The sequence below is a fragment of the Chelonoidis abingdonii genome, chromosome 20 (genome assembly GCF_003597395.2).
Source record: "Chelonoidis abingdonii isolate Lonesome George chromosome 20, CheloAbing_2.0, whole genome shotgun sequence".
NCBI classification, from domain to species: domain Eukaryota; kingdom Metazoa; phylum Chordata; order Testudines; family Testudinidae; genus Chelonoidis; species Chelonoidis abingdonii.
The window spans coordinates 14640767-14784945 of NC_133788.1; the positions used below are offsets into that span (position 1 = coordinate 14640767).

The 144179-nt window shown below is 45.0% G+C and overlaps 2 protein-coding genes across 2 annotated transcripts in view; one reads left to right on the plus strand and one right to left on the minus strand.

Moving 5' to 3' along the window:
* The first annotated feature begins 945 nt into the window (after positions 1-945).
* Positions 946-71517, plus strand: MNT (MAX network transcriptional repressor). The gene is made up of 6 exons (XM_032779441.2): positions 946-1230; positions 23963-24539; positions 27673-27714; positions 28364-28475; positions 63560-63752; positions 66254-71517. The coding sequence occupies exons 1-6, from the start codon at positions 1158-1160 to the stop codon at positions 66967-66969; spliced, it is 1713 nt and encodes a 570-aa protein (XP_032635332.1). The 5' UTR covers positions 946-1157; the 3' UTR covers positions 66970-71517.
* Positions 71518-93587: 22070 nt separating this feature from the next.
* The window catches only part of SGSM2 (small G protein signaling modulator 2), a 129918-nt gene continuing 79326 nt past the window's right edge, over positions 93588-144179 (minus strand). The window contains exons 4-24 of the mRNA XM_032779437.2: positions 139971-140132; positions 134776-134843; positions 134189-134334; positions 133596-133730; positions 130943-131067; positions 129440-129507; positions 124866-125029; positions 124045-124174; positions 122460-122594; positions 118311-118461; positions 116024-116088; positions 115370-115515; positions 113918-114046; positions 110249-110431; positions 108266-108679; positions 107043-107167; positions 105926-106008; positions 105288-105397; positions 101406-101502; positions 98459-98626; positions 93588-96773 (exon numbers count right to left, since the gene is read on the minus strand). Coding sequence (XP_032635328.1) covers positions 96685-96773; positions 98459-98626; positions 101406-101502; positions 105288-105397; positions 105926-106008; positions 107043-107167; positions 108266-108679; positions 110249-110431; positions 113918-114046; positions 115370-115515; positions 116024-116088; positions 118311-118461; positions 122460-122594; positions 124045-124174; positions 124866-125029; positions 129440-129507; positions 130943-131067; positions 133596-133730; positions 134189-134334; positions 134776-134843; positions 139971-140132 — 2893 coding nt within the window. The 3' untranslated portion in view covers positions 93588-96684. The remainder of the gene's footprint in view (positions 96774-98458; positions 98627-101405; positions 101503-105287; positions 105398-105925; positions 106009-107042; positions 107168-108265; positions 108680-110248; positions 110432-113917; positions 114047-115369; positions 115516-116023; positions 116089-118310; positions 118462-122459; positions 122595-124044; positions 124175-124865; positions 125030-129439; positions 129508-130942; positions 131068-133595; positions 133731-134188; positions 134335-134775; positions 134844-139970; positions 140133-144179) is intronic.

Consider the following 144179-nt stretch of genomic DNA (forward strand, 5'->3'; position numbering starts at 1 on the left):
GTTTATTTAGCTTGTCCTGTATTATGTATTTCTAGGGACCTGGTGCTGTAAACTGAGCCATATAGGTTGTTCCCTGTCCTGGCATAGGCCATCTTGCAGAATCAGTAACTGCAACATTATCATGTTTATCTGTTTTTATGAAAGCTCTGTCATTTACATTGAGTTGTATGCACAATTAATAGAGGTATTTCGAAATAATTCATGACATCTGCAGAAAAATTAGCTGAGGTCGGAGTTCCAAGATCGGTTTGTGTTAATAAAATATCAGGTGACTGTTAAATCTGTATAAGCTATTTCAGGACTGGTAGTGCAGAGCACCCAAAAGTCCAGATGAAGTCCAGGGGAGCTGGAGGTATTTAACACCTTTGAAAAATCAGGTCCCAATAAATAATAACAGGCAAATTCGACTGCAAATTACATGTGAGCAATGATACTGCAGTAGCAGTGGGTTGGGAAAGAGAACAGAGAACAAAATGATCTAATTTTTTCCATCTATAATTATTATAATTCCATGAATGACCCTCCAAAATCAGACCAAACCAGTCTAATTTATGGGACAGTGTCTTTTTGGATTAAGCTGTAGATAGTTTTTAAACTCTCTCAAACAAGTCCAAGTTACAATAAAATTCCATGAAGATATTGTCTATCTATGCCAGTTTGAATGACAGATGGCATTTTAAATGTCTCATTCAAATACACACTAGCAAAAATAAATCTGTCACGAAAAGGAGAAATTAAAAATAAAATCCAACACATTTAAAAAGGATCCCAAATAAGAGCTTTGGCAGATCTCCCTCTGAGTAAAGAGGATTCACTCCAAACAGCAGTGATTAAACTCCACCCCTGCAGAATGGCATTGACGAGTTCCAGTCCAGTGACCTACAAAGATCCAGGCCGGGTTTTGTCTGCAGCTGTCTGTATAGTAGCTGAGGGCAGAGTTAGTCCTTTTTTCTGTTGTGTTTCTGTTACATACTCATCGCCATCTTGTTGCAAACCCTTTTCTTGTCTGGAAGATTCGCAGGGGATCGGGGTGGGGGGTGGTTCGATTCGGCATTTTTACTGGGGAGAAGGCAAGGAGAAGGAAACCCCCGGTTTTGTTTTTGTTTTTTTTAAAGTCTCCAGGATTTTGGATCCTCCAGTGAAAGGCAACCCAAGCGATGAGCATTGAGACACTTTTGGAAGCGGCCAGATTTCTGGAATGGCAAGCCCAGCAACAACAGAAAACACGTGGTAAGGTGGGGGGGGGGGAGACAGCATGCAAAATCGGAATTAGAGCTGTTTAAAGACACAGGACACCATTTTCCAAAAGCTGAAAAAATATATATATAGTCTTTTATTTTTGCAAGAAAGCAGCCTGATTTCCAGCCAGCCGTCGCCGCACTGTGTGTTACTTACTGTGGCTTAGGCGGGTGGAGGGTACACCTTGCTTTCAGAGCTGATTTGGTAAGAAAAAAAGCATGGTCTCAGGTACATTATGTTCTGAATTAAAATAAATTGAAGGGATGATTGCGAAGGGGCTTGGAGTTAAATCAGTCTCCCTTTAGCCTTTCCTGTCGCCTCTGAAGCAGGCATGTCTTCATTTTTGTTGAGAGTTGAACATTTAGTAGCGACGTGCTGACACATGCTTGTGGGCGATCGGAAAGCCCTGATTTTCGGGAGATTAACGTTGTGCCCCCCCGTTTCTCTCTCATTCATCTATAATGCAGAGACTATTATTCTTTGGAGTCTGCAAAATGCACTTTTTTTCCCCTTTGCTGAAATGGTGAAAACGATCGTGTTCAAAAAGTCAGAGCAATCGAAGCCTGTTTTATTTTTATATTTTTTTTGTTCAAAACCTAAAGTATTTTAATCATTATTATAGTGTGTCTGTGCTGGTGGGAGGGAGTAGTTATTCCCCAAAATGACCCGCAGCCTGCCTTCACAGAACCTGCCGGCAATTTGCTTTGCAGTTGAATTCGTACAATGGTCATTAATATATGTAACGTGTACAGTTGTTTTTTCCCCCCTTTGTGGGGAAAATCTCCTGTATTTTAGATCTTAGGGCGGTGGCAGTACTCCAGCAGAGGGGAGGCTGCTTTTGCATGATGAAATGACATAGAGCGTCATATGATACACTCCACCGTTCCGCCTCTCTCCTTTTCTTGCATGTTCTGCCTTCCTGGAAATTTGCAGAGGGGAACCTTGGGTTGTTCTCCCCCCCCCGCCGATGGGATGGGCGGGGAGATCCGTGCGCCCTTGATTCCGTCTGCGGGGAAGGATCTGGCCCAAGGCAAAGGCAGGGCTGTAGCTTTCCTCTCTCATTCGGAATGTAGCGTGTTGCTGCGTTCCAAACTAGTTAGTTTCATGGGGGGGAGGATGACGTGTCAAGCCCCGCCCTCTACCACGTGCGCCGGGGACGCTCCCTGTGGGCCTTCTGCTGGGTTGCTTCACAGCTGCACTTTCATTCTTACAACACAGCGTGTGGTTGGTTGGGGGAAGGGCTTCGCCAATCGGAGCTGCTGCGATCAGAAATGCAGGGTATTAAAGAATATTTCCACACACACACACTCCCGATCATCTGCTAATGAATGTTGGTGCAGTGCTTTGAAAATGTAAAGTGCAAAATATGTTTAGCAGCGCATCTCCTGATGCAGGAAGAGCCAGTTGTCACCCCAAGGAGTTTATAGTCTAAACTGGATAAAAATAGGGCAGCAAGGACTATACTTTGGTATTTTCCCTCCAGCTCATCTCTCTCGCCCCATCCCCCCAACCTCCCCATGTGATCTTCATCCTGCAGATAACAATGTGTGTATATGTTACAATGATTATTTAATTTCTTATATTGTGGTGGCATCCATGGTTCTTGGCGTGCCACACACACAAAGGCAGACCTGGTCCTGAAGTGCATCAGTCTGATCTACCAATTCCCACTTGCTTGCAGGGAGGCTCCTTCAGTGTTTTGATCAATTTTAATGATAGTTTTAAAATTATCATCCTGTCGCTGGTAATGATTTTATGTGTGAGTGTGTGTACAAGTACAGCACTTCCTTTGTGGGGATATTTTTGGCTGAGTGGGTGTGGAAATCTCATTCTGATTGAACGTTAGACCTGGGCCTAGATCATGACAAGCCTAGACAAAATTGAACTCGGGGCCTTGACTGGCATTCATAATAGTGGGTGCAGGAGGGTATGGGCAGGATGAGACCTCCTATATGAGGTAGTATAGGGTAGGGCAGCCCCACTTCCAACCTGTCATTTTTGATCACATGGTAGAATAGTTGTAGGTGCAGATGGTACTTGCTGCTTGGCAAGAATGCCACCTTTCCTGATGGATCTCTGTACTTGTTATTGACCTTAACCCAGACATAATTCACTTCGAGTGTAACCTTTTCAAAAGGAGAAGATCAAGTGTATGTGTGTGTGTGTGTATGCGTGCGCGCGCACATGTGTGTTTTTAGATTAGCAATGGGCTTTCAGTTAATTATTCTTGAAAATATTGCTGTAGAATTTTGGGATTCCCCGTTTTATCTATTCATTTTATGTACATGTTGTCAAGGCTGCTAGAGCTGTAATGCAGCATTAGCTTGGTGACACTACTGTACCTGCTGCAAAAGCAAGAAGGAACAGTTCTCTTTGTGTGTCATTGCTGTGGGATGGAGCTGAAAATCTATTGTTTCACTGATGAGTCATGCAGGAGATAGCGGTGGTTGTGAAGAAAGGCAGCTTGGAGACATGAAAGGGCAGACAGCTTTCTGGTTAACTAAGAAGGAAAAATAGTCAACCTGTGCTTGTAGATTAACATACCTTCTCCTCCTGAGCAAGTGCTCATGTCATTGCTGGGGCCTGAAAGTTGTACCTGCATCCTGGAGCAGTACAGCTTTAGGGTGAATTGAAAAATCCATGTGTACATTTAAGACAGTGATGGTTTACAGTCTCCATATTCAGACTTGCTGACTGGTTAGTGCTAATATTCCTAGTGGCATGACAAATGCATTCTAGAAGTAGAAGAGATTAAATGTGTGAGACATGGTGTCAGGCCGTGCCGTTCATTGCACGAACCACCTCTTGAGAAGATGGTTATTTTTCAGGCACCCAAAAATGTGCGAGCCCTACCTCAGAACAAGTAGAGGAATGGTCCCAGCTGTGGCTGGCAAGGTGAGCTCATCATGACACAGCAAATGAGGGTCACAAACACACAGGAGCAGGTGGCAGCAGCATGAGCGAGAAGGCACAGGAATGACTCAGGTCAGCCAGGCTTGTGCACAGCTTGCGAGCTGCGGGGGACTTTTGTTAAAAATAGACTTCATGGCAGAACTGAGTTTGAGGAGGGGCTTGAGCAAGGTGATGTGGCAAACCAAGCACAAATAAAAAATGGCCCTAGGTGTCTTCTTGAGTCTGTAAACCCTTCAGGGCAGGGATTGTCTCTTTTCTCCCATCTGCTTGTACAGCACTCAGCACAAATGCCCCAGATCCTGAGTGGGCTCTTTGGGTGCTACCATCATAGAAATACTGACTAGAAGTGCTGTGAGAGGTGGTCTCAACACTGGCAGAGTGGAGAGGGCATGTGGCAGGGGAGAGTCAGTGTGAAAGGAGACCAGGTCAGAGAAATGGGTAGTAATTGTCTGGTGAACAGCTTCAAAGGAGCAGCAAGTTGTACGGACTTGGTATATGGAGGAAACAGTTGAGCAACTCAAAAGGTTGGGGGGAGTGACATAGTTGAAGCGATGGGCAAGAAAACATATTTTGGGCAACCGCAAATCCATGGGGCTGACACTGGAAGGAGGAAGACCCTGGAAGAGTGTCTGCCAGTGCTGCTGGGGTTTGATGTTGCTCTAGCAAGGACACACTGGAATGTACTGGCCTTGTGGGAAAGCGAAGCAGGAAGCTGCTGGGGAGGCTTTGCTGTCTAGGGCAAACTCCAAACTCATAGACCATATTGCTCTCCCTCTCCATTCCATTGCCAGAGAAGGAGAAAACTTTTGGCCATGGCTCCTTATGCCTCCACCCAGCCATGGAACTGGATGGGAAGAAATCACTGCTCTCAGAGGTCCCTCTGCTACAGTTTCCTCTTTTTTTTTTGGCAAGACTTTCATGTTTCTAACATGGAACTGTTTGTTTGACAGAGCTAGCAGAGTAAAGATCAGTGTATCATTTGCTGTGCTGCTCTGGGGAGAGATCCAGCCACTAGTAAACACTTTATAGCGTGGACTGTCATTTTCTGTGCCTTTGTACAGCACTTGGCCCAAAGGGACAGCAACCTGTTGGTCTCCAGGCTCTTCCACAATATAAATGTTAAATGTAAAGGGGGAAGGAATTGTTTTGGGGAAGGAGGAGAAGATTAAAGTAAGGCTGAGCCTGTTTTTGGAGATCCCTGTAAATGTTAAGTGTGACGGTGGAGCTTTTCGCTTCAGTATTTGTTACCCAGGGTTCCATACTGTCTGTGACTACATACTGTGGGAGGTACATCTATTGATGTAGAGGTTTGCACAAGTCTTGTATTGAACCATGGAGCAATGTAAGAGCAATGCGTTAGAATGTTGATTCGCTGGTGAGGAGACAGTGTCTGGGATACAGTATATGCTGTCTCAGGAAATCTTCAGTTAAAACATGGGATGGGAACCCAGGAGATCTGAGTTCTGTACCTGGCTCTGTGACTTGTGCAATATGAGTGTCGGCAAATTACTTTACCTCTCTGTGCTTCGTGTGTGAAATGGGGCTGTCAGTGCTGATATGCCTCCCAAGGGTGTTGTGAAGCTTAATTCACTAATATTTGTCAATTGCCTTGAGGTCCCTGGGCAGAGGGTGCTAAAGGGCAGAGAATTACAAAGCAGTATTAGAGCACTTAATCCTTCTTTGACCCCAATACATAACACAAACTCGGGAGGAGCGATACCAACGGAGACAAATGTTAATACAGTGTGAAACATGTAGCTTTCACTTTGACACAAACTTACAAAGGCGCCACCCTTTCCCCCCCCCCCCCCACCGGTAGTGAGAGTGGAAGAGGCCAATGGACGGCCTACCGGGTGAGGCCTTTGGTTGAAGCACAAGGTGCCGATGCATTCAGCCAGTCCAGAAATCCAGATTGGCTGAACACTCTAGAGTTCTTTATAGCAGGAAGTGGAAGACTATTCAAAGGAGGCAGTGTGGCCAGTTTGATTTCTATCTAGGGCAGTGCACCCACCTGCAGAGGCTCGGTGACCTCCACCCATCTGGGCAGGCATGATGGATGGACTGGTCTTGACAGCGAGTCAGGGTTGAGGAGGAGAAGATCTGCTTGAAAACAGAGGAATCTGTAAGATCCAGTGAAGAGAGCAATGGTTATTCTGTTCGACTTGCTGAGCAGCTTCTGTCTCTAGCTGGTTTGTACTTTTTTTTTCCAGATTGACCCTGTTAGTGGATTGCAGCTTGAATGTTCTCAAACTTCAGGGATTATAGCAAGGAAGAATTACTGGGAAGGCTTCGTTTGCTAAACAGTAATGAAATCACATTCTTAAGGGAGTCAGCTGATCTCTGCAGAAGCGTGAAGGGGATCTCTATCCCTATATATTGCACTGAACAGTTGCTTAAGAGATCTCTGAAGCATCTAGAAAAGGCCTGTAGGATACCAGGCTTGATAGAATGAGCTATGTGGTCTGAGCTGAGATGGCAAGTCCTGTGTTTGTAGGACTGTCGTGTCACTGTCAAATCTAGTGCATAAAACATTGTCAGTTTCACAGCCGAAACAGAACTAGCTCCTTAGCATCATGTCTCTTCGGTTTAATTGTGTATCTCAGAAGGCTGGTTTCCCCTGATCACACATGTGGCTTCCAAATGTTTTGTAAAGCTGACTCAAGTATTTCCAAATATTTCATTTCCCCAGAAGTTACACTGATGCCTTTGCTCTTGGTCGTTCTGCATTTCCTATCAGACATACGTGGCTTTTTGTTGCTCTTCCATCCTTTCTGATGTGAAGAAAAAACTGAACCAGGTAGGGGATTGTTTACCTTAACTGGTGACCTAGATGATCATCTCCTTCAGTTCTCTAACGACCTATGTAAACTAGGACATTTACTGTGTTGTGGAATTGTGTTTATAACACAGTTTGGTCTTGCCTTTGTGGATGAGATAAAATCATGCCATTAGCCATGTTAACATTCCTCATCAAAACCAAACAATTTCTGACACAGTTGGGATACTGCCTTGTTGTTACCCAGTGCCCCAAAATGGTAAATATTTTTCTATACATGGGTTGTAAGGCCTTGTCTACTGTTCAAACTGTGTTTAAAAATGGTTCTTACTACAAAAGTGCTTGGATGCTATGATATTTTAATATGCCTAAGATACCTGCTAACACGGTTTCAAATAGCAGCATAAACAGGTCCTAAATATTTTATTAAATGGTATACAACAGCATGGTGTAGGTTAGGTAGGGACCTCTGGAGCGAACGCCAGTGCATAGAGGATGTAAAAGTTGTACCATGGTTAAAAGAGGTGCCAAGTTTTCAGCCTTTCCTAAAAGATGCACCAGGGTCTCCAAAAGATGGCACGAGTGGGAAACTGCCATCTCCGTTCAGCGTTGGAGCACAGACTCTGCAACACATACAAATATAATTTGTGGATTGTGTTTTAGGGGAGCTGTGCATATATTGCCTCTTTAAATGGACATTGTCCAGCAGTCCCTCATGAGTTGCCCACACACATGCTTCATAAGGTCTTTGCAACATGGAAATATCTGCTTCTTTACTAACATTTATTTTTTTTTCTTGATCTTTGTTACTGTAGTGTTGCTCTTAATTGCCAGTTGCATGCATGGGTTTGCTATTGTAGGGTTTCTCGAGATTGCTGCATGCCTAGTTTGCTGATGAGGAAATTGAAGCACCAAGAGATGAATGGCCCAATCTTAGAAGTGCTGAGCTCCCCTGTTCCCCATTGCAGGCACCCCCTGAAAATCAGTCTGTAAGTGACACGCCCAAGAGCACACTGCAAGTTGCTGGCAGACTAAGCACAGAACCCAGGTATTTTGATTCACAGTCTCCCACTCTAACCACTAGCCTTGCCAGCTACTTGATCGTTAGTCATGCTGCATGCAGCAGCTTGATTCTTTCCAGAGGTTAGACTCTGCTTCCCCAAAGAATATGGTGGAGGCTTTATTTTTTTCTTCCCTCAAAGACTTCCTGTTCAATTGCGTTGGTGCTCCACTGTGGTCAGAGAGGAGGCTTGAGCCATAATGGGTGGATGGCAAGTGGACATAGCTCTGTTGATGTAAACACTAGCTTGACTTTTATGAGTCTGCACAGGCCCGCTGAAACCACAGAATAAATTGACAGCAGGCTGGTTTCAGGAGAATAATTGCCTCTCATAACCCTGACCTATATTGTTACTTTACCGCTTGACTAAATAGCTGTTGTGTTCACCTTATTTTTTTTTTAAACTTTATGATGAATGCAAACCTAGTACATGCGTACAGATAATCAGGACAGGTGATCTGATGAGCAGAAGAGTATCTCTGCGTAGCTGGAATTTAAATCTTCTCTCAATCTGGTGCTGTCTTCACAATTCATTTGCGTTTGACACACTAAAAAGAAAGTATTTTGTATCATTGTCTAAGGAGATGGGGTTGGTTAGTGGGCTGAGCAGAAAAGAAAGGAAACCAGAAACTCCTGGCTTCTTCTCCTAGCTCTGCCACTGTCTCCTTTTGTGGCCTTGGGAAAGTCATTTAAATTCTACAGGTGAAATCCTGACCCCATAAAGGAAATGACATAACTTCCATTTGACTTCAGTGGTGTTTGTTTTCCAATCTGTAAAATGGGGGTGATAGCATTTATCTACCTCACAGGGATACTGTGCTGATAAATTTCCTACATTTTGGATCGCCCTTGAAGAGTATGAAAAATTATATATGTTCCTAGGGCCAGACTTTCTACTGGTATAATCGATGTAGCTTTGTTGAGTTCAACAGATCCGATGCTTAGTATTTTATACATGAGTGTTTGATGGATGCATATGCTGGGTTGCTATGAAAAATTCAGGGAAGGAAGGAAACCATCTGCCTCCAACCCTCCCCCACACATGCATAGCATTTTCATAACACTTTGTTCTTCGGGCTCTATAAATGTTTCAGACTTCTGTATAGTCTGAATCTTGCTGTTCAGGATTTGGGATTCCCCAGAACGAATTGCATGTAAGTGCCTGCATAATTCCATCAGGAACATGGGAATTGTCTTACCAGATCAGACAAGGAGTCCATCTAGTCCAATATCCCGGATTAAACAGTTGTCTGTACTAGCAGCTTCAGAAGAAGGTGTAAGAAATTTTGTAGTGGACAGTTAGCAACCACCTGCCCATAGGGGAAGTTTCTTCTTAACCGTTGGCGGAAGGTGGTTCGTTTATGCCCTGAGGGATAAAGGCTTAGAGTTCTTTGTGTTTTAAGGTGTTTTCATCCATATAATGTCTAATTTATATTATTTTTAATCTCACGGAACTCTTGGCCTCTCTGATATGATTTCAGTGAATTGCACAGGTTAAGTGTGTGTGTGTGTGCGCGCGCAAATTATGAGGGACTCCTGGACAATGTCCATTTAAAGAGCAAGAGGCTTTCCTTTGATAAGTTTTCAATTTGTTGCTTTTCAGTTCTGTTGAGAGTCCTGTGGTTTTTGTATTATGAAACAGAGTGAGTCGGCGTTCCCAATTTACTGTCTCTGGTCCATTTGTTAGTGTATGTACCTTTGCCACATCCCCTCTGATTTCTCTGTCTAAAATAAACAAGCCCAATCTCTCTTTGTACAGAAGTCTTTCCATTTCTCTCATATTCATCATTCATTTCTGAACCACCTCAATTTCTACTCTTTCCTTGCGGGGGTCAGGGGGAGGAGCAGGGTTGAACAGAGCATTCGAGGACAGGGGGACCCAGGGTTCATGTAATGGCACAAGAACATTGCAGAGCATGGGAGTGGGGTGAATAATGAGGACTTTTAACTGACTTAAAAATCTATGACTGTCCCGGTCAAAGTGGGGCAGCTGTCTCTTCTAATTCTTACTTATTCAGAAAGAGATCGTCTCAGTTTGGCTTCTGAATCCAAACGCTCTTGCATGATCATAGTCCTCTGCTTGTTAGGAAAGCTGCTATATTTCTTCTGATGTCCTGTGTTTATTTTTCCCTAATACAACATACAGGTCTCTACAAAACCAGAAATAACCTGTATGTGTTTCAGTGTTCGCATTAATCCTGGCACCACCGTAGAATCTCCTGGCTTGCTACCTCTCCCCGCTTTCTGCTTCCTGAATCTTCTTCATAAGACTAGCAGAATCTGTTTTAAAAAAAGCAAAATGTTTAGCTGAGGGCACCTGGGGAAAGCCTACAAAGTGGCGATAACCTCTTAGAAGGTGAGGGATGGACCTCCCATGTGTTAGCATAGTTGTGAGGTGCTCTGCATGTCACAAATGAAATCATGCTAGTAGCAGCTCTGTTTAAAGCTGCTAATGGGATTCTTGGTTTCCCTGGATTGTATGAGGAAGAAGTTCTGTGCATGTCTGAGAGTCCCTTTAGACCCATGTTATGGACTAACTAGAGAAGGCAATGTTTTGGGCTTTGTCTGTGCTAGGAGACTGCTGTTTAATGGGTATGAAACCCAAATTCCTACCGCTCCCAACACCCTTCAAATAGGATTGGAAAGTGTTTGAGTTGATCATCCATTACAGGATATCTAGGTTTTACCCCTTAGTTCATTCTTTCATCCAGCTATCCATCCAATTTGTTAGAAATGCCTCTCTGGAACTCTAGATAGCCTCTATAGTCTTTAAATACACCTCGAAGAATTCATAGGGCTCAGGGTTCAGAAGTCTCTCCCATCACTACACAACTAAAATCCTCTCTTGTCAACGGATTGCTACCCCATTCAAGCCACCCTTTTTGGAAAGCCTGGGAATAGATAGGTCTTACAGTTTTCCACAAAAGTCGGTAGGTCCAGGTTCTGACAGATCAAATGAGGAAAGAATTCTAGAGGCCGGGACCATCTCCTGAAAATATCCTGCTCTTAGCCATACAGCTTGAAGCGTACAAACAGGTTTGCGCACTGTTCCGGGTTAGCATTTTTTCTCTAAAAAATAACTCTGGCCTTGTTGGCCATGGAATCAGGGCCAGAAGCCTGCTTGCAACAATATGGCAGAATTTTTACTGTGATCTGGAGAGCGCTCTTGTCAACCTTGCCATAAGCAGAGCACACTAGGCTCTTATCAAGTCAGTTCCATGAGGAACAGGCAAGTTTTGAGCTTGCCTGAGCCGCTGATGAAAGATGCCACGGAGGTAAAGAGTTGCAGTGATGCTATTAATTGTGCCACAAGAGGACACAGCCCTGTTTTGCTAAGCAGATGCCTGGGCATACCACCTGGTGTGACACTTGTTCCCTCTTTGATCCTGTTTATTAGAAATGACTGGAAAAACCCTTGCGTGAAAATGAATATTGACGTTCTTGTGAACTTGGAGACAGTGTGAATGCTCGTTACACTATGGGGAGTCCTTGATATCAAAAAAGCTGTGAAGGCTGGCGACTCCAATGCTTGTGTGCTGTCCTTTGATAAGTAGATGTCTTTACATTCTTAGCTGCTTCTCATTTGCAAATATTAGAGTGGAAATTTCAGAAGTACTCCATGTGCTCCCATTGACTTCAGTGAGAGTAGAATTAGTCCAGTGCTAACTACTTTAGAAAATCCCACTCATGCAGCCTTTTGACCAGTAAGCTGTGGTGTACTGTGCTTCTGTTGTTAGAATCTAATAAAACTGGTATTGCATGCTTTGTAGTTAGTGTTGCGTAAAATAGTGCCAAACAAATATACCATTTAAAGAGACAGATGGTTAACGCACAGTTACAATGCTGCCATTATGACTCAGTGTGACTTTGGGTAAGCCACTTAACCAGCCTGTGGCTTACCTTCCAGAATCTCTAAAACTGAAATGTTAATTCACCCACCTGCCAGAAGCATCGTGAGGCTTACTTCATCTACGTCTTTGAGATCCTTGGCTGGAAGTTGTGAGAGATGTGCTAAGTAATTTCTTGTTTTCTTTTGAAATATGTTTTATTAAAGTAAGCACAGATTTACAGTTAACATTTGACCTGCATATTTAAATAGCTCATAGTTCCATTGGGTTTCTGCAGGCTTTCGGACAGATCTCAAGCCAGCCCAATTTGCAATTCACAGTCCCTCATGTGAGTGTTTGTTTAGAGAACATGGGATTGGATTCCATGAACAGTCCCTTCTTCCTGTGGGGTCTTGCATGGAAGCCATTCAGCTGACAAATAGCTTCTTATAAGAATAAACTGGTTTTCTGGGTATTCCTTCAAAAAAAGCAGCTGATGCCCAATAGAAAAAAAAATTAAATAAACATCCTATTTACAAACAACTCTGGTGATTATACTCCTAAGGGCCCATCATATGATGCAGTGAAGTCAGTTGTGGTTGTTCTGTCTGCTGAAGCCATCATAGTTCTGCATTTTCGCATCTGGACTCTATATCTTTGTACCTTCTGCCGATTTCAGACTGTCAGACCCTTAGCATGCGCCAGGGAAAGGGGCTCAGTTAGTATACACTGTTACCTTTTGAAGGCAGTGGCGTTAGAGCTTTTGTATAAATTGTGTCGTGATGACTAACAAAAGGGGAAAAATAAACCCCGGTCTTTCCTTTGACTGTTTTCCTCTGAGTGTTTTTTCTCTTGGCAAGTAGACGCTATCGTGTACATAACACAAAGAACACTACACCCCACGCCAAAATGGGAGCATAATATACAAACCTCTATATCTGCTGCATTGGGAAACTGCCAGCATTGGAGACCTGATGGAACAAGGGCCCTGAACCTTTCTGAGTCCACGCACAGATCAACAGAAACCATTTTGAGAGACAAAGGCCCGCACGTGTAAGTGTACTTATGGTTGAGTTTTCTCTTGTCATCCAGAAGCCAGGTGTGATGTTGTAACTTGAGTTCCTTCCAACTGTGCCTGATCAGTAACCTCACATGTTATCTGTGGGCCAGAAACATCTCATTTGTCCAAGCCTCTTGTGTTAGACACCCCTGCTAAGCTTAAATGGCACCTCTTTATTATTTGAAGACCAGCTTTGGCACTGTTACTCTGGGAGTCCACATAACACCACTCTGAGGGTCTTATTTAGAACTTTACCCTCCCAGCTGGGGTCAGAGCTCCCTTAGCAGAGTCCTTGGGAGAATAAAGTGAAACAATTTTCCCATTACCTGTGTTGAATTGAGTTCCCACCCCATCCCCATCCTTGATTTTTAATTTAAGGGCCCTATATCCAGTCAGGAATGTGATTCTATGCCAGCTGACTGTGTGCATCTTAAAACTCTAGAAACTGGAGCTAGAAGTTTCCTAGCACTTTATCTGGTCTCTTTTGAGATGTCAAATCCTTTGAAACGTTCTGTTTTTTCCCCCTCTCAGAACTGCATAAGGACAACTAGATCCAGCCGTTGACCAACGGGACTTGAATTAGGGTTTCAGGAGCAGATTGGTGATTGTGGTGAGGGGAAGTATGCACTGCCCAGTAAGCTGTCCATCCCCCATAAAATATGGTAAAGTACGTGTGCCCCTTCTTCTCACTTAGCGGCTTATAGGATCTTGCAGTCATTTCCTTCTCGGTTCATTTAGGTTGGGTTATGAGTGTTGCTTAGTTTTCTGAAAGAGTTTCAGATAAGCATGTCATAGTGAAACCTCCAATAGCCTCTCTTAGTTGATGCTGCAGAAGGCCTTTCTGCATAAAGTCTTATTTGATCTGCTTAAACAGATATGCTCATATTTCTTCTGAGTGGGGAAACAGGGAATCAAACTTTTTGGCGGTAGTAGTGCCTAGTGACTAATCTTCTGCACCTGAATTGCTAATAGCAAATATTACCTCAGTGTTAGAAAGGATGACTTTGTGGGGTGGGCATCAGCTAGGCAGACCTACCCTTCCTAGAACCACAAATTCAAATCCCAGCAGGTTTGACTTCATCCTTTAGAGTGTGGTGTTGTCTGAGCACAGGACTGGGAGCCAGGATCTCGAGTTCTAATCCTTGCTCTGCTGCCGGCTCCCTCCAGGGCTTTGGGCAAGTGGCTTATCGTTGGCTGCCTTTCCCACAGCCGAAGCAGCATTGACTCCCACTTGGAAATCCTCTGGGGTTCAGCTGCTGTGGTGGAAAATAGCTGCTTCCTGGCTCTGTCCCTTTCTGTTCCCCAGAAATACACCACAGAGCTTCAGCAAAAGGGTTTCTGCAGGGCTCCAGGGTGGGAGATATCATGGATTGGTAATAAACCGAAGCCCTGTCTCTTCTGCACTGACATTAAAGATACGAAGGTATATTCCTAAGTGTAGTAATTTGTCTTGGGTCCTTTTTGCCAGTATTTCAGCTTTCTACCACTTCGGCAGAAAGTGTCACACTCCAGAGGTGGATGCATTTCAGTGGCACTGTACGTACAAACAACTAGTGAAACATTTTACCATCATTTGTGATGAAAGACCATCTTGGAAATACTGAGATTTTGATTGTGATTTATCTTCACTTGAATAATACAGTATCAGTAGCCCCATCTCCATATGGCATGAGGACAAGGCATCTTGCTAGCACCCTGGAATTTGAATGAAGTACTTCGATCAGCAACAGTTGGGGAAACACTGATGGAGGAGAAACAGCTGGCACTTTTCCTGTGGGCACATTTTTGTTATGTTAATGAAAGCCCAGCCCCACACTGGAGATATCTGTCAAACCACATCATACTAGAAAGATGTTGATGGCTATAGATGGCTATTAGCCAGGATGGGTAAGGAATGATGTCCCTAGCCTCTGTTGGTCAGAAGATGGAGATGGATGGCAGGAGAGAGATCACTTGATCATTGCCTGTTAGGTTCACTCCCTCTGGGGCACCTGACATTGACCACTGTCAGTAGACAGATACTGGGCTAGATGGACCTTTGTTCTGACCCGGTACAGCCGTTCTTATATTCTTATGTTAAATTGGAGAGGGTTCAGAGAAGAGCCACAAGAATGATTAAAGAATTAGAAAATATGCCTTAGAGTGATATACTCAAGGAGCTCAATCTATTTAGCTGTTTGATAATGGGCTGTTCAGTCTAGCAGAAAAAGGTAAAACATGATCAAGTAGCTAGAAGTTGAAGCTAGACAAACTGGAAATAGGAAAGAAGGCGTAAATTTTTAACAGTGAGAGTTACATTGGAACAGTTGGACCAGGGTCATGGTGTATTCTCTATCACTAACCATTTTTAAATCAAGAGTGGATATTTTTTTCTAAAACGTATGCTCTAGAAATTATTTTGGGGAAGTTTATGGCTTGTATTATACCAGAGGTCAGTCTAGATCACAATGGTTCCTTTTGGTCTTGGAATCTGTGAATCTGTGACCACAGAGACAAAAGATAGAGGATAGAGAGCAGATGAGGGGAAGGCGTTAACATCTCTTATAGAGGGAGGAGTGAACAGTGCGAGCCCCAGAGTCAAGAGAGTATTATAAATAAATCATAACCCCTGGTATTTGAGGTGTGCATAAAGCGAGGCAGATGCCAAGTGCGGCTGGTCAGCACTCTCTCATGCTATGCATGTTCCGGATGAGCTAGTGCCAAGTGCACGTGTGTTGTGTGTGGAGAAAGTAGTTTGTGAGGATTGTGCCTGTATGTCATAATTCTGCATAAAAACGGTCACAGGTGAAAGGCCATAGGAACTTTTAAAGGCAAATAGACACATAAGGTATGTAGTTTTATCCCCATGTGTCTTACTCCTGTCCCTTGCTTCTTTGAAAGTCCTTTCCATTCAAACCAGTGCCTGCAGCCAAGACCAGATTTAGTAGTGTTTTGCTCTGGTACAATGAAGGATTATTTTTTGAGACAGCATCCTCCTCAATCTCTCATTGCTCACAAATTCCTCCTCCTCCTCCCTCCCCAAAAAAATCAACCCTCCATCAGCTTTACAGCATCAATCTTATGTTCGATGTGGTACGTTCCTGAAACTGGGATGCTCTTCTTCCCACACGAATCAGGCTCTTCAGTGCCTAGGGTGGAGGTTTTGAGGATCCTAAGAGCTGCCTCTGTGAAATCAGGTGACAATATCCTGCCTTTCCTAGGGTGGATGGACTTGACCGTCTAATAATACTTAGCTCCTATTTCATCTATCGGTTTCAAAATGCTTTAAAGAGGAAGATAAATATCATGTTACTGATGGGAAAACAGAGGTGGAATGATTTTGGCCAATGCCACACAGCAGGTTGAAGGTAGAGCCAGATATAGAATCTAGGTTTCTTGATTCCCACTTCAGTGGAGAATAAAGGGGTGAATGGTTGGGGTCAGGCCAGGTCGGAAAATGACTCAACCTTCTTGGGCGTGGGTTGGGTCAGGCGGGCTCAAGTCCAGGTTAGGCTTAAAAACTAGGCCCGAGCAGAGCTCTAGTCCGGTGCCTTATTCACCATAATAGGTCCTGACTTAATAGACTCTCATTACTATGGTCCTTATACATTTGAGAGATGGGTGTTGAACTATCAACTGGAGAAGAAGGTAAAATACAGCTAAACAGACGTTTATTCAGTAGAGATGGGAGGGAGCAGTTGGGGTTGGGTTTTGTCATTTTTATCTGAACTGCCGAAGCTCAGGAATGCATACTTCATTCCATCTCCTATTCACACCTGAATCCAGGCCCACACATGTGCCCAGCTGTTATCTACCTTTGTGTCAGCAGGGAACCATTTCTTGAGGGAGGGATTGGCTCCACCATCACGCACCATGCATGTTCTTGTCATCGGTTTCTCATCTTCTCAGCCCCTCTCTCCGCAATCTGCAAAAGTAGAAAATAGTCTTCACACTTGCAATAGTAGTTATATGTAATGGCCTTGTCCTGCCATTTTCCAAACACGACTAACAGTGGTCTCAGTAGATTATAGGAATGAGGACGTGAGCTGCATCATGAGTATTATTTTATTTTACAATGGTAAACCAAAAGTATTGTGTTGCTTTTGAAGTCTAAGACCCTAATGTGAAAAAACCAGCTTCCTCCCCACCCCTTTGTCAAAGTCTGTCCTCTTTTCCTATTCCCAACCAGGGGACTCCCACCAGAAAGATCAAATCAAAGCATGTATTCATTTCAGAACTCAGTTGTTTGTAGCTACAGTGTCCTGCCCAAACATTTATAAGCAAACTTTAGCTCGATGGCATTGTCCTCCATACAGCTGCTTATTGCTTCAGTCCACTTGCGATGCTGGGATAGGTGATGTTTGCTGTAACATAAGATGCTTATGTTAGTGCTGCACTAAAACATGAAATGACCAAAATGCACCGATAGAGATGGTCTTTAAAAGCTGAGCTAAGATCCATTTCTAGCACAACTTAACAGGATTTATTTGTTCAGTTTTCCTCAGTCCTACCCCATGAAGCAACCAAACTGCCAGGAAAGGAATCCTGTGTTTAATAAACAGTTAATGTACTTGTTATTCAGTATACACTACTAACATTTTTATGGAGGGGCCTGTTTAGTTAAGCAGCCAACCCACATTAACATCCAATGGGGTTTTATCTTTAAATATCTAGCCCTAATTCCCTTAAATTCTTTTGGAAATTCCAGCCAATAGGCACGTATATAGACAAAAATTACATGATTCAGAGGTAGAGGAAAAAGAATTAAACACCTGGGGACCGATTCCCCAACCCATTTAAACTGGTGTCAATTGGGAGTAAGTACACTGAATCACACTGGTGTAAAACCGGCGTGCAATCAGTCAGAGCTTCTGTGTGGCACATACAAGTTAATAGAGTAATTTTCGAGCGTTCCCAGCTACCTGAAATATTAGATGGTTCAGATATACACTGAAATGTGTCAGTATGTTGGACATGCTTCTCTTCGCATTGACTGCAGTGAAGTTCTGATGTACGCCAAGGGAATTAGGCCCAATGCATAACTAACTGCATATAGAGTTATGGAATGTTCTCTCTCAATATTCCAGCATAAGAAGACTGATTTGGCAAAGGCAGGCACTCTGTACACCTGATTTATGAATGCTGACGGTCTGTCCAGTTAGGAACACTAATAACAGCAGGGATCCTTCAAATTGTAGTCTTGCAAAATGCGTTTTCTTAAAAGGCCGCATGCAGCCTGCTCCTTCAGTGAACTTCTGCATTCTTGACAGTGGCTGCTCCTGACTGGTGGTAGCAGGAGGCCTGGGTAGCTGTCTGCAGAACTAGTGCTTGTAATTGCAGCTTGAGAAAATGTCCAGGCCAGTTGAAGGGGAGGCGTTAGATTTAAACCCAGCAGATTGTTAGATAACAGAGTTAGAGTCCCTGCCGCTGTGTGCTTTGAACCAGTTAGGCTTTAGTACTAGTCCACTGGTCAGAGAATGTTGGCGCTGCTTCCTGTATCCTCATGTGACATGATTTGCTGTCTCTTCTGTTTCTGTTGCTGCTAGCGCTGCCGTCCTCCTCCTTTATTATGTGCAGCCACTGTAGTTGGGTTGGCAGCTGAACTAAAATCCTCAGCCCGAGGGACTGAAATCTATTCACAGAACACAGGCAGATTGTGCGGTGGTAGTGAAAGTTTCCCTATTCCAGTGTGCCTCCTTTGTGACCTAGAGTGACCCCTGGGGATCACAGGGGGGTTCCGCTTTCCTAGTCCACTCAGACCTTGTTCTCTTTGCTGAGAATGTCAAAAGCGGGTCACAGTTACGAGGGTGAATTTTGGGATGTTGACCCCGTTCAGCAATCCGTGTGGGCCAGAAATACTGGTGACTTGTACATGAATGTCACAGACATCACGTGTGTCCTACATGTTGGATTTGTTTGAGATCATGTACTGGCTTGTAGGTGAACTAATATGAAAGTGGCCCTTTATGTGTGTATAGACTGTAAATATCTGATATATAGTAAGCCATTTGCTTCTATATCGGGGCACATGAAGCAGATGGAAAAAACTTGCTTGAGACCACCCAAGTTATGTCATGCAGACTACTAAAAAGCTCTTAGATGGACTTAAAATCATAGAATCATAGAAATGTAGGGCTGGAAGGGAGTTCAAGAGGTCATCTAGTCTCACACTGACGCAGACAAGTGTTTGTCTGACCTGTTGTTAAAAATCTCCAATGATGGGGTATCCACAACCTCCCTAGGTAACCAGTGCTTAACTCTCCTTAAAGTTAGTAAGTTTTCCTAATATCTAACCTGAATCTCCCTTGCTGCAAACCAAGCTGATTGCTTCTTCTCCTACCCTCTGTGGACATGGAGAATGATTGTTCACCAAGTTCTTTATAACAATGTTTTACATATTTGAAGACTGTTATCTCTAAACTAAACATGCCTATTTCTTTCAACCTTTCCTCACAGGTCATGTTCTCTAAGTCTCTCTTATCATTTTTGTTGCTCTCTTCTGGATTTTTTCCAATTTGCTCACCGCTTTCTTAAAGTGTGGTATCCAGAGCTGGACACAATACCCCAGCTGAGGCCTCCCCAGTTAGGCACAGGTATAAAACCGAGAAGGAAGTCTGTTCCCTGTGGTTTGATGCATCTACAAGCACTGTTTCCATCCCATGGAATCTGCTTCCCAGAGGTATATTGGGTGTAATTAAGAGAGGTGTCTTAGGCACAATTTTCCCTTTTGCATTTTCAGGACCAGATGCCAGTTCAGGTCCTTTGTGTTTGTAAACAACTCGGGTCATTGATCTACTGGTGTCAGATTTGGGCTACAACATCCTTGAAATGAATCCTGTAGCACAGGGGAGCCCAGCATTTGTGATGCCGAAGGCCTGATGGGCAGCTTGTCGGGAGCCTGAGTGAGGGCTGTACCTGCTTTGCAGATGTATTTACATAAATATTTCTGAGCAGGAGTACATGCCTGTAACCTTGCTTTCCTGAACTCGTATCTTCCTGGATGAATTAAATTTGCTCATTGTATGATTTTCACTAACAACACTGATCTATACATTGATTAGCATTGTCCTCACTTTGGGGTCACAGCACAGGGGCAGCTGCAAGCCACATTCTGGGTCTTACACTATTTTTATCCCGACTTAAATACCAGGAGCCAGGACAGACATTCATTCATCATTGACTTCAGTTGAGTTATCCCAGGAATGAATTTGGTTTCAGGATTTACCAGCCCTAACCAGACTTGCAGTAAGTCCAGGAGTTTCTGTTTATCAGACCAGTATTTAACTTCTTACAACTAGTTAGAGGTTCTCCTTCCATCCATCACAGGCAGTAAAAACTGGCACCAGTGTAGCGCTGGTGAAATACTCCTTGTCTCTGTGAGCACAAGTGCCCAGCAGCTCTGATGCTGGAATACCTGCTCAAACAATTAGTCATCAGGTCACCTGGATCGAATTTCCTCTTGCATTCTGTGCCAGGGCCATCCTATTGGTTCTGGCTGCAAACCAGACAGCAAATTGGAGCCAAAGAATTGCACACAAAAGGGCTTTTATTTATTCGTTCTTAATGTTGCTTGGTTTAAGTGAATCAGTCTGAAATGGGTGGTAACTCAGGTTTAAAACCATTTACATCAGTGGATTTCTGCTGATGGGGTTTTGCCCTTACATCTTCCTTTTTTAAAAAACATGTCGATAATGTTATTTTCCCAATATCGCTTATATTAGAGGAGGCCAGAGTCAAGGTTGGCACCCCGAGCCAAACACCCCCTTGCTTTGAGGACATCCAGATCCCAACTTCATCACCTTGCTCTCCGTTAACAGGCTGAATCCAAATGCTGTGTACGAATGTTCTGTGACCTTAGGAGAGTCCAGATCACGTGTGAAACGCCTTCCAAGCCGTGGAGTTTCACATGCTTTCCAGCCAAAGTGCCCCCATCTCACTGAAAGGGATGGAAACCTAGTCCTAGGTTTTGAGCATGATCCAAAGGCTGCCTTCAGTTTTTCTAGACCAGTGGTTCTCAAAGTTTTCTACTGATGATGGCTTTCATACAGCAAACCTCTGAGTGCAACCCCCTTATACATTAAAACCACTTTTTTATATTTAGCACTATTATAAATGGTGGAGGCGAAGCAAGGTTTGGGGTGGAGGCTGACAGCTTGTGACTCCCCACGTAATAACCTTGCTACCCCCAGAGGGGTCATGCTCCCCAGTTTGAGAACTCCTGCTCCAGATGCTGGGGTCTACTGAACCACCAAGTCCTTGGGCCAGGCTGTGGTCCGATTGGGTTTATGCTTTGCTTATAATGCTGCTGAGAAATGAACCAGGATTCTCAACATTTGTAGGCAGCAGCTGTAATAGAGGAGTAAAAGAGAGGCTTCTTTCTCTCCTCTGCCTCAGCCAGTAGGAACCAGGCTGAGCTGCTCTCAGCTGGAATTTGCTCTTTGCATATTTTACACTTCCTGCTGCAGATACTCTTCCTGCTGAATTTTGTATCCCCTCCCTGACATGCACTGGGCCAAAGTCTGCTTTCTGTCTCTCTATGGCAAACCTGGTTGATTCTAAGGAGGTCTGTGCCAGTTTATCTGAGCGCAGAATTGGGCCTGAATACTTTTCTGTGAGTGGGTTGGTGGGAGGAAATATCCTGTATCATGTCAGACAGCGAGCATGCATGTTGGAATGGGACAAGCGTTCTTTCAGAATCTGGAAGAACATTGTATTCCCCCACCTCCTTCCCCACTTGCCCCACAAAGCAACTTAACTAATGCAAAAAGCTTTTGTTTTTAACGGAGGAAAACGGCCATTAAGTGGAGCTGAGCTTTCAGCTGTGTATATGTGAAAAGGATTATTTAGCTGTGTGTGTTGGAAGATTGCTTGGTTTGGGGTTTTTGTTTTTTTTTGTTTTGTTTAACTTTTATTTAGTTATTCCCTAAGGGGAATAGTTTTATCACTGGTGTTTGTTTCTCTCTGTACAAAAGGGAAACCCCCTATTAAATGTAGGTTGATGTGGGTTTCTGTTTGTTTGTTTAATTTGACTGCTCTCCCCGCATACGGTGCTGGCCAATGTACTGTGGGGATGGGAGTCATCAAAGGACCAGGTGGACAATAGAGGAATTGCATTACATTTTAAGTAAAGCAAGTGATGTGATGTATAGATTTTTATGGTGTCTGGTGTTGTCAAAACGCATGGCCACATGCATCTCAGAGTTAAGTTAACGGGCCGACTATAATGCACAATGGCAAAGAAATGTAGTTAATGAGCCTTACTCTCTTCTCCGAACAGTTCCACATCAGTCTGTGGGTTTCAGTTGGATTCCTCCTCACTGAGGGCTTTATGCAGCTCCCATTGAAGTCAGTGGCCAACCTGCCACTGACTTCAGTGTTGCTGGATCACACCCTCACACCGCTGTAAATCAGAAGGTTCTCCAGCCCAACAAATCCATTCTGTCCTGACCTCACCTCAGGGAGACCAATTTGAACCACATGCCCACTGTTGATATAACTCAGCCTTTGAATGTGCTGGATCACATCTGTGTGAATTCGAAGAGAGGCATGCCTGAGTCTGTAGGGTTTGCCAGTCTCTCACATACAGGATGTCCTTAGGGAGATGGGGCTGCAATGATTTTTTATGCTAGATGCCCTCATTGTCTCTGCTGTTTTTGGGCCTGATTCTGCACCCATTGAAATCCATAGGAGTTTTGTTATTGCAGGATGGGGGCCTTTTAGAGACATTCAGCAGCCCCTTTGCCTGTTTATAAATGAAAAAGGAAGAATTGGCCAGATGTGCTGTGGATTGAATTCTGCCTCAGTAAATTAAGCTACACAATTTCTTTCTAGAAGAATATAGGCATACAGAGCTTGGAGGATAAACATACCGGGAAAAGGGTTCTCTAGAAATGCACTGTTTTGAGAGCTCAGTGCAAAGGGCCTACTTAAAATTGTGTGATAATATAGGGAGGCAAGGACCAGGGCTTCCTTTTTCTTAAGTTTCCTTGTTTTGTTTTTTTCTAATGATGAAATGTTAAGAACAAGCTTCTGGGAGGCATGGGGTTAAAATAAATGCACTTCTTGTTTATTAACGCCAAGACTCCAGATTTGTAACCAGAGTTCAGAGGTATTTAGAGCTGAGGTTTTGCTTTGGACCTGTCTCTAGTTCAGGGTATAAGATAATAGCTATGGGGGCCAAAAGGGTATTCCTTGTCCCAGTCAATATATACGTTATTGCACAACTAGCTAGGCCTGTTGTGAAAGGGTTTTATCATCCTCTGAAGAACCAGGGATAAGGCCAGTTTGCACGCATGTGTGTGTGTGAGTGAGTGAAATTTTGGGAGGGGGACTTGGGCCAGGACATCCGCAGTCCCACTGCTTGAGACAGTAGGAGAAGGATTATCTGGCAGTATGTCTCTTTTAAGAAAATAAGAACAGCCAGACTGGGTTAGACCAAACAAAAGTCCATCTAGCCCAGTATCCTGTCTTCCGACAGTGGCCAATGCCAGGTGCCGCAGAGGCAATGAACAGAACAGGGAATCATCCAGTGATCCATCCCCTGTCGCCCATTCCCAGCTGCTGGCAAACAGAGGCTAGGGATAGCATCCCTGCCCATCTTGGCTAATAGCCATTGATGGACCTGTCCTCCATGAATTTATCTAGTTCATTTTTGAACGCTGTTTCTGCCAGAACGCCTGGTCTCACTGCTGCTGGGGAGAGCAGGCTGGTTGATTTGTTGTTGAATGTGCAGGACCTTAAAAACTGAGGGTTAACAAGCAGTCCCTTCAGTTTCTTGTGCTGAAGGTCTGGTTGTGAAGGCAGCTTATGTTGTATTTTAATAATCTATGCTTGAATAAAGGGAAAATATAGGGAGAGAGCAGCATGATCCAATGACTGGATTGGAGGACTGGGAATCAACAGACCTAACCTCAATTCCTCACTCTGCACTGACATACTGCATGGCCCTGGGCAAGCCATTTCATGTCCCTGGGCCTCAGTTTCCCCATCAGGAAAAGCAGGTGAGGGGGGATACTGATACTTACCAATTTTGTAGGGAGACCTAAAGATGGAAAATACGGTGTCAGAGGAAAGTGCTTCACTGTTGGTGCTTTTTGTTTCTTTTACAGAAGAAAATGAAAAGCACGAAAAGCTCCGCCTAGAAAGAGAACAGGAGCAGAAGAAGGCCAGCGTACAAAAGGTTAACAATGCCTTTCACCCGGAAGAGCCAAGGAATGAAATCCCAGCAGTGCCCGTCTCTCCCCCTGCACCAGCTCCTCCTCCTCCTCTGCCACCACCCCTAGCACCCCCCATATCAGTCATTCCCATCCCCGTGGTCACTAGCTCACCTCAGCACGCAGCCCAAACCACTCCGCTCATACAACATCACCAGCCTCTCATAAGCACTGCCAGCATCAGCAAAGAAGTGTCATCTATTGCACCTGTTATACAGAGACCATCCGGCCCACTTCTTCCAGACGTCAAGGCTGCTACGCCCTCTTCAGGTAGCCCCAAGCAGTTACCGCAGTATGCAGCTCCAGTACTGGCCATCTCTCAGCATCATGTGGTTCAGCAGCCAGTACAGCCCCAGCCTCAACCACATCAACCTCTGCAGCAGCACCAGGCACCGCCTCAGCAGCTCAATGCTCTTAAGCTGGCCCCGGCAGAAGATGCCAAACCAAATGAGCAGAAGAAGAGACCTGGAGGGTGAGTCCCCAGAAACTTATAAACCGTTGTACAAATACGTCATGTTGCCGCTATGTAGGATCTTTGGAGAGCTTGTGAGGGAAAGGAAATGGAGGAGGAGTGGGGGAATGGGATCTCTGAATACTGCATCAAACTCGAGACATCGCTGCTTTGTGGAGGGTTCTCTGACCCTGTCCTCAGTCAGATCACAACCATGCAGACTCCATGAGCATTTGAATACATTCATTGGTGGTGGGATTTTACCTTGGCTTTCTCTGACCAGAGCACAGGTTTTTATCTGACCCTACACTGAATTATAAAACAGTTCTAGACCACCTTTCTGATCTGGAACAGTGCCCAGGCAAAAAACCCGTCCCTGATGGCCAGGGAAACCATGCAGGGACCCCTTAGCAACAACTCTGTTTAAACATGTCATTACAGTATCCCAGAGCAGACATCATCATAATTATTTCTTTGTGCAATGATCATTTTAAATTCTAAATTAAATGAAAGGTGAGCACACGGGCACTGCTTCACAGAGAAGGAATGCCCTGGCTCTGATGTGCAGAAAGTAACAGAGCAAACATGCTCACGTTTAACTCTGGTGGATGAGGTCTTTGTGGTTGTTATCTCAGTTCAAGAATTAAAGGAGAACCTTCCTGAGACCAAATTATACCTAACCAGTAACTAAAGTCCCCGCTTTAAGCAGGTAACAGGTACAGCAGAGGTGAAGGCTCTGCACGCTGCTCCTACGCTGTCCTACAAATATGTCTCAGTCCTGGCCTGGAGAGATCACCTTTAGGGGTAGGGACGGCATTCAGTCCCTATTGTCCATTCAGCCTTCCATGCCTCTGCTGAAAACAAGGATGCCAGATGTGATGCTGGCCCTTTTGGTGTGCATGGCTATTCACCAAGAACTAGGTTGTACCAGGCAATGAAAAGTGGCATTGTCTTTTGCTCATTACCGAACTGAGCTGGATTTGTACCTCTGGTCAAGAGGTTCAAAGCTCCATAGTCCATTGTTTATCTCCTGTGCTCTCCAGGCCCCTCTGCATTAGTTCTCGGCATTGCTCTGATATGACTGGCAAAACAACAAGAATGGAGGGCTGTGAATTCTGCTCATTTGTGGAGAGAGGGGGCCTGGCATTGCTGAACAGTATCCTCCATCCCTGGGCTGACTGAGGTGTGATATTGACTCTCTGCCAAGGGGGAATCTCATCTTGTTCGCCTCAGCCAAAGGACAATGGCTGAGAGCAGGGGAGGGTTATAAGGTGTAAGAGAAGATTAAAGAATCCATAGTGTCTTTGGGGGATGCAGAGTTTTCTGTCCTCTACCTGCTTTCCTGGGAACAGGGATAGAAAAGAGTCTAAACGGGAAGCTGTGAAGAGGATGGCAGTTTTTCTCCTCAAAATATGATTATAATTCCAGCTAGAAAGGTTATGATCTTCACCGCTTGATTATCAAAAATGCCAGTTGCTACCAGGATTGCTTGTGAAAAAGAGGTTGCTTGTACAGATGACTAGATAGACACGTAACTGGCCCTTTGTGTTCATGCAAGTCCATGGTCTATGCAATTCCAGTGATTACGCGTCCTTAATAAGTGAGCAGTTAGGTGCCTGATTTTGGGAACAGGCCCTAAGTGTTCATTTCTTTTTGTAGAACTAGCTCTGTTTTTGTGGAACGGGAAAAGTGCTGCTTCAAAATGGATCACCAAAGCCCCAGACCCTGGGTCAGTTTCTAGGACTCTGCTTGTTGTAAGCAGCTCATCTCCAGACTTGCACCCATTATTTCTGGAGGGTTCTAACAGTGCGCAACACGCTTGACAGTTTGGCTTCAAACATGATATGCTTGTTTCCAGGACAACAGGACTTATTAAGTTTTGCTCTCCATACCAGGCGTGCCGGGATCTAAGAGTGTGTACCATACCCTGAGCAAGCCACCTTGGAAATGCTACCCTGTTTAATGCATGTGGGTCAGATACCTCATGGTCCCTTCAGAGCTGTTGTCTCTCCAGAGCTGCTTGTCCAGACGCATGTATATGGAGAGATGTTTTATTCGGCTCATAAACGTTTCATGGGAAAAGGCCCTTGGCTATTTATTTTTAATTGATTGAATGGTTTTAGCCCTTATTAAAAAAATGACCCCACTTTCAGCATATTTTTAATTAAAGGTAAATCATTTTGTAGAGACTTTGTGGATGATACTAGAGCTCTCTCCCTGTCTAACAATATACCATAGAATCTGAACACCTGAGCTAAGTTGTAGTGAGGTGGAGGTGACATTGGTGAATTCAGTCTGAAAGAAGTTTTTCTCTGTTTTTATGCAAATCTGGAGCACCTGGCCCCTTACTGTCTTTGTTGGGCAGTGACTGGAGAATTCTGTTTTCCTTGATTATATTATTTCATATTTATATTTGGTTACATTATTTCAGTTGCAGCAGAAAACGAAAAGCTTTAAAGTAGGCCTGCCAAGTAGCATATGTTTTAGTTTATAATTGCAGAACTCCCACTCTGACTGGTGGGTGGGCATGGATTAGAAATGGGCCTGAAATCTGGCTCCAAACACTCTGTCAGAGCTTGGATACTATAGTGATTAGTGCTGTATACATACCTAAAATTCACACTACTGTAAATACCTCTGAGCTTAGCATCTTGGCCCCTCTTTAATGTATATACCTAATATACTAACTGGAACCTATGTGTACCTAGTATACAGTATATACATTATATATTGTGTATGTGTATGAGTATCAGAGGGGTAGCCCTGTTAGTCTGGATCTGTAAAAGCAGCAAAGAATCCTGTGGCACCTTATGCATGCATGCATCTGACGAAGTGGGTATTCACCCACGAAAGCTCATGCTCCAAAACGTCTGTTAGTCTATAAGGTGCCACAGGATTCTCTGCTATGTGTATGCGATATGTGTATGTGTTTATAATATATTATTTACATATATAGTATAGATCATGTATATAATAGGTCTATACTATATTTACAAATAATACATTATAAATACATCTGATTTCTGAACACTTTTCAAACGTTCTTTACAGTCTCCCCCTATATCTCAGATACACACACTGCTGAAAGCTCATGCTGAATGGACATAGTTCTAACCCTGACACTGAGTTTATCTTTGTTCTGTTTGGGTTACAGGGTTGGGACCAGGGAAGTACATAATAAATTGGAGAAGAACAGGTGCGTAGAGCCAGATTTTTGTTTATTGTAACACCCTTTCTTTTGCTTGTAGTCTATAAATACTCGTTTTTCTAGAAAGACTTGAATGAAATTTGTAGTGATTTTAATTAATATTACCCGGCTTCCTTTTAGCTGACTCTTGTCTCTGTTGCTTCCTAATATGTTTTGCTTACTACCTAATTGCATTACAATAACCTTGCAAAGCCCTGATCCAGCAAAGCACAATCAGCACATGCATATTATTATCGTTGCTTATCATTGTATTAAAAAAGTACCTAGAGCCTCACCTGAGATCAGGGCCCCGCTGTACTGCAACTAAATAGTAAGAAACTATCCCTGTCCCAAAGATCTTACAATCTAAATAGGTAAGTGGTGAGAGGGAAAACAGAGGCACAAAGAGTTGACAGGACCTAAGACCACACAACACTTTATTGGCATAATTGGGAATAGCATCCCGCTCCAGTCCTGTAACCTATCCACTGGAACACGCTGGCTCAGTTTTAAGAGTGCAAGTAATCCCACTGACTGCAATTCACCGGTTTAAATGCTTTGCTGGATCGGGCCCCAAATTAAGTCCTAATCCTCAGTCAAATCACCCTTTTGGTTTGTGGTCCCTCAAACTGACGTGCAACTCCTGTTGTTTCTTCAGACGTGCACATTTGAAAGAATGCTTTGAGACGTTAAAACGCAACATCCCCAATGTAGATGACAAGAAGACCTCAAACCTCAGCGTTCTAAGGAGTGCCTTGCGATACATCCAGGTATGGCCTGCTGATTGGAGAACGCTTTACTTGATGGAGCAAAAATCCAGTATTATTTTTTTTAAAGTTTATTGTTTCAATCTTTGGTTGAATTCTTTTCGTTTCAGTGCTTACAAAGGTAAAAGGAATAGGGAACATCTCCTTCATTTATAGTTGTCATTCGTAATTTGCAAAATTTTCAGCTTCTTTGGATCTGCTAGGACTACCTTGTGTAATCCAAACGCCTGTTGGCAGAAACTCCTAGTTAACCAAAGGTCATTCGTGCCCCTGAGAGCAATCCAGTTTGGATCATATTGCACTCTGGCGCAGTGGGCCACCCGGAGGATTGTGCAGCACTTAAACCTGATTTTAGAGGGCTTAAAAAGGGACGTAAGTGGTATATAACCCAGGCGCTGGTTCTCTGCACCTCTCTTGCATTTTTCTCCCGGGGTACCTAAAACACTAGTAGTTTTTGTGACGGTTTTGAATTTCTCTAAAATTTGTGGGGAAAACAGGGCTGTACTGAATATATGATATGCTCCTATGGCAGGAATCTTGAGCTACGGGCCTGGAAGCTATGAGTGGTTGTGATGCAGGAGTTGTCAGTGAGAGATTAAGGATAAAAGTCAGCCCTTGTGTAAGGAGGCCTGACTCTTGTTGAAATCGGTGCACAAGTTTTTTGTGATTATCTATAGCTAAGTGTGGCACTGTCAGTGGTGAAGGCCAGAACCCTTGTTCATATGCATTGCTCTGTAGATACCAAACACCTTTTCCTTCTTTAACGTTTGTCAGAATGGTTAAAAAGAAATTCCCAACACGGTGCTCTGTGATTTGGAACGTTACCGTAAGCGTGAGTTAAAACTAGCTTTGTTATTTAAGATGGGTGTTCCCTAAATATCTGTACATGTGGTATATTATTGCTGACTTTCAGAGTTGCTGAGCACCCACAGCTCCCAGTGACTTTACTTGGAGATCGAGGTGCCCGGCAATTACTTGCCTACTCTCAGGATGAGACCATTACTCATCCTTTGGCTTTCTTATCAGCTTTACTCAATTTTTTGTTTGTTTGTTTGTGTTTTGCCAGGAGGGCTGCCTTCAGTGGGGGAGGTGTGGGGATGTGGAAGCCAGACAAATGTCAATGGGAACCAGCACCTAAAAGCTGTGTAAACAAAAGGAGTAGAGCTGTGTTCCCGAGAAAGGTCATTTCTGGAGATGCATCTGTTTTGCAGCTAATGGGCATCGGGAAAGTCGTGAGCTTTTCGTCTTATTTCCAAAGCAGGTTGCTGTCAGTAAGGAGCTGAGCTTCCGTTTGTGCTAACGGAGATAGAGTGAGCTGATCGCCTACTCTCACATCTGGGAGTCGAGTCCGAAGTCACGAACAGAGACGTCTCTGGCGTTGTTAGCTGACACTCTGTGAATATTGATACAAGTGCAGATCTATCCCCATGCAGACTCTGTTCACAAGCAGAATTCTTATGCTGTGCCTCTGGAATGCAGCTTACAATTCTCCTGAGGATGTCATTGGGAATGATTGGTTCTCTCTGTCTCTGTAGTCTAGATCCACCGTAAAATGCTTTGAGGGTTAGGAACAGTGCAGACTGCAGCACCACACTGGAAACAAATGTGCAATCAGATCTGTAAATTGCTAAGAATTAAGCTCTTGCACTAGTTACAGCAGAATGTTTTCCTGATGATGGAGCTGTTTGTAAGAGGAGGATAAATGTTTCCATTCAGTTAATGAAATATGTGGTCATGTCCTTAAGTGCCTAGGAAGCATAATCTGCATTTAGGACAGTCCAAAACATGGCCGTTGACTCAGAAGAGCAGCGCGCTTCCCGTGAGTTTCCACCATGTGGTATCTGCTTCAGTTTTATCTCTGAAGTGCCTCCCCTTTGCTCATCCATTCCTGACTTAGGAGGCCGGTCATTATTTGTGCAGACCTGAGTGGCAAATGAAACTAACATGATGCTGGGTTTACAGCTGCCCAGTTGCCTTTGAAAAATGTCTTGGGAGCTGTGTACTGTTTTGAGGGGGCTTGGGGGAAAAACACCTGCCTGTGCAGTCATCTGTATACCACCCACCGATTGGAACTGGAAGGCATGTCAAGGTAGTCTATCATTGCAGCATACCTAGCCATTCAGTCAAGTGACAAATGCAGAAATCCAGGCCATTTTGATGATTTGTTTTGATGCCGGCTATTACAAAAATGGCTCTGAACTAATGCAGATCTTTGTATAATTATCCCTATTTATCCTTCCGTTAAGTTCACAACGACCACATTGTGGTGTCAGAGCTTTCAGGTGCCTGCTGTTCATTTCTTCCTCTTGTAAAAGCGACTTCTTGTCTTGGAAGTTATAAGCAAAGAAAAAAGAGAAGGCAAACGGGTAAGAAAACAACGCAGCAGCTTCCTCTTCCCCTTCTGATCCAAGAGTGATCTCATCAGCTTTCGTCTAGTGAAGTCCTTGGTATGTTTCAGCCAGACTTGGAGAATTGTGCAGCGTGGGGAATGAAAACATAACTGCGCAGCTGACCAAGCCAGGTGTGAAGAGTTGTTAAATGGGAGGGGGCAGCAATATTTGAAGCCTCTCCAGTTTCAGTCTTGTCTCTGGAATATATCCAGTGTTTCAGCCAGCCCACAGTACCTGTGTTAACCTCATAATGGCATTTTGCAACGCACTTGGTAAACCTTCTGTAGGAGATAGCCTCAATTGCAATGTGCATGAATCCAAATGCAGTGGGTAAGCTCAGGGTAGCTTCTGTCCCCATAATCCCAAGGTTCACAATAAGAGAAAGCACTAAGGAACAAAGCGGGGGTGATTTCCTCTCAAAAGTGCAATGCACTGGTGTCAGAGATTGGCATGAAGATCTTCACAAACCCATCTGAACAATGGGCTTTGACTAGTCCAGAGAATGAGGGCTGTGGACTTTTCCCATCAAAACAGTTAGGCCGCTGATGTCAGTGGAGGATTGTCCGGATCCTGTCCTACCTGTGCTCTGCTCACACGTGGCCTACAGGTAACTGAACTGTTTCAGTTTCACTGTGCAAGGTTAGGAAGGTTATGGGGTGTGGATGTCTACCCGCCTGCCCACTGTGGAGCTTTGCATTGTGGGGACTACATTGGCGGTAACGCAGGCCAGGGGACAGGGCTGGGGGCAGGTGCATCTAGATAGTGGGTCCACAGTGCTTGTAGATGCTTTTGTGGATTGTTGTAGCATTGTGACGGGGAGGCGAACTCCCACAGGATCTGTGCACTTTGCGTTTGTGCAAAAGGACAGCATTTCGGCCTGTCTGAGGAATAAGGACCAGAAGGCGAAGCATGATTGCCATTGCCATTTCATCAATGCAGTCCTGTTGCCAACAGGACTGGTTAGGCTGCTCTTATTGTCTGGTGAATCATTTCTGGAAAATATTTTGACGTTTTGTGGTAAGAAGTGGAAGATGGGCAATTCTGTACTTTCCTTTTGAAAAACACCTCTACAGTCAGATTCATAGGTCACTACCAATTTAAATCTTGCCATGCTGGTCATAAGAAAATGTGTTACAGTGGATGGATTCAGCAGGGCTAGTTGGAAGCTGACAGTATGTCTATCCTTATATAAAAGATTTAATATAGTCACATTTTGGGCACTGAGGGAAATAATATGGTCCCCCCCCCACACACCTAAAAAAAAATCAGTTCAGTCTCTGGTAGTCCTTACATCTCTTTCTTCCTGCCATTTCAATCCCCAAGACGAGACCAGTAGAGCAGAAAGATACCCCAACAATCCTGCCTCTGAAACATCACAGTAGTTAGTAATGCATTTCTCCCCATTCCTGGGTAGGGCTGTGCCTGCTAGCCCTACCCAGGGCGATGAGGAAGTGAAGCTAATTAATTGGTGTTTGCACTAAGCAGACAGTGTGTGGAGTTGATTCATTGTAAGTGTAGGGGACCCAATTTGAAGTTGTCATAAGTGTGTGTGATTCTGTTGGCAATAGTGGAGCAACACCTGCTTATGCATTGATGAATTTGCTGCAGAAGGGGAATCATTACAGGTCTCCCCACTTTGATCATTACCTCTGAACACCAGTGCAGTGGCCTGTTCTTCCCAGTATAGGCAACACTGGGTTGTTTACAAATAGCCACATCTGAGTCTTGTGCTAGGCTAGGAGGGTGAGACAGGAATAGTACTGCTAATTTGTATTATATGATTCCCCACACACTAGGACCTCATGCTATGATCCTGGCAGATCTCACAAGCTAAACCAGGTCAGGCCAGAACAGTACTTGGAGGGAAAACCTCAAGATCACTTTGGTGCTCTGAGAAGTGATATTGGTGATTCAGCAGGTGGCACCTTTTTCATGCTGAGTCAATAGTGAATCCAAATTCCAGCATGGTCTCAGGGGACTGCTGGCCAGGCCTTTAGAGTGAGAATGAACCGAGCCCCCAGCAACTTGTAGGCATTAAAGATCCGAAGGCCTTTTTCATAAAAGAGTGCAGAGAAGTGCGATCAGGGTGACTTCCCCTCCCAAAAACCCCATGACTGTCCTGTTGTAAAATTCCTCCTACCACCTGCTGATTGAATTTCAGCTCTGTTATTCTTGCTGCATACATGGGGTGCCTACCATTGTGTGAGGGAGGTAGATGCACAACTTCTTCAGTTTCAGCCAGCTACAGATTTGACTTCCTCTCCTAAATGGCTCTGGAGTGTTTCTGTGGCCTGTTAAGTAGCTCAGAGATGGGCCACAATGCTTGATTCTCTCTGTAAATCTTTTTGGGATCCTTCAAGATAATATCACGCCCCCGTCCCACCAGGGGCATGTTGCAATGCTAGTGGGATGCTCATTATTTCTGATCCAGTGCTGCCTCTGGTGCACTGTCCTGGTCAATCATGACACGTCCCTTTTAACGTGGCCTGAGTAGGCCACATCATCATATCCTCCTGCTTGACGGAACACCCCCCGTTCCGCTATTCTTCTATAAATGCACACATCAGTTTTACACCCACCTCCCTTTTGTCTCTCCCCACCATCCCTGGGGGCGTGGCAGAGCAGATGGATTAGATCAAATCTCGGGTTGAGTCTTGGCTGTCAGGGGTTCCTGTGAATGACCTAGTGGTGGGGGGGCTGCAAAGAGTGGCACCCAGCTCTCCCCAGGCCCAGGAGCCCGCGCAGACACACAGAGCGAGGGAGCCGTAGGGGCAGCATTTCGGAGTCAGAGCTGTTGGATCGGGGCGTGTAAACGCCTGCCAGTCTGCAGGGCGGCCAATGCCGGCCGGGGGAGGGGAGGTGGAGCCAGGCTGTGTGCAGTGCACACACCCCGGGGGGCAGCGCCCTCGTGACGGCGGTGAAGGTCGCGGTGACCGCACCACCCGCCCTCTTCCTTCCCCTCCCCCAGCAGCCACGTGTGCAGCGAGCACATGGCGAGCGCCCGCGGACGTCACCGGCCCGGGGGGTGCGCGGAGCTGCCGAGCCGCGCGGGATGCTCGGGGCTGCCCTGCTGCGCGGGGGGCCGCGGCCGCCTCTCTGGAGGTGGGGGTTGTAATGCAGGGAAGGGGCCCCCCGGAGAGCGGGGCGCGTCCTTGGGGTCGGGCATTGGGAGGGGGGACGCAGCTCTGCAAGGTCTCAGACTGAATAATAATCAGCATTAATGAAGGGGTAATGAAGCGATCGTTCAAACGCAGTGTAGCTTTCGCTTTTCATAAGGAACGAAACGGGTCAGTTTCACTTTGAAGTCAGGTTCCTGCCCGCAGCAGGGCAGGGTGAGGGTTTCAGAGGCGCCAGGGTTACTGACAAATGAAATACCGATAGCATTTGAATCTGAAAAGGCCTGGAATCTAAATGTGGGACCACCTTCAATCCCACAGCATCCCCGAAACACCCCATTCGGTAGTGCTAGGGTGACCAGATAGAAAGTATGAACAATCCGGGGTGCAGGGTAATAGGCACCAAATATCAGGACTGGCCCTATAAAATCAGGACATCTGGTCACCCTAGGTAGTGCTTTCAATGTCAAATGTACAATCAGGAATATATGTTCCCTGCAAACCCCTTTGGCCACCCTCTTGGCTTTTTGCCAGGTATCTATGCATAATTATTGTTTGCAACCATTTTTTTAAAAAAGTTTAACACCCCCTCAAAAAAATACAGCATGGGATCCACAGTATTATGAAGGGTGAAGTGGCAGCGTGTTACATGTAGGCTGTGCCTTTACTGCAAAAAAAGAGGTTTGTCTTTACATCAGGATAACTATCTTGCTGTAAAAATGGCAGTGGAGTTTTTACCTCAATTAGCTACATCAAGGTAGAAATTAGACTCCAGTGTGTGGTTGAGCCCAGCTATAAAAACTACCTGTGCCTTGTCTCAGCTAGGATTTTACATTGAGTTAGCTATCTCAAGCCAAAAATACACCCTCCTTTTTTGCAGTGAAGACATAGCTTGAGTGAATGTACCTACACATCTGGTACAAACAGTGAATTTACCTAATGCTGAGTCTCTGTCAGAAATTCCCTTCCTCTTTTCCTCTACTCCCTTTCCCCTACCAGCTCTCCTCTGCTCCTTCCTGTTTGCCAGAAGCTGGGAATGAGTGACAGGGGACGGATCACTGGATGATTACCTGTTGTGTTCATTCCCTTTGGGGCTGAAGCACCTGGCACTGGCTACTGGCGGAAGATAGGATACTGGGCTAGATGGACCTTTGGCCTGACCCAGTAGGGCCATTCTTATGGTCCTAAGTACCACAAGAAGCACTCAGAATCGCAGCACTTCTTTAACAGATTTGACACTTACCTGTCACTCTCCACTGTGGCACAGAATTTGTGCAAGGGAGAGTTAAAAAGTCTTGAGATAGCAAAATAGTTCAACAGGAGTGAAGGACTTCTCATGCTCCCCCCCCCATAAAGAAAACTTACGATAAAATTAATCCCCTTCAGAACAAGTAAGTCTTGCCAACTCTGAAGCTGCAGTTAGCTGATGCTGTGTGCCCTCAAGGAGTGTCGTGATAATTTTGGAGCATCTTTTCTGGCAAAAGACTGTTCCCCCCTTTCGTTCCAGCTGGAACTTCTTGGAAACGAGCCTGTTTGTTTCCTTGGTTGGATTTAAATATTTGTGTCTGCGTCACATCAGATAAATCAGACAGTGAAATTCCGAACGCCCCATGTAGCTGTCATTTTAATTTATCCTCCAAGTTGGGTTTGTGATCTGCAACAACAAATGAGGATTTCTACAATTAAACAAATTATTGCGCAAAGGCAATTAGCCTGAATGCAGTTGTAAGTTAATACTCTTTTAAAATAAACCTCCAGGCAATGTAGTAATTGTGCTGCAAAGCCCCTTCCTCCAGTGCTTTCAGTGGGAGGGACTGTGGCCTGTTGGTTAGAGCAACTGACCGGGCCTTAGGAGTCTTGTGTTATCACCCAGGCTCTGTCACGCATTTGTTGTGCAAGCCTCTTAACCTCTCTGTACCACAATTCACTCTGATGTAAAATATGGGTAACAATTCTTAACTCATACAGGTGTCGTGAGATTCAGTATATGTAAAATGCCTTGAGGTGCTGTGAGAAAAGGAGCTTTGGAGGAAGTATGAGTATTATTTATTTAGTATATTCTTTTGGTCAAAACGGTGGGCCAGATCCTCAGCCTGACTGCAGTGAAGCCCACTCAGAGCTCAGGGGAGTAAGCTCCCTTCTTTCAAAAAATGGGGGAACCTCAGAGATGTGAAATTGAGCCTGTCTCTAGCTATGCTGAACAGGGCCCTGCCTTACCGGCCAATAAGCAAATACATTGAAAGTGGAGGATAGAGAGGAGGCAAAGCATAGCCAAGAGTCTAACTCAGATAAGAGTTTTGTTTCTGAGCATCTTTTGAGTTTGAAGGATTTCCCTCCTGCCCCTACCCCTCCAGGAAACCTGTAAGCATCTTAGCTGGGATATATATGAGGCCTTTAAGCAAGGCTGTGTTTCTCTTCTATTTGTGTTCTCAAACCATGCTCATCACCATCATCTCTGAACACTTTCCAGGTGCAGAGGTTATTTTCTACTGTGTGTTAATTTAAAACAAGATCCAAGTGATTAGCTCACCGGGTAACATGAGGGCCTCAGGACAGTCAGAATCAGACTGATCAGTGGCTACAGACTGAGTCAAAGCCTCACAGGTTTCAGAGCCTGCTGCAAGCCCTGTTTATTTGCCAAAGCTTTCCCACTTCACCCAAAGTCCAATGCCAACTAGATAACAACCTGCTTACAAAACATAAGACCAAGCTGAGCTTCCCAGAGCCTACAGAGGCAGAATCCCATTGTGAAGGCTGTAATGGACAAAGACATGCAGATCTAAATTACCGTGTACAGGGCTTAGCTACTATGCTGGTGGGTGCTATAAAAGGCCTAAAATAGACAAAAATTAAGGCTCAGGCAAACCACGGGAATGTTTACGGTTAGGGGGTGTCGGCTTAGTTTATTATTCACAAAAGATGTCTGCCAGCCCTGCTTCCTGTTCCTGGTTTTGTATAGAGTAGCCATCAAACAGATGGAAAATAATGAAATATACCAAACTGTGATCTATCAGCTATATTTTGGCGTGAAAAGGAGCAAAGGGGAGAAGGGTAAGAGTTATTTGTGCGTTGGGACAGATGGAAAGTCAGGAGTTAAATTCTGTCCTGAGTTACACCCAGTGAAGTCAGTGGGCTTGTATGGGGACTAAGCTGGCACAGAATTTGCCTCCTAGGCATCCATATGATCATCAGTTGGATTTTTGTTGCAGAAGTCGACTTTTTTTCAATGTGATTTTGGTTGTAGCCATAGATGTTTGGGGAGTTGTATGAATGATTTACTAAGAAAGCACTTGTCACAGTAAGGGCCTGATTCAATAGAACTGCTCCAAACCAGCTGACTAGAGAGGTATTTTTTCCCCTTTCCAAAATAAAATTAATATAACCTTTGTTTTGTTTTTATTAAATGTCCTCTCAATCCTATTCCCCAGGGCCAAGAGAGCACATCTTAAAATCCACACACCTTCCGCTGGGAATAACTGGCTCTGAGAAGCCAAGCATTACATGGATATAGCCCCTGAAATACACTCTCACCCTAGCATTAGTTCCTCCAAATCCTGGTTGAGATACATTGTCAGAGTTTTGTAGGAAGAGCTTGCACTTCAGCTGCCCAGTGATGTTCTGTACCGAGTCTAAAATAGCAGTGAACACACGACAGCTTAGCTTTGTAGCGTGGGTTAGCAGCCTGAGTTCATTTTACTGAACCAACTGAAATATTGTCTCAGCCCTAAAATGAGAGAGAACCAATGTGGTTTCCATAGAGGTCAGTCTACAATCCATGCTATATGTACCTTGTGGAATGCAGTGGAAAAGCAACTAGAGTAACACAAGGAAGTTGCTATGTTTGTAGACTTTGCAGCTGTTTTTCAATCAGCACAGTGGTTACTGCTATATCAGTATGGGGTGCCTGAGGATGATGGCAATGACATCAAGTGGATGAACAGTTTTGTCTATCTGGGTAGGTAACTGACAGCAGGAGGTTCAATAACCAAAGAAGACAATGACTGCAATGGCGGCGTCCTGTCCAGCGTGTAGAAGAAGGTTGAGTAGTTCTACAGAAGGTTTACAGAGCTGAGGTCAAAGGAAGTAGAGTACAAGGCCACCCACAAATGAGGTGGGAAGATGCAGTTTTGGAGGATTTAAGCCTGTATCCTCTCATACTGACTGTTGACGAAGGGAGACAACTTGCAAGGGATCATTTGAGATGGAAATCCATTCTACATGATATTGTGGCCATATTATAGCCATATGAATCTGCTGCTGCTCCAGACTTCCCTATAGGTTTTAACTCTGGCTAGCCGAGTTTCTTTGTCTTCACTGCTATTTTAAGCCAAGTTAAGACTGTGGTTTTTTGCAGTGTAGACAAGTGCACACATGTTTGAACGAGGTAATGAACTGCAGTTTCCATGGCTATCAATCTAACTCCTTTCACAGGAGCTGAATTCACACAAAAAATGGAAGTATAATTGAATTGAGCTAGTTGGAATCTATTTAGATTCCTGAATGAATCTGCGTGTTGTTCATTCCTAGGGAAGAGTGTCTGACTTCCTCATCCAATTACAAGTACAAGCTTCTTCATTTAGAAAAACCCCAAACAAACTTCAAATCACAGAACATTGACCTCAGCTCACCTTATGACTAGGTCATGACTGTCCAAAGCAATATTACTGTCGCTCATCATATGCAAGCACTTCGAAGTTAAAGCAAGGAAGAAAGCTCATAATTTATATTCATTATCAAAATGAAGGATCAGTTGCTTGATCCATCAGATGATTGACGATAGAAATAATCCTTCAGTAAAGGCTAGGTCTTGTTCAGATTCTGGTCCAGTGTATAAGCCCCTGGACTGTGACTCAGGAGGTGTTGGTTCTGTTCCCAGCACTACCACTGACCTTTGTGTGATGTTAGGCAAGTGGCTTCATCGCTTTGTGTTTTGGTTTCCCCTTTGTCTTTTCTATTTAGATTCTAAGTTCTTCAGGAGAGGGCCTGTCTATTACTATTCATTTGTACAGTGGTGCCCTCATCTTGCGGGGGCCTCTCAATGCTACTGCAGTACAAATAATATATAAAGATAGGATTCCCAACTTGCTACAAGGGGTAGAAGATTGCTCATGGATCAGTTTGCCCATGTTAATTGGTGATGATCAGAATGCTGCTTCTTATCAAGTACTTTTAGTTTTTTACTTTTGTCCTGAGATTTCAGTTAATTTCAGCCTATCCTCTCTCATAAATTTAAAGTGGAAAAAATTACTTGCATCACTTTAGGTGAACAAATTATTACTGCAAGTTACCCATCCACAGGGCTGGCTTTAGGCCGATTCCCTCGATTCCCGTGAATCGGGCCCCACACCTCAGAGGGCCCCGCAGTGTCCTGAAGACAACTGCTGCCAAGGAAGGACCCTCCACCGAAGTGCCGCCGGAAACGGCGGTGAGCTGCCGCCGAATTGCCACTGCTATCTTCGGCGGCAGTTCAATTGCTGCTGCTGTCTTCGGCGGCATTTTGGCGGCAGCTCTTTCAAATCGGGCCGTGCCCGGCCCGAAGCCGGCCCTGCCATCCACATTAGTAAGCAGCAGCGAAACTGACTACCTGAGGGCAAATCAGTACAAATATAATCCAAATGATGTCAAATTAGCGCAGCTAAGAAATGTTAGTCCTCAGTCTTTTGGCTGATCCTGTAGAGGAGAGGGCTGGGGATACACCATTGTCATGAGATGACGTGAAGGATCTTTTTGCTTAGTGGCAAATGAATTTGCCGAAAGCCCCATAGCTTAGTTCTGAGTTTTCCAGTTGATATCACTACACCACTTGTTTGTTTTAAGTTGCAGTTAGTACCACCTAATCAGAGCCTGGATACAGTGGTGCTCTATAAGGGATTCATCCCGCATGTGCAGAGGATCAGAACAAAGCCTGTACACCACTTTACATCCCACGGAAACGCTCAGACTAGTACATAAATGGTACGTAGTCGTGCACAGGGGTCAAATTCACACTGCACTATGAGCTTGCTCCTGCATCATTGAAGTAAATGAAAGTTTTGTCAGTGACTTCAGTGAGATCTGGATCAGGCCCTATAACAGAAAATCCCCCCGTGTTTGACGAACGCTGCGACCCATGTTCATCCCTGGAGTAGTATGCACAGTGAATCCCAGTTGCACCATGTCTAAATTTGACCTTACCTATATTGTTCTTCTATAATGAACTGAGCTCATTAAACTCAAGTGCCACAACAGCTGAATTACTGATCAAAATGCCCGAAAATGAGCTTTGGTGTCCAATCTGATTACTACATTTTTTTCTTTCCCCACCTTTTGAAAGTACAAACATAACCCCGTTCGTTCCTTTTTATTTTATGCCGATTACTAGAGAAGTGACCTCTTATAAAACTTGCCTGATCAGAGCCTGCCTCTGTTCGGAGGATTCCTCCTTCATGTGGCCAGCATTCACGTGCCAAGTGCTGCCTATTCATGCTGTTTACCTGACCTGATCTGTTGTTTCCATCTCATCTAATTAGCCTGAATTTCACGACACAGAATAAAGGCTTCCAGCAGCAACAGGCTATGCTCATGCACTAGGGTATTTTATAATCTGCAGGTTTCAGAAAGAGGAGAAACTGACTTTTTTTTTTTTTTAAATCACTGATAAATTTATGTGGAGCAGCAGTTTGTAATCCTGTGTTAAAAGTATGATATAGTTGGGAGATGAGATATAGAGGCTGGAGTCAATGGGAGTTTTGGGGTTCGCAAGAAATGCAGGATTTAGCTTCTGTGACCAGTTTCTCATCTCATGTAAATCAGCGTGGCTCCATTGACTTCAGTGGTGCTATCCCAGTTTACATCAGTGGAGCATCTGAGCCCTAGAGTTTAAAGGTCCAATCCCGTGCGGGCTTTCAGTCCATTGGTACTGGGGGCACTCGGCATCTTTCATGCCTGGGTCCAAAGATGTTCCGATCTGCGCCACCATCGTATTGTCCGGAGGGGTTCGTTCTACTCTTCTGCCGCTGGCTTCAGTGGGAGCAAGTCAAGACCTATGAGAAATCTTGCAATATGGTTTTGATTTAAAAATTGTCACTGTTGGAGAATCTACCACAATCCTTGGCAAATTGTTTCTGTGGTTAAGTACTCCCCTCGTTAAAAATGTACACCTTATTTCTGAATTTGTCTACCTTCAACTTCCTGCCATTGTTACATTTGACAATAGTTGCCTTCCCTTTGAGTAACTCGCATATTCATTAACCCGAAGAAACATAGGATTTCCATACTGTATCAGACAGTTGATACATCTGATCTGGCATCCTAGCTTGAGCAGTGGCCAGTGCCTGACTGGGTCCAAAAGCAGCCACGGAACAATGAAAAGTTCCAACCCACACGTACAGCAGCCTGTGCCAGTCGTGGAATTCTTGACACAACAAAAGATTCCTTCGGGAGGGCTGCAGCAGCCAACGGATGACTTTTCCTTTAGCTTGTTTGACTGCAAAAGACAGTGTGCTCTGTAGCATAACATGACCCTGCTCTTTTTAAAAATCCAGCCCCGCTGTTTGTCTCCTGTTGGATGGATGATCGATGTGTACGTTAGCTTAACCGTGGGAGATGGCGGTGTTTCGACACACATGAGGTCACAAAATGGAAACAGGGTTTTAAAAATTTGTTTTCTTTTATCTGTTTTAAATGTTAAAAAGTCTACACCTGTCAAACCATTATCACATAAGCAATTTAGAGAGCCATTGTTAAGGTTGTGATGCCTACCGTTGTCCCAGGCTGCAGGTGTTTATTATTGTTGTTTATGTCTAGCTTGTATCAGGTAGCACGCACAATGTGCTTGGAACTGTACAAAGACGAAGGAAAGTGCAATCCCTGCTCCAAAGTGGTTGTGATCTTAAAAACTGCAGAGAAAGCCTAGGGGGAAAGAGAATTCAAGCAACCAAGATGATCATTGGCCAGGCCGTGATAGCACACAGGCTTTATTTTGTTAGCTATATAGCAGTTATCCCCTCTCGTCAACCTTGTCGTGATTAGGTCTTTAGTTCTTTGCAGCCATCACATTAGAAGTGGGTCTTCAGGGGGGATTTGAATGCAGAGAGTGACAATGGCCAAGCAGACTCTTAAGCTGTCCAACAAAATAGCTGTTTTGTTTCTTTTTTGTTGTGTGTGGGGGGTATTTTTTTCAGGTTGTATAGAGGGGCTGGGCAGCAGGCTACAGAGCCTTTCGCTCCTGGGTGAACAGGTTTGAATCTGGCTCAGCTCTGCAGTGACCATCTGATGGTTTTGTTTTAGTGGCCATGGGAAAATGAAATTGGTGGTGCCAGGCCAGCAACCAGTGGGTACCAAAGAAATCTGCCATGGGTAGAGCTAAGTGACCCCTTGCTGGCAGTCTCAGCAGGCAGAGCAAGGATCAAATGGATCCTGGAGGCTGAGCTGCCTTTCTTGGTCTATTGTCAGCTTTTTAGGGCAGGCAGTCACTTTTTGTTCTGTGTTTGCACAGCACCTCGCGCGGTAGGGGTCAGGGTCCGTGATTAATGCTCATAGGCATCGTGATAGTAACACTAGTAGAAGTGGTCTCTTCAGGTCAGGATGGAGGCTCATTACCGGGACTGAATGGAGGAAGCTTGCGCTGCTGGTGCTGTACCGTTTCTGTGTCTAGAGAAAGGACTTTGGTGCCCAGGGCTGTTGTTTGAGGAGGTGGCCTTCCATTATTGTCCACCAGCCCCCAGGGTTTACACAGGCCGTCACCTTCCACTGGGACTCACTCATAAGTAAAATATTATCGTTAGCCTTTGCTTTTCAATCTTAGATTTCCTATTACAACTCCGTGACATGAGGCTAAGCCTGGCCACACGGAGACTGAAACAGCCGCTATGGTTCTTGGAGTCACAGAAGTGTCATGAGAAGGTGGAGAACCAGGGTGTTAAAATGTTCTCCAGCGTGGCAGTTTGTCGAAACAATGTATAATGTGTTATGTGATATAATTGCACTCCGGAACAGGGCTCGGCACATACAACACTTTGACCCCGTCTTCTTGTTTACATAAGCCACCTGATGTTCCAGACCTGACACTTTTCACTAATTGGGTGAGCAGATTAAGGTCACTGCCCAAACAGATCTCTTGTTTCCTTAAATAGCTTGGTACAGATCACAGATCTTCTGGTGACTGCCAATGGGAACAGATGTTAACACACAAATGGAGGAAGAACTAACTACCAGGGAGGGGTCCAAGCCAAGTGCTTCTCTGCCATAGCTTTTTCCTCCAGGGGACCGAATGGAATGGGCATTGTCCACTTTGTGATGGGTTAGTAAGTACGACTCTTCACCTGGGATCTGTTCCATAACTGGAGTCTCAGTGAATGAGTTCAATTGCAGTTTTGCACTGCATGTATTGTACTTATATACATGTGAGAGTACGGAACGTATGTACCCAGACATGCCAAATTAACCCGAATAAACGGTCTAAACATTCACAACTATCACATCACAGGCATTTTAAAAGTCAGCCTTTGGGATTTTACAGGTGCAATGCTACAGGCATGAATTACTACCTTTCCCAGATCCATTGTTCACCTTCCTTCTAATGCCTTTTTCCAGAGAAACAAATGCTTGTGTAAAAAAGATGTCAGTGAAATTTTTCTCTGGCTCTTTTTGGACCCAGTTTCATATTTAAAACAAAAAATGAATCAGTAAGTTTACGTCTCTCCTAGGGGTGCCCAAACAATGCCTTTGGGCTTTCTAGAAATCAGGGTGAGTGCAATCACTTTTCTTTTGTAATTCCTGTCCCTGGGGGGAATACATTGCCTAATGGTTAGAGAAGGAAGCAGTGTGGATTATATCTCGTTTTGATGACGTCATTTGGCCGTTGCACTGTTTCCGTGTCTTTAACGTGGGGCTAATAATATCTACCCATGGACTTTGAGATCCTCTGATGAAAGGGTCTGTAGAAATGTAACAATATTATTTTTGTATTATTATCCTAAAGAGATTCTTGTGTCTTTTCCACTTGGGACACTGTTAAACATCTGCATCAGCCATTAAAAGACGGAGGGAGAAGGGAAAAAACGAAGAGAATTATGGAGAAAAAACAAATGGGAACATCTTCTTTCTCCTACTTTTCAGTTAATCTTCTAACAAGACTTTCCAGGCACCGATAGAAAGTATGGCATGAAATTGCAGAATCCATGGTGATAGTCAGCTTACCCAGAGAACAATGGTTCCATCTGTCTTTCCGCCCCTCAAACAACCAAAGGAACAGGCAATTTTAGGAAGCCCTGTGTTGGTGCCATCAGACGGTTCTTCTGAGACAGACTGAATATTTGCATCTTCACTCCAAAGCACAGAGCTGCAGGGTATTTAAGGCCCTTTTTCATATATGTAGAGTGTGTGTGTATTTCAAAGAGAGTTTGTGGTGACAGATCAGACGATGTACTTACACAACTTTATATATATACACACAACTATATATGTACCTTATGTATATATCTATAATTGTGTGTATATGTATATAATTTGTATAACTTTGTTGAGTAAACTCTCTATATAACCTGATTTGTGTCACCAGAAATTCTCAAGGCATTTATACCCTTGTAAATTGCCATTAATTAGTTATTAATCTATTAAATTACTAACAGATAGTTACGGGAAAGCAATAATTATTGCCTATTGCATTGCACTAGAGTGATACAGAGCGTAATCCTTGTTATTCAATGGGCTGTAGTCACAGATGTGAATTACAATATTCACTGGACATGATTAATAAATTACAAAATAATAAATGAGAGGGATTCTGCAACTTTTTAATGACCACCATCAGAAAGCTCTAGAGATGTGCGTCCCACCCCCCGGTATAATATTAACGTTGATGTTATGTACTGCTGACATTGATATAACGTATTTTGGAGGAAATGGAAATAAAGGGCAGGATTTCCAGAGACTAGCAACTTGAAATCTTGTCGTTTTCCAGAGATGAGTTAAATGTAGTTTTTGGTTCTACATCTGCCCCTGATTCCCCCTGCCAGCTTTTAAGGCCCTTAGCAGCATGCTCCTCTGTTTTATAGTAATGTTTTTTCTCTCCCCTGTTGCTATGGGAAAGACCCACACAAATGAGAAAATTTTGCCATTTTGAGAGAAAAAGTGAAACTGTTTATACAGTTTGGGGAAATAACACTTTTCTTTGATCTCTTTCATTTTATAGTGATCTGGAGTGTCATCTGTAACATTGGTACGTTAAAAAAATTCAGACAGAAGTTTGAGTAAGTTGAGAGCGTCCCTTTAATCTTAGCATTGTATTATTCTTTTTCCTAATAACAACACTGTGGCCCTGAAAGCTAATCCAGGGGCAGCCAATATACAGCCCCTGGTGAAAACATGGCCGACAGAGTTCCAAATGCAGCTCACAGATGCTAATCATTAGGACATCCTGCAGAGACTACAGCTTCCATCATGCCATGATCCATCTTGATCCAAATAGCTGGGCTGCTCAGCTCACGATAAAGTACAGCATGCTTGAAAAAGGAATGCAGATACCATCTGACTTACTATTTTATGCAAGTTAGGTGCCCTCTGTTGATCAACATTTCGACTTCCTTGATATAGTTCCATCTTGGGGATCCAGTTTCTAACCTTTAAGCTCCACTGTCCTTGTGGTGTCACCTGAATCCTCCGTTAGCCTTTGAAAGACTGGCTTTTACTTTGCTCATCTTCCCAAAGGCCAGAGATATTTTTATTTAAATGGAAAGTGCAATTTAAAAAAAAAAAAAAACTACATTAAATTTTCCAGGGAAAACTCTTCCCCAGCAAAGATCCATCATTTATTTGTGTCTAACTCTTATGTTTCTAGGTAACTGACATATTCTTGTTAATCCTAGTGCATTGTCCTTAATTAGGTGACCCAGCACCTTGAGAAGGTCTGGCTGTCAGCTGCTGTCACTAGGACACTCTGGAATTGATCACTGCAACACTGTATTTTCCCCTGCAAATTGCTACATTGGGAAACAAAGGAATTCTGTATTTTTGTCCCTGATGCTGCAGGGCACAAGAATGATCCTGTGATCTTAGTGCTTTGTTGGTATCTCTCAGTCAATCTGCACTTTTAATTTTAGGTAAGATTTTCAAGAGCACCCTGGTGATTGAGGAGCCTAAGTTCTGTTGAGTTGGAGTGGGACTTAGGTGTATAAGTTTCTGAGGTCATGTCTACATTACAAACTGTGGCTGACGCAAGTCACATTTGCATACAGCCACTAGAATTCGTATATCACTCGGGTACATGCACACTTGTGTCAGCACTGCATGTGCTCACCAGGAATGCTTGCATCATTGGAAAGTTACTTCTGAAAATGGGTCCTAAGTCACTTAGGCCTGGTCTACACTACGCTGTTAAACCGATTTTAACAGCGTTAAATCCATTTAACGCTGCACCAGTCCACACTACACTGCTCTTTATATCGATTTAAAGGGCTCTTTAAATCGATTTCTGTACTCCTACAAAACGAGAGGAGTAATGCTAAAATCGATATTACTATATCAGATTAGGGTTAGTGTGGACGCAAATCGACGTTATTGGCCTCATTATTTTACAGTAGCTACCCACAGTGCACCGCTCCAGAAATCGACGCTAGCCTCGGACCATGGACGCACACCACTGAATTAATGTGCCTAGCGTGGACGCGCACAATCGACTTTATAATATCTATTTTATAAAATCGGTTTAAGCTAATTCGAATTTATCCTGTAGTGTAGACGTAGCCTTAGGTGCTTTTTAAAATTTTACCCTTTGTCCCATTTCCCTCCCTCTCCTCCCCCAATTGTAGCATCTAAAAAACCTGTCAGTTTGCATTGTGGAATTACCGGAAAACATTTTAGGTACACGAAGGTCAGTGGAAACTATAGCAAAGCAAGAAACCATAACCCGTGATGCTACTGTGCACATAAAACATAGTTCCATTATTCCTGAGCACTGACATTAGCTTTATCCTCAGAAAAATGTGATTTTTTTTCAATGTATTCTGCACTTGAATAATGCTCTAATAGTACATTCAGAGGAGAAGCTGCAGAATGCTGATCAGCTAAGAATTATGAAAACTTTAATAATAGAAATGAGCCATAAATAAAACAGAATTTTAATTAAAATATTCCGTAGGAAATTCCCTGCAGTGCTTTACTCCTTAGACTTAAGATAATATATATATTGCGATTCAGGATTCATTATCATCAGTAGTTTGGCGCCTCTCTGTCACTCTCCACTTGAAAATCTAAGAGTGCGTTACATACTATGGATTCAGTCTCACCCCATTTCCCTCAGTTTACAGATAGGGAAACCAAGGCACAGACATTGAGTCATTCATTGACTGAGCTGGGAATAGGACCCAGGTTTCCTGACTCCCATTTCCGTGCTTTACACGTGGTAGCGTTAAAATTTAAGCAATGCTTGGGCATTGCCTTTGCTCACAAGGCCCAGGACGGCCTTGCCTCTCCCTTCTAGCAGAACGAGATGACTCAGAGTCCAACTTCCCGCATTCCCAGGAGTTTGCAAACACAAAGGCAAGCCCGTACATTCTAGAGGCTATATTGGCTCCATATTTCTTCGCCCTGGGTATACTAATTTGAATTCATGTCACAGGCACCTCCTCCTTGTCTCTGTTTCCCCCATGACATGTACTAGCATCAGCCATCATCTGACTTTTTGGCATCTTCTGCACTTGCTCTCCCTGTGCTACGGTTTTCTTTCATCCATCCAGTTTTATTCTCTGTCTCACTGGGACAGTCTCAACGGCTTTACTCCTTCTCCACAGATTCCCTGGGATTGGACCAGATTGCTCAGAGCTCTAGTACAGTGGACGCGAACTGAGAGCTGTTTGACTTTATTTTGTTGGTAGTAGGGGCAAGTTGTCCAGCATTGCTACCTAAGATAGGGCTGGCCCCGTTGTGAGTTACCTTCTTTGCTTTCTGTTCTGGGAGAGGAGGAAAGTTCCTGATGGGATCAACTGATTATGAGGTGCCAAAACTGCATGTGGTAGAGGTGTCACCCATAGGGAGAGGAGTGAAGCAGTTAATATGTGTTTATTCCTCCCACCCCATAAACTTCGATGACATTTGGGTTTCAGAACCTCATTGCTGGTGTTTATCAGTGGGCTGAACCAAAACACCAGCTACAGGAACCTAGGAACTGCCAGCCTGAATCAGACTCGAGTCTAATGTCAGCACCAGATGCTTTGGAGAAAGGTGTATGAAACTTGTAGCAGGTAGATGTAGAATAATCTATCTCCACGTTGTTTCATCCTGACAGTCAGTAATAGAGATTAGCTTAAGCGCTGGAGCATGAGGTTTAATATCCCATCTAAAATGTTTGTTATGTGAACATCAGTTTGGCTGTGAGTTTTGCAGGATCCAGCTCTGACAGTGAGAAGTGTTTAGCTGCTTTTTGCTTTGCCTCCCTTGGTGATTAAATCTGTTTCATTCAGAGGACCTCGTTGGCTATCAAAGGCTGGCTGGATCCTGCCTCATACAGGTACTGGGGCAGGGACTATCTTTTTGTTACGTATGTGCACAGCTTCTGGCACAACGGGGCTTTGAGTGCAAACACAATGTAATTAATAAAATGTTTCCCTTCCACCACCACTGCTCTCCTCTGCCCCCTTGGCCCCTCTAGTTTGGGAAGCACTCTGTATAGATCGATAGGTAGATCTTTTCCATCAAACTAAAAAGAATAGGCGTGACTGTGCCAAAAATGTATTTAATCACCAGCGTGAGTCTCCTTACTGAAGTGGTCCTCTGGCCACTTGTAGAAAGGGCAGCGCTGTTCCTGCAGCAGGGGAGTTGCTCACTTCCTGAAAACACGTGCTGGCTATATACGTGCAATCACACCCTAGAATATAGCAAACCTCTTTGGTTACCGTCCCCATCCACTGTGTTAAGAGAAAACTAGAAGACGAGGCCACTAACAAATGACAAATTCAGGTCTGTGTGATCCATATGTTGACCTGTGCCCCTCTTACCCATAGTCAGACTGCAGCTCACGTAGCCTTCTTGAAAGAATGTGAAAGGTAGCAGGCAGGTTGTCTATTTGTATGTAATACAGTAACCCTGATGGATACAGGGATTGATGATAGAGCAAGGGGTAGGTTGGGATGGTTGACCAGGCTCTGCTTTTCTTTTATTCCTTTGGCCGTACATTTTGTTGGCCAACAATGGGTCAGACCAGTGGTCCATCTAGCCTAGCATCCTGTCTTCCGACAGCGGCCAATGCCAAGTGCTTCAGAGGGAACAAACAGAACAGGTAATCATCAAGCGATCCATCCCCTGCCGCCTATTCCCAGCTTATGTGAATTTTAGTGCTTGTATAAAAAGCTGGCTTGACAGCCCAGGAAACTGAAGTCCCCGCATGGACAGTGGCAGCACAAGCTTACCCCATCTGCATGTCTCAACCCTGTCCAGGAGGGGCAAGAGGAGCGTTCGGTCTCTGGAGCTCGGTCAGTCCTTGATTTCTCTGCCCAGGCTGTCAACACACAGGGGCACTTGGCGCTAGTTGTGGTGGTTTGTGTAATATAGACCCTTCTCCGCCAGGAGCAGGGACCATCGCAGTCATTCTCCATAGGCCACCAAACAGCCATCAGGTGGCAGTCAAGTTCAGTGGCTCCCAAATGAAAACTGATCAGTTACCAGAGCTATCAGATTTTTGCCTTTCCTTAGAAGTGATGGTATTTTAGCACCCAATCAAAAGCCGACGGAAGTGAATGTAAATCTTCCTATTAACTTTGTTGTGCTTTGGCTCCGGCCGTTAATGAGCTCATAATCTGCCCGAGGAGAACGTAGATGCCAGTCTTCACTGAGTCAGAACTGCCACTGAAACCAGCGGGGAATTTGCTGTGGTACAGATTGCTGGGTATAGGTCTGTGTGGTTCATTTTAATTGTACGCACATGCGTGTGTGTGTGTGTATTTCCCTAAGCATTTGAAATCTGCAGCAGCAAAGAGGTTATTTGGACAGTTCTTTTTCTTTGCATGATAATGATATTCTGGTGCAGAGACACGTATTTTCCTTTCTGTAGCAGGAGGCTAAAGAAGCAGGAACTTTCACTGCTGCCACGGCAAGATTTCATCTGGTAAAAGCCAGCTGAATGAAACAGTTGCTATAGAAACCCTAGTTTTTGTTCCCTTGGAAACCAGCCGGAGGTTTCACACATGCAGAGTATTAAATACAACTCGTACCTCTGCTGCTGGGCCTGATCCTGCCAAGTGCTGAGCTCTGTACTGTGCAGTCCTGGGGACTTCATTGACTATTGGGCCTGAGTCTGCTCCTGTTGACGTCGGTGGGAATTGGGCCAGTGACTTCAGTAATAGCAGCAGGCGCTGTGTAAGGACTAAGACATGATATTATAACCCTGGACTCAGATAATTAGTCTTTATTAACATGAGCAATCCCAGTTAGGTAAAGGCAGCAACTAGTGTGACCGAGGACTTAGAGAGCAAGCCCTTAGTTTTCATGCTCTTCTTACTCAGGGAAAATCCCACCCTATGGAGAAGTCCTGTAGAGACAGTGGTTCTCAACCAAGGGTCTGGGACCCCCTGAGGGGCAACGAGCAGGTTTCAGGGGGTCTGCCAAGCAGAGCCAGTGTTAGATTTGCTGCGGCCCAGGGCAGAGAGCCGAAGCCTCACCACATAGGGCTGAAGGCTGGGGCCCTGAGCCTGAGCAATGTAGCTTCAGTTGTTGTGGCACAGGTGGGCCGTGGAGTTATAGCATGTTGGGGGGGCGTCAGGAAGAAAAAGATTGAGAACCTCTGCTGTAGAATGTAGTAGGGGTGATTTGTATAGAACTGCAACAGGGTTCTGTAGAAACGGTTCTAAACAGCTATAGGACTTAATAGAGAATTGAGCAAGATTCAGACAGAGATTAGGCATTTGTATGGATAACAAAAATATCCAGAGTTGTTATATTAATTCTGAGATAGTGCAAAAATATAAAAGCTCATGCTCTGAATCCCTAGAATTAGGTTTGTGGGGGACTTATTCCAGTGCTTTCTTCAGGGCAGGTGTTTTTGCACCTTCACTTGAAGTATCTGGTTCTGGCCACCATTGCCAGACTGGAACTGCTTCTAGTTCCTATGAGGATGAGATTTCTTTCTGTAGGCTTCTGGTTATTTTCAATCATCCTGTCAAATTCTACAGCAGGGATAGAAGTCTCTATTCAGTGCTGTGCAAAGAAACCTACAGAACTGATCATTTTCTGTTAAACTGTGTAGCAATTTGCCATATAGGGTTGATTTCACTGGGGAGTTTCTTTGAGTAAAAACTGAATAAGAAAGTCACATTTTGGTGTGGTGGCACAATTCTCATTAGTAAGGACTGCAAAATTGGGCTCTGAATTACAAATCATTTCACGATCACTCTGCTGATGAGGCATTCTGAATCGTCTGATGCCTAGTAATGTAGCATCACGGCCAAAACTTGCTCTTGGAAAAGCTCGTGATTGGAAGTGTGTTTTTAAATTGCTGATATAATGTATATAAGGGAAGCATTTTATTAACACCTTTTAAACTTCCTGGGTGCCAAGTGTTATTCTGGAGGTGAAACGCAGAGGAAGTATCAGGGCCTTATTTTCATCCGGACATAAGAAAGTTAATCACAGCTAGATATAAAATGGAAATATTTGTAGAGTGACAAAAGGCTGTTGCTGTGGACTGACAACAGCAGTTTGTTTCTGGTGTTTTTACCAAATGGTGGCAGGCGAGATACACACAAGGACCCAATAGCGTAGCTAGAAGTGGAAATTTGGGTGGGACCCTCCAGGCAATGACAGAATGAGCTAGCTCAGCTTCTCCCCCGATACTATCCCCGCTGCCTAGCCCTGGTGCCCCCAGACACAGGGCTTCACCTGCCGAGCTGGGCACACACATGGGGTGGCTCAGAAAATGGCAAGGCAGAGCAGCCAGAGCGTAGCTTTCTGAAGGGCGGGTGCATAGCTCCGTCCTGGATTTCAGGTGCCCAAATGACGCTCTGGATGCTAAGTGGGTGGGCCATGGCAATGTCCCCACAAGAACCATATTAGCAGCCTTGAAACACTGAGAAGAAGGAACATGAAGGGGTGATACGTTACGACTGGTGTTGCATTGTGTATTTGCTGCTGTGAATGTTGTGCTTTTTTGGTTTAATAATCCATAGTGGGGAAGGCTACCCTGAACCTGTCTGTTGCACGGCAAGGAAGAAAATCTGATTCTTGTGGGGGGCGTGAAAACCCACAGACACGTTCAGGTCCTAATTTAGTGGACATCCATTTAAATAAAGTACGAAAGGGTCCAATTCTCCTTGTGCGTCATTTACGGCCGTGCACAGTGGCTGTAATATGCTACCAAATCAGGATTCTCCACTAAGACTGGCAGTTGCATTTTACACCCTCTTTGCACAGGGGTAAATGATGGCACAACGCAGCAGAGAATAATCCCAAAGTGTTAGGAGCCAGTTGTTCCAGCCCTTTGTCACACAGATCCAGCAAAACACTTAAGCACATGCTGAACTTTTAAGTATACAAGTGTCCCAATGGGACTACTCATCTGCAAAGTTAAGCACGTGCTTAAATGCATTACGGTATCAGGGCCTGCGTGTGCATATCTCGTTCTGAATACAACCTTGCTCTCCAGAAAGCATGTTAATATCTTTTTACCTTGTGGGGGATGGAAAAAGCTTCTGCCCACAAAGGAATTCAGGCTCTTACTGTCCTGTTCATGTGTGTCATTGCTCAGTTTCTGCTCTCTGTTAACTTCTCATGCAGCTTAGGGTTTAATTTAGCAGCTGTGGAGATTCTCAGTGAAATTGGCTCCACTGTTTCTCATCAGAGCCACCAGCCCACATGCAAAAATCCCCAAATGTCAAAAGCCATAGATGCTTTTTGGTAAACAACATGAAAATCCTGGAATCCGTGACTCCCACAGCAGCAGTGTTGGGGCCAGTGTCTGTTATCTCCATCAGTGCGGTACTGTGGCTGAGATTTTTATATGCACAAAAGTCAAGAAATTCAAAGTTATCGTTGTCACAGCAACCCCTTAACACTGTAGAGTAACAGTTGCCTTGGCAACCAGTCCTTTCAATTTCCTGACATGTTGGGGGGAAAAATTGCAGTCATAATTTTGCATGAACATAAGGACAGGGGTTTTCATAGAAATTCTTTGCTTAGAAAACAGAAGCCTCCAGAGGTGGTGCATTTGTGGAGCTGGCTAAAATCAGATTGCACCCTGTGCTACTGTCAGGTTGTAGCTTCACATCTAGGCTCTCCCTACCCTACTGAGCGTGCATATATATAAAACTAGTAACATGGATGTCCGGGATAAAAATAACCCCCACCAAATTTACTGGTCCCATTAGGTTCCTTCTTCTAGGTAGCATGATCCAATCTCAGCTTTCGTTTGAGGTATGGAACCTCTGAACCACAAATTTTGAGTTGAACACGAGCTCTGAGAAGTGCCCGTTTGAATACAGTGATGCTAATGATCACCTCCAAACTAGAGTCACCCTCCCAAACAGCCAGTAAAATCTCAGTCTGCACATCCTCCAAGTTAGCTCACACGATCGTGCGTCCATCTCTTAGAATGGCCGGAATAACAGTAGCCCTTGGGTCGCTACAAACAGATTTTGCTGCATTATAGTATTGGTTGCCTGTGTAATAGTTTACACTTCCAACATAAATTGATCCTCCCAACAGTCTCTGAGGTAGGGAAGTATCCATTTTTCAGGTAGAGAAACAGAGTAACAAACAATTTAAGTGATTTGCCCAAGGCCGAGAGAAGAAATCAGTGGCTGAACCAGGATTAAGTTTAGGACTTTTGGGCTGTGAATTAACATGCTTAACCCACTAGTCCCTGCTGCTTTCTCTGACAAACATAAATGCATTAAGTGGCATGGCTGGATAGCTGTCCAGGGTGCATCCAGAGTATGGAGCAGTCAGTTTAAAGCTCTGATAGTTGGCCTTAACTGGCTTACATTGTTTGAATATACAGATCTCCAGGTACATATATCTGAAGTATTTCAGTGCATTAATTAGAATACATTAGTTGGACGTTCGATGCTGCATGTGTTCTGTGATGCAGGTTTTTGAACACTTACAACTTTTCTCGGACGTGGACAAGGTTTTCGTCCTCATCATGGCCGAAGTGCGCTGTGACTTTGAAGTTAGTCTGAGCCTGAAAACCACATGTGGGCAGTTGGATATCTGATGAAAAATGCTTTGTTCTTTTATTTTGTCATGCTTCAATAACTCAAAGCCAGTCATATAAATTTAAGTGAAAATCTCAATCAGCTCTCCCCCAATATTCACCAGGAGAAATTCTAGCCAAAAGGATCTTTTTTGGGTGGAAAATGGTTAAACCTGAAAAAGCTGGACATTCTAAATGCCTAAATATAGTGTCAGTGTTGCAATGGTATTATACAAGCCTTTATTTTTTTACACTGAGAAAGCGATTGCTAACCTTGGACTTCTGCAGTACCATCACAATTGTCCTTGATCATGTATCATCTCTGTAACTGCTTGTTCTGTCACTCTGGAAGAGGGGAGCGCTGCAGATTAAAAATGAATCTCCTGATGATCTAGTGCAGTTGGGTTCTTTTTGAGCTTCGTGGTAGATGGAAAGAATTCTTGGATAACTGAGAGTCATTGAGAGTTTGCTGTTTTAAAATGATCTGTATTGGTGGTTCAGCCTGCTCTGAGAGGTTTCTGTTTTAAAACACCAGAACTCCCTGTGTCCTAGTGGTTAGTTTCCCACGCTGCCATGCAGGCTACCTGTGTTTGATTTCCATTCATGGTTTCTGACTCCTTTCGTGCATTCTCCCCTTATAGAGGAGTGACGACCTCCATGTTGCTCAGCAGCAAATGATTGGAGATACAGATGGGCTTCCTTCCAGTCCTCCGCTGGAGGGATGGTGCAGGACAATAGGGAGGTGCTCAGAGGACACATCAAAGGAAAAATCAACTATATACCGTCTGCCAGATCATCCCCTGCTCAGTAAAAGGGCCATGGGAAGATACCACTATATTATTCTTCTTGTGGAGAAGCTGCATCTTCTTTCCAAGCTGTTTCTTGGGAGAATCAGCAGGAATCCTGCTGTCTATAACATTTAATGGCTGATTTGTGGTTTTAAATTCCCCCCCCCACACACACACACACATTCTCCCCCACCTCCACCTTCTCTCAAAATAAGACAATACTCATTGGTTTCAGAAAGCTTGAGAAACACACACACACCCCTTTTGTTTATAGATCTTCTACTTCTCAGCTTCCTTTTAAATTGGAAGCCATCTACCACGGGAGAAAGAGAGAGATGGAGGTATGGTCTGAGCACAGGACTGGGAGACTGGACTCTGGAATTCTAATCCCAGCTCTAGCGCTGTCACTTAGCCTCTTTGCCTCAGTTTCCCCCATCTATAAAATGAGAGTGATAATACTAATGAACTACCTTACGAGAGCTTGGGGAGGATTCAGTAGTTAATACTCATAGAGCACTTGGGGGCAGAGTACTGTGCTGAGTATTATTATTAGATATGTTTGTGAGCTCACCCTCTGGGTTGTACAAAAGTTCCTTTGTTACAGTGTTTCAGTATATTCACAAGCTGAAACCCACCATGTTTTGCTGAGGGGAGAGAAGAACTGCAGAGGGCAAGCAGTCTCCTGTGAACACAGTCAGGCCAGACCATTATCTGGTGAGAGGGGATCAGATGAGACTGTGCAAAGTGCACGTCTCCACTTCAGGACAGGAAGCTCCTAATGGGACTATATCCTGATGGAAATGGCAAGGCAGCCTGGAAGGAGGAAGTGTTCCTTTGTAAAGAACGTTGCTCTAAGCAACGGATTTGACTATTCAGGCTCGGAGACCCAGGCCAAACATGGGGAATATGCATCTCTCCGTATCTTGGCAGACAATTTAATCTTCATCCCAGTTAGGAGCCCCTGAAAACTCCTTCCCAGAGTCTTAGCTTTGTCTTCTCTTACAGTTTCCATTCGGAGTGACAGCTAGAGAAAGTGGGTCAGTTGCAGTTAAAAACCTGCCACTGTCCCAGGTACACGTGCAGCCGCTTTAACAAAATATCAGACCTAGAAAGAGAAGAATTCGGTGTATTCGTATTAATTCCTTTATCAAAACGTCATTCCTTGTAAATTTTGCTCTGTATTATTGGTGGTCTGGTATTTCTTTCCCTGCTCGGTCTAGTCTTATTTTCTAAGTCTGTTGCAGATCCAGCAGACAAGATCAGGTGAAATGGGAGAATATAGATAATTGGATCCTATTTTTAAAAAATATGCAATTGCTGTAGGGGGTGACTGTTGTTTGTGTTGCAGTAGTACCTGGAGGCTAGATCGCATTGTGAGAGGCACGATAATAAGAATTCTTCTTTTAGCAACGTTGTGCTGGGGGACTGGGAGGGCTGTTGGAAGGCGCTTTGCATGGCTGAGGGTGCATAGGTAAGAAGATCCAGAAGAGATGGGGTTTGGATATCCTGTGCCCTTCCAGGTGAATTATCTGGCAACCCGGTGTCTGACACTGGTGGGTGTTGAGAATGCTCAGCTATGGACAGGCAGATGCTTTGTCTAAAATGACCTCTGGATGATGCTAAAAGAATCAGGATGAAATTCACCTCTGACCTACTTAAGCCCTACGGTGTGAGAGATGCAAGCACAGCAAGACCTTTGCAATTGCTGCATCCTGCAAGCAGGACTCTGCATTGGCCCCAGTGCCTAGAATGGACAGGGAATGCTCTTGAGTCAGCTTTTCACCCGAGGGGCCCTCGCTGCACTCTAAAGCCGATTCCGTGCCCTCGGAGCAGAAACTCCTGGGGAGAGAGGGTGTCCGCAGCGACCACGCTTCCATCCAGAGGTGAATCCATTGTGCTGTACAGAGATCAGCTGGTCCCCAGCAGTTTCATTTCCATCCCCAGCTCTGTCTCTGGTGAATGTAACTCCAGTGTCTGATTTAAAAAAAAAAAAAAAAAAACCTGTAGCAATATGTGCGTGGGGGCTGGGTGGTGCAAAGCTGGGTGGTTCGTGTTTGTAAAGGACAAGGAGGGCCTCGGATGGGTGAGACTAAAGCAGAGGGAAAGATCCTGTCCCTACTGATTGATGAATAAGAACACCTTGTGTGGCATTAGGCTTCACGGCTGCGGTGGCTGCAAAATGCATCTTGACATGTGCAGCCTCTTAGGAGCTTGCGGTGTTAGAGAGAGCTCTCTGGCAGTGCTGCTTATCTCAATGCGCTCCGAGAGCTTCCTCTTGGAGAGCCCCACCGTGCATGTACGTGCATGCACCAGTGTCAGGAGAGCTGTTTGCACAAGCCCTACAAGGAATGTGTAGCTACAGTGGGTGGCTGTTGTGAGCTGGCACCCGGTCAAGTCATTTCCCAGCAGAGGGAGGGGCTCAGGCTACTGACATGTGGAGCTCTGCTTCTAAGGGGGGGCGGAGGCAGTGGTGGATGGGAGGAGGAAGGGATGGAGCATTGCCATGCAGACAGTCTGTTTTCCAAGGGGCAGTTCCAGAGCCATGTGAGCCATGGGGGAGTGGATTACTAAGCAAGCATCAGCACGCGATCTCTGACCTCGGCAGCTAGGAGAGTGTCTAGTCACTGTTGCTAGGGGGCTGCTTTCCTTTTGGTAATTAAATGTGTGTAGCTAATTAAACCCAAGTAGCTGCGTTGCCTCACCTGGCGTCGCACTCTTCTGTTGTCTGGATTCTTCACTCGCTCGCAGGAAACAAAATCTGTGTCGGGATTCTGGTGACGTGCGAGATACGGGTTCAGAGGCTGCGGAATGATTTTTGAAAGCGACGTGGCTCTGCGTTCTCCTTTCACTCATCACGCCATGTGGAGATGTCTTTGGAGGGAGATTATTTGTGGAGAGCAGTAGCAGGTCTTGTGTGTGCACATGGGTTTGTGAGGATTTTATTGGCAGGCTTTTTCCTTTTCATTTCTCCCTTGCTTACATTACAAAGTGACAGCTCCTACTCAGCTCACATGGGGGCTGTTCCAGAGCAGGAATCTTTTTACGGCTGAGAATAGGAACATGTGTCTTCCCCCAGTCTCCTCCGCTGCTTTAGAAATCAGAACACAGCTACCTTGTACTGTGTTGCATAGTTTTGTAATGTACCCGCCACAGCCCAATGAGAAGCTGCAGAATAATGGGCTTTAAAGGAACCGTACGGATTTTAAGCCACTGCAGCCTTGTATGAATTTAAACTAGGTCTCCTAAGATTAAGATCAGAGCTGGAATACAGTCAAGAGCTCAGACCCCTATATTCCCCATTTAGAGTATCCATAGAACAGCTGATTTGCCTGCATTTTATTGTCCCAGTGCCTGCCACTGCTGCTATAAGATGTCAGTGATTTCCATTATATACCTCTGGGATTAGGGGGTATTCTAGTATAATTTGCCCATTTAAAAAAAATTCTCCCCTTGGAGTGAAAATATTAACTCGTAAAAGATTATTTACACTGGACTAAATCCAGCTGTGGCATGAAGTGAGGGCAATCCCATTTAAATCCATCCCCCCGCTTATGCCGAAGGTGAATTTGGTCAATTAGTATAAATTAGTTGGGTTCAGTTTTAAGATAGTTGCTTTGTTTGCTTTAGAGGGAAGAAAAGAGAACAGTAATTTCTGTGGTTCACTAATATAGTTTTGACTCAACTTTTCTGTAAGAAGGAAGCAGGAGCCACCCCAGTTCATTGTTTTTGTAGCTAACAAATTAAGAGCCTCATCTTAATCTAGAGTTAAGCAAGCACTGAGGGTTTCCCAAAGAAATCTTGAGTCAGCTGACTTTCAGGATTGTTAAAGTGTGTGGGGTCATATCCTGTTGGGGGACACACTGGTAGAACTGGGTCTCGGTGCCTGTGTTCTGAAGATCATGGGGCTGATCCTGCATGAGGAAGATCAGTGGAAGTTTTGCCCTAGACTTCAGTGAGTTCTGGATGTGAGTGGGGAGAACCAGCCATGATGAGCTATGTGAAAATCTCTTTGGGTAACATTTTCAAAAGCAGCTGTATGACTTAGACTTCTAAATTTCTGTCCCTTTTGAAAATGGGATTTCTGCTCCTGGGGCCTTGAAAATGGGACTTGGACACTTTTGCAGATTTTACTCATTACCCCTCTTTTGGGCTCATAATTGAAGCTCAGGAGGCTTAAGGCCTCTCTTTATTCACAGCCAGCACTGACATCGAATGCAGTTGTAATTAGACACCTAGAGCTGAAAGGGTCTGTACCCCATTAGGGTCCGTATCCCCTGTGCCTCACTGCTGGCTTAAGGCTTCAGCAAATGGAAACGTCTGTCAAGATCAGCTGTTGCTTCTTTCTTTCTTTCTTTCTTTCTTTCTTTCTAAATTGGTCACTATCTGATGCATTGACTTTACATGTAGAGTGCACTGTAATAAAACTAGGTTCATAGCGGTGCTTTGTTTGCTATGCCTTTGTGTACTAGGAAGACTGCATTGACACAGCATCTTTTTCCGTCTTTGGTGATCAATATATTGAAGGGTTCCGCTGCTCTGTTAGTGGGTGCTAGCAGAAAAGGACAGCATATGTTTTCTTTTTTGACTTCAGCATTTCCATGTGATGCAAGTATTGCTGGCTCTTATCCATCCCTCCACTATTAGCAGCACTTTTTCAAGCTGTGTTGCTCTTCAGAATGCCCATGTCACCCCCCGAATGGGAAACGCAATCTGCCATCCTGTTTGGAGATATTTTGAGAGATGAATGTTTTAGGGCCTGGCATAAGGCCAGAACAAGTAAGCTCGGCAGAGATGTTGGGATGGGAAGAGTTTACTTGCCCTTCCCAAGCCACAGAGCATCCAGGGAGCTGTTTCACTATGACAACATGGCCCTTTTCCAGATTTTGGACAGCAGATCACTGTGTAGTTACAGATTCACTGGCCACATCCCTTCAGTGGCCAAACCACAGATCGCAGGCCGCCTCCTGCACAGCGGTGCAAAGAGAGCTGTGCCCATTCCACCTCCTTTGCACCGTTTCCAGAGCCCTGCTTCTTAATTTGATCAGGAATCTAGGAGAGATGAACTGAAGCTGAAGTCAGGAACGGAGAGTAACTCCTATTGCGCTGAAGGCAGGTTACAGCACAGAAGCAGCAAGGGACGCCCTCAGACTGGGATAGAGGAGGGGAGTGGAAGGAGTATTCAGGCTCATGCTGCTGCTTTGGCGGAACGCCACTGCTAGGGCTCTGAACTGCCTTCTTTGCTGCTGTATCAGCTTATGTTTCCTACATTTTGTATGTGCTCTGCATCCGTGATTCATTTGCCGATGTCCTTAAGAGAGCCTCTTTCCATGTCAGTGTTTGCCACGCACGTACAGTCAGAGTGTTCTGGCAGGGAGCTTAGGAAGTCAGCGGGGTGGAAGCACGGTGCTGGGAAGGATCTGACTTTCACATTCCACAGGAATCAGATTCGTTTCTTGGGTCTTAATTTCTGAGTTTTGTTCGGGGGGTGGGGTGGGGGTGGCGGAATGTAGAGTGAAGTGTCTGGTTTGTTTGAAAGAAAAACACTTAACGAACTTAGACGCATTCGAGAGTCCAGGTTATACTTGCATGGAGCTAAAGTGGTTTTATGGGAGAAAACATGTATATGATTATTTTTCTTCTTGTTTTCATTTATAATCATTCCTCCTCCTCCCTTCCTTGCCACAGGCTATGACCCTCACAGATGAAATCTGAGATTTAGATAATGGAGAATGCAAACTACTTAGAGTTTTCATCAGTGATTGTGCCTTGAATTCTAATGGGTCCCAAACTGTGCACGTGCAGAATTCACTTAAATGCAGCCGTGTCTGGGAGACAGAGCTGCACTCAGATGGGTAAAGAAGCCACAGAGCACTTCGGGGAGGGGAAAATGTGCATGTGGGGCAAACCCTTTCTCTTATGAAACGTGGAGTGGGATCTTTAGTATTCATTGAGACCAGATGTGATCTTGATTTTTTTTTAAGGCCTTATCTGAAAGACCCTGTATGGTGTATGCTCCATGGAATATGAAATATCTGCCTTGGAAGGATTGAGTTTATCCTGCTTTGATTTGGATCTGTCGTTTTTGAGAGTCTAGTTATTTGAAAACTGAGAGCAGAATGTCCTTGAAGCAAAGACCTTCCATTTGAGACTGCTGCCTGGGCAGGTCGAAGTGTCTGACTGATCCATATATTCCAGTGTCTCTTCTGTAATCTCCTCTGTCACCTTGCTGCTGTCATCTCTTCTGTTGATCCATCCAAAGCGGAATATGGACCAGAGAAAGATGGAGTTCCAGCGGGTATGACTTACACAGCAGAATCTATTTACTTGACAAATCCGTGCTCTGGCTGTAAATCATTTCACTGTAGAATGCTTAGGACCTGATCCTGAGAGGCGCTGAGCACTCAAAGCTCCCACTGGAGTTAAAGGGAGTTGTAGGTGCTCAGCACTTCTGTGGATCAGGCCGTTAGAGAACCCATTTTTCTACCATTAAAGAGGGATGAGTTTCAGGAAGCCTGCTCTGTTTCCTAGTTGATTTGGATCACTTGCTACTAGAATCGGCACAGCATTGCAGAGTTTGCCAGGTGGATTAGGGAATGTTTTCACACTGCTCTGAAGCATTCAGCAGGACCCACTGCCAGAGACATGGTGCCGACCTTGGCAGACTATAAGTTCACTCTAATGTGGCAAATCTTACTTTTCGAAGAGCATAGCTTCATGAGCTTTGGAGCCAACTGTTACTGTTTGTCAAGGAGGGGAGGAAGCAGTATCGAGAAGTTTCTTGCACAATAAGTTGTTGTGTCGTGCGCTTCTCCTTATTACGTCTCCTGGCCCAGTGCCACATATTCTAGATTGCAGTTAACACGATTCTCACAAGTTTTGGTTAACAGATCCAGTAAGTTTTGTGATCTAAACTGTATACAGAAACAAAAGCATCAGCAAGCAAATGGCAGGTGTGATTATTATAATGTAGGCCACAATTTGCCTTGGCTACTACAACATAGATTATGCTATTCTGTTACTTGGTGCTGTGGTCCTACAGTAAGGGACCGATCTTGCAAAGTCATGGTCAATGCATCTCATGACCGTGACCTACATTTTCAGCAGGACATTGCACTTTGAGGTGAGAACAGTGGTCACTGTGTTTTTCGGTAACAAATTAAGCAGTCCCTTTCTGAGTATGTAAAGGCTAAACAGATTATAGCTCCGTATAGATATCAAGTTCTGGGTCAAGATTTTCAACAGTGGTTGTTGGGGGTTTTGTGTGTGTGTTTTTGGTGCCCAACATCAGACAGCTTAAAGGGGTCTGATTTTTAGAGGGGGAAGCTCAGTGCTTTCTGAGAATCAGGCCCCTTGAAGGCATCTTAGATTGGGCACCCAAAAACTGAAGGACATGAAATCGCTAGTCACTTTTGAAGATTTCAGTGATAATAAGGTGCGCTGTAGAAATACATTCTGCTTAAACCCAAGCAGAAAGAAAGTCAGTGGAAGGATATCTCTCTCTTCCTTCCCTCACTTTTTTACGTAAAATCCTCTTGTTGGGATATTTTTGTTTGTTTGTTCGTTCTTGGTTTTTTTGGCCTGACTGGTTAATAAGCTTGGTTGTTATAAGTCTTATGGGGGTGTTTTGGTTTGGTTTTTATGGAGGGGGAATGTTGGTAGCTGGGGATGTTAATGTAGGGGGATAGTCCTTGCTGTGGTGGAAAAGCTTTTTCGAAGAGGAAAGTGTTGCAGCTTTTTCTAAAGACGGTTCGACTCTGAAATCTCCTGTGTCCTTTGGAAGTTTGTTCCATGGCTGGCTCCCTTCAACTGAGAATGCTTTGCCCCCATGTCTCAGACACTGCTTCATGGGTTTTGTGATCTGCATTGTCCCAGAGAGCCACAACTGCTTGACAGTTCAGAGATCAAAATTAGGCCTTTAATGTAGCTGGGGCTTATTCCTAGCCTAGTATTTTGTAATTTGAGGGGAGGTAGGCCACAGCTGCCACTGTTTATTTTAATGTAAGGCTATTAAGACTTTCCAAAGACGAAATGATTATTGGCACTATTAAACCACACACACCCCTTATTTACGCAGACCAGTGGCTATTCTGGGCTAAATTCAGACCTAATGCAAGCAGGTGCAGTTCTACTGATGTCTGTGGAGTTGCTTAGGGTTGCTTATATCCTTAGAGTTTACTTATACCTGATTGGATTTTGGCCCATGAATCACTTCATTTGTGGTGCTGTGCTCAGACACTGGGATCAGCACTATTCCTATTATAGGGGAGATTCCATAGGATTGACCAAGTAGAGCGTTCTGGTTTTTATGATTGTCACCAGCCCTCTCCTTTACTGTGAGGATTTAGAAGGTGTAGCCTTGACTGGAAATGAGTGATAAAGTGAAGACAACTGGCAGAAATTAGGAATGAGTGACAGGGGATGGATCACTGGATGATTACCTGTTCTGTTCATTCCCCCTGGAGCACCTGGCATCGGCCACTGTCGGCAGACAGGACACTGGGCTAGATGGACCTTTGGTCTGACCCACTATGTTCGTTCTTTTGTTCTAATGGCAAAGGCAATGGGCGTGTCCTGGTTACAGTGGGTCACATTTTTATTTGTATTTCTTCCATTGCTTTCTTCATGCTGTCCGTAGACTTTAAAGAGAAAGGAGAAGGAATATGAACATGAGATGGAGCGGCTGGCAAGGGAGAAGATCGCTACCCAGCAGCGACTGGCCGAACTGAAGAATGAGTTGAGCCAGTGGATGGACATCCTGGAAATTGACAGGATTATTCGACAGACAGTTCAGCCAGAGGATGACCAGGCATCTACCTCGACTGCATCAGGTACTGTTAGCTTCTCTGTTATTGCTGTGGTATTGCCTGGTGCTAGTTTGACCTTGAAACCATGTGAAACAACCTGAGTTTCCTCTCAGTTTCATCCCAGATCTGTGAATATGGTGCTAAACGATGGAATCTCCTTTCAGGGTCATCAAGACTTTTGACTAAACCAGCCCATGTTTTGGTTTTGGAACAGAACATGGAAGTGGACAAGTTTCAGCTGGTGAAAAGCTCCATTTTAGCCTGGTCCACGCTAGCTGAAATATCTTCCCAGCACAGTTTAACACTGTCAGCCAAATGGCTTTCACAGGCAGGTAGCTGCATCCACACTGCCTTTCTAAGGACCATTGTTGCATCCGACCATGTGAACAATGTTTTCGAAATGCTGCTGGAGGATTCAGATATGCGACATGCTTACGTATTACAGAATAGTATGTGTTTGCAAACCCTGCTATCCAGTTTTAAATTGTGCTACGTGCACTAGGTATTTCAGGCCTCTCCTGAAGATGGAACTGAATGGGATTTTTTCATGCCCATTGACAGGTGGGTAATCATCAAAAGTTGAGCTGTAATTATACATCCAATCCTGAAATCAGGCTTCAAGCAGAGTGCCCTGGTGATACGAACACAGAATTGGGAACCAGGTGACCAGAGTTCTAATCACACCAGTTTGGCCCAGTTTTTTGTCCTCCATTTTTGGGTGCCCAGGTTCACAACCCAATGCTTGGTTATCAGAGTGCAGAGCACTAGAAGCTCTTGCCAACTTCCCCTGGAGCTGTGGGTGCTTGGCACTTCTGGAAATCGGGCACAAAGTTTCTTGGGTTCGGCATCCAAAGTCAGAGAGCACTGTTGTAAAAGTTGTCCTTAGACTCTCACCTGAGGGGAGATCATTCTTATCCACCTCCATAAAGCACAGGAATGGTCTTGCAGGAGAGGTTCTATGTACATACAAAGTGTTATTATTTGCAAGTGCTGTTTTCCCCAGTAAAATCTGCATGTTGGACCTCCTACATTGTAAGACTTAGCTCCCCACATTCAAAACCCAGTTGTAATCTAATGCCAACGCGCATTCCTGCTTGTCAGAACTGAGCGAATATAAAGCAACAGGTGTATTTGCATTGAAATCTCAAGGTTTTTTCTGCCATGTAGACAGGAGCCTTTAGAAGGGCGCTGAATGGAGGAGGAAGTCACCAGTGCATTTGAACAGTTTAGTGAATCTTAATATTGAAAAGGACCCATGATGAAAAGTAAACGGTTGTTAATGGAGGTAAAACCTTTTCACACACATCTGCCCTGTAACAAGTTTATCAGTAAGATAGGAGGGGCCATGCTTTTGGCTTGACTTGTGATCTGCCATATGAAGAATAGACCATTCAAGGACATGCTTTGGCTGAGGTTAGCACTCTGTAACCATTTGTATCAATTCCTTCAAACAGCAATGGAATCCGCCTGTGAAACTACAGGCAATCGATACAGCAGCAGCTGGAAAGGGAAAACCTGAGTTCAGCAGTTCTGTCCGGGTTCTTGTGCTATGCCCATCACCATGGTGTCTGAGCACCAACAGACTCAGAATTTAGGCTGTTGCAAATGTGGAATGATGTCAGCCCTCTCTTGAGCTGCCGTCTGCAGGGAAGGATCTCTTAAAGGGTTGGGAAGAGGGAAAGGTCTTCCCTAGTTCTCCCAAGCCACCGCATCTTTCAAGATATGTAATTGCCACTGCATTGCTGGCTTTAGAATGAGCAATGCAAAGTACCATGCTCAAGGTCCTGGTCCCGCTGGGGTCCCCACAGTCCTGCACTGACTCAGCAGTTCACTGGCTGGACCAGTCTCCTTTTTCTGTAGCCAGAGGGTAGAGAAACTAGCTGCCATATTTCCCCATCTCAGTTCCCTTCCTATCCGAAGGCAGAAAGAGAGGTGCGAACAGATGAAATGACTTGGTGGAAAGTAAAAAGAAGAGTCCCAATTAGCAAAGTCTCTCTACGACAAGAAAACTCCCTAAGTTAGGATTTGGCCTAGTCCTGTAGCCCTTGGGTGGGCAGACCTCCATCTGTTTCCCATGCAGTCTTTTTTTATAACCTCCTCTGAGGACCTGTGAAGCTGAGACAGAATTCACCCCTTGTAAAGAGAGGACTGAGTACTGTCCCTGCTGCCATCACAGGAGGCAACTCTCACTGTCTGAGTTCTCTCCCCCTGCCTGGCATCTTCAGGGCACCACTCTCAATTGGGGTGTCTCACTTTCTAAGGCGGACTTTGCCCTGCTGAGAGAATCCCCCTCTTGGCAATCTACTGGGAGTGGGGAGAGGTTGGCTGTAAGGATTGGCCGAGCCTATGTTCAAAGGAAGATGTTGAACCTGAGTGTGGTTGGGCTACCTTCATGCTATAGAATGATAACTCCGTCCTACACTTATAATCGGTTCCTCCCTTCATGCCCTGGAGATGAGGCTGGATAGTCAGGCTCATTCTCTGCTGTTCTGTTTACCCCAGTTTCTTCCTTTCATTTTTTCCAGAGGGCGAAGACAACATTGACGAAGACATGGAAGACGACAGGCCCGTGAACTCATTACCAAAACTAATCCAGCGCCAGCACCCCGAGCTACTGAAAGCTGTCCCTCCGAATGCTGCTTCCCACCACCCGGCAGTCTTGCCTCAGCACCTGCCTCTGCATCAGAAACAAACCCCACCCCACGCACCACCGCCCCTCCAGACCCAGGCACTGGTCCAGCCGCAGGCGATCGTCCCCGCACAGACTCACATCGTGGCGGCTTCGACGGTGCAATCGACTGTTATCGCGCATACCGCCACCACCCACGCGTCGGTCATCCAGACTGTCAACCACGTGATTCAGGGTCCGCAGACCAAGCACATCGCTCACATAGCACCTTCCACGTCCAGCCCCGTGCAACTCACCACTGCTGCTCAGCCTATTGGCCACATCACTGTGCACCCGGCAACCATAAATCACATGACCCACCTTGGCCAGCAGTTACCCATTTATCCTCAGCCTGTGGCCGTCAGCCAACCGGTTGTGAGCCACATCGCTCACACGATTTCTCACCAGCAAGTGAATGGAACCACAAACCTAGGCCAGCAAGCGGTGATGACCAAACCTGCTGTAGGAACCCAAGTTGTCCACCATCAACAGTTAGTGGGGCAAACAGTGCTAAACCCGGTAACTATGGTCACCATGCCATCATTCCCTGTGAGCACGCTGAAACTGGCCTAGTGTGGAAGCTCGCTGGCAAAATCTTTGGCAGGCCACCTTTCCTGAAACTCCATACATTCCAACTATGTCCGATTCCAAGGGAGAAAAGTGCAGGAACTCTGTGAACAGGAGAAGAGTGACACACCTAAGGTTGGGACTGCCAAGTCCATCCTTAATCTTTTAGTAACCAACCTGGAAGTGGTAATGAGAAACGGGGGCTTCTCTGCACTTGAATTTCGCTAATCAGAGAAAACTTTAATGACAGTTGTTCATAGTGATTTTTTTTCCTTTTACGTGTAATCAGTGAAATATGAATATGATGTTCTTAAGACTTTAATTTTTCCCTTTCATGTGTTGCTTCTTTGTAGAATAAAAAAGGCTAATCTCTTTATTGAGACATTGCGTAGAATGGGAAAAAAAATCATAGAAGTCTATATTTATATGTATATGTATCTGCCCAAAGCTACATATATATAAATAAATATAACAGCGGAGAAGGCCTTTGGCAAGGTTGATTGTTTGCAGGCTTATTAGACAACTTAAATGTTAATTTTTGAAGGAAGAAAGCAGAGTGTCCTCTTTTAAAAAAAGAAACTTTAAAGACAGATGGTTTAGTGGACCAGGTACAAATATTTGATGACAAATTTAAAAAAAAAACGTTAAAGGTTTTTCCCTTCAGTATATTACATTTCAGTAACCATCTGAAATCACTGTGACTTGTTATGGCATTTAAAGGAAATTCTCTGTCCTGTTTAATAAAAGGAAAACAAATACACAACTGGACTTCATTTGTTGGAATTTCATAAATGACTCCATTTTTACAGCTTTATCAAAAGAAAATGTCATCTTTGTTGTTTTCATGGTTTAAAAATACGTTTTGTGTTGGGGTTGGTTTTTTTTTTTCTAACGCAATAATTGATTTCACAGAACTCTCTGTGCACGGCTCTACCTATTTCAGGATTCCTCACCCCAGTCCCATTCCCTAAAACGATTTTGACAGAGGCAGTTATTTAGAACTAGTGGCTTTGCAATATATTTCGCCAGTTGGGTGGAATGGAACCTGGGACGAGAAAGCCGCCAAAAATGAGGTTGGTTTGTGGTGGTTTTTTGCCTGAACGTGACCACGTTTTAGTGCAAGATAATGAACAGATTAGAAAATGGATAAATATGCATGTGAAATGATCCAAGGGGCAAGAGCTTTTAAAAAAATCAAATGAAATGGAATTTAATTTTGTATAGGATAACAGTATATTCCAGTACATCAGTATATAGAACCTGACAGTGTGTCTTACAAAACACAGTGAAATCTGACTAAAGAGCAACCCCCTTCTTATCTGAAGAGACTACTTTAAAGCATCCCAAGGTTTTTGGTACAATTTTGTTCCATCTTCCATGGTGGTCGAACAAGATCCCACTGAAGTCAGTGGCAAAATTCCTATTGACTTCAATGAGACCTGTAGATTTTCTACAGATACTTGCCATTCTCTTCAGTGATTGCTTAAGACATGTTTGTTTATCCGTTGTTTGAATCTTCTGTTCCTTGTCCCACTTCCCATGTCATACTATTGCTAATGTTCTCCTTTTTCTTCTTTTTGAGCTGTAATCCTGATGCAGGCAAAACTCCCACTGCAGCGAGGGGAAGTTTTGCACGTGTCAGGACCAGGGGATAGTGGTCCCTATGCAAACATCTGTCCTTTCGTATCATGTTACTGTCTGGAAATGGCTAGCCGTGAGAGTAAAGGTGCAATTAACTCAGCCTCCTTTGGAAGTGACACCAACCCAGATTAGCATGTCAGGTGTGTGTTGACTAGTCAAGTGATCAGGTACCTTCACCACCCTAGCCACTTTAGTGTGCAAATTTGTTTCTAAGTTGAGATCTTTCCTAGGGAATGGATCCTTTTGACCGTATTTGTCCAAAACTCCCATTCACTTCAATGGGATTTTCACCACAGTAAGAACTGTAGGATTTGACTCTCTGGCATCATCAGAGTCAGATAGTTACTATAGGGTTGTTTAAATTTAATTTGAAAATCTACCCCTGCCCCACACTACAGTTGGAACTGTTAGAAGGAGTGGTTGCTGCTAGCAGAGATCTAACACAGTTTCCCTTGCCCGTGTAGACAAGGATATTTCTCCTAAGAATTGTAATAGGCCTGTTTTTATAAAACCTTGCATGAAGTGAGGAGCACAGTTGTCAGGGTTCACAAGCCTGTGTTGCTAGCATGCTGTCAGTTACAGAGTAGTCAGATCTTAAAGTGAATTAGGCCCTATCCCCAAACCACCTTTATACAAATTGATTCCTAGTCACTACTAATGTCCTGTTAACATTGTGGAGGTAACAGAATTGCTACAGGGTTACGTGCTCCTTTGCTCATTCAGATGCTTTCTCAGTAAGGTTGTATTTCTTTTGTAAGTTGGACCTCAGCGGATATCTAGAGTTAGCCAGCAGGACAGTGACTTTTCATCAGAGAGCCTCAAAAGCATGGAATTTTTGTGGCAGGGTTGCCTGCCTGTTCAGGAATAACTGTGTGGCTTTGTCTCTTGAACCTGTTGAGAGGGAAAGGGAGAATAGAGCTCCCACCTGCCCTTTGCACAGGTCCAATTGGTGGAGCTCTAAAGGAAAGCAAAAGCAAAACAAGGAAGTCCCAATTCTTGCCGACCAAGGCTACGTTTCTCAAAAGACTCTGATCCAGGGGCTAGAGCTCATCTGCATATGGTTACTGCGATGACACATACAAATTGGTGGCTAGTGAGTCCTTTGAGCAGGGTTGAGGGCACCCAGGACCCCACAGGATTAGACCTACAATTATCCATATTTGCAGGAAATTACAGTAATTGCATGTGCAACTTTGGATGCTCTTGCACACACATTTTTGCATGTGGATCTGCTTTCTCGATGTTGGAAAATATGGCCCAGGAGGGGCATCTGAGAGCCTTTCGTAAAACACCTTGGATAACTAACAGTGAAATAGTCAGAGTTATTCCTAAAAACACCAACCCTCCAACGCAAAGTTTTCTCTAGTGAAAAGTGTTTGAGGAGAAAAGGAAGTGCTGCTTTCATTTTACACAGGGGAGTCCATTTTCTTGTGGGTTCTTTAATGGCTTTTATTGCATGGACATCACCTTGCTGGCCTTCGAATCTTCTCCTCCTCCTGTCTGTAGATTAAATGTTGTGGTGACCGTAGGTGTGATGATGGGTAGCACCCCTGTTTCACTTCCTGTCATTTAGTTCTGCCGGACGTCCCCTTCAATGATGTTAACTAGCCTCATTACAAGTAAGGCTCCTCCCATCTGGCCAGCCCTGAGCCAGTCAACTAGTCTGGGGCTGTGTCAACGTTCGCACATTGTCGGCAAAACTTTTATTGGTCAAGGGTGTGAAAAAAACACCCCAGCCGACATAAGTTTCACTGACAAAAGCGCTGGTGTGGACAGTGGGTACAACTGTGCTGTTGTAAGATCTGTAGCATAGACCTAACCTGGACATCCTGGACCAACCCTGTAGTCATTCATGTTCTCCATGACAGTCCGAAATATCTTCTTTGTTGAGTTTTGTTTTATTTTTTCCAAATCAACGATTTTCTTTCTGTCCTAGGGTGGGAATTCCAACCCCAACTCCTCTGCCATCAACTCTGCCATTCTCATTGATAAACTTTAGAGTTACTCAAATGCTTCTTAGAAATCAAGTTCAGTACTGTATCACAAGGGGCACTTTAGAAATGTCTCTCCTCCTCTGAGATGTGTGTTTTCCCTATGGAGAAAGCTATATATAAATAAATATATATCTATATATCTATATCTGTACACTTTGGGCATCAGAAGATCAGTATGTCCCATAATAAACAAACAAATAAATATGAAGTTTACAAGAAATCTCTTCTGTTGTTGAATAATATTAGTTACTGGTAATCCTACCACAGAGAAGGCAGTAAAAATGGGTTTCCTAGGCAGACAGCTGCTGTCATTTAAGTCCTGATTCAAAGCTCATGGAAGTCAAGGGAAAGATTTTCATTAACTTCAGTGGTCTTTGGATAAAGCCCTTGAACTGCAGTGTTTCCTAACGCAGTCTTTATACAAGTCCTGGTGCATGTATAACATTATGTGCCATGTGGGATGCACTCCAAGATAGCGTACTGAGAACAAGCAATCAGAGGGTCAGTCCGTTTCAGTCTCTTGTTTCAAGCTAATTTCTAAAACTAACCTGCTGTATCAGTTACATCTAAATGCCATCCAGCAGGAATAAAAACAAACTAGCTTTAAAAAAATCACTTGCTAAAAAAAACAACAAAAACACCTTGCTGCTGACACATTAAATATGGGGTATGATCCTCACCTCACATAGATGTAAATCCAGAGTGGAGCTCAGCCAGTCTGAGATTAGAATCTGGTCCCATTTTCCAGCCTTGTGCACTTTGTGTAATCCCTTATACTTGTGCCAAGTGGGTGTAAAATGTTCCCATTCTGGTTTGGGAGTGGTGTACACCAACTCTGCATTAACATTGCGCAGGGCTGAATGATGACACACAGAGCAAAACAGAGAATCAAGCCCACCGGTGCCTGATTCATGATAGCGCGCGCGCGCGCGCACACACACACACACGCGCACACACACACACAGTACAGGTCTGTCTCATCTTACGCTGGGGTCACGTTCCGCTGTCAGCGCGTAAAGCGAAAATCTCATAGTCAAAATGACATTGAGTGTAATGACGGGCAGAATCACCTGCACTACAGAAACAGTATTTAAATTGTTATTTTTCTCTTCTTCTTTTTTTGTTTTTGCTGACCGCGCAAAGCTGAAATCGCGCATGTTAAATGCGCCTAAGAAGTGACAGACCTGTACCCTGTTTTTAAAGGCATTGCTGTTGTTCAAGCTGGTGTTTGCCAGGCCTTGATTTCTCCCTTTTGTAACCTACAAATTGCTGGGGCTTTTAAAACATCAAAGCTGCACCTGTAGCTTTAAAATAATTAATAATAATAAATAATCATTTTTACCTGATGTCAAACTAAAAAAAAAAAATGATAGCAGGAGACTGGCTGGAATTTCTAAAGGCTAAGTCACATAGAAGCAGAAGTTCTAATGACTTTAAATAGGACTTCTGCTCCTAAGTCACTTAGGCACTTGTGAAAAAAGCACTCAGGAAACACACACAGTGTAGTGTGTGTTGGGGAATTGTGTTGGCTGCAAAATACCTTTTGTTTACTCAGATTGGAGTGAGGGGCTTCATTCTGCCACCTTTAGTCAAGTAGCACTTTCTCAGGCATGTAGCTCCCCAGATATTGATGGCAGTGTTGGTATAAGCATTGCTCAGTGTGAGTAAAGGTGGTGGAATCCTTCTCCGGTAGAAAAGCTTTGCTTGTCAGTTCATGAATTCAGAATTCATGAATTCAGAATTCATGAACTTGAGTGACTACAATTCAGATGGTTCTTGCTAATTTATGGCCAGATCCTGAAGTCTTGACTCATGCCTTTCTCCGATAAAACTCAATAAAAACTGAGAAGAGACATCAAGATTTAGGACCCGATCATGCGGTCACATGCTACCAGTTGTGGTGCTTTAATGCCACTCAAGCTCCTGGTAATAATGGCTATGCCTGGTAGCACAGCAGCCTTGGACTCTGCTCCGGCACCAGATGGAGCGCAGACAAACCACTGCCTCCAGATGGATCCATATGGGTACCAGCAGCCCACCTGCACGTTGTCAATCGCACGATCAGGGCGTCAGTGTGCTTCAGACGGGTGTATGATGAGTACAGCTTTTACATCAAAGTTTCCAAAGTGAAAACCTCTTGCAACCTGCACTGCTATATGAAACAAAAAGAACTCGTTTTATATGAGGCTAAGTCAGACCATTTGCTTTAAATTTCCTTTTTAAACCAGGCCTTTTTTCCCCCTTGTGTTGAATTTGTAAGCAGAGCAAAAGAAGGCATTTTAATGACTAACAATCTGCAGGGCAGGTAGTGTCTGTCTGTTTGGTTGAGCCTGGCTGTTGAACAGATTAGGTAGATTTGAAAGCTAGTTGTGACCAAAAAGTTTCTTGTACATTTTACTATAATATAAACAAAGATAATCATTGCTTATAAAGGCTTTTATGAAGACCACCCATATAGAAGGAATCAAATACAGCATTTGTGTTTTCCAACAGGTCCCTGAAGTGATTAAGACGAGGCTTTGGTTTTTGGGTGGCAAATTATCTGCATAAACATAACCCATCCCCTTTTTGTGTCCAGCATTTAGTCTGCAATTAGATTCTCTCTTTGCTCAATCATTGGCAATTTCATTTCTCCAAAGCGATAAACCCACAGCAGGGGAAGGTGCTTGTGCAGTGGGATGGGGCTTACTGAGGTCATAGTCCTGTGGAGTACCCTGCATTGCTTGGTAGTGTCGCAGGTGAGCTGTTCCTTGAAATCCCTCCAGCTGTGCTCATGTCAGAATACAGCAGTTGTTCACTGTCCATTTGGGGCCTGGTATTTCCCATCGATGATGAGAGTTTGAAGTGCTCAGAGGAGTGCCAGATTGGGGCCCTTAACAATACTAAAGGACACCCACAGGGACAATAATTGGAGTGTAACGTATTCCAGTTGAATTGCAATGCAGAGGGGAAAAGACTGGCAATATAGCTACATAATGGTGTGTATTTCTCTCTACGTATGCACGTGAGCGGTGTGTGCCTACGTAATGTGTGCAGGTGTGTATGTATACACCGATGGGACCAAACCAAAACCTCACCCCTAAACACTCTCAAACTTTGGGGAAAATCAGATCTGGACCTCCAATTTTGTGTCCAGGCCTCATCTTGACCGTGTGTGTGTGTGTGTGTATTGCTGTGTTCTAATTAAGTGCAGGCGATCCAATGAAAACTACAGTTTGGTACTAAATTCTCTGTGGTAAGAATTTAGCCTGATAATGGAAAATGCTAAATAAAACCACGTACTGCTGTTAGCAGCTGCAGACTGCCAGGTTATATTAGTCCATCATTGAAATCCAAATGTTTGAAGAGCCTTAAATCTTCCTTGAAGGGAAATGTAAATTGGGAAGAAAACAGAGCTCTTTGGGGGCCGTTTTTTGTTTGTTTGTCTACAAGGGTCCTGTTGGGTGCGAAGAGAAAAAAAGTAACATATTATTTTAGTTATTCAGGGTTTGATTCTGCATCATTCAAGCCAGTGGGAGTTTTGCCATTGTCCCCAGTAAAAGCAGGATCAAGCTTGCGTAGTGCAGGGACAAAGAGAGATTAATTCTTATTTTTCTTTCTTCTTTCTTTCTTTTTTTTTTTTCTCTTTCCCCCACCATAGAATCTGATGGACATGATGTTCCATCTGCAACTGCTTCTACTTACTAGTGTACAATTTATCCAGGTGGATCAGTGGGAAACTTAACAGCCAGTTACGATTTAGTTTATTATTGTGTCAGAAAAATAGCAGGTCCAAAGATCAGAGGGGCTGTCGGATTCTAGTGTTGGCCTGTTTGCCTTTCTGTTGTTGTGTTTGGGGGTTTGTTTGGGCAGGGGGGAGGTTGTATTAAAAGTGGCCTTTCGTAACAAAAATAAAAATCAATAAAATAAAATGCCTTTGAGTGGGTTAGCTGGAGGTGAGACTATATTGCTGCTTTTGTCGATGTTGGTGTGATTGTCTGTTTGCACGCCTGTTTATAAACGTAGAGAAGTTCAAGCAAAGATTTTATCGTGTCTCTGATTTTTGTATGTAGCCTGTGTCTCTTTTGGACTGATCTGCATCCTGAGTGAATTTTTTGCATTAAAAAAAAAAAAAAGTGTGACAATTGTTTCGGGCGGGGCGGGGCGGGAAAGGGGGATTTGAAGAATATCATCGTGTGTGTATGGAGATGGGGGGAGAGAGAAGACTTAATTTGCCTTGTGTGAAAAAGATACATTTGATGTTTGTTCCCCCCCCCTTTGCTTTCTGTGATGTATATTAAGAAGGGTGTTGAATAAAGGTAAACATTTCTTAGCTGGGTTACTGCGAGGTGCTGAAGGTCTCATCCAAAGCCCAAGGAAGTCAGTGGAAGTCTTTCCATCAACGTCAGTGGGCTTTGGATCAGATCCAGAAGGCCCCAATTCAGCACTCCCTTTCTATTCAATCAAAGCACTTAAGCACCTGCTTAGGTCCCATTGACCTTAATGGGAGTTAAGCATGTGCTTAAGTGCTTTGCTGAATAGGGATGGATTTAACCACGTATGTAAATACTTTGCTGAGGTGGGATGCCTTAACTCTCTTGTAGTCAATGGGAGTGGAAGGTGCTTGGCAGCTGCTCACCCCTTTCATGGTCAGGCCCTTAAGCCTCTTCTCGAGTAACCAGGTACCATCGTAACCTTTTGAGATTTATTTTTAAAGGACAGTGAAATTATAAACGGAAAAGCCCAATCTTTTTGACCTGCTTTCCATCTCTCAGCGTTGATGCAGATCAAAATTGATCCCAACACTTTTTATTTTTAGATTTCTTCGTTAGTCAAAATATCGTCTGTTGGGAGCAGACATTCGGCCTCAAGGAAAAGGTCGTCGTTTGTAAATGTGTTATTTTTAGAGTTCTTTCCTATTGGTGGCTTTGTTTCTCCTCCTCTGTTTTATAGTATTTAATTTAAAAAAAAAAAAAAAAAAGTCCCAAACTTGAACAGCCAACAAGATACCAGCACAAATGCAGACTCACTTGCCAGGATGTAATAATGGGCAGTGGTTCAGCGGGATGTTCTTTTTCTCATTACAATGTGACGTGAAAATGTTCAGCCTTTTCTGAACTCTAATTCTGGATTTCTATACCAGGTTGCAAAAAATATCCAGGGCCTGATTCTCATTTACCTTAAGGACTCGTCCCACTGTTACACGTGACAAGGGTCCTTGAAGTCATTGTTAGTTACATGTGTGCCTAGTTTATGCTGCTGGAGTGGAACTTCAGTAAATCAGAAGAAGTTCCATTAATTTGACCCCTTTCCTGGTGCTAATTACCTTGTGAAATAGCATTTTTGGTGCTCTCCAGAATGTCCCGACATCTTTCAGAGTGGCAGACTGCATTACACGGGAAATGTACCAATGCTTTTGCTTCCAGATAAGCACGCCGACCCTCGTCCACCTCCTGCCTGCCCGTTGCCATCCTGTACTTTGGTCCCTTTCTTGATTCCCCCACACATCATGCTTTTCTCGTTCAGAAAGGCTGTAAACAATCAGTTCTCTCAAGCAGGCTGCATAACATACACACACACACGCTCAAACCAAAACATAAAAGTATCACGGGCCCGATCCTGCAAGGTGCTGAGTGCACGTGTCAGTGGGACAGCTCCCATGAGTAAAGGTTTCAGGATTTGGCCCGTACATGCACAGATGAACCAATATGGACGCCTTACAGACACGATTACTACATTCCTGATTCAACAAAGCACTTTAGTGTGGGTTTAAATGTTGTGCATGTGAGTGGTTACGCTGACTTCTATACGACTACTCCCAGGCTTAAAATTAAGCATGTGCTGAAGTGTTTTGCTAGATCAGGGCCTACGGAGGGAATGGAAAATCAAACCATCCCATTCCCACGCTTAAGTCTTCTAAAGAAACCTTCTTTCTATATAGATACCGATTCAAATATCTATGTCTAGATAGCTACAGATATCTAGCTATAAATAGATCATTTCGGCACCTTTGTGGCTAAAAGTATTTACCTTTATCAGCTCTGAGATCTTTTCATTAGGAATCCTTTGATTAAAGGCATTGGTTCTAAATGCAAAGTTACTCCCAAAGCTTGCCAGTGATTCAGCGGCAAGCAACCCTATTGTCCTTCTATTGAGCATCACAGGGAAGCCAAGTGATCTGAAACCAATCACACTGGGCAAATGCTGTCTTTGTTTACAGTGCGGACTTGTCACTGTGTTATCAATTACTGAAATATTAAATATTGAAAAACCTAGACTGTAAAGATTTTTATGTGTTTGGATACATCTACTCTGTGAAAAAAAAAAAAACTAATTTTGTACATATTGTATTTTTACTATTCAGCTGTATTATATTGGCTCTTCATGCTCCAGAATTTAGGTATCAGACATGAATAATATCCATGTAATAAGCACTTGCCTGAAATAAAATATAAAACTGAAATAAACATGCACTGAAACCTGAAACCAGATTTTGCATCTTCCTCCTTGTGCTTTTATATACAGACATTCCAATTTATTTACAATTTCCCAATAATGATGATGACCTTTGATTCCCCGTCTGGCAAAGGTATATTATCGGGCTTCACGCGTGGGACTGTTAATGGAAGTAACCACTATAGCCACTGGTATGAGTTTGCAAGATCAGGTCTTTGCTTTTCCCCCAGTGTGTTGATATTTCATCTAGAAGCCATTCTCCCTAGTCTCCAGAATATGGTACCTGCAACAAAACTGGAAAGAGAGACAAACAGACATCACCTTAAAAATCAGAAGCCTTTTTCAGTCATCAGCATTCCCCAGAGAAGGCCAAATTTTATTTAGATCAAAAGCACAAAGAAGTCCCGGCCTCATTGAAATCAGTGGGGTCACAGTCACCTAACTTTCAAGGTTCTTTCAGTCTTTCTTTTGGGAAGCTCTGCTGGCTTAAGGACTCACCTTCCACCTGCTGACTTCAGGTGAAAAGTAGCTGCTGACCCAACTAAGTTATTTTTTTGTCTGGTAGTTTGCATCACCAATTCCCCCTGCTGCAATCATCCATCTTTACTGAGGGGCAGACTTTGATGTGATCACTGAAAGGCCTTGGCCTGGGAAGAGCTGCGGTGCTCGATCAAGGTTAATGATATAAATGAAGCCAATGCACAGGATTCTAACCTCTGGCTGAATGCACCAGGTTTACCCTGTAAAAGATTTTGATTTCTCCATGGGCCAGAGGCCGAGGTACTCAACATATTTGGATGACTAAGTCCCATTGAAATCAATGGAAATTGGGCACCCAACATGGGTCAGAATCTATATGGGTTTTGCCATGGACTTCAAAGGGGCCAAAAATGTGACCTTCAGCCTTTAAGGCCCATCCTACTGGAAATCAGACTAACAATTGCCGTAATTAGGGACCACTGTTACCAAGTTCCTAGAATCTTTTTTCTAACTGGTATCAAAAGAATATGTTTTGCCTTAGAGCTGTGTTATTAAACTCTCCCCTAGGCTAGTCCTCTCCCAGGTAGTTTAGAGCAGGGTATTATAACATGATTATAAGCAACAAAACCCTGTCCATGTGAGCCAGGGAATACAGGCGAGGCCCCTGCTGCAGAATGTAACAGTTGCCAACACGCTTTTTACTAGAGTGTTAGGGGCCTAATCCAGTGAAGTTCTGAGCGGCTACAGTAAAGTGCCCTCAGGGACAGATCTTCAGCTGCCATTGGCCATTGCAATCAAGGATCTGCCCCGTAGACTCCAATGAGATGGAAAAAGGGTAAAGTATTGGCAGGATTAGGCCAAAAACTTATGTCCCCTCTAATGCATCCTCAAGAAACTAAAGGAAAAACCGACCCAATGTATATTCTAGCGCTGCTGCATTCCTGTCGTACGTATGCCTTATCTAATGTGATCGAATAAAGCGGGAGAGGGAAAGACATTAGAGCCACAACTCTTTCAAGACTCGCCCCCAACTGTTCTTTGCTGTTGCTGTGCTGTGTGTTTTACCCCAGAGCTGGCTGCTTTAGTGCCTTTCATCAGCGGGCAAAGTGGCACGTACTTCCCAGTTCTGAGTTTGCGACATATCCTCTGCGGGAACAGCCGCTAGTTAAATGCAAGACGCTGTTATTTATTGGTACAAGCTTCCCATGATAACAAGATCAATTAATCTTACCCCTGGGCACTTTACAGCTCTTTTAAAAAAAAATATCCAAAGCTCTAAGCAAGGCCCTGTCAACAGTGGTTCTCCACTTGTGAGCTAACTCCCTTCTCTTCACGTGTCATTGTATAACGCCTGCATCTGTAACTTTCACTCCATGCATCTGAAGAAGTGGGTTTTTAACCCACAAAAGCTTGTGCCCAAATAAATCTGTTAGTCTTTAAGGTGCCACTGGACTCCTTGTTTTTGTGGATACAGACTAACACAGCTACCCCCTGATAGGATGGTATAGTCACAGTGCATCCTCAGAACAGAGTCCTTGGGTTTCATTTCTGACTGGGTTGCTTAGCAGGCGAGAGTGGAATCTCAGCAGCCTTGTACCCAGGAAGTAACCTGGTCCTCAAAGGGAGATAATGGGGAGTATACACACTCCTTAGCAAACTCACTACTTGGGACTGCAGATAAGGAATATCTAAGTCAGAGGGATCTCAGTGCCCTCTGCTGGCCTGCAGATGCATCAGAGTGGCAGAACTGACAAGTTACTCGAGAGAACAGGTGGGCAAGGTAATATCTTGTATTGATTGAACTTCAGTTGGTCAGAGAGACGCGTTTGAGCTTACGCAGACCAGAAGAAGAGGCCTGTGTAGCACAAAAAGCTTGTCTCATCCGGTAAAAGATATTACCTTGCCCACATGGTCTCTCTAATACCCTGAGATCCACATGGCTACAACAACCCTGTGTGCAAAGTGACTGTAGTCCATAGATACTAAGCTTCCTAAGGCGTGTACGGCTTACTCTCAGAGATCAGCACAGCCAGCAGGACTGCTCCTGGTAGAAAACATTTGCAGCCTCAGGCCATCAAAAATGAGTGAAGTGGAAATGTGGGCTGGGTAACGTCCCATTGTTGATAGGGTGACCAGACAGCAAATGTGGAAAATCAGGACAGGGGGTGGATGGTAATAGGAGCCTCTATAAGAAAAAGAGCCAAAAATCGTGACTGTCCCTATAAAATTGGGACATCTGGTCACCCTAATTATTGAGCATAGGTTTCAGAGCTCTCCTGAGGCAAGGAAGGTTACACAGTCAGAAGGCTGAAGCTTTGTGTCTCTGTTCTCTATCCTTGAGGCAGGTCACTGTACCAGGACTGCAGTGGTATCAGGCAGGCAGTGCCTTGCTGGCACTTGGTGCTTTTGTGTGTGTGACCGTGTGTGTGGATGGAAACAGGCAGAGATGCTCCCTTGCTGTGATTTTCTGCTCTGTACCATATCTCAGCTCAGCACAGTAATGGCCATTCAAAGGGGAAGGACACCTCAGGTACTGTCAATGCTGGAGTGCCAGAGACAGGGACTGTCCCTTGAGCAGCACTGAGGAGGGACAGCACAAGCAGCTGGAAGACAGGCTTTCCCAGGCTGCCTCCGGGAATGAGAGACCAGCTTGGGCTCCCGAATCCTCTGCCCCTCTGCTGAGAAGCCTGTCCGTTAGTGCCACATGTGGCCAGAGGTTTCATGATGTGGATGGTGACTGCTGAGAACTAAATTTAGGCCACCGAATTCATGGCACTTGCAGGGCTGCCCAGAGGATTCAGGGGGCCCTGGGGCAAAGCAATTTCGGGGGCTCCTTCCATTAAAAAAAAGTTGCAATACTATAGAATAGTATATTCTTGTGGGGGCCCCTGCATGGCCTGGGGCAAATTGTCCCACTTGCCCCCCACCCCGGGCGGCTCTGGACACCTGCGGCACTCAGATGGCAACTCACAAGCTAGGGGAAGAAACAAGGCTCTGCAGGAGAGCAGTGGGTGCCATATCTCTGACTTCAGGAACTCTGTTAGGTCAAGGGCCAGCCCTGGCAAATGCTGCTTTGTAAGCACCTTAAGAATGGTGTGTTCTCTCCTTGCTCCCTGACTTGCACTCCTGGGTGGGAATTGCTGCCACCCCCTGTGATACACGCAGCCAAGGCAGGGCACAAAAGCAACAGAATGTTGCTGAGGATTTTCCAGACCTGCTGCCTTCCCCTCTACGTCAGCTGCGTGTGAAAGAGGTTTTACAGAAAACACTCAAGGGTGTCAGGCAACCCAGCCACTTGCTGTGTGTAAATTGGTGCAGGCTGTGCTCATTGTAATGAGTGTCCCTAGCAGCTGTGTCAATTACAGCAGCAAGCCCCTGTTTGATCAGGTTGGAAGGAGGAAAGAGAAAGCTGAGGGTGGATTCCCAAGACCATGCTGTGCCCTGGCTGATGCCAGACATCCCGGACTTGCTAAACTGCAGCTTTAGCACCAAGTTGCTTCCACGTGTGCTACAGTTAACAAACTTCAGTGCAGCCTCCTGTCTGGGCCTCTCTCCATTGGAGTCTGGGGTGAAATGGCTTCCCAACTCCCACTTCCTTCAGTGGTTTTTGGATTTTCTGGAGTACCTTGTTTTCAAAGGCTTATTCTGGGGCTCTGCTCATCAAAGGATCCTGGCTACCACAGCAGACTGGGAGGAGAATGACTGTGAGTTAAACGCTTTATTTATTTCATTTTGAAGGAGCCCTGGGAGAAGGACTACAGCCTGTGCTCCTCAGCGGCTAGTGCTCTGTCTTAAAGCCAGTGGTTTGCATGTGTTTGTCCTTTCGCAATATCCCAAGCAGTGTCTGTGCTTCTGGTTGCTTCCTCAAAAGATTTGCCTCCAGCCACTTGTTTTCCTTGGTGGCTATATATGTTCCTTCTTAGACATTATTGTAATGTGATTCCCTCTGCTAATCAGCTCTACTTCAGTCTCAGGATTATTAACACTGACAGGCATTAAATCTCACCTTACATGGGTGATAGGTTAATGGTTACAACTCTGCCATCAGACATCAACTGTGTGTGTGTGTGTGTGTGTGTATGTATCTATAAAGTATGTGTGCCTAGAATTGGCCCTTATATCTGTGGGCACTGTGTTCATTGTATTGTATGGATAGTGAAGGAGCTAGCATTCTGTATGCTCTGCTGTCTCTGCTGCTTTGCCACTATTTCTGCAGGCCATAACAGTGCCTGACATTTAACACACAGTTGTAGGTCTCAGCCCTCAGGCAAGAAGATTCTCTACCCCTAACAGCATCTGGGAGGGCCAGACCAAAAGGGCGCTATGCATGGGGTTGGCCCATGAAGACGCAGCTGCAGAATTTGGGTCCTCAGTTAAATCTACTGCAGCACTGGATGATTGTGGCAAAAGTGTGCAGCGTGGAACATAGAACGATAAGGACTGGGACACCCCAGGAACTGGGAGATATGTTTATCCTGTCCATAGCCTGGCTGGCATGCATACCTGGAGGGAGGCAGTGTGGTCTAGTGGATAGAGCACTGCACAGGGACTCAGGAGAACTGGTCCAGTTCTTGGGTCTGCCACTGATTTGCTGGGTGGCCTTGGGCAAATCACTTCTCTCTCTGTGCCTCAGTTTCCTCACCAATAAAATGGGACTGTTCACACTGAGTTCCTTTGTAAAATGCTTTGAGATCTACGGATTAGAAGTGCTATATTAAAGCCAGCTATTAGTTTATTAAACACTGTGTCTGGGTCAAAGATGATCCCCACGGTTTCAGTAATTGGAGGGTCTGTGTGGTACCCATCAGACCCAAGAGATGCTGCTCAGGTACAGCTGGGTGATGACTGTGGAAGACCATGTGATGGGATATTATCAGATCACTTAAATGTAACAGAATCCCCTGATGCCAGGTTTGCAAACCGGAGCGTCCGAGGGGCTAAAGCTATCCTGGGCACAGACAATTCCACAAACAGGAGGCCTGGCTCCGTCCGAGTCACATGTCACCTGAAAATGGAAGCGTGGACCTGTTTAGGGTGAGGTTGTAGTTGAGTCTTTAGAATTCCTCATTCAGGTGACTGATGTGCCAAGGGGTCGGGGCATGAACGTCCAATGCAGAATGGCCGTGGGGGGGGGTCTCATTTGCAGGCGAGGGCGGGGGGGAGTCTCCCACAGAGGATGATCTCACAGGGTGGTGTTAAGGGAAGGTACAAGGAACTCCCCAGTTAAGCCTCTTCTGAAGGCACTTTTTTTGTTGCTTCAGAAGATGGTTTAACATACTGCTCCAGAAGGGATTTTCTCTAAGACCCTGCGGGTCTGGTACACGGTTATTCCCCTTGCCCTGCGGAGTTAATGCTCTTTTGGGGCTTTATATGGGACACTTTACAATGTCTCTCTTGGATGTGTTGTGCCCCAAGCACCTGAGTGCAGTGGCTACACAGGAGCATGTCATCATGATTAGACCAAGGGGCTGAGAAGCCTGGGTTCAGCCACCTGCTCTTTCATTGACTTTTGTGTAACCTTGAGCCAGTCTCCTCAATGCTTTGTGCCTCAGTTTCCCTCTGGGTGACAGAACACTCAACCCCCGCCTGGGAGGTCTGTACAGTGCTTTGAGATCCTTGAATGCAGGGGGTGCAACGTTCTGTTGGTTTCTTGCCTTGTTCACTTGGCTCGATGGATGAGGCCATGATGTGTTCTAAGCGAGGAGAAGGGTTTCCCTCTGGGAGTAAAGTTTCTGGTGCCCAAGGGCACAATACGGGGTGAAAGGTTTCAATGGTAAAAGTCCTCCCAACACCTTGAGTGGAAACGAACTCGCTACATTTCTGACTTTTCACCTCTCCCCTCGCTGCCTGCTGCCAGGTGAGCTCAGGGCATGCAATCTTAGCAGCCGGTAAGGGTATAACAGGAACTGCCTGTATCTTCACTAGTGCATCCTGTAGTCTCTTGGGAAACCTACATTAGAAGGGTCACGAAGGGCAATTCAGTCTTAATTTTTGTTCAAGGTTTTTTGGCATCGTGACATCACTTTGGTTTGAGTCTCTTGGGCGAATGACCAGGGTGAAGCGCTCTCAAAATTATGTTCCTAGTCATGTAGTTAGTTATTGGGATTTTTCTCCCTCTCTCAATCTGCCAATAAGCAGGACCACAGCCAGAATAACTTAAACCAATACCTCTGATCTAGCCAAGCCCATAAAAGTGGCTGATTCTGTGTGTTGTCATAGAGCGTACAGGAAATAAAATACCCACCATGAGACGTCAGTGTCTGCAAGTGCATTTGGTGACCTGAGTGAGATGGGTCTCGCTCCAATAGCTAGTAGACAGGTGTTGGCATCACAAAATTCACCAGAACTGTCGTTGTTTGTTGGCAGCATCAGCTGAGGGCCCAGGACTGAAAGGACCATGGTAACTTTATTCCCCTTCGAGGCCAGGAGTGATTTGCACAGCTCGTATGTGGATGCTTTCGCTGCTGCTCTCTGTTCTGGGAATAGGCTGAGAATTTTGGTCTCCAAGGTTGTCTAGTGACAGCTTCCACCACTGAGAAAATCATTACCAATCAAAGGCTACAGCAGGGGTGGGCAAACTTTTTGGCCCAAGAGCCACATCAGGGAATAGAAATTGTATGGCAGGCCACGAATGCTCACAAAATTGGAGTTGAGGTGCAGGAGGGGGTGCAGGTTCTGGCTGAGGGTGTGGGTTTGGATGGGGCTGGGGATGAGAAGTTAGGGGTGCAGGAGGGTGCACTGTGCTGTGATTGAGGGGTTTGGAGGGCAGGCGGGGGATCATGGCTGGGGCAGGGGGTTGGGGTGCGAGGAGAAGCTCAGGGGGTGCAGGCTTCAAGCGGTGCTTACCTCAAGCAGCTCCCAGAAGCAATGGCACATCTCTTTTCTGGCTCCTATGCAGAAGCACAGTCAGGCGACTCTGCACGCTGCCCCATCCACAAGCAATGCCCCTGCTGCTCCCATTGGAGCGCGTAGGAGCTGGAGTGGGGCCATGCCATGGCTTCTGGGAGCCCCATGGTGCAGCCCCCTGACCCAGCAACCCGGCTGGAGTGGGGCCAAGCAGTGTGGTGCAGCTCATGGGCCGGCTTAAAATGGCTTGTGGGCTGTAGTTTGCCCACCCCTAGGCCACAAAATAGCCACCCCAGTTATCGTAGGGTAGCACTTCAGCTGGGGTTTGAATGAACAAGGAGAAGTTGGGAGAGGAAAAAGTGGGATAGACCCGAGCTCAGAGCTGAACTTCACACAAGAATTTAGAACTCCCCTTGGAGTCAGCTGTTGAGATTGGCCGGGTGTGGGCAGTGCTGGGCAAGTCACTTCCCCTCGCCGGGCCTCAATTTCCTCTCTCTCTAACTGGGGGTATGGCTACACTTGCAACTTCAAAGCGCTGCCACGGGAGTGCTCCCGCAGCAGCGCTTTGAAGTGCGAGTGTGGTTGCGGCGCCAGCGCTGGGAGAGAGCTCTCCCAGCACTGCAGGTACTCCACCTCCCCATGGGGATTAGCTTACAGCGCTGGGAGCCGCACTCCCAGCGCTGGGACACTGTTTACACTGGCGCTTTACAGCGCTGTAACTTGCTGCGCTCAGGGGGGTGTTTTTTCACACCCCTGAATGAGAAAGTTGCAGCGCTGTAAAGCGCTAGTGTAGCCAAGGCCTTGCATAATACTTGGTCAGAGACGTGAAGAAAATTCCCTACCAAGCCACGCACCCTACCTATAGGACCCTCCTCTTGGTGCATACGCCAGGACTTGGGTATATGGAAAATAACCTCACTGAGCATCCTCTGCTCTGGTGAGATAGTAAGATCTCCTGGAGAATCTTCGCCCCCGCTCTCCTCCTTAATGTTAACTAGTCATATGTTTGTGTAGCCAACTGTGAACTCTCTTATGAAGACAGGGAAACTATTTCAGCCAGTTCTGTCTTAGTTGGCAGGTTCCCTACGGAGCTACACCTATGATTTCTCACCATGCAGCTGTGATACGTGCTTCACTGAGACTTATGGGAGCTGGCACGAAGGCCCAGGCAGCGCTGTGTGAATTTGACTCTGGAGTTGTGTTCAGCGTGATTCGATTTTTGTAGTGAAGACAAGAGCAAACGTCATCTTGAGCCTAGTATCATTGGTACAAAGTCCAGCCCTCAAAGGTCGACCCCAGAGCATGTACGTTTCAGATGCTGCCTGATGTTCAACCCCGTGTGTCTCTCTCCTTTTGCAGGTGTGATCTTACGCCTGCAGTGAACTGTGCCCACAGTTTCTGTGCTGAATGAATCGTCAAAAGCACAGACAAACTGAAGGTGCAAAATCATGAGTGTAATTCATTGCAGGAACGTTCTTATCCCTGGCACCGCCCACAAAAAGGCAACCTGGTTTGACCATCAGATGAGCTCTGTGCCAGCTCTCCCTGGGCTCCTGTAGCCTTTAGAAAGGTTTCCGCTTTACACAGACGTTCAAAGTAAACACTAAAAGCATGCTGGTGGTTTCAGTTGTTCGCTCATTGTTGCTGCTTAGGCTGACTTGTGTGAATTTCAGCTGTGGGGTGGGGCTGGTTTGTTCATCCAAAGCAGGCTAAGTGATTTAAGCACCCAAATCCCATTGAATAAATCCCTTAGGCACCCTTGAAAATCCGAGCCCTCCAGCAGGGGATCAGTGTTCACCTAGATATGGCTAAAAATCCTTCCCTGATCAGAACCACGGAAAGGAAGGCAGAAGCATCTGCACTGGGTGCAGGCCCTGGAACAGTATTTATTGTTCATTCCAAATCTCTGAATATCTCTAAGGAAGAGAAACCGATAACTGGCTCCATTTGCTGGGGCCCCACTTGTGTGCCCTCTGGGGGTGTGGGGGCAGCATTACTAAGGTGGATGTGTTGGGGGGTGTCAGCATTATCCAGCCGCTTGGAGTCCAGTCAGGGGGGCAGTTAATCAGTAGAAGGGATGTGGCTTGGAATTGGACAAGGCCTAGCTCGGGAAGGTCCATAGCTCAGGGCCCTAATGTATTTTGATCTAAGAAATGGCCTGGTCCTCGGGTCATGGGTGTGTTTTTCAAGCCCTGGTTCAAGGGAATGTTTACGTCAAACTAAAAATCATCAAGAGCCTGGCCTGGATTCCTCCCCCCGGAGAGGGAAATCTTGCAGGATGAGCATGGCACTGTTCTGCCACACGCAGGGGCTGCGTGGTGTGGAGGCCCCAGGAAGCATGAGGATTCACAGGGAAAACAGTGCCCAGACTCCCAGATCCTAGGGTGGCTTCAGGGGTAGTATCTGGACTCCTTGCCAGGTGCTCTAGTCTTCATGTTTCATCCTAGTTGTACAAGTTCCTTATTTAGAGGCTGGCTTTTCCCCCATCTGCCTGTATAAACTGAGCAGAGTATCTGAGGACTGAACTGGGATTCTTAAAGGAGCTGAAGGGAATTGGGCACTTCTGTCCCATTGAATTACAATGGGGCAGAGGCATCCAACTCCCTGGGGCTCTTCAAAAAATCCCAGTCTTTATTTTGGGGGATTATTTTAAAAAGGCTATTTCCTCCCCATTGGATCCTTGTCGAATCATGGTGCAGCCGCCTGCTAGTTGACGTGTGCATAGTGGGGGTTATCAATGTGTTGTAACGCAAAGGCCATCCAGCAGGAGAGCAGGGCTGTCAGACCCACGTCGGGGGGAGCAAATCTTACCGGTAGAAAGAGGCTACTTAGAGAACTTCAGTTCTCAGCCTGGACGGGAGAAGAGGTTTCTTGGACTAAGATAGCAAATCTAAACGTGAAACAGTGCTGACCCCGGCCCACAAAACAGAACCAGAAGGCTTCACAAAAGCACCAGCCTATGACCGTAAGCTGACCATGTTGAGCCAAATGTTCTTTAGAAGAGTGAAAAACATCACCATGAAACCTTCATCACTGTTTTAACCTAATACAGCACACGTCCCTTTCCCAAGCACTGTTCCTGATGTAGTCTGGCATCTGCATACCCTTGGAGACAAGCGAGCGGGGGGAGTTTGGCTCTGATCTCTTTGGGCCCAGAGTAATCCGCTGGTGTTTTTAGAAGGAGTTGCTCTTGATTTCTATCCCGTGTGAGATCAGAATCAGGCCCTCCCCTGATGAAGTAAGTCCCAGCTCTGTTTGGGACCTCTCATGCAGTGGATCACTTGAGAATTTGGATCACGTGAGTAGAGCTAGCCAGTTGGAGGAAGCTTTTTGGCTGCCAACCAGTAGCCATGTGATTGACATCGGCGTGTTCCTTGCTAAGGCCTGTTCGGAGTTTGTTTGGAGGAGGACAGCACTGGCTGCCTGCCGACTCAGTGCTTTTGTTCTTGCCACAAAGGCAGCCTGGGATTTTAACTAAATTCAGAGAATATCGGTGTCCCCTTTTAACACCGCTTGCCTGGGGGGTGGGGAGGATTTGTGACTGGCCTCCTAGCTAGCCTGGGTCTAGCTTAAGGCTCAAACATCTCTATGCATCGGGGTGTTCGGACTCTGGGTTTGAATGGTGTGGTTTGGGGTCCATCTCCAGGGTGTGCCTGTAGCTATACAGAGTATGAACTTATATAGCCGTGCATTTGCAGTGCAGCGAACCTGCCCCTTTCCCCTCTGATGGGGATTCAGCGTCCAGATGTGCCTCTGAACTTCCTCAAAGTTTGGGAGAACGTTTGAGTCTGGGGTTTTGGTTCTGAGCTGTTGGTGAGTGAGGGAGCTGAATTTGAGTTCAGGTTTAAATCGGGAGTTGCGGGGCATGGGGGAGGAGGAAGATCCTAGGCTTTTTGGTCAAGACTCTCTAGCTATTGGGCAGGACGGGATTGGTTTTTGCGCTAGCGTTGAGGTGCTTCCCCCGCTTTTCACAGATTGTTTAGTTACAGGTGCAATTCCAAGCTTACCCTTGTATTTTATCAGGATCTCACAGTATCAGCAGCTCCCTTGGCCAGACCTCTGGGTCCTGTCTCCATGCCCGGCCTACATACTTCCGAGATGCTGTTAATTATGCCCCATTTGATTTCTAAACCTCTAACAAAGGCCTTTGTGCTGCAACATTGTTACTCTATTTTCAGCATGCCTTGTTAGCTTGAAGTGGATTTGGTTAATTAGATGCTATTTAATAGGCAAGTTGTCCAGTATTCGTTCCCACTGGCATGAGAAAGGGCTGTTCCTCTTCTGCCAATGCTCTCGAAATGTTGTCAAATTATATAGGGCCTAATCCATTCTTGGCTCACAACGTAGGGTGGGCTGCTGCAGGCTTCCTCTCTGGAATGCACAGCGTGAGTGTTCACTTCTTTTGTTTTATACCCAGGAACATATTAAAAATGGACTTTAAAGCCCTGCTAGTTTGGGGCGGATGGTGTCAGATCTTAAAAGGCGTGTGGCTTTTGTGACAGGTTGCAGTTGTGTTCACTAGTTTAGTTGTGACCATTTGTTTTCAGCATAAGGGTCTTTATGCCAAGGTGGGAGATGGCAAAGCATAGTGCGAGCGTGTGTCAGAAAATACGTCTGCTTTCCTCCGTGTGTAACAGTTGGTATCTGTCTCCCCATGTTCACCCCCAGAGGGAGTTAAATGCTGGCATTACATGGTAGACAATGCAGTGTCTTACTAGTGCAGTCCTTGGTGGCAGGCAAAAACTCTGTTAGGAACGAATTATGGAAAAAATCTCTTATTTGGAATAAATTTTGTGGTGTTCTCCATGATATTACTATGCAAAAGCAAAAAAATTTTTTTTAAGTTTGTCCCCTGTGGGACAAATAAATCCTAATATTGCACTTCTCAGTGTCTAGTGACTTAACAGAGCTGTGGAGCATCTTAAGGCTAAGCATGCATAGAAAAACTGATTATTTTTTTCGTGTGGAGTAAACAGGATTGCTAAGGCATGGGCGCTCCAGAAGTATTATGGGTGGATACTTTTACACTACTGCATTCTACAGTTCATACCATGAATGTCTTGTCTTAATTCTCTAGAAACATTTGTGGGAGCACAACTTTGTACGTGAGAGACTGCACACAAAAGTAGCCTGCAGTACATACTGTGTGTATCTACTTTGATTACTGCCTTGTGGATTTTTAGCCCAGCTGATCAAAATGTGAAAAATGTCAGTAATAAAGGCTATTGTGTCTAGTATAGTTCTATTGGCAATGGGCTTTGTGTAATTGGCTGGGTGGGTAAGTTTGAAAAATAATATTTTAGAATAAGTGGATTGATACCTGGAGGTTGATGGGCCTTATACTGTTTAACAACAAAGTCTGAAAGAAAGAATTACAGGAAAGAATGTTCTTTGCTGTAAAGATCCCAAAATAATAATCATCAGCTTTCTAGCAAAACACATAGATCCACACGCCCCCGCCCCCCCATCTGTTGTGTTTCTTTAGCCCAACACAAGTTATGCTTCAGTTAAACCCAAGTGATCGGGCTCAGTACAGGGATACCGTGGTGAAATTCTGTGGCTTGTGTTATACAGGAGGTCAGACTAGTTTAATGGTCCCTTCTGGCCACAAAGCTAATCCTCTTGCTGATTTTTGGGGCGGGAGGGGGCAGGGACAAGGAGAGGAGTTAAAGTTCCTGGTTTTACTTAGTGTTTCTCATGTAAAAAAATCAGTGAATCACTTTACTGGTTGAAAAATGTCTCATCGCCTTTGGTTTGAGGGCAGCCCCTAGTGGTGGGTCCTGGGATGCAAGACGGCCTGATAGCGCAATAATGGAAGCTCCAATAACAGCCTCACTATCAACAGGGTGGCTTTAAAAGTCCCCTCTATGGTACTTTGATATGGACAAACCCAAGTAGCAGAGGCTCTGTTTAGAAAACACACTACATCCTGAGACAGAGAGAGGCGAGAAGGGAAGCACGTGGTACGATCAGTATGGATACAAATACAATAGCATTACATTACCTGCCTCCGGATCAGAATGATAATGCGGGCACAGTGTTGAATAAGATCCAAGGTGCAAAAAAATTCTAATAATATTGTGTGACTTCACCTACTCGCTTCTAATGTGGCATTTTACCAACTGAGAAGATCATAAAGAATTTCTCACCACCTTTAAATTGTTGCTTCTTGGAACAGCTAATTGTAGATGAGACAAGAAGCGACACTCTTAGTTCGAAGTAATGCTACAGGTGAGCCAGTGCCGACAGCGTGAGCTTGCTGTTGTCTGAGATCCTACCAAAAACTAGCTGTGGAGCTCGAAAGTCTTCAAAAGGCAGATGTTGGATAAAAGAGGGAGCTAATCAAAAAGACCCGCTAGTTCCAAATGAGGGGAAGTAAAACTCACTCTCAGCGTGGAGCAGCTCTATAGCTCAGACAGCATTAGTGCATTCCCCTAAACAGGAAGGCAAGGTGAGAAAAGAAGTGGGATTAATGGGTGAAAGATTATTTGCACCTAAATTATTGGTCACACTTTTTATATTAAGGTTCCATTTTTGTAAGGGTGAAGAAATGATTTAATAGCCGGACATTGGAGGGCTGTGTTTTGATGGTTATAAACACCTCAGTAGAAGTTGCTGTAGATGGTTATAAGCAGCCTATTCAGCACTTAGTTAATAAATGGCTAATCAATTGTTAAGAGTCCATCTATTACCCCCTTTATAAACTACTTTTAATTAGAAAGTGTGACCAAGGTATCCTTAAAAAATGGAAAGGCAGCCTGAACAAAGCCACTAGCGAGAAACATAAATGGGGTATTAAAACGTAAGATGGGAATGTGAAGAAAAAATAGACTGAATAAAGAGTTTGGATTTTGTTTTAAAGTATATCGGAAGCGGCAAGCCTAGAAGAGACATTAGTGGGTCCACTGGAAAGAGAGTAAAGAGAACAATTAAAGAGGAAAAGAAGCCGTCATGGAAACTCATCAGCTTTGTTGACTTAATGTTGGGTGCGATCAGGCCCTAAAGTTGTAGAAAAATCCTTCAGCCTAAACACCACTCCCATTACAGTCCAAGGAAAAATCCCAGTTGCATAACTGCAACACAGTCTGGTGTGGGGTGTGTGTGGCTATATATAATGAATGCATACACTGGCTAATGCTTGAAGTTATTCAGGGAACCTTTAAAAATCTATTTGGTGACCTACTTACTTTGAAAAGGGCTGTGTAGATTATGCACAGCAACTTAATTACATATCACTTACTAGTCAGACATAAGCATAAGGTCACTGTTCTCTGGTCAGCTTTTGAAATCTCCCCCTCCCCCATTAAATGGGACCGAAGTTCACAAAAAAGCCTTGACAATATGTATTTATTGATATGTTACATTTAAAGATAAATAATTTTGAGCAATAAAGGAAAAATAATCTGCTCCTGACAAAAATAAATAAGGCAATGCACAATAGTCATAAAATACAATTATGCAGAACAGATACGTTTGCAGAGATTTTTTTTTTTTTACATAGTAAAGAGTTGTATAGTACGTTTCAAATAAAAAATAGTGCTTTTTTTTTTTTTTTTTAAACAAAAATTCTTCAGGCTGGGTTTCTTGGAGAGAGTTTTTTTTCTCCTGGCAGGATTTTTAATGGAATTTGTTTTCACCTTTCAAAAGAACAAACAGATACACAAATTGCAAAGCATTTGGTAAGCCCCTCTGGCAACCATGCATTGGTCTATAATACAATTTGACACCAAGCTATAAATAATAGTGGTTTTAGGTGGCTTAGCATGCCAGCAACAGAATTAATTTAATTTAATTTTTGAGCGTTCCCAAATTATTGGATGGTAACTGTTTCCCTCTCTCTTCAATTGCCTTTTATTTGGGCATTGAGTTATAGGTTCAAAAAGGGCTCCTTCCTCTTTAAAAGTCTCCCTCCGCCCATCTAACCTTTTGCATACACCTGAATCATATGCAATTTTTGACTCTTCTTTGTCATGAAAATGCAAGGTGCAGCTTTTAGTGTGTTCGGCCACCAGCACAGAACGAATGGCTAGCTAGATCTAATGAACTGCTCCTGGATGAAGCCAGTTAGCTTGGGAAAGCAGGCAAAGATCTGAAAGTGATGCCACGCTGCATCCCAGGAATTCAAAGAAAGAATCATTAAGTTGGTTGTTGCATTCAATTTGTGTTTCTTTCATAGATCCACTGGTATCTTCCCAAGGCAGCCTGCTGTTTTAAGAGAGAGACTTTTGGGCCTTTTAAACTCATTGCTTCAATAACCACAACAACACATTGCATAGTCTTAACACCTTTTAGGGCCAAATCCGGCTGCTTTTACTCACCTGAATAATCCCACTAAAATCAGTGAGACTAGTCAACGGACCTTAGCACGCCTGGCCTTAGAAAGGACCTGTTTACCACTTTGACAACATTTAATTCAAACCTTTTTGATCTGGTTTCTTTATTTTAACCACTGTCTTTTCCTCATCCCCTGTTCTATGAATTCAGTAAAACCCAGCTACAAGAACTAAGCAGTGCTACTGGCTAGCAGGAGCGTTTTAAATATCTGTCACTTTGACCCCTTCGCACATCATCTCTGCAGTGCCTGAGTGTACCTCCCTTCAATGCTAATGAACTGCATTTTGGGAAGACCCTCTGCTCCTCGATTTCAAAGGACCAGTAGCGGGATTTCTTGCCCAGGTCCGCTTGCTGCTAAGGAGACATGCTTCTGCACAACCCCGTCTCCACCTGTATAGAATGGATTCTTGTTGAACAGCTGATGCATCATTCTGCAAAGAGAATGAAGCCCTGGGGAAAGTCAGGATGGTTCAAATCTAAGACTGCACAATTCTGAAATCAGCAGCTTTTCCCATGGAAAACCAGCAAGAAGAGGGGAATCTTTATGTATTGGCTAGAAGGGAGGGTAGGGAGCAAACCCATCCTGCAATGAATTAAGACGGAGAGGCCTTTCAAAATACACTGAGATTTCCTCTGCCCTATTTTGTGAAATCAAAAAGGAACAGGTCACTTTAAAACTTCTCATTTCTCTCCTTAGTTCAGGTCACAGGAAAGTTGATAGTGGTAACTGACTGCATGATATTTGGGTGTATCTGAAATGACAGAGAGTCCTCTTAAGGGCCCAAGAAACTATACAAATGGCACAGATCAGATGGACAGACAGACTAGTGGAACCAGGACAATGTTGCAACAATATTCTGGGAGGAAAAAATTGTTGTTGTGTGTTTTTTTTGACTGAACAAGGAAGTTTTGAACACACCATTTTCTGGGCAGCTTGATCAAGTAAGGCATGAATGACAACTCCTCATTTGTCAAAGTCAAAGGTCTACAGAAAGTGGATCAAATTTAAAAGCGACTTCCCTCTAACTTCACCAGGTATGGGCACATTACAGAGTTATTATACATCTTCAATTCTATATTTAAACATCTTTTACTGTTTTTTCAAAAAAATCTGAGAATAAGGGCCTCTACCCATTTTATTGTATAACAAGGTGGAGATACTGTATAGTCTCATAATAATATTAAGGATACAAAAGTCTGTTGTGTCTTTATAAACCTGAAACTTACTTTTCTTGCTTTGTAAAAATATAACAAAGAGGAATGAGTGTCCTGTACTGATTCTTTGGCATAATTCAATCTGTATCTTTGTACAGACTTTAACTGAGGGTAATGTGCCTCAAATTTCACAGTGGGCTACTTGTGGATTATAACCTGTTTCAGAAATGCATCGGTTTACCAAACAATTTATACTGTGTAAAAGATGCAAGTGAAACAATGGGTAAACAGTCACTGGTCTAATACTTTAATGTTTAGTATTTTTCTAACTCTGGTCCTGTTAGTTCTAATGCTGAAATTTGGGTAGAGTTTTTCTTTTGTATTTTCAAACCTACAACACTGATTTATTCCCTTCCTAGTAGAAATCTGTTAATGATCATCTAAGATAGACCCATATGTCATGGGTGCACTTTCCAGATGTGCTTAGCGTTGGCCTAACTCTGCTTTCACTAAGTCCAAGGTGGAGTTTCACCAATGACGCTAATGGGCGCAACGTCATGCCAGCGGTCTTATCTTTTGAGAGTAGAATTTTCAAGAGGACTCTCAAGATGATCTCAGCTTAAGGGTGTTTGGCTCCAGGGCTTTGGTTCAGGACTAAATTTAATTTTAATAGCTCCCTTGGAAGAGATTTAATCATCTTTAATGTCGAGGCACGTTGGCAAAGGATAGAATTTTCAAAAGTGTGCAAATGATTTAGGAGCACAAGTCTCATTGCAAGTCAGTGGGACTTGCGCTTCTGGATTTTTTTAAAAAAGTGCCCATGTGCCTGTTCTAGTGAAATCAACGGGTAACTTCATTGGACGTTCATGAGGATCACATCTTATCTCATGCTGGCATAGTGATAATTCTCTTTCTGCTGCATCATTAAACTTTCAGTCTAACTGATCAGTTTGAAGACTCTCACAGTATGTCTTGGATCTAGGTATGTACTATAATCTCTGTGGTGACACTGGGGAGATATAAACACACTGACACTACAAAAGCCCGAGGACAGTTCCTCAGCAGGTTTAAATTGTCACAACTCCTTACCCCAGTGGAGGAGGTGTAAGTATTGTGCCACCACTATAAACTTCAGCCTGATACGGAAATGAATGATGTAGGACCTCGGGAATACATGCAACTGACAGAGAGATCTATTGCATCTTTACATGGAAACATTCTAGCCACAGCAAATGCAGTAAAATAAAGGACAGCCTAGCAAAATACACTTCGTTAATCTGGCAAATGCTGACACTTACATGGGAATTAGTGACGGCCTGGATTCTATTTTTCAGAAGTAATGAAGTCCTACAGCTCTCTGAAAAGTCAATGTGCAAATTCCAGGGGACGTGTATTCGTGAGGTTCTACAGTATGTTAAAGCCCCACTCCTGCCCTCAGTTTTCCTGTTGCAGATCCCTGCACTTGCCCCACTCCACATAGGTGCAGGAGTGGGAGATACAACCACATGAGCAGGGGCTTAATTTCCTATGCACTAAGCCAGATTTCAAGATCTGACTAACCTGCAAGTGTAAACTATATAGGGCCAGATTCTGCCACCTTGGAATACTTTCAGAGTAAGGTACTGACTACTTAGTGTGGGGAGCGGTAGCAGAAATGTATCCCTGATAGCTGGAGCCTCTTTTATTTATATTGTGGTAGCACCTTGGGTCCCCAGCCCAGAACGCTAGGCCCTGTCCAAAAAGAACAAAAAGCCAGCTCCTACCCTAAAGAGACTATAATCTTTCTGGCCCAGATTCAGCACCACAGTAAGCACAAACGTAAAGCTAAGCAGATGTGTAGAGGTCAGCAGCACAGGGATGGATTTAATCACATACTCAGAGGTTTTGCTGAAGTAGGGCTGTGGGTACTGAAAATTGTTCTTAATGTCTTCTCAGACCAATTTCACTGAAATGTTAGCAAACAATCTGGAGAGGAATGATGTAGCATCTTGTATCTATCTCTGGAGGCAGCAATTCACAAGTTGCCCCCTCAGATTTTAATCCTAGCTTTCCTCTTCTAGTAAGGGCTAAAACAGGTATGCTTAGGCCAACCATCTGACTTGACTTGCATGGTCCCTGTAGATAAGCTGCAGCTAATGGTATACTGCCAGGAGTCACTGTGGATCAACACCTCTCATGTTTTGGCCTAGTGAAGATATTTGACCCGGATTTTTCTGAGTAAGCTGGCTTGGCTTCTCTGGTTCTCGGAGGCAGGGTGTTTTTATTATCTTCAATGGCATGATTTCTAACCTGATTACAAATGGTTCTAGATAACAGGATGGACAGTCATCATATGGACAAAACACTCTTGGGAGCTGGGGCATCCTTTCACGTATTCTACGTGAGCTCCACAGCATTTTCTTGTCTAAGATCCTGATCCAGTGCTCACAGACTTCACTGGGTGTTGAATTGGGGGCCTTAAGTCTGCGTGCCCAGGGAGTTTCCGTCAAGCACAAAATCTTCCTAGTGTGTTAAGGGTCTGATAGGTCAATGTATGACTCCAAAATTCCTTTTGTATCTCAGACATGTAGCTGGACAATATCTAGAGACTCGGAGAGGGTAGAATGCCAAAAAAAGTTTTGCCTCGCAATACCAAGTGAGCATAACACTGACTATCCAACACAAACCTCATCATCTGGTGGTGGAAAACTTTGTTTGTTTTAAAAGTCTGTTACAAATCTCTGGACTATTTACTACATTACATGGAAGATGCAATTAAAACATCATCTGAAGTTACAGTGCAAGAAATGCTTCGTCCCACAGTCAGCACTAAGCCCGCATTCCGCTCGGTCCGTGGTCACTTGTTTTCAATCAGCGTTTGCACTTTGTAGACGAGGCCCCTTGCGATCGTCAGGATTTCCTGGGCATTGTGATGCTCTGACATTTCTACAAGAGAGAGACAGACACTGATTTGTAGCTGCCAGCCTCAGGCACTCAGGCTCCTGCAAGCCAGAGAGAGACATACGTGCAGCCATCGAAAGCACTGCATGACTTGATTTGCACAGTCAGTTGTGCCATAAAAATTCCAGGATTAATCCTTGGGGGGGCTAACGGTCCAAAGATCCTATCTGCAGTGCTAACAACCCCTTTTGTTTCTGTTTTAGTACTGTGGAAAATCCCAGCTCCCTACAGCCACAGGGATCGGAGGAGATATAGGCTAGTTTGGTACCTACACAGGTTAGAATGCTGGCTACTTTCAGTCTCTCGTAGGCATGTGTACACGTGCTGTAGGACCAAAAAGTTTGGGGTGGTACAAGTCTTAAATTTTCCAGCAACAGAATGCTTGCTGCTTTAATGTTTAAAATATAGTTTAAAGGTTCCACAAAACTGCCAGTGAGGGCCCTACTTCCACAAAGGTGCCTGCAAATAGCTCTGCTGAACTCAGTGAGACTTTAACATGTGCTGGCAGGATTGGAACCGCAATGAAGTAGCTATCCAAGAGAGGGCAGCCGTGACGTGTGATGAAACAGGGGTTGTCTACATGGGAAAAGTGCCTGGAATACCTATTCCAGAATAAGCTATTCCACAATAACTATGCCTGAATAGCTCCCCCCATCTGGACACTTGTTCTGTTCTAAGGGGGTCTTTTACCAGTTTAGTTTAATCCACTTCTGAAGCAGATTAAGCTACACTGGAAACAGGCACCCTTAGTCCAGAATAGATATTGCAGAACAGTGTGTGCGCCACAAGAGCTGGTCCAGTCAATTTCCCTGTGCAGAGGGAGGGGGTGGCCCAGGGCATAAGAGCAGCTAAAGCAGATATGAAACTGGATTCAGGGCTGCTGAAATCTATGGCTGAATCTCATAACTGTAATTCTTTTCAAATAGTTTAATGATTCATGGTGGAAGATAAGATCTTAGACTCCAATTCAGGAATGCTCGTATTCAGCAAAGCACTTGGCCATGACTTGCCTTGCAGCATATTCTGCTGCACTGCAGCTCTGTGTTTGGTAAGGGACATATTGTACCATGGCGGGATTACTTCTTGCACACTTTGGGGCTGCCATGTCAGGACCCAATCCTGCAAATGCTCAAGGACATGAGTAATTTGCTTTCCACAGGACTCTTCGCATTAAGAAAGTTACTCGTGTGCTTAAAAGTGTCTGTAGGATCAGGACATAAAGGTGGAAAGCACTCTGGTAATCTTAAACCATACGTCTGACCTTTGAGTTTTTATAGTGTGTTGGTAGGGCCTTGGAGAGAAAAAGGTTGAGAAACCCTGATCTACGGCCACCAGAGAGGTTACCTGCATATAAACACTGTGGCCACCAGTGAGGAGTGAGTTTGGGTTTCTCTGCTTTTTGGGTGCCCACCTTGAGACACCTTCTTAAGAGCCCTAGCTTTTGAAAAGTGCAGAACACCCACCCTCTGGAAAACAGCTGCATTAACCTGTTCAGACCCAAACATGGTAACCAGAATCACTAGTCACTTGAAAATCTTGGCCTATTTCCCACACCGTGATCTAAAAAACCCACCAGACAGTAATGGGGAGAATGTAAGGAGAGGAGAATGACACAATTCAGCTGCTTTTTATCAACGGGTATTTAAAAAAAACCCACACTCATTTCTTACCATTAAAAAACTTGATGATATCGGTGAAGTCCATGTTGTTATCACGGATAATCTCTCGATAGACCTCCACTAGTGCTAAGGCAATGAAAAGGACAAAATGTTCTGAAGAGATGTGCTTTGCTGCCCAAATAACTTCCCACACCGTAAATACATCCTCGTACAACAATTCTGAATGGGAATAAACATTACAAGAGCATCTGATTATTCAAGCTGACCATTTCTGTTTCTCAAAGGACATGTTTTCTAGGGCCTTAGGCAGAGGTCAAACAGTACTAGGAGACAGATTCTGACACTCACATGAGTCACGGTGGCAAAACCTGCTCCTTAGCAGTTATATAGGCTCAGTGCGCTGTCAATAATAAGCTTACTTTGGTTCTGAGTTTTTGTTTATACAAAAACGTCCTATGAATAGAAAAATTTTCCAGACTGAAATATGACAGATCTCCCTTTTGGGAGGTGGGAATGAAACGTTCCCTTAAACACCGGGGATTTCAACAGCACTAGGCTGTTCCCTGGAGACTAGAAACTGAGTGAAAAGAAATATATAACCAGCAGAGAAGGGGGTTATAGGAGTAAATGAGATTTTTTTTCGCAGATTACAAAGACAATTAACTAGTAATTTCACAAGACATACAAAGCAAATACAGATCACAGTGCAGGCATGTAACAACAGACATGAGTTTGCCACTAAGTGTATAATCTCAATGGCCCGGCGCACATCCCAAGCAAGTGAGACACAAAGGAGTGAGTCAGTGTGCTCTGCTGGACTGGAACTGTGAGGCAGAGAAGTGGAGTGACTTGTCCCCATGCAGGCCAAGGGCAGAGCTGGAATCAGTCTCCAGTTTCCCCTTCCTCTGTCTTGTCTATTTAGATGCTAGGGGCCAGATGTGTAAAGGTATTTTGAGGCCTAGCTGGATTTTCAAAAGTATCTAGGTGCCCATTTCCCATTCATTTCAATGGCTTGAGGCACCTAGGTGCTTTTGAAAATCCCACTAGGTGCTTAAATACCTTTTAAAAATCTAGCCCTAAGTTTGTTGTGCCAGGGATCAGCTCTTACTTTGTTTATGGACAATACGTAGGGCTCCAATTTTGACTGGGGCTTCTAATCCTAAATCTTCACTATTTATTAACAAGAAACAATCTCGCTTCCTTGAGGGTTTGAAAGCACTGTCTACCCTGCGGAGGTTATGGCTTTAAAAAGGGTTGCACAGGAATTGTTACAGCAAAGAACAAGCCATAAAGGTCTCATGGCAGTTTCTGTATTTTGTTGGGCTGAGAGTAGCTGCTTCTTGCCAATGTTGTTGTGGGTACAGGAAGTGAGGCATGAACCGGACGCAGAAACTGACCATTAAGGGCTACCAGGTGCTGGTGGAAACTGGAGCAAGTCCACAGAAAGCAGTGGGGTTAATTCAGATTTCCACCGACATGCCTGCGAGCAGAGTCTGGCTCTAACAGTTCAAAACTCTCAGAACACCTGGGCCCAGTGACTGCGTAGGCTCTGCAGCAGTAAGACTCAGACCTCAGTGGTTCAGGAGCCAAATTAGCCAACAACATTACCCAAAAGTCATGCGAATTCATTGTTTCATTTACTTTAGTGCTATATATTCACATTTAAACAATCTGATGGGGAACGACTTCGTTTTTATATAGATTATGCTCACAGCAAAATGACAGGCCAAGTATTATTATTTTTATCAACTACAATTCGTTAATAAGATAGTAAAAGCATCCTGATTGGTTAATAATTTAATGAAATCACACTGTTTTAATATCACGTGGGATAAAGAGCCACTCGCAGCTCACGAGCCTCAGTCTGAGTATCACTGCTCTACAATGTGTGTTTGGTTGTGGTCCTCTTTGGAGGAGGATTTGGGGGTCCCTTCAGAATCCTCTTCCCCACCCACCATCTGCTCCAGTGAGAGAGAACCCACAGACAGGCTCTCATTTTTTCTCCTCTTCCATCTGTTCTCTGCAAGACTCGCACTTAAAACATGCGAACATTTGTACTTTTTATAGTTGAGTGTTAACATTTCTTTAAGCACCTGATCTGGGGAAAGCTGGCGTATGTGCGTTTAAATGAACTATTGACTTGTTCCACAGCAAGCAGCGTCTCCTGGTTTGTAAAAAGAACAGGAGGACTTGTGGCACCTTAGAGACGAACACATTTATTTGAGCATAAGCTTTCGTGGGCTTTTTGCGGGTACGGACTAACACGGCTGCTACTCTGAAACCTGTCTTGGTTTGTAGCGATGGGTTATGATACGCTTTTATTAAATGGTGGGAGAGGACATCTTGGTGTTTGGGATAGAGCAGGGATGGCCAACCTGTGGCTCCAGACCCACATGTGGCTCTTCAGAAGTTAATATGTGGCTCCTTGTACAGGCACCGACTCTGGGGCCAACTTTCCAATGTGCCGGGGGCTGCTCACTGCTCAACCCCTGTCTCTGCCACAGGCCCTGCCCCCACTCCACCCCCCACCCCAAGGCTGTAGTGCCCTTGGTCCTTCCCTGCTCCCCGAGCCTCCTGCACGCTATGAAACAGCTGATCAGGAGGTGCTGATCAGCATGGCTGCCAGCAGGCAGAAGGCGCTGGAGTGGGGTGCGGGAGCTGATGGAGGGGCTGCTGATGTATTATTGTGGCTCTTCAGCAACGTGCATTGGTAAATCCTGGCTCCTTCTCAGGCTCTGGTTGGCCAGTCCTGGGATAGAGGATTATGTGTAATGTGGTAGCACCTACAGGCCCCAACCAAGACTAGGTTGTGCCAGGTGCCTTGTACTATCTTCAGAGCTATTGCTGGGCCGATTTGTTAGAAGACAAACTGAGAATTATATGTAGGGTCCCTGGCATGACCATGGCGGCTTCTGTTTACCATTCCTACCCCTAAAACCAAACCCCACACTGCTCGCTGTATTGCACGACACGCAAGTCAGGCTCTGAGTGTTATTACCTCTTTTAAAATCAAGCAGGAACCAACGATAGCAGAAGTAAAAGTGGGTGTAGTCTCCGTTTTGGTGCATCAATTCAAAGAGCTCGCTGTCTAGAATCTGGGAAAGAAAACAAAACCATTAAACTTCAGTATCCTGCCTCCGACAGCGCCGGTATCAAACGCTTCGAGCTGATTCCCTGGGCGCCACCCAGCCTGACCGTGCGGTTAAAGTTGCTCCTTATCTGCTCTAACACCACTATCATCTGCCAGTGACTCTCCTCTCTGTCTCCCCCCGCCCCCCCACGTGACCCTGCACCAGAGGTGGGAGAGGAAAACAGCTGGTCGAGGAGGTTACCTCCACCAGCTGTGACAGCTCAGAGTTCCCCTACAGCAGAGGAATTCTCCACTGGTCACCCCCAACCATAATACCGCTCACGGTGGCCACACTGGGCTAGAGCATCCAGCCGTTCGTTTTGGAGCAGTTGTGCTGGAAGAGGAACAAAACCTTTGCTCACAAGTATACAGAAAAACAGGGCAGGACGTTTGTATAAACCTCTGGGGCCAGATCCTCAGAAACTGGCCGAGTTTCGCTGACAGCAATGGTGACATACCCCTGCTGCAGCTGCTTAGCTGAGTTCCCACCAGCACACGGGCAGGAGGGTGGCAGTTGTGTACAGCTGTTCGGACAGCACTTCAAAAACCAGGGGATGAAGCATCCGGCTGGCATAGCCAGGTTAATATTGCTGAATGTGGGGTGTCTGATCACTCTAGCTCCTTAACGTCTCGCCTACCCTTACTTGGGGGTAGCTGGGAGCGACAGAATGGGACTGATAGAGCAGGGCAGAAGAAGGCAGGACTGCAGGCTTTTGCCACTGCGTGTCCTTAAATGTGTCATTTAAATTCTCTGTGCCTCAGTCTCTTCATCTGTACAATGAGGATTACCCTTACTTTCCTCGGCGGGGGGTGGCATGCAGGTTGATATTTGTAGAGCGATTTAAGGTCCCCAAGGGATAGGGCTGTTACCTGTCTGCAGCAGCAGCATCCTAAGGTCCCATATGCACCTTTTGAAAATCTCTCCCCCTGTGGCCCGAGTTCTTGGCAGACCATATTTCACCCTTGCTCCAGAAGGTCAAAGCAATGGTTAGTCATTGCAGCGCAGTAAAGCCTGGGGGCCACGACGCCCCAGAGGGGTCCCATACCTGGTTGCCGTTCTAAACATGTGGGTCACGGGAGGGGAAGAAAGATTGGGAGCTACTGCTTGAATATCAGCAGCTCTGTCCGCTGCTTGCCGGCAGCAGGTAATCCCAGGGCTGGCTCGTGTGTGCCGACATTTATCAAAACAACAAACCCAAAACGGCACAAATCAAGACGTGTCAGTCGCTTGCCATGGAAGCTTTTTGCTGCAGGGACCATTTATTTGTTAGACGTTTGTGCAGCTCCTAAGATGGTGGGGTCCAACAACACAAATAACAGAGATCTACCAGCCTGCATTGTGGTCGAAAAGTTCAAAGAAGCTAATGATGTGTCCAGTCCTGCAAGACTGACTCACATGAGTGGTCTCACGGATTTCCATAGAATTACCCATTTAAGGATTGCAGGGACTAGATTTTATAATCTGCTCCATTTTGTTATATGGAGTAATCTCTACTTAGACTATGAATTGTAACTCGCTGCAGCATGGAAGATCTATAAAATGTGAAGACCTCTCACCAGATGTCAGGTGAATGTCTCAAGCATAAAAAGTGGAAGTGAATGAAAGTTAAGATGTTTTGTCCCAGAGGCCAATTGACGGGCTAGTGAGTGAGCACCTTTTTCACTGACGCCCGCCCAAGGTTCTGAAGTAAGTTGCTATTCAGCAGCAAAAGTGTTGAATGTGTTGGCCCTCCCAGCCATCTTCCTTATTTAATCTGTTCTGATATTTTTATTGCCCTTTAAAATCTGCTACAGAGCCGCAGGACTGGACAGCCAGACCCGGAAATACAATTTCAACAAACTCCACTGCCCTGGATCTGTTCTAATGCATTTGCTCATTCAGCACAATAAGCCAAATGTAACCATTTGTTTGGATTAGCAGTGGCTCTCAACCTTTCCACACTACTGGACCCCTTTCAGGCATCTGATTTGTCTCGCATACCCCCAGGTTTCACCTCTCTTAAAAATGACTTGCTCACAAAATCAGGCATAAAAATACAAAAGTGTCACAGCACACTATTCCTGAAAAATGGCCGACTTTCTCATTTTTACCACATAATTATAAAATAAATTGATTGTAATATAAATATTGTACTTGCATTTCAGCGTCTAGTATATAGAGCAGTATAAACAACTCATTGTCTATGACTTTGGCAGTGCTTTTTATGTAGCCTGTTGGAAAACTAGGCAAATATCAGATGAGTCGATGGACCCCCTGGAAGACCTCTGTGTACCCCCAGGGGTATGTGTACCCCTGCTTGAGAACCACTCAGCTAGTTTACTCACCAAGTACAACCGGGTGAACAATAAACAGAGACGGTGCCATAAAGTAACTTCCTCTGATTAAGAAGCCCCTATCCTAGAGTATTACCAGCATATTGCTTATGGTAATAAGTACTACATGCATGAGTCTTTAAAGGATTGGGGGCTCCAATTTGGATATGAATAAACATATATTAAGTAAAACAGCTTCTTGTTAATGTTTTCACATTATGTGAATAACAAATTATTTTTATTTTAATCTCAAAGTCTGCATTAAGGTTGAGCTGAGTTTTTATATTTAAAGCAAGGATTCAAGCACTGTGACACGTATGAATACAGCACATCTTCCCCAAAATTACAGCACTTAATCTCTAAGTACACAATGACTCTTCTGAGAATTTGCAATTAAGTTGTTTGATTAAAATTTTTGATCCTTTAAGATACTTAGTGAGTTTTTTTTGTCTCCAATGATTTTAAACAGACATAAGCTTCCCATATAGTTAAAACTAATTTTATAAAGATCAAATGTCATATCTAAATATCTGTGTGTAGACATATTTGTAGTACTGGAAGTGTTTCAATCTTAATTGGTTAAGCTGAGTACCTGTCACCCTCCTTGCATGCCAAATCTTTCCTTTGTTAAGTACAAAACATTATGGTTTTATCATTTTACATTTATTATTTTGTAACCATTTACCCTGGAAAACTGAGATCAGATGCAGCAGGGGGGTTTTGTTTGGTTTTCCCCAAAGAGTTGTGATCTTCTTATAAACAACCCAGCTAAAAAATTGTGGGTGTCTGTCCCTCTCTCTCTCTCACACATGCTTTGCTCTAGATACACACAATGAAGCAGTGGCCCAGACAGGATCGTATAAACCATCATTGCTCCTGACTGCTTTTCGCCTCACCCCCGCCCCACCTTCCTTGCCTTGCAGTGAAATGTTTGGGGCGAAACAAATCACCCCAAGGTTATAGCAAGAAGAGCCTGCCAAGAATACAGATCCAGTCAGTGCAAGTCCTGCAGGTGAGCTCAAAGGAAAGCCAAGACAATTCACTGTTCTTTCCTTCTCAACTGCTCTATGGGGGGCCTGAGCCTTCTCCCATTGAATCAGCCCATAGACCCATATGTTGTCATTACTCTTTGTAGCTGGTGTGCAGGATGATTGGTCCATGCGCTTTGTGGGCAAAGCTGTGCTGTACCAGAGAGGCTCAGCGCTCCTGCCGAAAGCTGCATGAGACTCTGTGATCCCAAACGTCGCTTGCTACCTGCACAGAGCAGACACCCAGGAACTGAGATGCTTAACCTCCCAATGGAGCGGTCACCACCTCACTGCATCAGCAGGAAGAGCTTGCCCAAGAGCAGGGCAGCTTTAAACTAGTAAGACACAAAGGCTGATACAAATATGCTTCCCCTGCCCTAACCCCAGCTCCTCTCCACTGAGGACTTGCCTGAATTAGCAATCGCATGTTGGCAAAATGTGTGTCCATAGCACCTCCGTTGGGGAAATTCTGGCTCATTCTCTTCATTAGGTGGCTGAAGCAGCTGTACGCCAGTTGATCTGTGGATAGAAGGTGGATGGATCAGAGTGCTGCAAAACCTGGGACCCACGTTTGTACTGGACAAGGCAATATGTTGCAGGGTACGCTGGGGGTAGGAGCAGCTTTCTCCTTCCAAATCTGTTGTTTTCCCCCGTGATCAATGCTGGGTGAAAATATGAGGCAGGCCACTGAAATGTCTGTTCTGATTGCAGAGCCTCTCTTACTAGTGGTGACTTGAGAGGCACAAGGAACCCAGCTAGACTTGCAGATCCCATGTTGAGTTTGCAGTACCAGCAGCTACAACAATACTGTAACCTCTGTTCACAAGTCAACTTTAGTCTGAGGCAAATGCATAGGGAATCCACAAGAGGCCATTGTGAGTCACTTCGCAACAGGAAGATGACTGGAACACTGCAGGCTTCTGTTTAGGGGAGTTGCCATTACATAATGCGCACAGCTTCCTCCCAAATGTGGTACTTTTTTGACTCAGTGTGTTCCGAGGGCTCCTCCTGGCAAAGCATTACAAAAGGAAAACTTGGCCCGCTTACCATTATCAAGTATAACCATGAGAGGAGCCAGCAGGTCACACATGCCTTGGACGTATCCAACCTCCAGGTGCTCCCAAACATAACTGCACGAAGAAAGAAACAGAAGAGACACTAGCAAACGTAGTCTCTAAATCCCCTCTGCTGGACTGTTTTTAGTGAATGTTAAGACCCAACTCCCATAGAAAGCCCTGTGTCTAGTGATGGGGTGTAACTTCAGTGGGTGAATTCCCCAAGGAGGAAGCTAATTGGGCTTACAGAAATCACCCTAAAAACCTCTACAGTTTAATAGAGAACGAGATCCTTTCTTACAGCTTGTCTGCACCAGCCTGTAGCATTCTGTGTGAGGGAGAGAACTTTATACTGCTCCAAAACCCCCTCTGGGGAGGTGCTCTGGGAATTCTCTGTGAGGGAACAGCTGCATATTAGTCATATTACAGCCAGTGGGAATCCAGCCCCGGATTCCAGCTTTCGGAATCATGCCCCAGAAAAGTAGATTTAAAGCACTGTATGGAGTTCAAATACCATTTGACTGGGGCAGAAGGTAGCTCATACCACGTAATTTAGATTCAGAAACTGTAATCCGGAGGCTTATGGAAAACCCTAAACAATGCACAGCCTTGAATGTCTGAGCATCCAAACTTTCCCTATGAGAAGTAAGCTTTAGTTTTTGGACTCACTTATTCTGGTAAAGCAGGACACTCTGCTAGCAGCAACACTGCTAAAGGGATGGTAATGACCATTCCAAGGGGTCTGGGGTACTGGAGGGAGTTTGATCTGGGAATGTATCCTTCCCATCTGCTTAAATATCACTCTAGCAACTCAGCACCTCAGTTTCCTTCATTAATTTGATCTTTGCTACTCCCCTGGGAGGTAGTAAAGCATTATCCCCATTTTACAGGTGAGGAACAAAGTAGATTACAAAATTTGTTCAAGGTGATAGAGAGAGCTTGAAGCTGGGACTTCACTAAACTATCTATCCTACCTCATCTTCTTTCTCTCAAAGCTTTTGGCCGTACCTTGCTGCACTCTGGAGGGATGGGAGAGGGATGCCTAGCTAATATTAACCCAAGTTAGCTGCAGTACAGTGAGGAGACACGTTCACTTTGCAAGCTGTTACCTGCACATGATGTTTCTGAGTTTCTCCAGGTTAGCAGCAGTAAAATACCAGTAATTCCGGTCGCACCTCTGGACATCTTTATCGATTCTATGCAGATTTAAGGCCACAGTGTCCAGTAATTCTATCTAGGAGGTTTTAAAAAAAAAAAACCCAGTGAATCACATTTGCTGTTAAACAAAAGATGCTTCTAGAGATTAAGCTGAGTTAAGAAGCAGGAAGGCAGCTGGATTCAGCCTCGTTCCCCTAAACCCACTGAAAAGCGCGTTGAGAGAGACAGCACTTTTCATCTGCCAATCTGTGCTGTACCATTACCAAGAGGGTGCTCCAAGCAGCACCAGAGCTCGCTTACCTGGCTCCTGCACTCACCACAACTGCACAGGGGGAATCCTGGGGGGGCTGTGGCCTGAGTGCATTGCACTCTGGCAATTTCCAGCTGCGTATAGGCCCTTGGCAGCCAGCTGGCCCAGTTCAGAGCAACCCCTAGGATTCTTGAAACACAGTGGGAACCAGGGGCTGGTGTGGGTTGGCCCAGAGAGGGCGCCAGAACTGACTTCCCTCATTGCTGTTGAACTGAGTAGATTTTGGCACAGCAGAGAATTTGACCCCGGATGTGATTTGATTCCACTGAACCCGGAAAGCCTAGACTCCCACACCGTATCTTAAATACATACAGCTCCCTGGGAGGCATTAAAAGAGCAGCTATCCACTTCACTGCTGTTGAAAGTCCCAGGTACAGTGCATCTGCTCTCCCTGCTCAGCCATCCAAGCGCATCCCAGCATTGCAGGGGATTATTAATGAGCGATGGCAGGCTTTTGGCACGAACAGGCCTGAAGCAAGAGAGCTTAAATTTGCCTATAGCAACGCTAATATCCGAGCGGATGGATTCAGGCTAGGGTGCAGTTTCATAAGTCAGGATTTGCATCAGACGGTGCCAGACTCTGAGTTGTTCCTTTGAGATTTTGGCCACCTCTGAATTGGACTCAGAAGAAAGGCTGCTCTTGATCTGGATCTGACCCAGCAGTAAAACAACTCGGATGGATTTGGATGCAGGGGTTCCCTCCTGCTCCCTGACATTCAGAGTTTAGGTTCTGGTTTTGGCCTATCCTTAGTTAAATTCTGCTTGACAGAGAGGCTGAAATACATGCAGGGCCTTGGAGAGGAAGAGAAGGAAGAGTGCTCTACAGACACAGGTTGATGCATAATAGGATAAATGGTGACCTACTGTATAGGCGGCTCCACAAACAGAACCAATGTCCTCGCCAGACGTTAAATAATCCAACTGGGAGCACAGCTGTTCCTCCATTACAGAATCCTGAGGCTCTGAGGGGACTGCCTTGGCTTTCTGAGCCTGGGTCAGGTCCAGATCTGGTCTTTCTAAGTCGGCGCTAACTTCTTCCTCCGCCCCATCCTCAAAGCAGACACTCTGCCCGTCGTCGATGCTGGACAGGATACCCGAAGTGACCGAGTAATTCCGAGAAGAAGGCAACCCAGAGTCAGGAGAATCAAATTCTACTGATTGCTGTTCTGCTGCAGCCGCAGCGACCGGAGTGTCGACGTTCACCACGGTCAAAGAGGGGTCAACCGGACCTTTTAAATCTCGCTCTGTTGAGTCCATTTCATCTACAGATATGAAGACCTGATGATGATGATGATGATGATTGCAGGAGGGGGAAAAAAGGAAAGACCAAATGAGAGCCAAACTCGTGTGTGGGTCTAGGTTATTTCAATAGACATGATCACTGAGACAGTAGAGCATCTGTATATTCTCACATGCAGCATCCGTGCGTGTATAAATTATAGCTGAACAGAGTGGATCTACCCAGATTTTACAATGAACTTAGAGGCTAGATGTGGCCAGAGAAGGGACTCTAAAAGTAATATTCACTTAGGAACCTATATCTGCACACCGTGTCCTTAATTTTCAAAAGTGATTTGATGTTGAATGTCTCAGTTTTTGGGCACCTAACCTGAGTCATGTTTAAAGAGGCCTGACTCTAGCACCCACCTGCTTAAAAAATCAAGCCCCTTTATAAAACATCTCTAGTTGGGCACCCAAAAATGGAGGCACCCAAGTTGAGAAATCACTCGTGAACCTGGAGCTACTGGCCTTCAGCTCATGCTCGCTTCCTTGTGTTGGGCAGTCAAACTTCATCTTTTTTTTTAAACTTGCTACAGATTTTGGGGACAAGTTCTGTTCTCAGTGAAGTGAGCCGACTCCTTATTGTTCGGAAGAGAAGTGCATAGCTTAGACTAATCTTGAATGTGTGTGATGGGGCTTTTATAGTCACAGATGGCTAGAGACGGGAGACATCCGTTAGGTCACTGTCTATCCCTTCTAGCAATGTGGGTTTGTTCTGAACAATACAGTCTTACTGTCCACTTGACTTTCATTTTTTTCCCTACAGCTTTGATGACTAGGATTTTTTTTTTTTTTAATATATCCATGTGCATAAATTTAAGTGCTTGTGAAAGGTGCCAGATCAGTAGCCCTGGAGATGTAACCAGGGCAGCGCCAGTCCCTTCCTCCAACGCACAGCCTACCAGTGCGGCTAACGCCTAACCTTATGTCACAAGGGCTATTCAGTCTGCCTACCTATTCTGTGCTCAGCATCTAAGCAGAACCAAACTCTGGGGTCATCTCTGATTTGAGCACCTGCCTACTAGTGATGAAACTGAGAACCACCACATGGTTGCTGGAATAGTAACAGCCGATCAGTATTGCTCTTGGCTGGATTTGAACTCAGAACTCAAAGACAAAAATATCTTCAGAGCCATTATCAATCCCTTGAGCTAATCCATTCCCCAGAGTTTCTTAACTGAGAGGGATTTTCTGCTGCTGTGGTGGACAGAGGCCATGAAAGCCCCTTAGCCAGCTGCGGGAGAATACCCCCAATGCAAGCTTAGGAACAACCACAGACTACCCTACATGTGCCCCGTTGCAAGCCTTGGCATGGTATGGCCATAGCCCAGAACGCGACAGAGATTCCAGGATGCAGAGCTGCAGGGCAGGCTCTAATTGAGAGCAGCTCCCTGTACCGCCTAAATTATGCAGAGGGCAGTTTCCCAAGGGTGCCTCTGCTACTGTTGTCCCCCCCCCCCCCCGGCTGTGTCTGCGTGCGCTATGTTTCCAGCATCGCCCGTTGTACTGCAACATTCCTTGAGGACGAGTGCACAGGAGCGCAGAAAGCTAGACAAGACTGCGTACGTCGTTGCTGATGGTGGAATCCCTGTGGATCAATCGCTGAACATGGCTGTCAATGCTGCTGCCTGATGAAAACTTAGCAAAGGTGGCGGAGTGTGACTCTTTCTCGCGCTGCTTCACGATGACCTCGCAGGCTTTCCACTCGGCCATGACCTTCTGATATTTGAGAGCAATATCTTCATCCACCTTCAAACAAAGACGCAGACAAATACAGCTGAAATGCTAGATGCTCCTAGCAGGAGGGCATCCGAGACGGCATGGCTCGCATGTCAGGAGAGCTTAAAGCTAGTGAGGTGGTCATACAGGATCTGAAATCTTGTTGAGATCCAGAGAAACTGGGTTTGCAGTCTAGATCTCACCTCCCCCCAATTCTTATTTTGCTGGAGATGGGCTCCATCCTGGAGTTAAGTAAAGGTAGGGGTGTGTGTGTGTGTGTGTGTGTGTGTGAGAGAGAGAGAGAGAGGAAAGATGGTTTTGTGATCACTGAGCTGGGATTTGGGACATTTTCCCTGAGAGACCTTGGGCGAGGCACTTAGTATCCCTGTGCCTCAGTTCTCCATCTGGCCAGTGGGGTTACCAGTCCTGCCCCGCTCACAGGGTGTTGTGAGGATAAATGACTCATAGACTCATAGGTCAGAAGGGACCAACATGATCATCTAGTCTGACCTCCTGCACAAAGAAGGCCACAGAACCCTACCCGTCCACTTCTATAAAAACCCCTAACCTATGTCCGAGTTATTGAAGTCTTCAAATTGTGATTTGAAGACCTCAAGCAGAGAATCCACCAGCAAGTGACCCATGACCCATGCCCCATGCTGCAGAGGAAGGCGAAAAACCTCCAGAAGCTCTGCCAATCTGCCCTGGAGGAAAATTCCCTCCTGACCCCAAATATGGCGATCAGCTAAACCCTGAGCATGTGGGCAAGGCTCCCCAGCCAGCAGTCAGGAAAGAATTCTCTGCAGTAACTCTGATCCCATCCCATCCAACATCCCATTGCAGACCACTGAGCAGACCTATCTGCTGATAATCCAGGGACAATCGCCAAAATTAAACTATCCTATCATAACATCCCTTCCATAAACTTATCAAGCTTAGTCTTAAAGCCAGATATGTCTTTTGCCCCCACTACTCCCCTCGGAAGGCTGTTCCAGAACTTCATTTGCTGTTTGGGAGAGGTCGGCAAGAAAGAGCCACAAACAGCTAGACAGACAGGCAAAGGACTGTAGTGAAATTTAAGGGCAGGTCAAGCTAGAACCAATGAAAAGGAAACAGTGACGGTGCAGAGTTCGCAGCTGCAGCCAGCCACTAACACCAGGCTTGTTAAACAGGAACAATCAAATCTCATGCTTCACGGTGTAAGCTGCCACCACAAAGGGCAGGAAGGATTATTATTTTTAACAGTTTCAAGTACAGTACTTCATGACTGGCCTCAGATAAATGAGAAGGGCGCTGCCCACCTTCTGAAATCTCATCTAGAAGTGAGATGTGACTTGGTGGCCCCCATACTGTATTTCTGCCCCAACCCCTACTTCCATCTTTGTAACGTAGGCCCCTGCAGTGAGCTCCCGGACATGAGGGCAGGGAACTGCCTGTGCAGAGCTCATTGCAGGATCAGCAGCTGACAGTGATTTCGGGTGACCAGATGTCCCAATTTTATAGGGACAGTTCTGATTTGGGGGGCTTTTTCTTACATAGGCTCCTATTACCCCCCACCCTGTCCCGATTTTTCACACTTGCCGTCTGGTCACCCTAGAGCAATTCTAATGGTGGATGCTCCAGCTAAGACACCGTCACATGCTAGCCAGATGCACCCACCCTAGTGGTTCTTGTAGTAATATACAGTTTTGCTACTGCTGGTTTCCTCTGTAGAAAGGAAAGTCAGACACCAAAAATACTCTCTGGCTACTAGGAGACACACAATAACTTTGCTGCTCTGTTGCTTGTCAAGAGCTGGATAAAAGCCATAATAGTGAGCGGGTTTCAGGCTCTGGCTTTGCCAGCTGGTTGCTATGGTAGCCTTCTCCCTGGGAGCTGGGGGATATCAGTCAGGCGAGGTGGCTGTGGAGTTGTAAATCAGTACGACCCGTAGTGGGACACTGGAGGAGAGCCAGGGGAGGCAGTGCCCCCAGCCTGGCTGCTCAGTGATGACGGCATGATAGTACAGAAAGCAAAGGTGATAAATCATCTGGGATGGTTTCAGTTGAGGACCTGGAGAGCTGAAATTCTGACCGCTCGGATCTCTCACTTGCCTAATACTCCCTTTCATCCAATGCAGGTCTGTTTGTTTAGGGGCTGACTCCCCAAACTGATGCACCGTTATTATGATTGATAATTATTTGTGCCCAGGAGCCCCGGTCATGGATCTGGATCCCAGTGTGCTAGGTGCTGGACAAAGTGTCACAGGTGCTGCAGCGTGTTGCCAGCATTGCTGTTGCTAAAGCTCTCATTTATCAAGAACGGCAGCCTGGCGGAGAGGTCCAGCCACAGGCGCGAGGTGAGTCTCTGGAGCGGCGCGGACAGCCACATGCTCACACTACCACGTACACACCCAATCCCTCTGCCTGCCCTTTCCTCGCACTGAGACCTATGGCAGGCACAAGCCACGCAGGACTGCCCTCTGCCGCATTCAGGCTGCTCGCCTACGATCACCCTTTGCAGACACAGACACGCAGGGCCATCAACTTCAGGGTCACTGGGCGGCTGCAGTGTGAGGTCAGCATCACTTCACGCATTCCAGTAAAGCGCCTCATAAAAAGGAAACGTTGCTCACACACTGTTTGGCCTTCAGGAACAAAAAATGGGATTAGGAGACCCTACAGTGTCTACCCTACCTGAAAGCCACACCCAATGGTTTGTATGGGACCCTGCAGCTTTTCTGAGGCAGAGGCGCCCTGTGTTACGGGAACAGAGCAATGGGGCTGCTAGCTGTTAGGCAATGTGCTGTCTGAATTTTCATCAAAGCCCCATGCCCTAGGGCTGTAGTGTGTAACGGCCTTGGGCTGAAATGTGGTAAATGTTGTTAGCATGGCAAAGGTGGGAGGGGTGTGTGTGGTACAAATAGTATGTTAACATTTACACTTCACAATGATATTTCCAAGGAGGGGCAGGTTTTTAAACATGCATCTTACCTGCTTCCAGGAAAAGGGACAAACCTACACAGCCCTCATGGTCCTTTGTAGTAGCACCCACTCTCAGACGCTTTATATGGGCAGTTTTGAACCTCTGTATTAAACCTGGGCGCACACAGGTGCATGACCTGGTATTTCAAGATACAGCGTTTGAACTGCCACTGGGTCACCCAGACATACGTCTTGCTGTGACTTAACGGACCTGTGGTCCTTCTGTAGCCTCTTTGCTGCAGCCTTCGCAAAGCACTTTCCATGCGCTAATTTAAAAAGTGCCCCATGAAGGCAATTATTCTCCAAACAGGAAAGCAGGCACAGAAAGGCCAGGTGGCTTGCCCACGGTGGCATCAAACTCAGGAGTTTGAATTCCCAAGTCCTACTGGAGAAAAAAATCCAAAAATACGAGTTTTGGTGCCCTCTAAAGACCACATGCTGGGAGAGTGTTTCTTAAAATGGACTATGTATTACACCTAGAGAGTCCTTTTAGTGCTTGCTAATTTTTAAAAAATTCGACATCCCATTTAAAATCTCAGAAGCTGGGACTTACCCGATCCATTTCCTTTTTCGTCATGCCAAATTTGTAGTGACCTAGTAAGAAGGGCCACACTTCCTTTCGAATCTCATGCTGCACGCCGCCATAGTAAACTCGTCTGAGTAATTCTAATTCCTTGTAATTCTAAAGCAGTCAGGAAAGAGGGGAGGGAAAATTTAATGCACCTTACTATTGAGCTTGCATAAAAGCACTAAAGTTACTTGCAAGTATAGAGCTAATGGAAAATACACCCAGTAGAAGCCTTAAAAAGGTTGGCAATGGGATACAGAAGGGATATTTTTATTTCTAGGTATTGCTTCCAATCTGGCCCAATATGATTAGCAGCCTATATAAAATGGGTCAGTTCCTACTGGAACAGTGTCCATCGTGGAATCTACCACCATGTAGATGCTAAATTTATACCTTTGGTGTCACCAGAAATGAAAAGGATTAAAGAGGCCATGGAGAATTAACATCTCTCCCCCTTCTAGGGAATTCACACAGTGTGAATCCACGGACAGCCCTTTAGGGCCCTGATTCAAGAACGCACTTAAGCAGATGTTTAGGAAGGTGCTTATGGAGCATGTGTTCAGCAGACAGGTAGACTGACTGGTGCACTCAGAAGTTTGCCCTGATACTGCTTGTGCTACATCTGTTCTGTAGATAGAGGACTCTGGTCATCAGAGCTGGCAATGACTTACGTTTAATGGTGCTATATTTGCTTCAAAAACTACATGTAAAACCTAATTCACTTCGGCTTTTACTGAAGATTTTCAGGCTCCTAAATTTGCAAGTCTTCTCCTCATCAATGCTGCTTTCTGGGCTGCCCAAAATCAGGAAGCAGATTGTCCAAATAAAAACATCACTTTAAATGTCTAAAATTGCAGGGCAAAAAAAGATCTAGTGTTCTCTAGATGGTCCTAGTTTACAAACATCCGTCATCTTGCTTAAAGATACACTGGGCTGATTCTCATCTGTGTGGTGTCTATGCATGGTGTTGTTCCTGATTAACCCCATGTGTGGGCACATTCTGGAGTCAGAGTGCATTGTTCCTATTTAGCTGAAACCACTTGCTGGGTTAAACTAAACAGCATGAAGGCACTCTTATTCTGGAATAAGTGTGTCCACACATGGAGTTCATCAGGAACAACTCCATGTGTAGACAAGTCCTTATTATGCCATTCCAGCAGCGAAAAGGGCTTTAAAGTGAGTGAAACAGCCATTTACGCCAACTTCCCACTACTCTGGTAGCTCAAAAGGGCCTTAGTGTAAGTGAGAATTGGATCTGCATAAATGCTGGCACACTGAACTCATTTGCAGTCTTAGAAAGCAACACTGGACACCTGAAAAGACTCTTAGAAATATTTATAGCCAAATTAGGGAGTGACACTGGAGCAGCGTGTGGGGGTCGGGCAGGGTGCTGACTTTTTCCCTTTAAGAAGTGGGGGGAGGTTTTGTGCCTGTTACCTTTTTGTCCTTTTGATATTTACTCCAGACCTCTTTCGTCAGGCCTCCGGCAGCGCTGGAAGGCTTGTCAGGCGGGATAATTGAGTGGTTCACGAGGGCAGACAGGTGCGTTCTCACTGTAGACAAATGGCGGCAGTAGGCAAGCCCTGCAGAGGGGGTCGAAATGGAATGGCAGGATCTCATATAAGCAAGCAGGTGACTATATAGGATGCCAGCAGCTCCCTTTAAAGATGGAGCTGTGCAGTTTAAGCTGGGAGCAAAGCTTTCTTTTCCACAGTTCCACATGCATGCTAGGTAGAATGGAAGGGGGATGAAAAGTTGACAACTATTTAATCTTGTGCCGGGAAGTGAAAAAACAAAGGTGCATTAGTAAAAGTATATTACAACAGGCAGAGCTTTAAGCATCAGTTTTCCATAGCTGCATACAGAAGAGCCACTGGCATTACCAAGCCAGGATATTTGGGTCAGGATTCTGAACACTCTGAAGTTCTAGGTTGTTTTGGCTCATTATGGAGAGAAGGGCCACCTGCAAAATTTGCACCTGGATTTGGCTTTCAAATGCCTCCCCACATAGTTTGGCTTGGATCCCTCTCTAACCTAAACCCAGCCAGAGACCTGCATGCACTGTCCCTTTTGGAAAACAGCCTCACTTACATCCATAAAATGCTCTGGAAACAATCTGCCTCTTCATGCTTTCACACAGCATCTTTAATGGCGTTCTGTAGGGAGATGTTTTTAAACACGAGTGTGTTACGGTTATACAGATCACAAGTCATGGAACACATCCCTAATCCCAACTGATCTATAGACACTGCCCCTTTTCCAGACCCAAATAAGACACATTTAGTTTTAAAAAAAATCAACAGGAACTAGGTCTTTAGATTTTAAAATTACTTGTCTGCGTGGGATGCTGCCCCAAACCACATGAATATTTAGGTAACTCAGTACCACAGTGACAAGTGGATTACAAAGGCCACATTAACGTTCGGCCTCCTTCCCCAGACCTGAAAAAGAGCCCTGTGTAGCTGGGTTCGATAAAAGATATTCCCTCACCTATCCTTCTATCTCGTACCCTGGGACCAACATGGCTACAACACCACTGCCATTGACAAAATAGGGTTGTAAGTGGGGTGACCAGATGTCCTGTTTTTAAAGGAACAGTCCTGTTTTGGGGGACTTTTTCTTATATAGGCGCCTATTACCCACACCCTCATCCCGTTTTTTCGCTGTTGCTGTCTGGTAACCCTAGATGTAAGCATCCTTTGAAGGATTACTGGTTTGCCTCTGTCCATAAAACTAAGCCGTCTCCACCACTGATCTAAACAGGCATAGACAGAAGAGCTGGCTCAAGTTTTTTTGATTGAAATGTTCAAGTTTTTCGATTTAAAAAAAAACAATTTACCCCCTGAACAACATTCAGTTTTAAAACCAACAATTTTACTACAGGAGTTTTTTAAAACAAAACTTCCTGGGGCATTTCAACCACGATACCAACAATTTTAGAACATTCCTGGCCAAAAAATAATTGGCATTTTTTGACTGGTGCTACTAGACACCAGCGTTTCCCACCACGCAAGTCTAGAGGTGTGTCGAGCAACCTTCCAAGGGGAGCAGGAGAAGGGCACAGCACTGAAACACATGCAGCAGGGAAAAATGCTGTGCCAACCAGAGGCTTGGAGAACACCAGCTAAATGAAAACGGCACTCACCTGCTTCTATTGGTCATTTATACAGCATTAAACATCAGCACAAAAAGGTCTGATTCTCCTCTTGCGTATGCTGATGTAAACCCAATTTATGGCAAGAAGAATCAGGGGCTATTTAGAGACCTTGGTCCTATCACTATAATGTCTGAGTGCCTCCCAAGCACATCTCCTCACAACACCGCTTGAGAGGTGGGCAGAGCAGGGCATTGGATCCGGGTCTCCCAAGTTGCAGGCTCATCCCCTTGTCACTGGAGCCTCCTTCCTCTCGGTACCAGCTCAGTGGTTTGAGCATTGGCCTGCTAAACCCAGGGTTGTGAGTTCAATCCTTAAGGGGGCCATTTAGGGATTTAGCTGGGGATTGGTCCTGCTTTGAGCAGAGGGTTGGACTAGATGACCTCCTGAGGTCCCTTCCAACCGAAGTAATCTATGATTCTATGTCTCAGATGTAATCCGCCACTTGACAAGGTAGAAGAGTTTGCAAAAGAAGTGGTGAGAGCAGGAGAGAAGGCTGCTTAGCACATGGTGAGCGGGAGGCTCTTCTAGATGCACGCTGGTTGCGCTGGCTACGCCACAAACTGAAAAGCGAAGACTTTCACAGAGACAAGGAGACAGTTCTCTCTCTCATTGTTGTGATGCTGTAGCACCTCCACTGGTGGTGGCCCAGCCACAAACAGTGTGCTTCCTGTAACCCAGAGCAGGGTTCCCTGGGAGCCTGAAGCATCTCTCCCATAAAACTTGCCATTGTTACTTGGAGCAAGGGGCTTTGGGGTGACTTTTCTCCACATGCAAGCTGTTGCCTTGTGGGGTGGAGCTAGGGGAACTCTGGCTGATCAGGTGCAGCAGCAAAACTTGTGACTTCTCCTCTCCCTGCCAAGGAAACCTATTGAAGACCATTTTGAAAAGTACCGGTGGGGTTTAGGAGCTTAACTCCCAATTTCAAAAGTAACCTGGGAATTTAGGAGCCTGTGTCCCACTGATTTTATTTTTTCGTTGCGACTTAGGTTCCTAAATGCCTGGGTCCCTCTCGAAATTGGGAGTTAGGCGCTCTTGAATTTTTTACCTCAGTCTCAGATGTTGCCACGGACACATCCACCATGGCTTTTAAGTGGGTGCAGGATGGCAGGCGTTGGTGTGAGGTGTGCAAAGGGCTCCATAGGCAGCAAGCCCAGAGCTCTCCCCCACCACTGTTGCTTTCTGCTGATAGTCAAGCCATCTCCCCGGGCCCAGCCCGTTTACCTGTCGTGAATGCAGTTGCAGCAGCTCGGGATGTCGTAGGGAGAGCTGCCTGATGAACAGGAGAGGCACGAGGACCCTTGGCTGCAGTGTTCTAGCTGCCATGACAACAAGCTCGCACCGAATCCCTGCATCTCTATCATGTCGCTGGAGTCTGCGGAAAGGGAAGAAAAAATCACGGGAATAAATGGTTGTCTGCCCCTACCCTCCCACGGCACCCTGACGTCTTGGTGCTTTGCTTTGCTGCAGGCTCTACCCTTGATGATAGGAAGGGACAGAACTAGCGACCCTAAAACATTACTTTCTGCTCTAACTGTATCGAAACCAGCCACGTCCTCCGCATGCTCAGTTTTTCATAGAATCATACAAATGTACAGCTGCAAGAGACCTCAAGAGGTCATCTAGTCCAGTCATCCACGCTGAGGCAGCATTAAATATACTTGACAGGTGTTTGTAGAAACCTCCAGTGATGGGGATTCCTCACTTCCCTAGATAACGGTTGGGTGCACCCACGGCCCAGCACCCTGCCTGTTTCAAATGCAGGGTGCAAGGCAGGCTGCTCTTCTGTTTTCTGTAGCTAGGAGCTAATTTTAATCAGACATTAATAGTAATAGATTTTAAGGCCAGAAGGGACCATTATGCTCATCTAGTCTGAGCTCCTGTATACCACAGGCCAGGGAACTTCACCCAGTAATTCCTGCAGTGAGCCCATAACTTCTGGTTGAGCTACAGTGAAAGATCCTGTGTTTTTAATTCCAGAGTAAAAATAGGTTCTCTCTCAAAATGTAGGGTGACCAGATGTCCCGATTTTATGGAGACAGTCTTGATTTCTGGGTCTTTTTCTTATATAGGTTCCTGTTACCCCCAACCTCCATCCCAATTTTTAACGTTTGCTGTCTGGTTACCCTACTCAAAATGAGACTAACTGAACTTTTTGGTTCTTGATGCGGTCATTTGGGATCTGATCCTTAAACAGTTGCTCAGAGGTGGAAATTTACTCCAGTACTGGGTCCCACTCTAATTCTCCTGGGAATAAAATGCCATTGACTCATCATCACAATGCAACCTCCTGAGTCCCCTGAGTGCTTTTTTTTTTTTTAATTGGCCTCAGCCAAAGCTTCATTTACAAAACCAACACAAGCACAAAGGTAACACATCAATCATAAAGGTATTTTCCATGTGTATTTAAATCTAGGGTCCTGTTCCTGGAACATTTCATATAAACAGTATGCCTCTGTGTGCCCGTTTTCCTTCACTGCATCACTCCCAAGTGCATAAACTCAAGTTTAAGGCTCTGAACATGCAACTTCCATGTGTCTGAAATCTCTCCACACATGGAAACAAGTTGCAGGATCAGCACTTAAAAAAAAAAAAAGGAGGCCAAGATTTTCAGAAGTAGCTAGAGATTTTGAGTACCCAATTTGAAACCTTAAAGGCCTGATTTTTGGAGGGTGGATGCTTACCACATTCTGAAAATCAGGGTCCCCCTTGAAAGATGTCTAAAGCTGGGCACCCAAAAAATCACTAGTAGCTTTTGAAAATGGCCCAAATTCTTAACCTATCCCTGCTGGTGCTTTTAATAAATAACTGGCCTTTCAGCTCACCCTTGATTTAAATTAAGGCAAAAGACAGAGTACAGGATGTCATTCATTGCATTAACATGTGCAAGCAACTCCGGTCCTCTGGGCTGTGCTTTCAAAATGTATGTTAAGTGCGGGGGTGGGGAACTTCCAAATTGTCTCATGCGTTCTGCCGTTGCAGGTAACAATGCTTTTTTTTTTTTTTTTTTTTAAATAAAAGATGGACTCTATTTTTAATATAGATATAGCCATCAATGTAGCATAAAGCATTTTAACGGCATGGAAATCATACAAGATATGTTAACATAAAAAGCACAGGCTCATGCGGAAGCAGTCATGAATATTTCACTTTACAAAACAAAGTTTAATGAAAAAATGCTCTTCACCTTAATTCTTCAGGAAGGAGCTGAATGACCCAGTATTTACTGCAGCTTCTCATTTGGTTCAAATAAAAACCATTGGACAAACAAATGTTTTGAGATTTTTTCCCCCTCCCCCTCCAACGACAAGAAAAGTGGGTGAGTTTTTTTTTTTGTTTTTTTTTTTTTAAAGAAACAATCTACTTTAAAAGGAGAGAACCCCACAGAACCTAAGGATTCAGATGAAAGGTACCTGAATTCGTGAAGAATTAGAGTGAACAGCACCTTCATTTCATTCATTTTTGTTGTTGTTTATCTGCAACTTTTGGCCACATGCAAAAAGTCAAGCATGTTGCAAAAATTAAAAGCAAAATGGCTAGCAAACCTTAGATACAACAGTGTTGTCATTATTTCAAGGGAGCACTGATGGGTAGACAAACGATAGTCCAAGCTAGCTCACTGACAAGAATCACTAGTCAAATGGTATGCGGCCCTAGTTAGGTTGCTAACTTTTTTCAGTGTTTCTTGACATCTCTAGTAGGAGGGTTTTAAATATCCATTAGCTACCAAATAAAGCTGAAGGTGAAATAATTTAACTTATATTTTTAGTCTCATCTTTGCAGGCATGCGGTGTTAGACGGGTCTTCTACCATAAGCCATTTCGAAGTCTCATCTGCACAAGAAACCCACTATACAGATATTTCCTGCAAACGCTATCTTCCTACAAGATGAGGAGGGCTTTGGGGGTTCTCTTCCCCACCATCCCTTCTGAGAGCATTTTGGTAGAATACGAGTCCAGCCCAGCTGAGTAGTGGTCAGACCTAATGACTATTTTGGCAGCCTATGGGGATCAGAGTGGACAGGGGTCCACATAACAACAAAATGGCATCATGGCAGTCCCAGCAGAGGCCAGAGTAGAACGGACCAAGGGAAGTTATCCTCTCATTTTTACAGCTAGTGTCACCAAGCCAGGGATGACATCCACTTAGCACTAAACCCATTGCTCTGCATTTAAAGGTATGTGAGAGCTCTGAGGAAAGAGGAAAAGATGGATTCCTGTAATCACTCAGTCTGCGAATCTTCTTTTGCGAAAAGATGCGCGTGTTTAAATCTATGGCACCTGCAGACACGACAACCCCAAGCCAAGACTGTTGGCGTGGAAATTATGACAGATACTGCAGCTAAGGAAGGAGGAGGGTTTCTCTTGAATGAGTTCAGTCCTGGGACAGCCATGAACCCAGGAGAGGTAATGCTTGAGTAGGACTGGGCTGAACATTTCAATAAAGGAAATCTTAATGACTGTTTTTGCAGAATTTTTTTTTCCTTTTTGTTCTATGCTTGAGCCAATTTAGCTTCATTTCTGGAGCCTTAGAATTCCATCTGTCCAGCACAGGGTGAACTCCGGTCACTTTCCTCCTTTAAGACAGGAGGGATTCTAAGTCTCCAGAACTATACAGCCAGGGCCAATTGCCTCATCTCTGCTGGGATGAAGATTTTCTGGCATGATCAAGTGTATCATGAATAGGTCGAGGGTGAGTGAAAGGGGCTGTATTTTTGATGGGAGCAGAGCCTGTTGTACAGTAAGAAATATGGTAACCTATCATTTGAAATCCACACAGTAAGTGGCCAGGAGGGCACTTGTGTGTGAAAAGCTGCTTGGTCTGTACAAGTCTCCATGTGTATTTAAGGGCAGATTGCACAATCACCCTGAGACTTGCTGCTGTGGGTCCTTTTTTGCTGTATCTAATTTACAGCTTGATTCTTGTTTCCCCGCCCGAGCTGAGGGGGTATAATCTGCACCAGCCCTTTACTCAGTGCATCTTACTTATTGCTACCTCGTAAGCTGCACAGGTAGAGGGCTTCCCCTCGGCCCACCACCTCCCATGCAGCAAAGTAAGGGGTCCCCTTCTCTCTGCTTACTTCCCTGTGTTAGCACACACCATGAGTCGTGACTTAACTCTTCAGCGGGGAGTCTGGGGGAGGTAGATTCTGGAAGCGAGACGGCTCTGTTGTTCATTCTCATGGATCCTACCTTGAGATGGGGAGGAAAGGTGCTGGTAACCCTGCTCCCCCCAGCTTTTTGGTGCCTTCCCACCCCTGGCGTGAATGAAAAACGTTTGTCTTGCCATAATGCCAACACTGTTGTATGCATCACTGGGGCGACGCTGCCACAGAGCACTGAAAGGGCAGGGCCGGGGGCGCCGGATAAAAACCTTTCATCCTATTAGGAGCTGTGAGGTTCCGAGAGCAGATCATTGAGAGCATTGCGTGGAGCCGGTCTTCCTCCTCCTCGTCGTCATCGATGGAGGCAGAACGGCTGGCAGCTAAGTGGTGGTAGTTAATAGTTACTGCTCAAAGAAAATAGTGAAAGAGGAGCATAAGAAGAGAGGACTTGGTTCTAGGAGAAGTCTCAAAGGACACGTTCAGCACAGACAGAGGAGTCAGAGCTTTGGAGAGACCCTGGGAACTCCCCCGCACCTGGGTGGGAGAGAGACATTTCTCAAGGAGAAGAACACGCACTCCATGGGCCAGATTTCAACCGGACATGAACAGCTGCATGTGTCCACACAATCTGCAGTGCCTCCTGCTGGCGGGAGCAGACTGCGTGCTCAGCTCTGAGATTCTGCAAGGAGGAAGGGTCCCAGAGCTCAGGCTCAGTTTTATAGCCCCACGAGCTTGAGTCAGCTGACATGGACCAGACATGAGTGTTTTATTTGCGGCGTAAACATTCCCTCACAGGCTGGGTTGAGGCTAAAGCTTGGCTCCTTATGGCCTATTCTTTGGGGGGAGCAAGTGGGTGGGGGTGTTTAATTGATTTTGCCACTTTCTAGCTGTGATGAACCTGAATGGGAACACTGGATCCACATGCCCTTTAAACTTGGGACCATGAGCCAAACATCTCTACTTCTCCACCAATGGACTTAAAATGAACCTACTGCTAGAGAACCAGCATGCAAGATCTCTTGTATGGGGAGAGTTCAGATTCACAGAAGAGAGGAAGGGGTTTGGGTGTGGGTTCTCTCCTCTACTTTTTGTGAAACTTCAGTAGAGAATGCCAGGAAAATTGGGCTTGCAGGATTTTGGGTGTGTTTGTTTTTTTGAGGGAGGGTCATCATTTTTTTTTTATGGTTAGCGTTAATCTCTTCTCCGTTTAATACCAATCTTGCCAGGAAGCTGCCTGCATAATAGAAATACCCTTCATTTTTAGAGCAGAATTGCTGTTGGATTAGCCATGGGGATTTTTTTGCATCTGGTCTCCATTTGAAAGTCCGGCTGCCTTCAGGAAAGTTTTGCATAGGGTTCAGCTGGAGAACACGGCAGCTCTAAGAGTAGGACACTCCATTTCTGTTTGGGGCAATGAAGGTTTTATAGCACCGGTTCTCAAACTGTGGGTCGGGGACTCCATTTTAATGGGGCCACCAGGGGCTGCCTTAGACTTGCTGCGGCCCAAGGCCAGAGCCCCACTGCCTAGGGCTGAAGCCTGAGCCCCACTACCTTGGGCGGGGGGGACTGGCCTTTGGTTCAGCTTCAGTCCCCCCCTCCTGTGGTCGTGTGGTAATTTTTGTTGTCAGAAGGGAGTCGCGGTGCAATGACATTTTAGAACCCGTTTTATAGCTTTAAGAAACCCCACAGTAAACTATAGCATGGATCCTAATTACCTAACAAGGCTGAAAACCTCTGTGGCAATATCCCCTTAAAAAAATCTGGGTTGTCTCTTTCCCCCCACAGATCCCAGCATACCACTCGTCTTGATTTTGTTTTTTTTTTTTTAAATGAAAGAACAAGGAAGCCACTTACTGTTATCGTGCCTGTGTCCCGGATAGATAATCCTGAAGACATAGTCCGTAGCAGACTCCTCATGTGGCATTTCCTCCAGCTCCACTGACTTGTTACTATTTCGTTTCCGGAGCTTTGGAAATACTTTACCCTACAGTGAAAATGACCCAGTAGTTACCAAGAGATGAAGTGGTGCAGTGGAACGGTGTCAAAACAACAGACTCAGAAGGTGGCTCCAAGACCTTAGATGAATGGGCTGCAGGTACCTGGCCTAGCAAATGGTGGTTTTTCAAGGGAGCTGGGTACACAACTCCCAGTGACTAGGAATGGGGCACCAAGTTCCCATCACTTCCTATGAAAAATCCAAGTCTTGGATGAGAGACATGATCCCACTGCATATGGAACTTATGTACCCAGGGGAAGGAGGTCATTGAAGGGAATGGAGAAAAGACTTGTCAGGATATAGAGAAGGTGCCCTAATGGCAACAGTCCATCAGAAAGGTGATATCACCAGGGGTGGTATCAGGTTGCGGCTGGTCAGGAGCATTTGTCCACATCATTTTCAAACAGTCTATAGCACTGGTTCAGTGGTGAACCTATAATCAGGTTGTTATGGAATCTATGTCCTTATAAACAAGTCAGACAGTTTAGGGGCTAATCAGTGGGGTTGTTTGTTTTGCATTTAGGTTCTTCCCCATGCCCTGACTTTATTATTTGCATGACTGTAGCTCCCCAGAGCCCCCTGGCTCCATTGCGCTAGGTGCTGTTGGACAGACACACTACGACCAACCTGGCCTCAAAGAACTTATAGTTCAAGACACTGGCTCTCAGCCTGACAGTACCTTGCCCTGCTGTGACCAAAGTGGTGGGTCTAATTGTCCTCGAGGCAGAAGGCCGTTTTCCAGGCAGGAAAGGAAAGCAAGGAGATGACTTCCCTGTGGGAAGTGGAGTGGAGGTCTCTGGATCCCATCCTGACTCACCAAGACTAACGTCCCTCCGCTTTCCGCTGCAAAAGAGAACTCAGGATACGTTTGTGTGGCCTTTGGTTAGGCTAGAAGCATGATCATCTGACCTCGCTCTGAAGCTGGATTCTGTTTGTGGCTGTCCCCCAAAAACCCATTGCATTACAGGATAGCTAACCGAATAAACTCCGGAGTGAAGTTTACCAGATGTTTCCCATCTATCCTCTGCAGTGTGGGGCATGGGTCACTTGCTGGAGGATTCTCTGCACCTTGAAGTCTTTAAACTACAATTTGAGGACTTCAGTAACTCAGACAGAGGTTAAGGGTTTGTTACAGGAGTGGGTGGGTGAAATTCTGTGGCCTGCATTGTGCAGGAGGTCAGACTAGATGATCATAATGGTCCCTTCTGACCTTAAAGTCTATGAGTAAAGGGAGCCTTGGCAGGCAATGAACACTGATTTTTTTTTACACGATGTCTACAGCATGTTTTAAAAAACAGACAGTCTATCTACCAGCCCCTGTTGCTGTATGGAATATGGGTGACCATTTCTAATATTATTGATACCAATATTACAAAATGGCAATGAATCTTACAAGATATGCCATAAAGGTATCAGTAGAAAAGTTATGATTTGCTAAGCATGATAATCTTGTTTATTTGTATGCATCGTCTTTGTATTGGGAGTTGTGTACTGATATCTCAAACTTGTGCTGTGTTTCTGTGTGACACCTCCAGAGACTGGCATCAGCACTATCCAGCCTGCTTAATGGTCCATCAAAGGCAATCGGCTGTATAATTAACCTATTGAGAGAAGCCAGGGCTACACTGATGAGTCAGCAGGTCATGGCTGTGGACAGGGGACTAGTCCAAGAGCTTTTCCATGCCCATGTGCTTGTGTTTGGAATGAAGGATGTACAGGCCACACAGCAAAGAATATAAAAAGGCAGCTGCATCTTCTCCATTTTGTCTTCAGTCCTGCTCCTCACCTCTGGACTAACTTCTTTACAAACTGAAGGTTTGAACAAAGGACTGATAGACCCATCCAAGCTGTCGGTGTGTTCCAGAGGGACTTTACAAGCCAGCAAACTCATCAATGCTGGTAAGAACCTGATAAATGGACTCTGAATTCATATGTATGGATCTGACTGCTTTGGCCATTTAACAACTCTCTTCTCTTTCCTTTCTTTTACAACCAACCTTTAGTTTTAGCTACTAAAGGATGGGCTGGCAGTGTGGTATTTTGGGTAAGATCCAAACTAGCATCCATGTGATGACGTGGCTGACCCTCTGGGAACCAGAAGACCATTTTGCATAGTGAGCAGAGTTTTAAATAACTTCTCACTGTACTGGGTCTATGTGCTGATTGAACGCCTGAGACTGGAATGCAATAAAGGGGGCTGCATGACTTTTTGTTTTGGCTTCTTGATAACCAGTAGTAGGGGGGAATCAGGAGCAGAGTTGGTGAAAACCACCAGCTTTCGGAGAATCTGCTCTTCTTTTTGCAGCCTTCCCTGACTCCCTTCACTACCATAGACACCTCAGGTCACACAGCCTGAATCCATTTTGGACGGTCATTTCATTATGCTCACATGTCAGGCACAGAGCTGGTGCTCCTCACCAGGATGGATGTAGGGCCTAGCAGTGGTGCAGTTTTTCTATATCACATAATGGTTAATCCTCCTTGAACATCCAATTCAACCTCCCCCCCAAAACATAAAATCACAGAAAGGGCCATACCTCACAGAAACAGTCTGATTTTGACCTAAATTGGCAGAAATCTTCTAAATATAATCAGGCAATGATGTGCTCAAAATAGCACTGTTTGGGAAAGTTGGGGAAATATTTAGCCTCCAGTCAATATATTTTTATACATTTTCCTGTACTTTTTTGCCTTTGGTTAAAGAAAAATTGTGTAGCTGCCCAACAGTATGAGTTTGTTTGCACCAAATAATATAATGGTTTTCAGTCTTTTTTCATTTATGGACCCGTAAGGTGTGGGCCGCTTTGGAAAACTTAGACATAGTCTGTGGACCCCCCAGCAGACCCGGGGCCACATTTGGAAAACTACAGCTTTAAATAATCTTTGATGGATCCCTTAGATCTAGTCTGCCGACTCCTGGGGGCCCCGGCCCCCAGGTTAGAAACCACTCCTGTAATACATCAAAAATATTTGTCATCATTTGTAGACTGGACTGATTGGAGAAAAAATGTTCTGTCTGCTGTTTGTACAAAGTGTATAAAGTGATGCAGATAATGAGCCCCCCCTCTGGGTTCAGGTGCCCCCTGCCTGATGAGAAGAGATTTGAGTAGGGCTCTGCCATCTCTCAAGTGAGTATCCTAATCACTGAACTAAGGGATATTCTGCTGTGGGTTGCTTGTCTTCTCCTGTTGATGTTGGTCCACTTCAAAAATACTTACACAGTGATTGGGCCACAGCCCCTATATGAATCCCTTTATAGTTCTGTGGCTTGGTTCCTCACCAGGATGTGGGAGATTCTGGTTTAATTCTCCCCTCTGTTTGATAAGGGGAAGGCATCTATCACATAAGTGCTGCAATCACAGGGCTAGGAGCTGTACTTGGGGTAGGGCTGGCTTTCCTTCTTGCCTGCTGAAGCTGCTTCACTGTAAGTATGGTTTGGGCCAGCTGAAGAGTTAGAATCACTCCCTAGTCCAGTGACTGGTTACTCACTTAGGAAGTGGGGGATCTTGGCTCAAATCCTGGTTCTGCCTGTTAAGAAGGGATTTGCACTGAGATTCCTGGCCTTTGAGGGGACTTCCTGGGAGCTCCCTGTTGAAATGCGCTTGCTTTCTTTGGAGGATGCTTGTCCTGGAGGGTGTTTGAACAGGGACATCCCCCTTTAAAGTTGCCTGGGAAGTAGGAGGCCCTAGTCCAAACCCCTTCACAGAGCAAGGGATGCGGCTGTGGGTCTCCCCCACCTGGGGACAAAGGAGTGATTTGCAAATTTTAAGAGTTTTTTCCCCTGACTGGAGAAAAAACATTCTGTCTGTTATTTGTACATTACCAGGACTGGGGAAGCTGAGTGTCTGAGATAATTACAAGTTGAGGAGATTGTTTAGCAGAAGTGGTAGCATGCTGGAGGCAGTAACCGCTGAGAAGTAGATTGTTCTGCCTAAAAGGGTTTGAAGTGGGCAGTTAAGAGTTGCAGGCAGTGTGATGTGTTACAAATTGTTCTAATGAGCTATGTCTCCATTGAGTATCTGTATTTATATTTATTTATGTCCCTGTAGAGTATATATTTATGTGTAAATATAGCAAGGTCATTTGATGCTATAAAACAAGCTGTGGGGGTGGACAGTGGGTCATAGATTGTTGTAATAAGCCAGTGTGTCTGCTAGACACTAAAAATCACAGACTGAATAAAGTTATGAACTTAAACTCCCAGGCTTGTCTTTTGAGGATGCTGTGCAGGTTTCCTGAAGACTGATGGATAGTCTTTGTGAAAAGTGTTCACCCACAGGGGATATGCTGTTTTTATCCTTTATAATTTTTCTCTGTGTTCATTCAACAGTGTCGTGATGGTCACGTTTCACTCACCCTGGTGTTATTTAGTGCAGTGAATGTTGCGATGGGCATGTGCAGGACCCACGGCTCTTGAAAGGTGTGTTGTGGGGGTGCTGATCATCCTAGCAATGGAGATACAGCTTCAGGTTTGGCATTTCTTGTTTCATTTTTTTTCTCCTTTCCCTCTATGACTGGAGAGGTGTTAACTGGCTACTTCATCTTGAGTGGTCCCTTGAAATATTAATTACTTATGCTAAACAATCTGTTCCTCCTTGTGTTTAACTGTGACACTCAGGACCTTGCCCAGACCAGAAGAGCTCTGTGTAAGCTGGAAAGTTTGTCTCTCCCACCAATGGAAGTTGGTCCAAAAAAAGATATCCCCTCACCCATCTTTCTCTAATATCCTGGGACCAACACGGCTACAACAATACTGCATAAATATTTTTAGTAATTTTTTAAAATAAAATTACTTGGCATCCAATAATTAAAAAGTAGAGGCCAGATTTTCAGAGCAACTGAGCACCCACACCTTACACTGCTTGTAGTGGTGCAGCCACACCTGGAGAGGACTGAGCCTGCTGCAGCCTTGGTTTACACAGCTGGATCCTTTGGAGGAGAGGCTCATGCTTTTAGATTCATAGGTCCCAGGTGTGATCCCTGCTGCCAACAACCCACCCAGAAGCATTGTGTTACATTAACACTTAGGACAAAGTCAAGCCTTAAGAGACTATTGGAACAGCTTTCAGCTGAGAAGTTCTCGTTGGTTCTTTCCAGGAAGAAACTTAAAGATAAACTACTGCCTGCCTGCAGGGAAATAAACGCCGAAGAGGCAGCAAAATAAAACACCAAGGGTGTTAACATTCCCTCCTCAGAAAAAAGGGCCCTTTAGCCTTTGCGGCAGCCCGTGGGATGAGGAGGTTTTATGCTTACGTTGCTGATGGCAGTGAATGCAGACAATCTGACTGAACGGCACTATTAAGGCGTAGTCCCAGTACACACTAAAAGGAAAAAAAAATGCAAAAGATGTAATGTTTTAATAATCAGTGGCTAGACTGCCCAGTAAAAGCATAAGCACTGCACTAAATTAAGAGCAGCTTACTAAACTTGGCCGATTATGTGGAATTTATGGTGAAGTAAAAGGCAGAGAAACTAGTTTAGCATAGCATATGGTTCTGGAGCCTGACGGTTCACAGTCACTGCCCTCCCATGCAAACAGCACTAATCTACTGGCTAAAATACAAGAATGAAGTACCCAGAGCATAACACTCGAGATGGTTTTGTGGTTGGGATTCAGGACACCTGGGTTCTATTTTGCCACAAATAACATGTGACAGAAGTCAAGCCCCGGGGGGGCCCAATGTCGCATGCACCCATGAAATTCAGTGGAAGCAAGATCCCACACTTAAACTGTGACAATAAGTTGCACAGGTTAGAAGCTTATTATTGAGATCAAGAGCAAAGCGGGACTCAGAGAAGGATTGGAGCTTCCTAACCAATGCAAAACACTCCTGAGTTATAATGGTAAGAATTAAAACAGCTTTCAAGGGATATGAAACCTCTAGGGGGTTAGAAAGAAACATTTCCTAGGGACATATTCTATGACAACTGCCTACTGCAGGGTTTCTTTCTCCTTCTTTTGAAACAGCAGGTACTGGCTGCTATCTGAGACAGAATACTGGATTAGAGGGACCGCTCTTCTAATCAGGGATAATCATATCATAGGGCTGCTTTGAGGATGGATTATAAAGTGCTTTGAGATCCTGTGATGGGAGGCACCCGAAAAATGAGACTCATGATGAAGGGAGGCAGACTTTTAGTTCTGCAGCCCTGGATCGCTGAAATAAGATTTGCTCCTTTACAATGGGTCCTAAAACTGGATTACATGGTTTGCAAAAGCATATGATCTGATGTATGCTAGGCTCACACCATGTGTGTCTCTCTCTGTGATCCTCGCTATCCCAATGAGCACAAATTCACAGCAAGAAATATCTCAGCATTGCCACCCAGTAAATCTTACTAATTTTTCTTAGTGTCCAGAATTTGTTTCATACTAAATTATTCTGAAAAACTGCTGAAATATCCTTGCATTTTCTTATTACTACTATTTGCATGACAGCCCCTAGTGATCCCCATTCAGGTCAAGGCCCTGTTGTGCGAGGCCCGGTACAAACATATGGTAAGTGACAGCACCTGGCCCAAACGGGTTACCATCTAAATAGATAAAGCAGACAACAAGAAGGGAACAGCAAAATGGAGTGACTCACTCAAGAACACACAGCAGGCTGGAAGTAGAACCTGGTCTCCTGATTCCTAGCTCAGTGCTCTATTTGATGGACCATGCTCTCTTCAGTTAAATCAGCACTGTTGCTTGTCTCTTACTCCTGTTAGCTGTGTCAAGCACACAGGACAGAGACGTAGCAGAGGAAATGTTACCTTCTCTCAAGCTCAGAGTCCCGCAGGGTTCCATTCATGAGCTGATTGGGAGTCCATTTCAAAGTCAAGCTCTCTGCTGACTGATGAAGGGAGAGATAGCCAAGAATTGCCTCCATGTCATCTTTCTGTTTAAAATGATAAACAAAGAAAAGCACATGGAAATCGCGATTTGTGTGACTGAGGAATAAGTCAGCAATCATGAGAGATTCCCCTAACAGGACAACCCTGTCCCCGCAATTAGTCATACTTATTCAGTGCTTCGTCCCCTTCCAATGGCACTTGGACTTAGGCCATTAGCCACCATGATGTTCTCTGTCCCCTTACTCTGGAAGCCCAACTGGCTTCCAAACTCACATCTCCCCCACTAACAATTAAGGCTCTGGTGTATCTGATCCGCACAAGAGGTGAGCACCCACAAATCCAGCCAACAGGAGCTGTGGGTGCTCAACACCTCTGGAAAGCAGAGAGGGTTGAAGGACGAGGCTTAAAAGTGACAGCAGGCGTTTTCAGATCCACTCTGGTCCAGTGGACACAGGGTCCTATTCCCAGCTCTCCCAGCGTGTAACCTGGACCAAGGCACTTCCCCTCTCTGGGCCTCCATTTTCACTCCCTCTCTTTTCCTCTTATCCTTTTCAAGTGGATAAGCTCAGAGGGCAGGGACTGTCTCTCATTGTGTTGGTACAGGACCTACTGCTTGGGGGCCTGATCTCAGCTGGGGTCTCGAAGCATTACCATAATACAAACTAATTAACTAACTACAACTTTTTTACTCCTTGGCAAGTGGTCTGCAAATAGGAATGTGGAGAAGGAACTTAAGGCTGCAGAAACAGTAATAAATTAAAGCGCCTGACAAGGCCAAGTGTTTTCTATAAACTCATAACCCTGTTTCAAGTAGCTTCCTTTCCTCTGCGGGTAGGATCTAGTAGCAAATCTATCTTCCGGGTGTCTGACACTGTCAGTTCCCAGCATCAATCCTGGGGCAGATTTAACACCTCCAAACCCACCAGAAGTAAATTAGGCAGACACATCAACTGCTAAACAACCTTGTTGGACAGGAGCAAAAAAATCAAACCCCCAAATCATTCCTAAAATGTGTGCGTCCATGTCCATCCACCCTTCAGTGGCTGAGGCGTGCTAATGGAATGATACAAGAGCTTTGAAACAAGTAGCCATTCACTGGTTTCTAAACTATATATGAAATGATCTAAATACAAAAATTATTCTTTGCATTGCAGTAGCACCGAGAGGTGCTACCTGATATAAGAGGCCCACCCCCTATTGTGCTAGGTACTGGGTACACACACACACACACCCTGCCCTTGAGAACCTACAGTCTAAATCAGGGGTGGACAAACCTTTTGGCCTGAGGGCCACATCTGGATATGGAAATTGTATGGCAGGCCATGACTGCTCATGAAATTGGGGGTTGGGGTGTGGGAGTGGGTGACAGCTCTGGCTGCAGGCTCTGGGGTGGGGCCAGAAATGAGGACTTCAGGGTGCAGGAGGGGGCTGTGGGCTGGGGCAGAGTGTGTGTGTGTGTGGGCTGTGGCTGCAGGCTCTGAGGTGGGGCTGGGGATGACGGATTGGGGGTGCAGGAGGGTGCTCCGGGCTGGGACGGGATCAGGGGTGCAGGCTCCAGATGGCACTTACTACTTACCTCAAGCAGCTCCCAGAGGCAACAGCATGTCCCCCCCTTGGACTCCTATGCAGAGGCACGGCCAAGCAGCTCTGCACACTGCCCCATCCGTAGGCGCCACCCTCTCAGCTCCCACTGGCCGTGGTTCCTGGCCAATGGGAGCTGCGAAGCAGCACTTGGGGCAGGGGCAGCATGTGAAGTCCCTTGGCTGTCCGTACATGTAGGAGCCGGAGGGGGGACATGCCGCTGCTTCCTGTAGCCGCACAGAGTCACAGCAGGCACAGAGCGGCGCAAGACCCCGACCCCACTCCTCAGCTGGAGCTCAAGGGCCAGATTAAAACATCAGAAGGGCCAGATGTGGCCCCTGGGCTGTAGTTTTCCCACCCCTGATCTAAATAGACAAAACAGAGTGGGGATGGGGGAACAGTGGGAGACAGAAGAGAGGTGACCCACCCAAGTTAGTGCAGCAGGGTCAGTGACAGAGCCAAGACTAGAACCCAGGTCTCCTGACTCCCACCCCACTAGACCACTCTCCTATTAGAGAGGCTGCTATTTGCATCTGTGTAATGTGGGAGGAGGTCCGTTTGATGGGCGGGGGGATAAACCCATTTAAATTGGCCAATTTTAATCCCCGCTTGATTCCATTTCTCTCCTACCTTTTTCACTGGCAGGACATATCACAGTTTAACTGGAAGGGGAGGTGGGTACCATTAGTGAGGTCTCCTGGGGAAAGGAGTCAAAGCTCCCCCCAGCATCTGGGCTGAACCAGAAAGGATGGCACTCAGCATCCTTCCATCTCTGAAGCTTGCATGGCTCATTCAGATGACGCATCCATCTTCTGCTGGGCCAGCTCAGGATTCAGATGCTGCCTCTGGAGCTGGATGGTCCAGAGGATAAGACACTGGCTGGGGATTCAGGATACTCAAGTTCCATTTCTGGCTCTATCACACTGAGCCAGCCAGCATTAATCTCGCTCCAGTCACATGAACTCAACACACTTGATGCTCAGATACTTACTGGCTGGACCAGGACATTATTTTTCCCATACAGTAGGTGCATCCTCAAATTCTGGTGCAAAGACTCCACGTATTCTCTAGCCGAAGCTGCAAATCGGTCTTCTGACATGCTCCCGCTTGAATGCCGTTTCCGGATCTTGGAGACACGAGAGCCGTGGTTCAACATGCAGGTTATATGATACCAGTTGCAACTTGTATGAAGAGGCTGCTCAGAGCAGCAGCTCCACTAAAAAGGGCATCTTGAGAAATCTCTTTTGGATTGGACTTACTTTCTGCAGCCCTGGGTCCCTCAAAAAAAGCTGCCTCACCCCGGCCAAAGAGGCTTGCTGCTCCCCACGGCAGGGAATCAGCACAGGAGGTGAAACCCCTGGCATCTCAAGCCACAAAATTCCAAATCTGGATCTCAAGCCTCCCTAAATTGGGACGGGGGTGAAGGGGACATTTGGAGCCAAATGGACGTTCAGTGTGATGAAGGCATGCACAAAAGTGTTCTCTATTCCTGGCAATAGGTGAAGGCTGCCCGTGGGTGTTATCTAAATACCCATCCACTCTTCTGCACCAATAACAGGGAAAGGGCATGCTGCAAATACCTACTCCCAGCGTTGGGCGTTTTGAGGGCGAGTCCTGGTGCCCGTGAGCTCCATGGATCCGGTGTCTCTGAACCAGCTCGTCTGCTGATGGGTCTGTCCAGTAGTGGTCAGCTGTTTTCAGCTTGGTGTATTCTAGTGCACACGGGCCAACTAGGAGGACAGTAATGACAGAGGCTCTTTAGGAAGAACGGACATTTGTTCACACTCATTCTCCAGGTCAGATGGTAAACTGAGGCCCTTTCTGTTCATGTCTGGTGAAGCTAATGATTTCACAGCACGGGTTATAACCTTGGTGTTCGGGCCAAATTCCCTCTCCTAATAAACCAGGCGCTATTAGGAGACTGCAAGAGAAATATTGCTGAGCACATAATGCACAGCTACTACACGATTAGTACCTCCAATTCCCTGCTCTGGGACACCACACCTAGAATAAAACCAAATTCCATTCTGCTCTATCATCAAAGCCAGCAATTAAATAATAAAACAAGATGATCTGTCTCCATTCCTCCCACCACCGCTCAGCTTCCAGGAAAATGCAGTAAGCAAAAAACAAACCCTAAACCACCCGGAGCGAACAATGAAAGTACTTACCAAGGAGAGAAGCTAGGATTGGTCCATAAACAGGATCTGCCAATAAAGCTTCTCTCTCATAATATTTGCTAGGAATAAAAAAAAAAAAAAAAAGTGGATTAGAGTCCAGTGTTGGTATTTTCAAAAGCTCCCAAGTCACTTAGGAGCATGAATTCCATTGACTGCCACAGGTATGTGCTCCTGAGTCATATCACTGCTTTTGAAAATGCTATCCATTGCTAGTTCTGCACAGCCTGCCTAAATAGAGTCCATGGCCTCAGGGGAGCGATACGCAGCCGTGCGCATTCTCCAGAGCTGCAGGGCAACTCTTCGGGTTTGATCCCGCAGACAGGCACTCCGGAGCATAGTGTTATTCCCCGCAGTCCTGTTGAAGTCACTGGAAGGGCATGCGGCAGTAAGCACATGCCCGGGGGAAAAGTTTGCCGAAGGAGAGGCTCAGTTTTGAAGCAAAACCACAAAAACTTTATTAAATAGTAAATTCTAAAGCCAAGAGATCACCCCAACGGCAACTGTGGACAATTGAGTTACCTGGGTCTCTTAGACAGGCTCAACGTTAAGGTGATCACAACTAAAAGGGGAAAAAAAGTATGTGACGGTACCTCCCATAAGGCTCTATGGAAATATGCTTAGAATGTGCTTTACGCTACATATGCCATGTAACATATCTCCGTAAAGGTTATGATCTACTGAATGTATTAATCCTATTTGTATGCATTTATCATTTTTATATTTGATGTTATGACTGTTGGCTATGTACTGGCTTGATTTCTAAATAACCTTAGTAGAGCATTTGGTCAGTTCCTGGAGAAAGGAATGTTGAAATTAAGTACCTAATCAAGGAACACTTAAAGGACAATAGATCTTGGAATGCTCCAATCCACATAAGAAGTCTACTTGAGGACGTTCAGGGTGGCATGTAAACAGTGGATGCTACCTATAAAAACTGTGAGTCATGGGTGGACATGTGACTTACCCAGGTGACTCCTAAACTCCATCTTGGAGCTAGACTTTGCATAGGAGCGAGAGGGGGTCTCCACCCACAAGAGAGTCTATTTAAACCCCTGGGAGACTCCTCCATTTGGTCTTCAGCTGGCTAAAGAGAGAGGATACTTGGAAGAAACTGGAACAAAGGACAGTAACTACAGGGGGTGCGAGTGATTGCTGGACCCAGGCTAAAAGGAGATTAGTCTGTAAAGGGAGCATTCTGGAACTGGTGAGGATCTTACCTGTATTCAGTCTGATTAGACATAGATTTGCACATTTTATTTTATTTTGCTTGGTGACTTACTTTGTTCTGTCTGTTACTACTTGGAACCACTTAAATCCTACTTTCTGTATTTAATAAAATCACTTTCTACTTATTAATTAACTCAGAGTATGTATTAATACCTGGGGGAGCAAACAACTGTGCATCTCTCTCTATCAGTGTTATAGAGGGCAAACAATTTATGAGTTTACCCTGCATAAGCTTTATACTGGGTAAAACGGATTTATTTGGGTTTAGACCCCATTGAGAGCTGGGCATCTGAGTGCTAAAGACAAGTACACTTCTGTTAGCTGCTTTCAGGTAAACCTGCAGCTTTAGGTCTGTGTTGGAGCAGACGGGAGTGTCTGGCTCTGCAAGATAGGGTGCTGGAGTCCTGAGCTGGCAGGGAAAGCAGGGGTAGTAGCAGTCTTGGCACATCAGGTGGCAACTCCCAAGAGGGTTTCTGTGATCCAAACCGTCACAAAGTGATTTAATCTATTTTTAGAATATGTTTTTATATAAAATTATAAACAATTTTTTTATGTAGACTTGAAGAAGTCAACCATTTCCGCTCTTAGCACAATACACAAGAAACCCACAGATCATCACACTTAGCTCCGCAGATCCAACAACCACCCCAGACATACTAAGAAGTTCATCATCTACAGTCACATAATCAGATACGGTAGAGTTTTCTCTGATGAGAGGCTGGGATACACCCTAAACACACTTAAAAATTGCCCTCACAAAACAAGGATACTCCACCAGAGCCGTAGATCGCACCATGGAATGGGTCCATGCACCCCCAGGAAAGCCTGCTTCAATACAGAAAACAAACAACAACCCACTGACAACACACCCCACTGGAACCCATAGGGGAAATCATCAACTAGTATTTGACAGAAACCACATCCTGAAATATTTCCCCAACCCCCTCTTCTGGCCCTCCACCAACCTCCCAGCCTCGCCACACTCATCATCAGAAGCAAGCTCCCTACAGACCAGGACACAGCAACTCAAAGCAGCACCAGACCCTGCCAGAACAATAGATGCAAAACCTGCAGACACATCTCCCCTGCTACAATGATTCATACCCCCCACGACACACTGTTCAAGGTCCACAGGTCCTACACACGCCTATCACAAAACGTGGTACACCTCATACCGTGCATCAAATGCCCCAATAACAACTATGTGGGTGGAACCAGACAATCACTATGCTCTTGAATGAACTGACACAGAAAATTATAAAGGACAAAAATACCATAGCACCCTTGGGTGAACACTTTTCACATACTCCATATCTGATCTTTCAATACTTATCCTCAAGGGAAAACTCAACACCTTCAAAAGATGAGCCTGGGGATTTAAATTCATAACTCTGCTAGACACCAAGAGCTTTGGACTTAACTGGGACACTGGTTTTATGGTTCTTCATGACAATTTGTAACACACCACACTGCTTGCTAACCTTTAATTGCCCACTTCATTTTAAGATGTTTCCAACAGCAAGTATGAACCCCTTATGCTTAACAATCTGTCCCAACTTGTATTTACCTTCCCCAGACCTGAAGAGCTCTGTGTGGTTCAAAAGCTTGTCTCTCTCATCAACGGAAGTTGGTCCAATCAAAGATTACCTCACCCATCTTGTCTCTCTGAACGTAGTATCATTTTGCTTGTATCTTCCACTAGATGGGGCTCAAACTCTACGCTATTTCCAATTTCCTAAAGGAGAACATCTCCAAACCACCAAGAAGTGATGTAATTCCACTGACCAGGAATATTCTCTCGCTTTAAAGAAAACTTTTCAGCATAATCGGCATGGGCTCAAATACAGTCAGCAAGGAAAACACAACAATACAAAACAAAAAAAAATAACCTTGATGCTGCTTTAGAAGCAAAGAGACAAGACTTCCCTCATCCCAGGTCCAGGACCCAAGACTGGCAGGGCTGGATTGGGAACAGATACAGGACTGGGCTGGACTGGGAACCAGTTTTACTGAGAGAAGGTTGGGTTGGCCAAATTAGGCACCCACAACTACATGTGCTTGCACTGCACCAGATACGTATATCTCCATGCTTCGCGTGCACCTCGCTGGCCAAGTGCTGGTGCAAACAGACCACCTGGTTTACAGAGATAATTCAGGCAGTCGCGCACACCTAACTTTGAAAATATGACCCCAAATCTTGTAGATTGAGGAAGTAACCATTATACTCCCAAAAGAGGGGTGCATTTCTGCAGCATTGTGGTGTGTTTGAAAGAGATCGTGAGCCTCACTCATGCTACCCTGCTATCAGGGGAAAAACCTGCTTAACACAGGAGGAGAGTTAGCCCAGAGGTCTTGAACCAAAATACCTCCATGTGGGATCAGATGCCACCAATGGAATAGTTTTATTTGAACATCACAAAGACTTTTCTCTTCCCTCTCAACAGGAAGATAGACCAGGAAAATATATTCCTCTTCTGACCTGCTGCCAAGGAAAATGTAACCCAGACTTTGGAAATACCGTGGGAGAATGAAAGAGCCTATATACTTTAACTGCCCCTGTGGACTCCCCCCAGATGGCATTCCCCTTTGCAAAACCAAGCATATATCTCCATCGATAAGCGCAGCACTGAGAGCAAAGCAAGTGACATCCTTGGTGGCCGGGGATTTTCCTCTCATTTTGTGACTAACCTAGGCCAGGCCTCAGGGTTTCCACCATTTCTTTCTTCTGAGGCCACCAAAGTCTCCCCAGTATACTCCTCATTCTACTGTGTTAGCTGTGGGGGTGGAGAAGATGAGGTGAGGACAACCTCGCTGGGGAGCCCAATGCAGGAGGAGACTTGAGTAGAATGCCAAAGAGCTTGGTCATGTCTGCTAGAATCCAAATGCATCACATCCACAAGGCACCTGAGCTCTCTGCCAGCCTCAAAGGGGGAAATCTCCGTCACAAACGTAACCCTTCCAAATAAAGGCAACATCTCGTCACAGATCTGACCTACCCCAATCAGACCTTCCTACCATTTTCTAAATTTTCACTCCTCACCTCCTTTTGCTCCCTTCTCCCCTTTCTCCGCAGAGGGCACGTGCGCCCCTGGCACGCTACAGCTTCTCGCTTATGAGTCTCAAAAGCGCCTAAATGACTTTGGTGCCTAATTCTTATTGCAATTTGCAAGTCAAGAGAACTTAGGTGACTACGTCACTTAGGGCAGCAGTTCTCAACCAGGGGCACACGTACCCCTGGGGGTATGCAGAGATCTTCCAAGGGGTACATCAACTCATCTAGATATTTGCCTAGTTTTTACAACAGGCTACAGAAAAAGCATTAGTGAAGTCAGTACAAACTAACATTTCATACAGACAGTGGCTTGTTTACACTGCTTAATATACTATCCACTGAAATGTAAGTACAATATTTATATTCCAATCAATTTATTTTATAATTATATGGTAAAAACAAGAAAGTCAGCAATTTTACAGTAACATTGTGCTGTGAGACTTCTGTGTTTTTATGTCTGATTTTGTAAGCGAGTCGTTTTTAAAACAAGGTGAAACTTGGGGGTACGCAAGACAAATCAGACCCCTAAAAGGGGTCCAGTAGTCTGGAAAAGTTGAGAGCCACTGACTTAGGTCCTTTGATAATTTTACCCCTAGACCGTAGCCAGCTGACATTCTGCAACATTTCAAAAAAAAAAAATAGTAAATTTTTTTAAAAAATGTGTACGATTTTTGTACTGGTTCTTTGAGCTTTCCCACAGGGTGACCTTAACTGAAACTTCCAAACATTGTCACAATGTTTGAAAAACAAAATACAAATTGTTGGGGAAATTTTTTTTTAAACTTTTTTCTGCTCAGCTCTGAGTTTGCAGGTGGGACACTGACGACATTCGCTACTGCAAAGACATGGCGACCTTGATTCGACAAACAAAACCTTTGCACTGCCAGCTGTTTGGTCCCCTCTTTACCTGCAGTTGTCCACCAGGTACTGGACGATTTTGTCCAGCACTTTCTCAATCAAGGCTGTCCGCACCCAGATGTGTCTGATGGCCTGCGGCGTCAGGACAGGCGTTTTGCTTGAGGTAGAGCCCTGCCTCTTGAGGGATTCCTGGCCATTCTGCTGATTTTTTCTGCAAAAGGGATACAGTGAAAGTTGTTGGAGTCCAGATTTTTTACTTTGACAGAGCTCTGTGTGCACATTTATTGGAATACACAATGTGCATCAGACGAAATCAGATGCGAACACTGTGTTTTATGTTAACTGCTGCACTGGGGCTTTGGGGTTGTTAAGGTTCCCTCCCCATTCTAAACTCTAGGGTACAGAGGTGGGGACCTGCCTGAAAGACCACCCTAAGCTTATTTCTACCAGCTTAGGTTAAAACTTTCCCAAGGCACAAATTCTTCCTTGTCCTTGGAACGGTATTGCTGACACCACCAAGTGAGTTAGACAAAGATTTAGGAAAAGGACCAGTTGGAGTTCCTGTTTCCCCAAAATATCCCCCAAAGTCCATTCACCCCCTTTCCTGGGGAGACTCGAGACTAATATACCAACCAAACAGGTAACCAAGGTGCGCACGGACCAAACCCTTAGGTTTCTAGGGCACTAAAAACCAATCAGATTCTTAAAAACAGAACTTTATTATAAAGAAAAAGTAAAAGAAGCACCTCTGTAAAATCAGGATGGAAGGTAATTTTACAGGGTAATAAGATTTAAAACACAGAGGATTCCCCTCTAGGCAAAACTTTAAAGTTACAGAAAAACAGGAATAAACCTCCCTCTTAGCCTAGGGAAAATTCACAAGCTAAAATAAAAGATAATCTAATGCATTTCCTTCCTATTACTTACAATTTGTAATCTTAGATGCTTAGTTCAGGTATGGCTTTAGGAGATGTATTCTCCCTGCCCTGACTCCTTGCTGACCCCGAGAGAACACACAAAGGGAACAAAGCAAAAACTTTCCCCCACAGATCTGAAAGTATCTCCTCCCCTTATTGGTGCTTTTTGGTCAGGTGCCAGCTGGGTTATTTGAGCTGCTTAACCCTTTACAGATAAAGGAGGGATTTTTTGCTACCCTTAGCTGTTTGTTTGTTACAGGGGTGCTGGGATCCAGAATTTTATTTAGCCCATTATGAAGAAAGGGCCAAAAGTGATGAATAAATTTGGGGTGCCTCCATTTCGGGGATAACCAGACAGAGGTTTTAAAGGGGCCTGATTTTCAGGGGCCAGATGTTTAGTACCCTCTGAAAATCAGGTCCCTTGAAGGCATCTCAGGTTGAAACCCCAACTAATGGGACACTCAAAATCACTAAAAGCAGCAAAGAGTTCTGTGGCACTTTCTAGACTAACATATTGGAGCATGAGCTTCCGTGGGTGTATACCCCATGCATCTGACGAAGTGGGTATTCACCACAGAACTCTCTGCCGCTTTTACAGATCCAGACTAACACGGCTACCCCTCTGATATTCAAAAATCGCTAGTCACTTCGCAGGGACCCATTTACAAAAAGTCAAATCGGAATCCACAGGCAGTTTTTGAAATCCCCCCATATGTGGGGGCATTTGGGATCCCATCGTACTTCCCCATTGTAGAGCGGATCCATTAGATTAGACACACTATATAGCAGGTCCATTGAACCCAGAGGAGCTGCTCTTCTGATCTGGCTGAGACTGCATCCCAACAGAGCAAAAATCTAAATGTTCCAGAGAATCAACTGCCTAAGTGGGGCAGACGTTTATTTCTAATCAAATGTAACCGCAAACTTCACTTAGTCCTTGTAGAGATGCAGGAAGGACCGTAGAAAGGATGGATGCAGACATTCAAATATTAACGTCTGGAGACTCATCAACTGCACTTCGACAGTATCCTCCATCCTGAAGGATCTCAAGGTGCTTTGTCAGCTGTGTATGTGACAGCCACCATCTTGGTGCCCATGGGCGCCATGCATCTATCTGTGCCCGTGTACTGGCCAGTGGACAAGCATCCGCCGAAATGCCGCCGAAAAGTGGCAACGTCAAGAGGGATCGCTGCTGAAAAGCATCATCATCAAGTGGCGTCGCCACTGAAATGCCGCTGATTTTTGGTGACACTTGGCAGCGACACCTCTTGACGTTGCTGCTTCTCAGCAGCATTTCGGCGGATGCTCGTCCGCCAGCCACGGTTCTCGGTGGCTCGTCGTCTGGCACCCGCCAGACAAAAAAGGTTGGGGACCACTGGGTTAGACCTTCATCCAACACCCAAAATGCAGCCACCTCTGGGATGCAAGGCAGCAGACCCATGAATAACCGAAGCACAGCACGCTGCACAAGAGCGGGGACGAGGGGAAGGGAATTATGGAAAATCTCTTCTCTTAGGAAAGTTCCATGACATCTTTGATGGCTACAGAACAGCCATCAGGGTCTGGTTTTTTTTTTTTTTTTTTTTTTTTTAGGGTCATCTCCAAGTGATTTGGGTTGAGAACCAGAGGGTTTGGCATGAGATTTTAACAATGAATTCAGGGTTTCCAAAGGGCTAACCAGTGGCAGTGCATTTGATCAAAACTCATCCAAGTCCCAGTGAAATAAACAAAGGAATGGGAGGTGGCTGGTGGAGGACTGTGGTGGCTACAGAACACACCTGCAAAACAATGCAGAGATCAGACCACTCTGTGGTGTAGCTCAGATAAAGGAGACGAGTTTGAGGGAGAGGTATGCAGAGCCCAGCCAGGTCCAAAGGCTGGGGAAGGCGCATGCTAGTCAGCAGGACAGGGCAAGAGGTGGGGCTCATCTCAAGGAAACAGATAATTAAACAGAACGGATTATATACGCTGAGCCAGACTCATCCCTGGGAGGCATCAGTGGATTATGCCAGGGATGAATTTGTCCCACTGTCTCAGTCAATCTGCTCTTAAATCAGAACAGGTGTTATCTGGCTTTGAGGGGGGCCAGTGCACCAAATGCAGAGGGGTAGAGTTGAGCAGCAGCTCTTTTGAATGCCATACCCAGCAATAAGGTCCGTGTCTAGCAGCAGTTCCCATGCGGCAGGTTATTGATTGGCCTGACTCGACCCTACTTTTCTTTGGATTTTTTACAAAACAGCCTCCAGCCCATTAAAGGAAATGGCCCAAATGCACATGCTATGCTTTATCGATCGATTCTTAACATAAGCTACTAACCCAGGACCAGATTCAGGCTGCCCCCCCGGAGGTGCCCAGGCATGCCAATTCCGTCCTGCACACACTCCCTCCCCAGGCCTTTTCTTGGTGTAGATATTGACAGGCCCACCACACAATGGGAAGCAGTTCAGTGAGCTGCACAAATATGAAATTGACACCACTGCGTTTTCCCAGGATTTGCATTCCACTGCCTGGACAGCACACTAGCTGGCCTACCCCTGTTCGCATCTGCCTCTCATCTGCTGTGTCCTCACGTCCCCTTCACACTTGGAGCCATGTTCATTTTCCTTCCCACTGGCAGCAAGCTTCATATTTCCTGCCACCCAGGAGTTTACTGCCTTACAGGCCAATATTGATTATCCTTATTGACGCCAACTTTCGTTTGGCACTGGCCAGGGATGCTTCCTGATCCAGTGCCAAACTGGATTAAGCCATGGAAACATCATTCTGAACCTTCCCTCCACCCTAGGAATTGCCGGTCCGAGGTAAAACCGTATGGACTAGTGAGTTACAAGCCCAACAGTCACTTGTCACTGTTGATATAATTAGTGACCTGAACAGAGTTGGAATCAGAGGCTGATCTTTGTAGCTGAGTTTGCTGCCTATAGCTTCCCCGTTTCTTAAAGATGACCTACAAAGGGAAAAAGAGAATGGGCTTGTGCCCTTTTTTGCTTCTTTCTGATGCACTAAGGTGACCTGAAACGGGCTTGTGCCATTAGTTACGCAGCACAGAAGGAGAACGCTGCTCCATACAGAACGCTTTTAATGCGGCAACCAACGAATAATAGAAGAAATGAAGAAATGAAGAATACCACCATCAGAACAGCCACCCCAAATGCTTCACCTAACGAGGCAGTGCACCGTAGAAAACAATTTACCGTAATGTGCTCGCATTCCTGCCAAGTGCACAGTCTGGCCCCAACTCGGGAAAACACTTAAGCATGTGGACTAAAGCCATTAGACTGGAAGTTCTTTGAGGCAGGGACAATCTTCTTGTTTGGTGTCTGTACAGCACCTTGCACAAT

Bases quoted from the DNA above. Each gene is read 5' to 3' on its own strand.
- MNT (XM_032779441.2), top strand. From the start codon at position 1,158: ATGAGCATTGAGACACTTTTGGAAGCGGCCAGATTTCTGGAATGGCAA. The intron at 24,540-27,672 runs GTGAGTCCCCAG...TTTGGGTTACAG, and splicing joins CAGAAGAAGAGACCTGGAGG to GGTTGGGACCAGGGAAGTAC. The intron at 63,753-66,253 runs GTACTGTTAGCT...CATTTTTTCCAG, and splicing joins ATCTACCTCGACTGCATCAG to AGGGCGAAGACAACATTGAC.